This window comes from Pongo pygmaeus, chromosome 14 (assembly GCF_028885625.2).
Source record: "Pongo pygmaeus isolate AG05252 chromosome 14, NHGRI_mPonPyg2-v2.0_pri, whole genome shotgun sequence".
NCBI lineage: Eukaryota > Metazoa > Chordata > Mammalia > Primates > Hominidae > Pongo > Pongo pygmaeus.
The window spans coordinates 46,031,982-46,176,160 of NC_072387.2; the positions used below are offsets into that span (position 1 = coordinate 46,031,982).

The 144,179-nt window shown below is 35.4% G+C and overlaps 1 protein-coding gene and 1 long non-coding RNA gene across 9 annotated transcripts; both read right to left on the bottom strand.

The window, feature by feature from the left end:
* Positions 1-4,692: 4,692 nt before the first annotated feature.
* Positions 4,693-54,020, bottom strand: LOC129011728 (uncharacterized). Its single transcript, XR_010123542.1, has 5 exons — positions 53,900-54,020; positions 10,935-11,047; positions 7,702-7,777; positions 7,517-7,625; positions 4,693-4,954 (listed from the first exon to the last, which is right to left on the bottom strand). It is a non-coding gene; the product is annotated as an uncharacterized LOC129011728 (long non-coding RNA).
* Positions 54,021-87,675: 33,655 nt separating this feature from the next.
* Positions 87,676-123,446, bottom strand: POSTN (periostin). 8 transcript variants are annotated; one of them, XM_054446865.2, is made up of 23 exons: positions 123,094-123,291; positions 121,664-121,762; positions 116,568-116,632; positions 114,844-115,001; positions 112,546-112,710; positions 111,500-111,646; positions 110,861-111,002; positions 109,436-109,648; positions 108,688-108,822; positions 107,092-107,240; positions 105,295-105,431; positions 104,593-104,723; positions 103,956-104,086; positions 103,746-103,848; positions 103,571-103,638; positions 102,472-102,517; positions 99,316-99,396; positions 96,096-96,185; positions 95,310-95,399; positions 94,487-94,564; positions 94,029-94,112; positions 89,573-89,614; positions 87,676-88,457 (listed from the first exon to the last, which is right to left on the bottom strand). In XM_054446865.2, exons 1-23 carry the CDS (start codon positions 123,210-123,212, stop codon positions 88,420-88,422), a joined length of 2,511 nt encoding a protein of 836 aa, XP_054302840.2. In that variant the 5' UTR covers positions 123,213-123,291; the 3' UTR covers positions 87,676-88,419. The 8 variants fall into 8 exon arrangements, with proteins under 8 accessions (XP_054302840.2, XP_054302841.2, XP_054302843.1 ...); XM_054446866.2 differs by lacking the exon at positions 99,316-99,396 and having other exon boundaries at positions 123,094-123,299; XM_054446868.2 differs by lacking the exon at positions 96,096-96,185 and having other exon boundaries at positions 123,094-123,272.
* Positions 123,447-144,179: the final 20,733 nt, after the last annotated feature.

The window sequence follows — 144,179 nt, forward strand, 5'->3', positions numbered from 1 at the left end:
TTTCTATTTTAGGTGTCAGTACTTATATAAATCCTTTCTACCTCTGACAGGAAATTTCCCACTTAATCCATTTTGTTAATTCATAATGTTTTAATGAAATGGCTGCAGTTTTGATGTTTTTGAGTGATCATACTCCATTTTTGTATACTTGCTTTAGACGAGAAACGTTAGGGGTATGTGGCCTGTAGCTTTTTCCATTCTTTGATCTAGTCAATTAGCAGCTTACGTACTCATAAACTGTGGCACAGTGCTGCTCAAGAGCTGCCAAATCCCCAGGCTCAGATTAGATGCCATTGTCTCAGTGCTCACGAGAGAGGAAAAGCAGAGGAGCTGTGAGCCGTGGAAGAAGCACAAAAGCCAGAGGACAGGCTAGCTGTTGAGTCATTAGCGATACATGGACACCCACAATAAATAAAGGAATAAGATGGGATTGAGCTAACCTCAGAGGATTAGCTCATAGTTAAATCTGGTTTGCACTTTCTGTTAAAATACAGACTGTTGCATTTTAGAAATAATGTTTATTTTAATAATGCTGATATTATTGAGAAGACTGGATACAGAGAGAAGAGATGGAAAACCACTTACCCCAGGAACAGCTTTCATGGTCATAAAATAAAGAGTATGATGGAGTTACTACAAAGCCGCTTCCAGTGTCCAACTTTTATCATTCTATGTCTATAATAATTTATACTTATGTACAAAGATACATCTTACAAGGAGTAGATAAAGTCAGAATCTGAGCACTGATTTTTTTGGTATATTGTTCATTTTTCTCACTCTACCTCTCTTTTATCCCCAAATTTCCCTTCTCTATTTCTCAGTCTTTCCAAATACTGAACAAACCTTCCATTTCCTTGTCAGTCCTGGTACTGAAGAAGATCACTGTACTCAGAAAATTCTGTCGTACAGCGTCCCGTCCAGAAGGAACTCTGCATTGGAGTTCACTTAGCCTATGTCTCAGTCAGTGTCTGGGGTGTTGCTATTCTTTAAAGTACTGCTAACAGCATGATTGAGGAATCATTTAAATATAAATATTGCATTTATAAATGGGGCTCAGTGTGAACTTTTAATTGTCCACAGACAGATGCACACACAATTCCAATACCACTTTCACAATGAAAATAAAAGACAAAGAAAATAGAAACCGTAGAAGTGGCATGTTTGTAAAGAATAGAATGCTGACCTCAGGCAATCCGCCTGCCTCAGACTCCCAAAGTGCTGGGATTACAGGCCAGCCTGGCCAACATGGTGAAACCCTGTCTCTACTAAAAATAAAAAAAATTAGCCAGGTGTGATGGTGCATGCCTGTAATCCCAGCTACTTGGGAGGCTGAGGCAGGAGTATTGCTTGAACCTGGGAGGCAGAGGTTGCAGTGAGCCAAAATTGCGCCACTGCACTCCAGCCTGGGTGACAGAGCAAGACTATCTCAAAAGGAAAAAAAAAAAGAATGCTTAGCTTTGTATTGTTTTAAATAAATAATTTACTATTTTTGTTACTATGTTTCAGTCAATTTTATCTCGGTTTTACTTATTTTAGCATTTGGTATCTGAGTGCAGTGTTAATCTGAGTACAGATTACAGTGTGGAATCAATTTGGCATCTTTAGTTTGGCTAAAAGGCACATACGTGTTGAGTGTTTATTTAGAGTTTGCTGTGGTTTGAATGTTTGTCCCCTCCAAAACTCATGTTGAAATGTAATCCCCAATGTGGCAGAATTGAGATGTGGGATCTTGAAGAGATGATTCATGGATTAATGGATTGATGGATTATTATGGGAATGGGACTGGTGGCTTTTTAATAAGTAGAAGATAGACCAGAGCTGACATGCAGCCTCCTTTCCAGGTGATGTCCTGTGCTATTTTGGGATTCTGCAGAGATCCCAAAAGCAAGAAGATCCTCACCAGGTATGGTCCCTCAGCCTTGGATCCTCAGCCTCCATAACTGTGAGTAATAAACTTATTTTCTTTATACATTACCCAGTTTCAGGTATTCTGTTATAAGCAACAGGAAGCAGACTGAGACAGGGTTCATTGACTCTGATGTATATGTTTCTTCTTTTTATCATTGTTTGTATTGTAAACAGAGCACCCTTTTGCTGAGCTACTATTTTATACTGAATAAGGGAACTATTCATCATGTATTTTTAATATTACTTTGCCATTGGCTTGGCTCAATGAATTCACGTGTTATTTTTGAATTGCCTTTCTTTTTACTACTTTCCTGAAATTTCAGCAACTTCTTATTTAGAAATTAGAATAGGGCATAAATCAACACTATGAAATAAATTTAAAAGAATAACAGGTTCATAACTCAATATCAATGTTATCCATGAAATCAATTTAAAAGAATAACAGGTTTGGAGTGGAAATATGCTCTGTCTCTCTCTGTTTCAATCCAAAGAAGTTGTCAAATCCTGGATCTTCTACATTTCCTTGTATCCATCCGTCTCCTCTATTCTTCTCCTATGCCTCTCTCAGGCTTCCTTTGCCTATTATTTAGGTTAGTATAGGGAATATCCAAGCTATCTCTGATTTCAATATTTTCCCTTCCCATTCATTCTAGATAGCTGTCAGATTAATGTTTCTGAATACCTCTGACTTGCTAGAAAACCATCAATGGCTCACCATTTCAAAATAAATAAAATCTATGCAATTTAGCCCAATATTACAGACCCAAATTTGTCTCTTACATTTGTTTCTCTCACTCTCCTCCTTCAGATTTCTACTGCATTAGAGAAGCCAGATTAACTGGAAGATATCTCTGCACATTTTATATACTTCTCTACCTTCATTACTTTGTTCAACTTTTTTCCTTCCTCTGGAAAACCTCTCTCCTCCCATGTCTGTTTTCTCAAATTGTAACTACATTGGGCCCAGATCACATACAGTCCCTGAAACTGGCTATGACTTTTCAAGCTTCTGCTCTTCTTTAGTGGCTTTAATGATATGTCTCTTGATGACACCCAGAACTTCCTGTATTCTATATTAATGATTTGTGTACATGAAGACTTTCTCCTGAGAGACTATAGCTCCTTGAAAACAGATAGGAGACTCCTTTATTTTGTATTTGGGATGGAGAAATACTTTTCTTTCCTAAAGTGCCCAAATACTCAATAAATATCTAATAGATGATGGAAATACTCTTTGAGTAGATGGATGAAAAAAGAAATGAGGGAGGGCATTTTTAAATAGAACTTGAGAGTGTTTTGAGCTGATCGTCTTGTTTTTCTCTCTGAAGCAGTTATGAGATTGTTACTGTTGGGAAAGAAGAAAGATAAAAGAGAAAAAAATCTTAGGCAATACATGAACAGTTTTAAGAACAGATGTAGCTTGTGGCCACATTATATTTAATAAGGGAATAACAGTAAATTCTGCTTCCCCATGTGGTTGGAAATGGAAATGGGCCAGGTCAACTGGGTATATAAATTTTTTTCCAACAACATTTTGCTCTTTAGGCTCAGAATTTGAGGCAGTGCATGGTAGAAAAAGCCTGTAAGTTTAATTCAAAAACTGTTTTGACATACTTGAAAAATAGTTTTTGTAAAGGCTTAAAATAATTGCAGACAAATAATACGGGGGAATATGTCATACAGCCAGGGATCAAAATAATATAAAGGATTCCATTAAAAAAACAACAACCCTCACAATTGTCAAATAGACAATGGATGCTGCATTTGACAGTGTGAATCTATATAGCTGTCTTCTCTCTATGTACTTAGAAAATGGTCAGAGTATATAGTGAGCTGTTCAGATCAGGCAGGGAGCCAGGTTAAATTATTATCATTAGGAAAACAAATTCCTTGAACAGAGGAAGAGAATGATCTCTTCTGGAGAATCAAGGTGATATTTGATAAATTGTGTCTCACTCTTTCTTTTTTCTCCTTTTTTTTCTTTTGAGACAGAGTCTCGCTCTGTCACCCAGGCTGGAGTGCGGTGGCATGATCTCGGCTCACAGCAACCTCTGCCTCCCAGGTTCAAGCAATTCTGCTGCCGCCGCCTCCTGAGTAGCTGGGATTACAGGTGCCTGTCACCACTCCCAGCTAATTTTTGTATTTTTAGTAGAGATGGGGTTTCACCATGTTGGCCACGCAAGGGCCACTTTTGAATCATGGGACTAGTTTTAAGTAGAAAAGATATTCAATAGAAAGTTTAGTAAATAAAGAACGGACAAGGAGAAACACAGCTAAATAGAAAATAAGAAAAGGGAAAAGCTAGAAAAATATCTCAGGTAACTATACTTAAGATTTGGTTTCTGATAGTTGTTTAAGAAGGATGAAACATCAGGAGAAGGATCCCTGCGCTAGGCTGAGATTCAAGAGACCTTGGCTTTTGTCCCTGGTAAAACTTGGCAAAATGTCTCATGTGATTCTGTGATTATGTCTCTGAACTGACTCAGGTCCAGCAGTCAGACTCTCCTTCAGGCCCATTTACATCTCCTTTTCCTTTGTGTACCCCAGTAATAGAATCCATTGGGTAACATTGAAGCAATGATTTCAGTTTTCAACTTGAAGGTCCAGATGGTTTAGCCAAAGTGCAAGTCACTTCCTGAGAGCAATAACAACATGAGGTTATCAGAACTGTGTATGCTGTGACTCTCAGATGTCTGAAGGCTGTCATGCGAAACCTGGCTGTTCGTGGAAAGAATTAGTACATGGCTACAGCTACTTATAACATTGACCTAAAATAACAGAGTCTCAAACAAAATAGAGTTTTATTTCCTTCCGATGTAAAAGTCGGAGGAGAGCAATTCTACTCAGCCGTCAGATACCTAGGCAATTTCATCATGCTCTGCACCATTTCTCCAGTGCTGTTCTCATCCTTGTGATTTTCCAGGGCTTGTCACCACATCCATTTTTCAGGTAGCAGGATGGAGCAAGGAAAAGGAGATGATACATCTCTTCTACTTTAAGTTTCAGACATCTCATTAGCCAGAACTTGGTTACGTGTCACATCCATCTGCAAGGGAAACAGAAATGTAGCCTCCATCCTGAGAGGTCATGTGATCTAGATAAAAACTCTATTACTATGAAAGGAAAGAATGGACTAATGAGGTAAACAAGTGTCTCCGTGGAAACATGGCCACCCATGCATGAGCACACACTCCCTTCCTGTATCTCTCTCTTTTTACCACTGTAATTTTCAATAAAACCACACTCCAGTCATTTGTTAAAAAGTGCATGTTAGTATTCTCACTATATAGACATTCTCAATGTTTCATTTGGCCAATTTATTAAAGTCAGCATTTGAGGCAGGTCATATGGGTGTGTTTAGCTGCGGTGAATCAGTCATTTTGACTAAAGGAAATGTTTTTGGAAGGACATTGCAGAGAGAGCCCAGCGTGGGCTCAAAGTGATGATGCTTTGTTTTGCAGACTACATTAGATCAGGTGATTTTGGGGGCGAAGGAGTAAGGTGGGGAAAATCAAGTATTCTAATGAGACAGCTGATGATGGATTATAAATTGTAAATAATTCTCTTAAATAGGCAAAGAGAAAAGGCTTTTCTTGATATAATCACGAACTAACACAGTCCCAATGGCAACTGGTAATGATTAAACTGACTGGGGAATGATTAGGAGACATAAAACGGAATATATAAAAATACTGGAAAGAAGCATCCATCATTAGCTGGGAGAAAAACCTGAAAACCATGGCAATAATAAAAATGAGAAAAAACAAGTGCTTCACTAAAGAGTCTGAGGTTGGCACAGATACCAAAGTATTCTCCAGAAAGTTCAACCCAATAGTATGCACTGATGAAGTGATATTCCATCCCATACATTTCACAATATTTTAATGTTCTCTTATTTCCACATTAGAAAATAAGAATATCCATATTCAGAACAACTGTTCATCCTGAGTCTAGTCATATTTTTGGCAATTATATTCAGCAACATTTTTAGGAGAATGTTATATTTCACCATGATATCAAAAGCTGGAGATTATTTAAATTCTTCTTGACTCAAATACTGTATACCTCTGAACATTTAGAAAGAGCTCTTTTTCTTGCCAGTGAAAGCACCTGAGAAAATAAGGCCCTTTGATTTTTTTATATGGGTCTTTCCAAATATTCTACTGCACATGACATTTTATTAAACTTGGGTTCACTAAAAAGGAACTTTATAAATATTCACACAAAGATAGCTTTCATTCCTTGTACATCCATATGTGTACATCGTATACCTATGTGTGTGTGCATATGTGCAGATGCCATGCAAGAGAGAAACTTAACTAATTGTTTAATGATTGTTCCACACAAACTTTGCTCAAAGTACATATAAGTGCTGGTTTTACAGATTGTCTAATGAGTTGGTTTTTGTTTAATTATAGAAAGCAATTAAGTCTGCTGTGACATTTGAAGAAAGCCAGCAGGGTTTTCTTCTCAGATGTTTTCAGTTTTAAAGTCCAAAGAACTAGGATGAGAGTTGTGTTTGTTTCCAGCTATGAGTATTTCAAATGAGCTGTAAGTAAATAATATTTTGTGATGAGATTTTCTAATAAGCAGTAATTAAGATTTTCTTACTTATTTCTTAAATAATGACAGACACAGCTCACTCCAATTCTAGTTTGGTTTAACTCTGTGTGTGTGAAATACATTTTTATTTTTCATATTTTTTAAGGCACAACTATTTACTATCAGCATTTTGTTATTTATAAATTTTTTTAGTCAAAATTTTATAACAGTGGCCACATAATTTTTTGGAATAAAGTCGTAGTCAATTTTTTTAAGGAGGCATTTAAGGGTTCGCTGTGGATTATAAGCTATTTCTGGAAGCACTCAGCTGGAAAAAAAGAAGTGAAAGCAATTCCAAGTTTTGACCAGCATCTTTAAAATATAAGAACATCATTTCCCATGGAAACAATGAAAGCAACGAATGGTAATGTCATTTAAAAAAAATTCAGGTCAGGCGGTGGCTCACGCCTGTAATCCCAACACTTTGGGAGGCTGAGGCAGGTAGATCATGAGGTCAGAACTTCGAGGCCATCCTGGCCAACATGGTGAAATCTCGTCTCTACTAAAAATACAAAAATTAGCCAGGCTTGATGGGAGGTGCCTGTAATCCCAGCTACTTGGGAGGCTGAGGCAGGAGAATTGCTTGAGCCTGGGAGACGGAGGTTACAGTGAGCCGAGATCACGCCACTGCACTCCAGGCTGGGTGACAGAGCAAGACTCTATAAAAAAAAAATCAATAAATAATTGGAGGACTTCCACAAACATTTAAATGATCAGAATCAACTTTGAAATATGTTATTTAACTAAGTCTGTTTTACCTTCAAAATGAACCAAGTTAGTATGATATAATTTATGAGTAAAATCTGTTGAAATCTTGAGCTTTATGTAATAAGAGTTTGAGAATGCACAAGAATGAGGCAGCAAGAATGAACAAGCCGTGAAAAAGCACAGCCTCAGTTTTGTAGGTTGATTTGCTTCATGGGCCAAAACTGCTTTCAGAAAATATTCTGACATTAGCAAGAATGCTTTAAGAACAGAGATTTCTGTCTACTGCATTCATACTTACCAAATCAACCACTTGCAATGCTGTGTTGAGAAGCAGTAAAAATAAGCCGGGATTAGGAGTCTTAATGACTGGCTCACTCCCTTTTCTTCTTTTTGGCCCTCCGAAGTCACTAGTGTATACAAACAAAAACTTAGAAAGAAAAAAATCTCAAATACAGTGTTGCCCAACAAATGCAGTGTCCTCACCTTCTCACTCTTCAGAAAGCCCTCTGATCACCTTTGCTCACAAGTGCTCCTTTGGGAAGGGTGGCTCTCATGACACCTACGCAGGGGACAGGCTATGTTTAGCAAACACTGGTTCTTTCCTGTTACAAATCCTAAAACCACAATACCCATCTATATGAGTCCATTTTCACGCTGCTGATAAAGACATACCTGAGACTCGATAATTTATAAGGAAAAAGAGGTTTCATGAACTCACAATTCTATGTGGTTGGGGAGGCCTCACAATCATGGCGGAAGGTGAAAGCCATGTCTCACATGGTGACAGACAAGAGAAAAGAGCTTGTGCAGGGAAACTCCCCTTTATAAAAACCATCAGATCTCATGAGACTTATTCATTATTATGAGAACAGCACAGGAAAGACCCACCCTCATGATTCCATTACCTCCCACTGGGTGCCTCCCACCACATGTGGGAATTCAAGATGAGATTTGGGTGGGGACACAGCCAAACCATATCACCATCCCTATATGTATTTGTCATTGAAATGCTGATTCTTCGGTCAAAATTACCTAATATTACCTTTTTTCCTGATCCTTGATTTTGAAATAAGTTCTATGAATCTGTAAGGTATTAGTTCTTTACTTGAGAGCTGCCTGCTTGTTTCCTGATTGCAGAATAATGCAGCAAAATTATACAGGACAGAATCCCCTCAAAGACAATGCCTCTAGAGAGAGATCCAGCAACTTACAGGAATGGGTCCACCTAGTTCAGGGCAGCCTATATTTGTGGAAAACCATACAGCCTATATTTGTGGTAAACCATACAGAACTTCACTCCAAACATATTGATAATTAATGTGTTTGAAATGAGAAAGAGGATGCAAGTCTGTAAGGTGATCATATTAGCAACATGGATTTCAGAGAAAGAATGTGCACCGTAGCTCCTTTGGAAGGAGTTGCTTGACATTTCCCAGTATCTGAAATCAAAGTGGGGATGCCCTGCCCAATCCCCCTCAGAGGAACACCTTTGTAGCTGATCACTGCCAGCCAGGAGCAGCCTTGTGTGTTGTGTGTGTGCAAGGTCAGGAAAAAGTTTGAAAACATAGCTATGAGGTAATAGAATATCTCTGTCAAAAAAGAAGTAGGGTCACTTATGATTGAAAATGTTTGAGCTGTAGAAACTGTTGAAAAACTAAAGGATACTGCTTTTGTTTTTGAGTTATCACTCTTTTCTTGTCCTCAAAACAGAATGGAAAATAGACACCTATGTGGGTGCACACACACACTCTCACACGCACACATGTACACACACATCTTTCCTCTCTCACCAGAAAAAAATGTTGTGTTGGAGAATAATGCAAACAGGCAAGGAACAAGCAGACCTTAGACAAGACATTCATTTATTGTTACAAAGTGATTTGTGGCTACTCATTGCCAAATGACTGGAGCATGCAATAATGGAAACCTGGGAATTAAAAAAACAAAACCTCAAAACACCAAAACCTACTTCCAACTCCACTGGTCAACAGTACACTTAATATCTCCACCCCCTACTCCCCACCAAAAAAACAACCTTTGACTCGGAAGCCTCCTTTATATCTTTGAACACGGAAAAACAATGGGCTTTGCTGTTTTATTGGTGTTTAATTCCCAAGCACTGGTCCTTACTTAGGGATGGGGTTGCTCATGCAATTTAAATGTCCCCACATAAGTAGATTTTTGGCGATTGCTCCTGCACTTTTCATTTCAGTCAGCTGGGCAGGGTTTCTATATCCTATTTGCCTCCCTCAGAGAAGAGGAAATTTCTGCAAATTATTTTCTGTTTATTCTTGTGGTAAGGTAATTCACTTCCTCTAAGGCTCAACCTTCTGATTTGAAAATGAAGTGAAAGTGAGTGTGAATATTGATATGACATAGATGTTTTGGAGATTGAGGGCAATTTCCCTTTGGCCAGTGGCTGATTTAAAGATGTAAAGAGTCCTATGTGGGGCATACTGAGTCCTGGTCCAAACCGACCTTCCCATTCAGATGGTTTGGAAACTAGGCTGTGCCACATGCTATCTGATTTAGAGGTTTCTCTTAATCCTGCTATTTCCTATCATACATCAGGGGCTGTCACAACATTGCATATGTGTCTGGGAAAAACTGTAAGTGATACAACCAGGGCAGATCTAAAGACCTAAGAGAAGGGTGAGCAACTTTTTATTTTTTCATCCTGCCCAATATCCTAAGTGCCTCTCCACCAAAAAAAAAAACACAAAAAACAAAACAACAACAAAAAAGATTAGCTGTCCACTTTGACCACTTTTTTTCACTCAAAATGAATCATGGAATTCCACAGATTAATTGTGAATTCTTATATCTTAGTTTGCCTTCATTGAATAGACAGATTTTAAAGGAAAAACTGGCACTCACTCAAACAATAAAATGGTAGTATTAAGGAACCTTTAAGAATTAGGATCCGGGAGGCAATGTTCCATTATTTCATCATTTAAATTTATTTGGGTTTTTGGGAATGTATGAGTGAGTTTACACCCACTTTCATTTCATTTTCAAATTTGAAGATTGAGCTTTACAAAGAGGTAGTGACTTACCTCAACTCACACAATGAACTTCCCCAAAGAGGTGTGGTTGGAATTAGAGCTTGTTCTACCCATGCCAGTGTTCACATAGCAAGTGTGCTCTCTAATAGCTTATATTCATATAGTGTTTTGTAATGGCCAGTTTCCACACACATCTTTTCTTTTAATCACACTCATATTGTGTGACAAGCATATTCTCTTTTACAGACTAGAGACCATAGACTATAGGCTACTGCAAAGCAGGGATCTTGTCTACTTTGTGTACCATGCTGTTCATATGGCCTGCTGTGTTGTAAGTGCCGGACAAGTAAATGAGGGAGAACTTGTCCCACAGTTGAGAAGGGGTGCTGTGGCCTTTTACCTATAAATTGTTATTAGACCTCTGCTCAAACATTTTCAGTGATGAGAAATTCATTAGCTTCCAAAGCAGCCGTGGTACATATCCTTTCTTATTTTAGTTTAGTTTAGTTTTGCCTGTTTGTTTTTGCTTCGCAGCTCCTCATTGCCTTCTGTTCTACTCAGAGTGGTTCTGTTGATGTCAGTTATGGTTGCCAGGCTCTTAGGGGCAGACGCATAGTCTAGGGTAGGCCTTTCACAGCATCCATCCCCCATCTACAGTCACTGGTCCAAGAAGTGACCACTTTGGGAACCAGTCATGGTTCTCCATCATACCTGTCAAATGGAAGATGAAGGAGAAAGGGCCACTTTCTTTTTTTCTGATTTCAAACTCTGGTAAACCCGGTGCTTCCAGAGGCCCTCTTTGATCTTGTGTATGAAGAGACTGCCTGAGAAAGAAACCAAACACAAGACAAAAACCAAACAGAAATGGAGAGCATGATGGCAGCTATTGAAACCTCTAAATCCTCTGTTCCTAGAGCTAGCTCCACCTTTGGGTTTCTCAATTGTGTGGTTAATACCTTTCTCTTTCTTTTCTCTTTTTGTTTTACTACTTATAAGCAAAAGAGGTCTAACATGACTACCCATTCCATGATAACACAGTTTGGACTTTTGAAACATTCTTATACGGATCCCAGATCCCCTTTATAGAGACAAGAAGAACAGGTGTAACTCTTTCATATAACAGTGCTTCTGATACTTGGAGAAAACTACCCTCTCTTTTCCTCAGCTTTTGCTTAAGTCTTCTGTCCTCTTCTGTCCAGGTTCTGCATCCTATTTTGTCAACTTCCCTTCATGTGATGTAGTGTCCCACACCATCTTAGTTGCTATCATTTTATTACATCTCCATTTGCCCACAGCTATCTTAACATGAGGGAAGATTAACACAATGTTCAGCAACATAACATAGGATAATAATTTTCTTTCTTTCATACATTGTAATTTTTCACTGCTCCTGAAGGTCTCATTGGCCTTTTTAAATATTATAATACATAATTGACTTGAAATACAAGTGTTATGAATAGAAACTCTCAAGCTTGACACATTTTTTGATAATAAAGTATGTCTCCCATAACTTTTAATAATTTTGTTCTTTTTAACTAATTTTACCTTTATTTCAAATAACTTCCATTTATAGGTAGAAATGTTCCATATTTTATACTCATTGGTTTTTGTTTTGGGTCTATCAGAAAATGAATTTGCTATTTCCTTTCATTTTATATTTTCAGAAAGCTATGTTTAAAGCTTGTGTTTTTAAAATTTTTATTTATTTATTTATTTATTTATTTGTGATAGCATCAAGGAAGTTAAACATTTCTATGGCAGAATGCTATTTAGAAGTCCAAGATAGTTATTTAATAGTTTTCTTACATGAATGTAATGTCTATTTACTTGTGGATCTTTTACTTTCCTAAATCTTTATTCATCTTGAAGCTCTGTTAGTGTAAAGAATGTGATTTTCATTCAGTTCCTGTCTGAGACACTAGAAAAAAAATGGTTTCTTTGCTTCATTTGCCAAATATTCTGCACAGTGCTTATTTTGTATTTTTTCCCATATTAAGTGTAATACAAGACTCATTGGCACATTATAAATAAGAAATTAATGCTGAAAAGGAAGCCACTTCCAAAAGCAGCATTTCCCCAGGAAATAAAGAAGAGGTGAGATCAGTACCCCCAGAGAGTCTACAACTGTCTTCTGTCTGTTCCTCTTCTTCTTTTACAGGATAAAATGAAAATTGAGAAAGAATTCAGATAATTGAGACTAAAACTTGCTGCCTTAGTTATTTCAATTTTTCATACAAAATATATGCTTGGCTTGAGGTATATTATTATCTTCCATGTTTTAGTTATAGTCTTACTGAATTGTACAAGAAGGAAAAAGGTTAAAAAATTAAAGTGGATTGCATGTATATGTGTGTGCCTAAAGGCATATTGATAACATAGAAACATAAATATGTTGTGGAAAAATTATACCATGTAGATCAATTAATGTATCAAAGGGAAAGTAATGTTATGATGATTGATCAGATTCATTTCACTGTGACCCAGATTAAAGCTTTTTATTCTTAACCCGTGGTTTCTGCATTTACTGGGGTGGATTTTTCCTTTTTGTATGGCTGGGTAGGAACATTTTCATGTCTTTTCGCTTTAAATTTGCTCAAACAAAGCACTAAACCAAAAATGATACAGATTTAAATGAAGATTCTGTAGGAGAAAGAGAGAGGGTGACACCATGTACCACAAAACCTTGTCCTCATTAAATATTTTTATTTTCTGCAAGTTCTCACCACCATCATAACAAAACTGCTGGTTTTCATTATCCTCCCTTTGGTCACTCTGTATCCCTTCTTACTGGATCCTTTATTTTGTCATCCTTATTTTTCCTCAGAACCTCAAATCCTCCATCTTTTCATATACAGGGCAATTTCTTCACAGCCTTTTGTTAGTCAGGAAGTCCTTTTCATCATAATTGGTTTATTTTAGCTTCGAAATCTTTCCTCTAAATATGTACAAGGCTTTCTCTGAAAAGGACTTTGTTTTATTTTTCTATCTTGTTACAATTTCCTCCATCACAGTACATAATCCTGTAGTTGGGGATAATTGTGAATAACAGTTCAGAAAGCAGGAACTGAAACCTATTTCTCCAAACTCATTGATATTATTATCCTGTAACTAAACTCTAAGAGTTTTAAGAAATGTATCTCTACGGGGTCATCTATAGCTGTAAAACGTCAATCATCAATAACTTTTATGTAGGCTTTGCTTAATACATTGTAAACTTTGATCTGATATTATTTTCTAGGTATAAGGGTTAAAAATAAGTGCCAGTCTAGATTTTGCTGAAAATAAATTCTGTTTTAATATCCTGTGATTTTCACCACAATCATTCCCTTCATTGCCAAACAATGAATTGGCAAGGATTCTTGTTCAATTGAGGTTTAATGGAAACTGGTTGCCTTAAGAAGAAATTGACTTATGTGCATGATGTGTTCATTTGCAGGCAGCTTCAAAGATCACCAGCTGTAAGAAACAGGAAGAGACTTTGAAGTAGATAACTTCTTGTGTTTTTTTCACATATTCCCTGGTGGAATTTTGGTTTTGTATCATGCTTTTCCAAGTTTTTCTCCAGATGTTGTATAGTTTTTTGTTTTTGTTTTGTTTTTTTTTTCCGGAAAAGTTTAGACATCTTGTACACAGACATCAAGATCAAAAAACGGAGGCGTCAGCTCTGTTTTACAAAAATATCTGATAGTATCTTATTGAAGAATGTTGGAATCATTTAAGCGACTGCTTCTATCCAGTTTCCACGCTGTCTGAAGATCCTCCTTGAAATCCCACGTAATCTTTAGTATAATGCCCATGTTAAGAAAAGTGGGTCAGTGATTAAAGACATATTGAATCATGTTTCTGGCTTTTTGTGTTTATAAATTATGTATATAATTATAAATATAGTATTTATATAAAAATATAAATGTATACGTGTTTATATTTATTATAAATTATTATAAATAATCAGTAAAACATCAGTGGACCAAACATTCTCTGTACAATTAATTATGCAGATAATAGAGTACCTAAGAATCTCTTAAAAAATGAGTGTAACATATGTTTGTTTAGTACACAGTCTGTGGAAGAGAGCTGTTGGTAATGTACTGTGGACTGGGGTCATATTGCAGGTTCCCATGCATTTTCCTTGGAAGATAAAGACAGCTATCAGGTTTCAAGTCATTCAAGACAGAGACATAAGCAAAGGCACAGATATTTGAAGGTAAATAAATAGGCAAATTTGACTAAGGAGGATGCTATGCTAGTAGATGTTATAGTATTAGTGTTAATATAAGGTTAATGCATGTTAGTTAGAAAGAAATAATGCAAAATTAATCTTCTTCCTCTCCCATTTGAACTATATAATTAAATAGTACATTCATCTTAATATTCAGGTAATAGTTAACCAGCTCATGTTAGGTTAGTCATATTAATAAACCTATCACAAACTGAAAACAAAATCAAGAGAAATCAAAACATTGACTTTTAACTCCAATCTTATAATTACTTTAAAATATTCAAACAGGAGCCTTTGGGAAAGAGAGTGATTTGCATTTAAATGGGCATAGGAAGAGTGAAAGAAACAGAGTACTGCTCTGCCCCAGGCACTGTGCCAGTCATCATGCCCACACTAACTAGCTTACCACCTCATTTAGAAGCCACATTAACCAACATGAATGGGTTCTTACCCTTGGTGCCTACATTTGCCTTGCCAGGACATGATGGACAGGGCCCTGGGAAGCCTCAGAAGATAGTGAGGACGCAACACACTGTTCGCTTTGGAACTATAGACAAGGCGTAGCATATGGCTTTGATTTATTAGTATATGCTTGTAGTCAGTGGCTTCAGGTTTTAGAGAGGACACTTTCAAATGTATTTCTGTGCTGATTCCAAGGTGTTTTCAATTAATGCCCTGAAAAGCTTTCAGTTTCTCATTTACTTGGCTGATGGATGGCTCCTTAGATGTATATTGGCTCTTGAAGGGTTTCTCTGTCTCTGAACAAGGATGAAATTAAAGAAGCATTTTGTAAAGTGGAACTTTTGCCCTGGCAGGAGGAACCAGACATTTCAACAAATAAACACATGCATCTGTGAATCTGTAAATGGACTGATTATTATTTTTTCTCTCAAGTGATTAAGAGCCTAGGGCTAGTTAATTAGCAGCTAATGAGAGAGAGAGAGAGTGTGTGTGTGTGTTCTACTGGTGAAGCTCTCATTGTTAAAGTAAAATAGGCCTAAGGGTGTTGATGCAAAAAGAAGGTATGTGCACTGGACTTAGAGAAAGAAACAATAATTCTTGGCAAGAAAACAGAAGTCTCGCATCTATGAAAACATTTTGATCAGCTGAGATCAGGCTGATTGTTAGGTTCAAAATACCATCTTCACCCACAAAATCCTAACAATTTTAGCCAAAAATGGGTAAGGTTTATGTTTAAGAAAGAAATAGAACTACTTTGTGGATCCTGGTCTGCCAAACCTGGTTCATTTGTTCATTCATTCAACAAATCTTATTGAGTGTCTCTATGCCAGGCACTCTTCCATGCAATGAGGACACTCAGAATAATGAACAAGACTAATAAGAACCTAATTTGTCTTGAAAATTAAATGTAAAATTAAAATGTAAATTAAAATTTACATTTTACAAGAGGATTTTTATCATCTTTGCTGAAAAATTCCCCCAAAATCTCTAAAAATTAGTGGCAATCTACATTTTCTATTTCTTTTCTTCTTTTAATAATTTTTTTCTCTCTCTCGCCAATTTTAATGCAATTTGTAAATATATTTAAGAGAGAGAAATGTGATTTTTAAGTTAAGTACTAATATTGAGGACCTCTGACTTTTTTGCTTAAGGCATAATCATCTTTTGTCGAGGGAAGAAGCACCACATTCCTGTGGTCCTGGTTGACTGCTGAAATGCTTTCACAGGTTTGGTGGCATCCAGCATTGAGAGCTAGTGCTCCTTTTTTGGTCTGCATTACTTATCTCCCTGGGCAAGTACAGGCCATAACTTCTGTCTCCTTAAATAGGTTGCTGGGTCCAAACTCAGTTTCCAGTCTGGAATTCCCCTTCCCATAGCCATGAAGTGTTTCTAAATCTTTCCCAAACACTGGGAGAACTCAAAGATAGAAGGAAATGTTGGCTCTAAATGATAGTATCATCTGTTGTCTTACAATTAAATATCTAATGCCTACAATTTTTCTTCATAGTATTTACATTGGGTTAGATCATAGTTTAAATTTATCATCAGAGACTTTGTGTTTTTCTTTGTACTTGAAGTAGCGTTTATGCTGCTTAAGTCATGAGGAAAAAATTATTAAAACAGGTTGGATGCTGCTCAAGCTAAGAATGAGTTGTAAATTAGAGGCAATATGATATCATAGTTAAGATCATGGCTCAGGGGCCGTGGAGTTGTAAATTAGAGGCAATATGATATCATAGTTAAGATCATGGCTCAGGGGCCGTGGAGTTGTAAATTAGAGGCAATATGATATCATAGTTAAGATCATGGCTCAGGGGCCGTGCTGCCTTGGTTTAAATCCCAGCTGACCTTGGGCACACAATTTGCTCCTCTATCAATGAGAATAATGCCATCCCCTTCACAGAATTGTTGTGATGGTTAAATTAGTTGTTACATGGAAGCACATAGAAGATTGCTTGGCATATAGCAAGCTCTACATTACTTTCATTATTAGGGGTAAGATTATAGTCAGGGATAGGGTAAGGTCATTACCAAATTAAGAAGATAAAAGTTTAAGCCGTGACAGAATAGGTTAAAGTTTGGAACTGACTTGTATGTTACCCGTGATTGCATTGGACAATAAAAAAAAATTTAGTATGACACCAAATAGAAAACTAACTTTCATTAATAATATGATCTCATGAAAATAAATGGAATAGTGAGTGAGCATGTTGAACTAGGAATTACATAACTGATAATTAGAATTTCCTCTTCTGTCAACTGCCTCCTCATATCCTTGGGGAAGTTTCATTTCGTGTTATCTTTTTCTCATTGGTTTATAGGATTTCTTGTGTACTCAGCTTATTAGGGGAGAGTCTCCACTTCTCTGGTTTCATTTTTCCATGCAGTGAATTGTCCCCAGAGTTGACACTCTTGGTCTCTTGCTCACCTCTTATTCCTTTCTCCAAATGAATTATTTCACTCTTAAGATTAGGAGTATCTGAGCATGTCCTGTGCAGCTCTTTCTGAGCTACTCTTTTCTTGGAAACAGGAAGAACACAGGACAAGCACATGGGTCTGCTCTGTGCCATGGAGCAAGGACCCTGCCCTTGTAGGGGAGACACATATTTGTCCAGCTGTGTCAGTGTCATATGGCTAATTCTAATAAAAGATGAAATATTAAGAAACTCACTTGATTTCAGATGTAAACCATGTATTTTTTTTCTTTTTCTTTTTTTTTTTTGCCAATTAGGGTCCTGGCAGGAAAGAGATGTCCACTCAAATCAGATCTCTTAAGGCAGCTTAATAGGGGGACCATTTATAAAGATATGGACAGGTTAGAGAAACCAACGAGGGAGGGTAGGAGCTATGAGTGCCTGCTAGGACCTATGTAGAAGACAGGGGACACAGTCTTAACTGTTATGCTAACTTCACTGAGTGATGCCAGTGTGGATATATTCCAGAACACTCCAACCTGAGATCTGAAATGCTACATATCCTTGATGTTTAGCATATGGATTAGCAGGGGAAGAAAGGAAGAGAAAATAAAATCCAATGGTTAAATGGTAGAACACAGAGTTGTTCTGTATCTGCTTCTATAGTTTTTTGTGAGATGTAAATTGAGACTTACACTTCCTTCTTCCATCACCATGTTCCCCTTAATATCTGTCAACACCTTGGCTGTTCGGAGTTATTTACCTAACGTTGTGCACCAAAACTTCATTTATGTCAGATTTCAGTGCTTACTGATCCTGTCTTCCTTGTGTTGTCTCAGTTTTTCTTTGACTATGACTATTGATGAAGGAAGTACTAAGGGGTGCCAAGCAAATTCCCTGGGTTTCTGATACAGTCTTTTATTTTGCCTTCCAACCAAATTTCTCAAGTGCAATTAGGATCAATAATCCTGACATCTTCTGGGAGATGGAACTGGTGGTAAGACTAGTAAACTCAATGAGCTTGAGTCCATTGTCTCTTATTCTTTACTCTAAACCTTTGTTCAAATATTCTCATCATATGGAATAACTAACTTGGAGAAAAATAGCTAAGACATTTGGTATGTTCACAGATGGTCAAGCTGGCAGGAAATGACAGGAAGAAAAGAAAATCTGTTGCCAAATCATTTGTGTGCTTCTACGAGGACAAATTGCTGTTTGTGGTATGATAAAAGTGAACCAACATCTAACTGTCACCAGGTGATCAGCTGTCCCCCTGAGGGAATAGTGACTCAGCATTGGCCTCTGTTCCTTGGTAAATTGGGCACAAAGCGGTAGTAGCAGCCAGATCAGCTTTGACGAGATAAAGTCCACGTTGCTGAGATCATGCATAACTCAATCCCTGCTACCAAAGCCTCTTTACACAGGCTCACTGAGCAGAAAAAGCTTCCATAGCATGGTTCATTATATGAGTCATCTTCTCATTGTAATGGAGACTCTCCTTTGCAATGGACACAAGGATGTTTTATCTGCATGTATTGGAAAGGTACACTCTGAACCTCTTATTACCAATATTTTAATCTGGTTCTTTCCAAGTCCTTGACCCTGAAACAGGATTGGTTCATTGTCTTGTGAAAAGAAAGACAATCTTCCCTTTCACACAAAATAGACAATCAGATATTGGACCCTGGAATTTTCCCTTCATTACTGTCTTTTGGGGGCACCATAGTGGGCTGTAATGTGGTGGCCATACATTTTTGCCTGGTGTCAACATGCCATACAAATCTATAGCAAACCAAGGCACTGTATCTTTTTAAACTTGTCTTGGGGAGTTTTCCTGGAGGCCATAGAGGTATTTTGAGAAAGAGATGAAAAAGTGGTAGGAATAGGTACCATGGAAATGTGAGCCCCCTGATTTTGGAGTTTACTAGTGACTTCTGAATCTGCTTGAGCCTAGTCTTATATATATTCTTTCTTTTTTGTTGTTGTTTTGTTTTTGAGACAGGGTCTCACTCTGTCACCCAAGCTGGAGTGCAGTGGCACAGTCTTGGCTCACTGCAACCTCTGCCTCCTGGGTTCAAGTGATTCTTGTGCCTCGGCCTCCCCAGTAGCTGGGACTACAGGTGTGTGCCACCACACCCAACTAATTTTTGTATTTTTAGTAAAGATGGGGTTTTGCCATGTTGGCAAGGCTTGTCTCAAACTCATGGTCTCAAGTGATCTGCCTGCCTCGGCCCCCCAAAGTGCTGGGATTACAGGTATGAGGCACAACCCCAGGCTACTGTTTCCATTTGACAATGGAATTCTACTGTGCCTGTCCAGTTTGGAAATCTGGTAAATGTTATAACATCTTATTTAGAATGGGCGGTCTGTGTTGCATGTCCTAGAGTCAGGTGTTTAGAGAATACTTGTTAGCAAAAAAAAAAAGGCGTGACTTTATTCCAAAACTTCAAGGCATGTGTCATTATTTTCCTAGTGAGGTTTGTCAAAGGCTCTGTACAACATGTCTGTCAATCATAGGCTCTTCCAAAACCATTGGGTCTTCTGGTTGTAACTCTCCCCGATATATATCATACACATACGATATTCATATATCCCTACCCACCCACACAGACCCCACTGAAGTCTGGAAGCCTCATGGGGTACCGAGAAAATGGATTGGAACCGCACACTCTAAAATGAATGTCTTGCCTCCCATATCATAAGAGGTCTACCAAGCATTGCACCATTTTCTTCAGGATGCATGACTCAAGGTGTGGCAACTTATCTTTCACGCTGGAGTAGATAGTCCAACCTCCCTTCAGACTCCTAGACTCCCAGAAACCTCAGATGTAGCAGCCTTTGAACTTTCACAGAGTTTATATCCCTCTCTAGCCTGTGTGATTGTACTTAATAAAGTACCTAAGATTCCTGTTATTTCTTGCACACTAGGATCAATTAGTAAAATGTCTTTGATGTAATGGTCATTTAATGCTCTATGCGATATTGTGATGACCAAAGTTCTTCTAGACTATACTGTAATAGAAAGCAGGAGCATCCATATAACCCTAAGGAAAGGCATTAGAGTTTTATTGCCTTTGCCACAGTACAGCATTTTTATTCTGATTATTTCATATGGGCATTCTGTTAGTTACTAAATGTGATTATTCCAATAAACACAAAGTGGACAGTCAGATGTTGGACGCTGGGACTGGGGAAATAACCACACTGGAGCTGCTCTGAGATGGATTCAGAATAAGGCTCTAATCTTCTTAAGTCCATTTGTGACTAGAGAGACCACAGCAGTATTCCAGGTCTCTGCATCAGTTCGAGGGTGGGGACATTATGAAGATAGAATTTTTACCATGTGATTCAAATTATACAATTGTTATATTTCTAGACATCAAATTAGATAGTTACCTTTTTCTATAAAATTCATCATTTCATCTAAGACTTCAAATGTATTAGTAAACTATTGTTCATAGCTATTGCTTGTGGTTTTATCTACGTATCTTTCAGCATGCCATTTTAATTATCTTTATTATTAATTATTACTTTGGTCTTTAAGTTTTGATAAGTCATTTAAGAAATTTATCCATTTTTAATTGGTATTAAAAATAGACTTCTATTTATTTTTATTTTGTTTTATATTTTATTAACCTCTGCTATTATTGTAATTATCTTCTTATAGGTTATTCAGTATTAAAAATCTTACAGTGGAGTTCAAGACCAGCCTGGCCAACATGGTGAAACCCCGTCTCCACTAAAAAAAAATAAAAAAATACAAAAATTGGCTGGGCACAGTGGTGCACACCTGTAATCTCAGCTACTTGGAGGCTGAGGCAGGAGAATCACTTGAACTCAGGAGGTGGAGGTTGCAGTGAGCCAAGATTGCACCACTGCACTCCAGCTTGGGGGCAACAGAGTAAGACTATGTCCAGGAAAAAACAAAACAAAACAAAACAAAACCATAGAGTGGAAGATCAGCTCTTATTTTTCTGCCTTTTTTTTTCTTTAGTAACTTAATAATTTTTTCAGGTTTATTGAGGTATAATTGGCAAATAAAAATTGTATATATTTAAAGTGTACATGATGTTTTGAAATATGTATATATGGTGAAATAATTACTACAATCAAAGTAGTTAACATATCCATCACTTCACATAGTTGTTGTGCATGTGTGTGACGAGAATATTTACAAGCTACTCTTCTAGAAAATTTCAAGAATGAAATACATTATTAATAATTATAGTCACCCTATTGTGCATAAGATCTCCAGAATTTATTAGTAACATAAGAGTTTAAGATTGTAACTTGCACTTTAATTATATCTCTATTTACATGCCAAGTATTGATAATTAGTATTATTCTTTTTCTTTTTTAACGGAGTCTCACTCTGTCGCCTGCCCAGGCTGGAGTGCAGTGGCGCAATCTCAGCTCACTGTAAGCTCCGCCTCCCGGGTTCACTCCTTTCTCCTGCCTCAGCCTCCCGAGTAGCTGGGACTACAGGTGCCCTCCACCATGCCAGGCTAATTCTTTGTATTTTTTTTAGTAGAGACGGGGTTTCACCATATTTACCAGGATGGTCTCGATCTCCTGACCTCATGATCCGCCCGCCTCAGCCTCCCAAAGTGCTGGGATTACAGGCATGAGCCACTGCGCTGGGCCCCAGTATTATTCTTATTATTGACATATTTTCTAATTTTCACTATGGTTTCTTTTTTAATGCATATGTTATTTAGAAGTTCAATTGCTTTAAATTTCCAAATTTATGGTTTTATTTTTATATTCAAGCATAATTGGTTTACTTGCTTTTATTTAAACTTTGAATTTTGAGATAATTGTTGATTCTCATGCAGTTGTAAGAAAAATACAGACAGATCTCAGTTTACCCCAATGTTAGCATATATACAGAGTACAATTTCACAACCAGCATATTGACATAGATTTATCAAAATACAGAATAATTTTCTCACCACAAGGGTTCTTCATGTTGTCCTCTTATAACCACATCCACTTTTCTCCTTTCCCTCTATCCCTGTCTACCCCATCTTTAAACCTTGACAACTACTAATTTGTTCTTCACTTCTATAATATTGCCAATTATAACCATGACAAATTGTAACCATTTGTGATTTTCTATTTCACCCAGCATATTCCCTGGAGATCCATTCAAAGTGTTGCACGTATCAACAGTTTGTTTCTTTTTATTGCTGTGTAGTATTCTATGGTATGGATGTACTAAAACTGTTTAAACATTCTCTGTTGAAGGATTAGATTATTTATAGTTTTTCACTATTGTCAGCAAAGTTGCGACGAACATTTATGAACAGGTTTTTGTGTGAATATAAATTTTCATTTCTTTGGGATAAATAATCAGAATGGCAATCTTCTGAACATATGATAGTTGCATGCTAAGTTTTTAAAGCAACCAACAAATGAGTTTCCAGAGCAGCTTTACAATTCTATATCCTACCAGCAACGTATGAGAAATCCAGTTTTTCTGCCATCTTGCCAGAGTTTGGTGTTTCACTTTTTTTTGTTTGTTTGTTTTTAATTTTAGTTATTCTCATAGGTGTGTAGTGATATCTCACTGCAGTTTTAATTTGCATTTCTCTAATGGCCAACAGTGTTGAACATTTTTTTTATGTTCTGGGTCTTTTATTAGTTTTTTAAATTGACAAATAAAATTATATATGTTGTTTGTGTACAACATGATGTGTTGAAATAGGTATACATTGTAGAATAGCTTAATTGAGCTAATTAACCTAATTAATGTGTTATCTCACATTCTTGTCAGTTTTTATGATGGGAATACCTAAAATCTACTCTCAGCGATTTTAAAGAATGCAATACATTGTTTTTAACTGTAGTCACCATGTTATACAATAGATATTTTGAACTTACCCTTCTGTCTAACTGAAATTTCGTGTTCTTTAACATCTCCCCAACCTTGCCCAGCCCCTCATCCTCCAGGTCGTGGTAAACAACATTCTACTCCCTGGACATCTTTTGAGTGTTTATTTTTTGTCTGTGTGTCTTCTTTAGTGAATGAAATGTCCCTTTATGTCTTTTGCCGATTTTCTAATTGGATTGATTGTTTTTTCACTATTGAGTTCTGAGAGATTTTTATATATTTTAGGTACTAGTCTTTTGTCAGATACGTGGTTTGTAAATATTTTATCTCTGTCTGTATCTTGTCTTTTCATCCTCCCAACAGGCTCTTTCTTAGAGCAAAAGTTTTCAATTTTGTAAAGACCAGTTTATCAATTTTTCATCTTATGGATCGGGGTTTTGTTGTCCAGTTTAATAACTTTTCATCTACTCCTAAATTCAGAAGATTTTTTTTCTGAAGATTTTTACTAGAAGTTCTATAGTATTATATTTTACATTTAGTTCCATACTTAATTTTGAGTTAATTTTGTGTAAAGTATGAGGTTTAGATTGAGGTTCACTTTTTTTCCCTCTGGATATCCATTTATTTTAGTACCATTTATTGAAAAGATTATTTTTATTTATTTAATTACTTTTGAACATTTGTCAAAAATCAGCTGGCCATATTTTTGTGGATCTATTTCTAGGTTCTCTATTTTGCTCCATTGATCTATATGTCAATTACCCCACCGATAGCACACATTCTTGATTACTGTAGCTATGTAATATCTCTTCAAATTGGGTAGACTAATATCTTCCCTTAATTCTTCCTTTTGTTAAAACTATTTAGGTATTCTCATTTCTACGCCTGTCCATATGAATTTTAGAATAATCATATATATATATTTAATCACTTTTGAACAAAAGTAATATGTATACAAAAAATCTTGTGGGAATTTTGAAAAAATGTTTGAAAATTGCATTAAACCTGGATATCAATTTAGGGAGAATTGTCATCTATACTGTGTTGAGCCTTTCACTCTATGAACATGAGATGTCTTTTCCATTTATTTGTATCTTCTTTAATTTCTTTCATCAGTATTGTAGTTCTCAGTATACAAGTCCTATATATACATTTTGTTAGCTTTATACCTAATTTTTTCATATCTAATCTTGTATCTGAATTATTTCTTTTGGATTTCTATACTGTTAGAACAAATCATACCCCTACTTTCTACTATGTAGACACAGCTATTAGAGCCAAGAGACAAAAGACTTATTTTCCCTATATTTTAAATGGAGTATCTGGCACACATTTTCAAAGCATCTGAAAAGTATTTGAATACTTTTGTTATTGCCTTATTATTTATCATAGCATTCTCTTTTCTCTTGCAATCACTTAGGAAAAAAAAGCCATATTTAATGTTGATTTTCTCTACTATCTCTTCCATTAATCTGATTTAGCTTGAAACATAATAGGGTTATTGAACTGATCGTTTTTTTCATTTTGAAGTATGTGAGAAAATTATGATTTACGAAAATTCCTCTGTGAATCACACATTTTTCCAGAAAATTTTGATAGCTAACTTTCCAAATATCGCCCACATCTTTGAAAGCGGGAAATGACTAACAAAAGATCTTCATATCTAGATTAGAGTCTGTCTACTGAATGAAAGTATAAATTTTAGTGTTTATAGTTTCAAGCATTTTTTACTTGTTGGCTAATGAACATGCAAAAACTGCCTAAAACAAACGTCCTGATGAAATTCTTTTCATGGAGTTTACTATTTATTTATTAAGAACAAACCTGTTGTTAATGGTTATTCATTTTTTCTCTTATTCCTATGGCATGTTATAGTCAGACACTGAACATACAGAAAAAGTTCTATTCATTGTGAATCTTGTTTTGACTTTCAAAGTCCAAATTATCTTCTACCTAAAGTTATAGACATGTTAATACAGATAAAATTCTCAGTAACACTTGACTTTTGAGTAATTAAACATCATAAAAAACAATCAGTAGTCCTTCCCATCACTGGAGCTCTAACGAAAATAATAATAATCATAATTTATATATAGTAACATCTTATGTTTTTATCTTAGTATGTTTAGGGATAGATGAGGGATAATGTCAAGTTTTTAATCTTCATTTTTAATAAAAGTGTTTCTAATGATGTAGACATGTTAAAATTTTCTTTTACAATTTCTTAAATTTCCTCTGATTCTTTAAAATTAGTTAAATCCAAATTCTCTAAAATTATATTAGAATTGACAAAACAAAATTTGCAAAACCCCAATGCACAATTAATTTTTTAAAAATATATTTTATTTAGTGCCAGATCAATGTATTGAAACCTGAAAACTTTGATACTGCTGTCAGTGATGTTAGCCAGCCTGCTGCAAAAAAAATTGCAACAAAAGCCAAAATCGACAAATGGGATCTAATTAAACTAAAGAGCTTTTGCACAGCAAAAGAAACTAGCATCAGAATGCACAGGCAACCTGCAGAATGGGAGAAAGTTTTTGCAATCTATCCATCTGACAAAGGGCTAATATCCAAAATCTAGAAAGAACTTAAACAAATTCACAAGAAAAAAATAACCCCATCAAAAAGTGGGCAAAGGATATGAACAGACACTTCTCAAGAGAAGACATTTATGTGGCCAACAAACATATGAAAAACAGCTCATCATCACTGGTCATTAGAGAAATGCAAATCAAAACCACAAGGAGATACCATCTCAAGCCACTCAGAATGATGATTATTAACAAGTCAGTAAAGAATAGATGCTGTAGATAAATAGGAATGCTTTTACACTGTTGGTGGGAGTGTAAATTAGTTCAACCATTGCAGAAGACAGTGTGGTGATTCCTCAAGGATCTAGAACCAGAAAGACTGTTTGACCCAGCAATCCCATTACTGGGTATATACCCAAAGGATTAGAAATCATACTAGTACAAAAACACATGCACAAGTATGTTTATTGCAGCACTATATGCAATAGCAAAGACTTGGAACCAACCCAAATTCCCATCAATGATAGAGTGGGTAAAGAAATGTGGCACATATACACCATGGAATACTATGCATAAAAAGAATGAGATCATGTCCTTTGCAGGGACATTGATGAAGCTGGAAGCCATCATTCTCAGCAAACTAACACAGGAACAGAAAACCAAACACTGCATTTTCTCACTCATAAGTGGGAGTTGAAAAATGAGAACACATGGACACAGGGAGGGGAACAACACACACCGGGGCCTGTCAGGGGCTGGGGGGCAAGTGGAGGGAGAGCATTAGGAAAAATAACTAATGCATGTGGGGCTTAAAAACCTAGATGACAGGTTGATAGGTGTGGCAAACCACCATGGCACATGTATACCTGTGTAACAAACTTGTACATTCTGCACATGTATCTTAGATCTTAAAGTTAAAAAAAAAATTCTAGAGTACGGCTTACCAAACGCTGGTATTGCAATGATTTCATGACTTGTTTTTCTTACTCTAAGGAAATAAACGCAATTCATACTTAACAAATAAATCAAAATAGCCGACTGATTCTATGAGAATTTTTAAAAAGACAGAAAGGACTAAATCCATTTTTACTTTAAGTAGATTGCTTAAGAACAGCAAATCAGAGACCTGGTTCTTAACTTTGGCTCTGTTATTTACTGGATATGGCTTTAAGCAACTTAGAATTTTCCTGTGTATGAAGTGCACTAATAATAGCTTCATCAAAAGGTTATCAAGATCCTTAAATGAGCAGTATATTTAGCTCATAGTGAATGCTCAAAAAGTAAGCAGTATCTATTATTATTGTTGCTACTTCTATGTTAATTTCCAAAATCTGTGCACTTATTAGAAGGTGGTGATCAATAAAACCTATGGTGTACACAGGGTTTTTTTGGAAGGTAACTATACTTTATTTAGAAACAGAAATATTCCCAAATACACCAATTGTAAATATAAAACTTGTTTTATATTCACCGACTAATTAATTAAGAATATGTTGAAAATAACATAATTCCAGATGCACATAAATGAAGTTAACACTAACATAATTTCAGAATGGCTTCTTTTTATTTTGCATTTTAATTACTTCATTTACATGCACACAAATTATTTACCCTATTTTTGGATATTTTTATGTTAAAGTTTCCAATGCCTACTTATATTTGTTTGTAAAATGTTAATCAAATGCTGTGAGCACATATATCTATATTTTGGCTCAAGATTCTGATTTGTTCTGGGACATTAAGAAGTAACTTCTTTAGTGAATGTTACCATTTTGAAAAGTGATCAGAGTAAATGTTTCTTTGAAAAGAACACCAAAGGAACCATAGACCCTGAAGATGAAAAGACAAGGATTAGATTTCCAGCCCACTGGCCTTTTTTCTTACTTTAAAAAGATGGGATTGCCAAGATCTGAAGAGGTAGTATTTGAATAGTTTAGTTTCTGTTAATACTCATGAAAAATAAAATAGCCTTTGATGACGTGGAAATGCTTCTCCATATACCTTGTTTTCCAGACATGTTTACCTAATCCAAATTTTTCCCAGGAAAGAATATTGAGGCATGGAAATGTTGTCTTGTTTATTATTTCTCATGTCCCTTTCTATTTGGTGTGACTTCTTCAGTTGTGGACATTTGACACAGTTCACATTTGGCAGCCAGAAGTACTTGGGAAGGATTATTTCCAAATGTTTGCTTTTATACATCATTTTAACACATGGAGCAGAGGACTCATAGCCTCATGCAACTAAATACTGATGTCTGTCTTTATATTTAATTTTTTTTGTTATTCCCTCCATTCTCTCATTTCTCATGTATTGTAGTGGAAAACTTTTTATATACACAATTTTGCATTGATTTTAAGATCCATAAAGACTTACTTCCTTCGCCGGGCATGGTGGCTCACGCCTGTAATACCAGGACTTTGGGAGGCAGAGGTGGGCAGATCACGAGGTTAGGAGATCAAGACTATCCTAGCTAACACGGTGTAACCCCGTCTCTACTAAAAATACAAAAAATTAGCCAGGCGTGGTGGCAGGCGCGTGTAGTCCCAGCTACTTGGGAGGCTGAGGCAGGAGAATGGAGGGAACCCAGGAGGCGGAGCTTGCAGTGAGCCCAGATTGCACCACTGTACTCCATCCTGGGCGACAGAGCAAGACTCCGTCTCAAAAAAAGGAAAAAAAAAAAAAAAAGACTTACCTTCTTTACCAAATTTCAACTTCATATAAAGGATTCTGTTTTGCAGTGCAGTTTTCTCTTCCCTGATATAAATTTAATCACCTTGACTTTGGAAGGCCAAGGCCAGTAATCCCAAGAGAACCACAGATCCTCTGAAGGAAGTGAACTGCTCCTGCAGGACCCGGGAGACACATCAAATACTGTGAGTGCCCCAACTGCGGAAGTGGGAAAGGGAGACCCCTTTTCTCCCAAGCACACACCCCCACTGGAGAAGCTGAAGGTCGGTTTACAGGAGAAGTTTCCAACTTTACCTGGAACTGAGTCTAATTAGAGAGCCAAGAGAAATACAGGGGAGAGGAAGCAGCAGAAACACCCTGGGAGCTTGCTGGGTCCCCAAGCGCCCCATTCCTGCCTGGTACCACAGGTATCCTTCAGGAGGGTGGCCAGAGGAGCAGGGGATACAACTCCACGGGGAGAAAAAATTCTCTCCTGAACTTCGTGACAATTTATAACAAAGTGAGAAGTCTCCTGGTCAAAACTAAGAGGAGGGTGCAAATCAGGCCTGCAGACTTCACAAGCAGAGGAAGAACTAAAGCCCTTTTCTTTCGCAGCTGGGAGACAGATAACCTTGGGCAAGTTTTCAAGCCCCTCTTGTCCTCTGCCTGGAAACAGACTTGGGGCTGTTGGAGTCGGGCATGGTGGGAATGAGACTAGCCCTTCAGTTTGCATGGGAGCTGGATGAGGCCTGTGACTTCCAGCTTTCCTCACTTCCCTGACAACCTGCATGACTCTGAAGAGGCAGCCATAATCTTCCTAGGTACACAATTCTAGTGACCTGGGAATCTCTCCCCCAACCCCTGCAGCAGCTGCAGCATATCCTGTCCAAGAAGAGTCTGAGCTCAGACACGCCTAGCCCTGCCCCCACCTAATGGTCCTTCCCTCCTACCCTGATAGTGGAAGACAAAGGGCATATAATCTTGGGCGTTCTAGGGCCCCACCCACCACCAGTCCCTATCCACGCTAGTACAGCTGATGCTTTCTGGAAAGTGCCACCTCCTGGCAGGAGGCCAACCAATATAAAAATAGAGCATTAGACCACCAAAGCTAAGGACCCTCATGGAATCCTCTGCCACCTCCACCAGAACAGGCACTGGTATCCATGGCTGAGAGACTCACAGATGGTTCACATCACAGGACTCTGTGCAGACAATCCCCAGTACCAGCCTGGAGCCAGGTAGACTTGCAGGGTGGCTAGACCCAGAATAGAGACAATAATCATTGCAGTTTGGCTCACAGGAAGCCACATCCATAAGAAAAGAGGGAGAGTCATCAAGGGAACATCCTGTGGGACAAAATAATCTGAACAATAGCCTTCAGCCCTAGACCTTTCCTCTGACAGAGCCTACCCAAATGAGAAAGAACCAGAAAACCAACCCTGGTAATATGACAAAACAAGCTCTTCAACATCCCCCCCACACCCGCCCCACCCCCCAAGAATCACACTGGTTCACCAGCAATGGATCCAAACCAAGAAAAAATTCCTGATTTACCTGAAAAAGAATTCAGGAGGTTAGTTATTAAGCTAATCAGGGAGGGACCAGAGAAAGGCAAAGCCCAATGCAAACAAATTAAAAAAAAATTGATACAAGAAGTGATGAAAGAAATATTCATGAAAATAGATAGCTTAAAGAAAAAAAATAAAAAATTCAGGAAACTTTGAACACACTTTTAGAAATGTGAAATACTCTGAAAAGTCTGAGCAAATAGAATTGAACAAGTAGAAGGAAGAACTTCAGAACTCGAAGACAAGGTCTTTAAATTAACCCAATCCAACAAAGACAAAGAAAAAAGAATAAGAAAATATGAACAAAGCCTCCAAGAAGTTTAGGATTATGTTAAATGACCAAACCAAAGAATAATCAGCATACCTGAGGAAGAAGAGAATGCTAAAAGCCTGGAAAACACGTTTGGGGGAATAATCAAGGAACATTTCCCTGGCCTTGCAAGAGACCTAGACATCCAAATACAATAAGCACAAAGAACACCTGGGAAATTCATTGCAAAAAATCTTCACCTAGGCACAGTGTCATCAGGTTATTCAAAGTTAAGACAAAGGAAGGAATCTTAAGCGCTCTGAGACAGCAGCACCAGGTAATCTATAAAGAAAAATCTATCAGATTAACAGCAGATTTCTCAGCAGAAACCCTACAAGCTAGAAGGGGACCTATCTTCAGCCTCCTACAACAAAATATCATCCAACAATTTTGTATCCAGCGAAACTAAGCATTATATATGAAGGAAAGATTCAGCCATTTTCAGAAAAAAAAATGTTGAGAGAATTCACTGTTACCAAACCACCACTACAAGAACTGCTAAAAGGAGCTCTAAATCTTGAAATAAATTCTGGAAACATAGCAAAACAGAACCTCTTTAAAGCATAAATCACAAAGGACCTATAAACCTAAATACAAGTTAAAAAGGAAAAACAAAACAAAACAAAAAGCCAAAATACACAGGCAACAAAGAGCATGATGAAAGCAACAGTACCTCACATTTCAATACTAACACTGAATGTAAATGGCCTAAATGCTCCACTTAAAAGATACAGAACCGCAGAATGGATAAGAACTCAGCAACCAAATATCTGCTGCCTTCAGGAGACTCACCTAACACATGAAGACTCACATAAACTTAAAGTAAAGGAGTGGAAAAAGGCATTTTATGCAAATGGACACCAAAACGAGCATGGGTAGCTATTCTTACATCAGAAAAAGCAAACTTTAAAGCAACAGCAGTTAACAGAGACAAAGAGGGACAGTATAAAATGGTAAAAAAAACCTTGTCTGACAGGAAAATATCACAATCCTAAACATATATGCACCTAACACTGGAGCTCCCAAATTTATAAAACAATTACTAATAGACCCAAAAAATGAGATAGACAGCAGTGCAATAATAGTGGGACACTACAGTACTCCACTGACAGCATTAGACGGTCATCAAGACAGAAAGCCAACAAAGAAACAATGGATTTAAACTATACTTTGGAACAAATGGACTTAACAGATATATACAGAACACTTCATCCAACAATCACAGAATACACATTCTATTCAACAGCACATAGGTCTTTCTGCAGGATAGACCATATGCTAGGCCATAAAATGAGCCTCAATAAATTTAAGAAAAATGAAATTATATCAAGCACTCTCGCAGACCACAGTGGAATAAAACTGGAAATCAAATACAAAAGGAATCTTCAAAACCATGCAAATACATGGAAATTAAATAACCTGCTCCCAAATGAGCATTGGGTCAAAAACGAAATCAAGATGGAAAATAAAAAAACTATTTGAACTGGGGCCAGGTGCAGTGGCTCACACCTGTAATCCCAGCGTTTTGGGAGGCTGAGGCGGGTGGATCACGAGGTCAGGAGATCGAGACCATCCTGGCTAACACAGTGAAACCCCATCTCTACTAAAAAATACAAGAAAAATTTAGCTGGGTGTGGTGGTGGGTACCTGTAGTCCCAGCTACTTGGGAGGCTGAGGCAAGATAATGGCGCGAACCCAGGAGGCGGAGCTTGCAGTGAGCCAAGATCATGCCACTGCACTCCAGCCTGGGTGACAGAGCGAGACTCCGTCTCAAAACAAAATAAATAAATAAAACTATTTGAACTGAATGACAGTAATGACACAACTTATCAAAACCTCTGGGATACAGCAAAGTTGGTGCTAAGAGGAAAGTTCATAAGCCTAAATGCCTACATCAAAAAGTCTGAAAGAACACAAACAGATAATCTAAGGTCACACCTCAAGGAACTAGGGAAACAAGAACAAGCCAAACCCAACTGCAGCAGAAGAAAGGAAATAACTAAGATCAGAGCAGAATTAAATGAAATTGAAACAAAATACAAAAGAGAAATGAAACAAAAAGCTGGTTCTTTGAAAAGATAAATAAAATTGATAGACCATTAGCAAGATTAACCAATAAAAGAAGAGAGAAAATCCAAATAATCTCACTAGGAAATGAAACAGGAGATATTACAACTGACATCACTGAAATACAAAAGGTCATTTAAGGCTTCTATGAACACCTTTATGCACATAAACTAGAAAACCTAGAAGAGAAGGATAAATTCCTGAAAAAAATACAACCCTCCTAGCTTAAATCAGGAAGAATTAGATACCCTGAACAGACCAATAACAAGCAGCAAGATTGAAATGGCAATTAAAAAATTACCAACAAAATAAGTCCAGGACCAGATGGAGTCACAGCAGAATTCTACAATACATTCAAAGAAGAATTGGTACCAATCCTCTTGACACTATTCCACAAGATGGAGAAAGAAGGAACTCTCCCTAATTCATTCTATGAAGCCAGCCTCACCCTAATACCAACACCAGGAAAGGACATAACCATAAAACTACAGACCAATATCCTCAATGAACATAGATGATAAAATACTTAACAAAATACTAGCTAACTGAATCCAACAACATATCAAAAGATAATCCACCATGATCAAGTGGGTTTCATACCAGGGGTGCAGGGATGGTTTAACATATACAAGTCAATAAATGTGATACACCACATAAACAGAATTAAAAACAAAAATCACATGATCATCTCAATAGATGCAGAAAAAACATTCGTCAAAATCCAGCATCCCTTTATGATTAAAAATCTCAGCAAAATCAGCATACAAGGGACATATCTTAATGTAATAAAAGCCATCTATGACAAACCCACAGCCAACATAATACTGAATGGGGAAAAGGTGAAAGCATTCCCTCTGAGCACGGAACAAGACAAGGATGCCCACTCTCACCACTTCTCTTCAACATAGAACTGTAAGTTCTAGCCAGAGCAATCAGACAAGAGAAAGAAATAAAGGGCATTCAAATCAGTAAAGAGGAAGTCAAACTGTCACTGTTTGCTGATGATATGATTGTTTACTTTGAAAACCATAAGGACTCCTCTAGAAAGCTCCTAGAACTGATAAAAGTATTCAGCAAAGGTTCCAGATGCAAGATTAATGTACACACATTAGTAGCTCTTCTATACATTAACAGCGACCAAGCGGAGAATCAAATCAAGAACTCAACTCCTTTTACAATAGCTATAAAAAAAATAAAATATTTAGGAATATATCTAACAAAGGAGTGGAAAGACCTCTACAAGGACAACTACAAAACATTGCTGAAATAAATCATAGATAACACAAATGGAAGCACATCCCATGCTCATGGATGGGTAGAACCAATATTCTGAAAATGACCATACTGCAAAAAGTAATCTACAAATTCAATGCAATCCCCATCAGACTATCCCACCATCATTCTTCACATAATTAGTAAAAACAATTCTAAAATTCGTATGGAACCAAAAAAGAGCCCATATAGCCAAAGAAAGACTAAGCAAAAAGAACAAATCTGGAGGCATCACACTACTTGATTTTAGCCTATATTATACGGCCATAGTCACCAAAACAGCATGGTACTGGTATAAAAATAGGCACATAGACCAATGGAACAGAATAGAGAACCCAGAAATAAACCCAAATACCTACATTTCACTGATCTTCTACAAAGCAAACAAAAACATTAAGTGGGGAAAGGACACTCTTTTCAACAAATGGTGCTGGGATAATTGGCTAGCCACATGTAGGAGAATAAAACTGGATCATCATCTCTCACTTTACACAAAAATCAACTCAACATGTATTAAGGACTTAAACCTAAGACCTGAAACTATAAAATTCTATAAAATTTTTTATATAAAACTATATAAATTTTAAACTATATAAACTATATAAAAAACTATATATAATATATATAAATATTTATATAAACTATATAAAATACATATAATATATAAATATTTATATAAACTATATAAAAACTGTATATATTTTTATATTATATATTTTATATTATATATATAAAACTATATATATAATTTTTTTTATATAAAACTATAAACATTCTAGAAAAACCCTGCTAAACATTGGCTTAGGCAAGGATTTCATGACCAAGAACCCAAAAGCAAAGGCAATAAAAACAAAGATAAATAGCTGGGACCTAATTAAACTAAAGAGCTTTTGCACAGCAAAAAGAACAGTCGGCAGAGTAAACAGACAACTCATAGGGTGGGAGAAAATCTTCACAATCTATACATCTGACAAGGGATTAATATCCAGAATCTACAATGAACTCAAACAAATCAGTAAGAAAAAAACAAACAATCCCATCAAAAAGTTGGCTAAGGACATGAATAGACAATTCTCAAAAGAAGATATACAAATGGCCAGCAAACATGAAAAAATGCTTGATATCATTAATGATCAGGGAAATGCAAATCAAAACCACAATGTGATACCACCCTACTCCTGCAAGAATGGCCATAATAAAAAAAATTTTAAAAAAACAGTAGATGTTGGTGTGGATGTGGTGAAGAGGGAACACTTCTACACTGCTGGTGGGAATGTAAACTAGTACAGCCGCTATGGAAAGCAGTGTGGAGATTCCTTAAAGAACTAACAGAAGAACTACCATTTGATCCGGCCATCCCACTACTGGGTATCTACCCAGAGGAAAAGGTGCCATTATTCAAAAGAGATACTTGCACACACATGTTTATAGCAGCACAATTCACTACTGCAAATCTTTCGAACCAACTCAAATGCCCATTAATCAATGAGTGGATAAAGAAACTGATGGAATACTATGCAGCCATAAAAAGGAATGAATTAACAGCATTTGCAGGGACCTGGATGAGATTGGAGACTATTATTCTCCAATCTCGGGAATGGAAAACCAAACATCATATGTTCTCACTGATATGTAGGAGCTAAGCTATGAGGACGCAAAGGCATAGGAATGATACAATGGACTTTGGGAACTTGAGAGGAAGAGTAGGGGGGGCGAGGGATAAAATATTACAAATGTGCTGCAGTTTATACTGCTCGGGTGATGGGTGCACCCAAATCTCACAAATCATCACCAAAGAACTTACTTTTGTAACCAAGTACCACCTGCACCCCAATAACTTATGGAACAATTTAAAAAATAATTTTAAAAGTAAATAAATTTAACCATCTTAAGAGTAAAGATCATATCTTATTAATGTTATCTGAAAGGCCTGATGCCCAATGTATAGTTGGTTCTCAGTAAATTAAAATTTAATTAAGGATGGAAGACAATCTTGGCAGTATCCTCCATTTATCAGCTTGTTGTCTATGGAATTACACATGGCAAAGCAATATTCTATGTACAGGATGTAGCAAGCAGAAGTTGAGGGGAGGGAAATATCCAATAATATAAAATGTATCCATTAGCACTGACTTGAGTGTACATAAATATTCTTTTGGAAAGATGACAAATGGGAGAATCTTATATAATGGCTTCAGTCTCAGCATACAGAAAATTTATTCCTGACTTTTTGGGTATGCGAAAATGCCTATAGCCCACCACCTGCTTGGAACTCCAGGACAGATACTATTACAACCTTTTCTCAAAAATCATAAGTTAAAATTAGAAGTTATAAATGTACCTGTAATATTTTATTCCTTTCTTCTTACCCAGTTTGACCTAATTTCAATGTCTCCTAATCAGATTACTAGAAATAGTGAAATAATATTTTCATTAATTCTATGATGAACAAGGAAGGGAGGAGAAAGATTATCCAGACTTTAAACAAATAAACAGGAGTCTGTGTGATGCATTAGAAAGCTCTGGGAAGAAGCCTGGAATTTGAGGGAAAAAAATTTTGACCACAAGAGATAAGATAAGTTAGACATATGAAACTTTAGATAAAAATAAGGATATTATCTAAGGAGTGTTTTATTTTCACCAAAAACAAGAGATAAGGAACAACCTCCTGCAACATGCTTAAACTTCAGAGGGAGTAAACAATGGCTTAAATAGAAAAGGTGAACCTAACACTCTTTCCTTTTGTGGAAATCCATGGCCTTATGATGAAATTTCAATGATTTGTCTGGAGGTATGAGTGTACTTAAGAAATTTATGTTTCTTAATCTCTTGTGCTTTTTCCTTTAAGGATTCTAATTTGCTGTTCTTGGTTCAAACAACCTGGGCACACCCCCACTGCATCTCTCCTAGTGCTGCTCCCTTCTTTGCATTGTTCTCTGTTCTTTACTGTGATTCTTCCATCTGTTATCCTCCAGCTAACTAGGAATTCTCAGACCACGGCAGAATCAGATGTCCAGAATATGCCAGTGGTTTGAGCAGCCCCTAAGATTAAGAATGAGAAGTTTGCACTTTCAGGTTCTTTATGAAGAGTAGGAAATTTGATCTTCTTGGCTGAAAAGGGACTCTAAACTTTTAAATCTTTAATGATAGCTGTAGCATTCTGATTCTCACAGCATTTGTTGTTTGCTCCGTGCAGTGTAAAAGATACAAAGGAAAGAGAAGTTGCAGTCTTGCTCTCTAGGGAATTAAAATCTTATTTTGAATAACCACATTGACTGAAAAGCATGGAAAACTTCAAAATAATATGGTGAAATCCAGTATATGAATGCTGAATATGTGAACCAAGATTAGAATGAACTGCAATGAAGAGGAAGAAAGATACGTTCAGCAGCACCCTATGTTATAGCAGGTCCACCCTATGGTTACAATGAATGTGAATAAACTCAGGAGCATAGTAAACAGTAAAATGTAGTAAAATAACTAGAAAGTAATGAAGTTTTTGTATTTATTACCTTTGTTATTAATATAAGTTAACTTAATTGTAGATTTATATAATTTATTTGTTATTAATGCCTGTGTTTAACCACCAGCTCTCAAAATTCCTGAAAATGTGGCAATTGGCTCTCCTGAGCTGCTACAAACTAGTTTCAGCATGCCCCTGTGCCATGTCTACTTTCTGTTTTTCACCAGTTATGCAATGACAAGTGTGCACCTAAGCTTTAGATTTAACATGTTCAGAATGGATTAAGTTAGTAAAACTTTTAAACTACATGCTAAACTGCTTGAATGCTGCATATAACAGACATACTGGAACCTAGTTATATTAGTGATATAATATTTTTAATTAAAGGGAAAAAAATCTTTGCATAAGTAAACAATAGTAACAAATATGCCACAATTAGGCCATCAAACCATAGCATTGATGAATATATTAGGAAAAATAGATGCACAATTCTGCAATATTACGTGTAAACTATTGAAGATTTGCTTACTAAAAGTAAAATTTAATACAAAGTTTGGCTAACAATTCCATTTCTTTCATTTATTCAAAATTTTTAAGTATATACTTTATCTCAAGCACTCTGCTGGACACTGGTTTAAAAGGATTATATGAGTTTAGTAGGAGAAATAGGAAACATTTAGCGAGCACTTGCAGTATTACAGATCCTTTGAATGAGGGATACAGGTGCTATAGGAGCACAAGGACTTCCTAAAATCTTAATATTCATTAAAACCCACCCCATCACCATCACCACAGATTCAACCTTGACTCTAATATCAGCAGGAAACCTATGGCCAGAATAAGACTGGAGTATCAGAGAGCCGGATAGTAAGAAAAGAAATGAAAACACTTCACATGAAGAGAGCTCCGGGTGAGGCCAAAAATGAAATGTCCTTCAAAAACAAATCTGAGCAAGCAATTCCCTGCTTGCCAGCAGATAATAATCAAGAGTCAGTGGTGATCACATACTGTTTGTGAACAAACTCCTCATATGAATATAGATCTTCTTGTTTGAGGATGAATAATGAGTGAAGAAAATATCCAAAAATACAGGCTATTTCAAGGAGGACTAAACAAGGATGTACAAGACAGTGATTCTACTCTTGTTTGGCTGGAGTTTGTCTTTTGGTATATTTTATTCAAGAAGTATACAGAAGTGATTTATTTTAAGAGTCCTTTAATATCTGAAATTTGCTATCTTTGATAAAATGCAATTTGGCTGAGTGACCAAAATTATGTGCATATTCTAAACTCCAGGACTCTACTAAAGCTTTCTCTATTGATGTCTGGAATTTTGAAAAGCTGTCTAGGGAGAGCATGAGTTTTGTTTTTTGACAAATTTTAACAGTTTTTGCACATTCAGTTTCTGCGTAGATGCTTGGAGGTATAATTTTAATCTTATTAGATCAAGCAATACTTACAGGATGTGTCTAATTGGGGGGTCTTTTTCATTGTCCCCCACCCTGAATGCAATAAAATATCTTCATAAGCTCTGGGAATATTTTTTTTAACTCAGCAATGTTTTCTTCATTATATCTTTGATTGTTGTTTCTGGTTCAATGGTTCTATAAGAATTATATGTTCAATTTTCCCACAGGAACTATAGTTATATAATAGTCTTTGAAATTCTTGATTTATCTTATTAATTCTATGTATTAATTACATACATAGAATGTATGTAATTCTATGGCCCACTCATTTGAAGTATTTCTCAACTTACCTCCTCTTTGTCATGTATTTGCATTTTAAGCAGTCTGACAAACTTAAGCCCAAATCCAACAATTTTAGACTTGTTGAATGAATTTAAACTAGTTGTTTAAAATTTTTAAATGATCTATGGATCTTTAAGAAACGGTGTATATTAAACACTAAAAAATTATTAGTGAAAATATTTGAATATTAATGACTGATTCTTTGTACTAACTCAATTCTTGTTGCAGTCTCTTTTCCTTTCTTGGATGCAGAAAAATTGCTAACCAAGAAGCTTTCCACATTAGAAGCACAAAATACCATTCACATAAGTCAGTCTTATAACATGATCTGCAAAGTAGGTTGGACTTTCTCATATTCACTAAAATCTATCACTTAAAGATGTGTGGAAATAGCTTGTGCTTTTGAAACTCATTAGAAATGCTATTTATTTTGATTTAGACTCAACCTGAACACTGATATGACAATTTATTTCTAACTCTTTTAATGGAAAACACGAACATTTAGTTGAACCTGAATCCTGACCTTTTGGCAGTTGTTACAGTTATGGATTCAAAAAATCACTTGTTCATAGAATATTGTGGTTCAGCAGAAAAATATTTTGATCATGTTATACTTCAAAAGTTGGCTAACCAAAAACATTAAATTTTTTTCTTATTTTCAAAAGTACATTTCAATTTTTCTTCTTTTATATCCAAAGCACAACTGTTTCTTCACCTGTTTTCACTTCCTCCCCTCCTATCTCAGAAGAGCGGAAGTCAGCCTTCAATAGCAGTGATAACTTTTGCCTCTCTTCTTTGGGGATGAAGAGTATGGACTTTGTTATCAGGCAGACTTGGATTCAAGTCCTGCTTCCACAATTAATAACATATATTACCTGGGCAAATGGTTTAACTTCCCTCAGCTATAATTTCCTCATTAGTAAAATGGTTTTACTTTAAGGACTTAGATGCTTCTGTAAATTAGCAATACTGTACCGAACATTGATTTTAGTCTAATGCTTCTGTTTTTGTACACCATGGTTAGCAGTATATTTGGTCTATAGTTGGCATTTGATAGTGTGAAAGTCTAGTTTTAACTTCAAATGTATTTTTTTGGTCAATAAATGAAAAAGGACATTTCATTTTATCTTTCTTAAATCCTTTGCCTTTAGTTAACATTATTTGATTTCTTGTTTCATGGGCCTTTCCATTAAAGATATGTCTATTTTTTGTTTGCTAAGGCAAACATTGTCACGTATTAAAACAAATAGTTCATGTTCTACAGAAGAAAACAGAATTTTTAAAAATCCTATGAATAAAATGTTTTTAAATCTAATGACTAGGCCTTGGGGTATGACATTGCCAGAATTTTCAAAGTAGAACAATATTTATTTTAGCTCAAGCAGATTTAGGATTACAAAGTGGGTCTTAGCTGAATGTTAGTGTGGAATCTAACTCTGACTGAAACCATGCAGGTGTCTGGTGTGTATGCAGAGCCATTTCTAGAGGACTCTCTGTGGATAACAAATCATTCATGTAGCTCTTTGACAGGAAGAACTTTCTCCTTACACTTTCTGCACGGCAGGGTCTAGACTTTCCACATCTGGTAACACTGGAATCCAGTTTTGTTCAAACAACTTCATGTTCTGAAGCAGGAAGAGGTAGAGTAAACTGCTTTCCAGGTAATCTATGGTGATTTTATTCTGGGAAATATTTACAAGTAAAATCTCTCTAATTGAGAGAAAGACTATCTGCATGGAGAATATCATTTCAAGCCCTATACTTAAAAGCAGACATTTGGGTTAACTAGAGTAATCCAATGCTGCTTTGAAGAATTCCATAGACAAATCTGTCTTATTCTGCAAACATATATATAAGAACTGTCATAAGAATTTTGAGATTTGAATTTAATTTATATAAGTATAATTTTTATTATCAAAGTTACATGCAAAGAATTAAAAAGGCAAATTGTTCTACAAGACTTTTCATGGAAAATAATAGTCTCTTGATTCCTCTCCACTCTGAATTTCCTTCACCATTACCTGGTGCATTTCTTACCTTTCTCTGTGCATCTTGTTATCCCCTAATGCCATGTCTTCCTCTTCCTTGGATAATTTCCTTGTATGATATAATATATCATCTAGTAACTTCCAGACAAGGGGTACATGGAAGGAAAATATTTTGAGCATTTGCATGCTCCTAAATGTCATTGTTTTCCCTTGCAATTGATGGGTGGTTTGTCAGGATATATAGCTTTTTGGGTTGAAAGACATTTAAAGTGATTGTGGAAACACTTGTCCCTTGTCTTTTAAATCTTAATATTCTTTTTGGGAAATTCAAATCTGTGCTCTCATTACCCAAGTCTTTCTGGGCTTTCGTGACCCAATCAGCCTGCTTCTAGGCTTCCCTAATTGATGGCATTTGGCATTCTCTGATAGGATAAGCTGAACACCACTGTTCAATGGTTTCACAGCTTCCAACAGTTGCTGAGAGGTCTTCTCCTATTGCCTTTGATCTCATGCCTCTTCCACAAAGGCATCAATCTGCAAGGACAAGATGGATTGAAGAAACAGTATAGAAACCACAAAGAGGAAAGAACGTTGAAGTTTTCAGGAAAGAAAGGATCTGCCCTGAGTCTAAAATGCAACTTTGGTGCTATAAGTCTGTCAAATTTCTTAAGAGAAGAAAAGCTAACACTTTTTTGATTACCCATATGCTGGGTTCTTCACATATGTAATTTTATTTAGTCTCTCCAATAATTTTAATGTAAGATACAGGTGCTCAGAGAGATTTATCAATTTACTGTAAGAAATAAAATGCCAGAAATTGGATGCGGATTCGTTTCCCCAAAGACTAGAATAAAAGATCCTCAGTCCAAATAAAAATACAATGTCTAGAGCACAGAGATGAAGTCCTAACTCTGCTCTGTCTAGTCATGGCTCACTTGTGTTCTGACCAATACAACAGGAATTTTTGCACCTTTACCCATTGTTCCAGGTGATTGAAACTTTTTGACACAAGGTTTTTTTTTGTCCTCAGTTTCACAGACTAGACACATGTCTATTGTATAGACTTCTTAAGCTAGCACAGAATCTTCTTTAGAAAAATCCTTGTAAGTTTATTTTTTTCTTTACTACAGTAATAATTTTCTATGGCACCAGTAGTGGTGAGGTTTGGGAATGTGTCTATTGGATAATATGTTACAACATTTTCTTACTCTTTCCCAATACTGGATATGAATCTACATTCCCATTAGCAGCCATCAGCAGTGTGATGTTTCTCAGAGAAAACTTTTATGAAACAGGGAAAAAAAATCACAAAATGTAAGAACGTCAGAAGAGCAAGGCAGCAGAAACCACATCCTTAATTCAGAGTAAAGATGACATCTGAGAAATAAAGAAAAAAAATTCTTCATTAAGAGTGGAGAAGTTGGGAAAAGTTCATTCATTGTGTATAAAACCCATCAATGGAAAAAAAAATCTATAAACTGTGTGATAGTCCAACCACAGACTGTCATCAGACACACGTAGTCATCTGGTAAACACTTGTGGCTGGACAGAATGTGTTTCATTGCTGGGTGGGACTCTTCGGGGTTTATGCCTAACTTTTGATTCTCTTTCAAGTTTCAAGTTCTGTTCCACAATTTTCCAGTGACTGTACAAGCAGCAAAATCCATAAGCAAAAGGTTTGCACTAAAAACATAGTCACCAATAAATATGTAATATGTATTAATTTTGTGTTGTTTTATTCTCTTCCCGCATGATATTTTAGGCAAAGAAAGTCTAAAAATTTTAATTTCACTATGTTGTTGAATGATAGGATATGTCTGAGTTTTACTTCTCATATATTGATTATTTGGTAAGGTATATTCTGATTTTCTTCTCTTGTGGTATTTTTCACCATGATATTAGTAGGGAAAATAAAATGTAATTTCCACTGGATATAAAGACAGATTACACATAAGTCAACAGATAGAATATAGCTTTTGGCCTCTTTCTCATGATATAGCTGTTCTGTGCCTGATTTTTTGTTTTTTGTTTTCCCTTTGGTGGACCCCACTCCACACAAAAAAATCTGACCTCAAATAAGAAAAAAGAAAATTTCCTATAATCTGCTCCAGAAAAAAAAATTACTGGAAACATTTGTATGAATTTTTTTTAAAACCCCCCAAAACACGATTAATTCATGCATGCAGGGAGAAATTTGGGGAAAAAAATGATTTGTGCAAACCACACAACAGATACTATTGAAATCTTGAATGTTGTAATCCAAAATGGTGGCTTGATCAGAAAATATGGAGACTACAAATTATACATTAAATAAGAAACATATTAAAGGTATAAAAATGAAATTATAATATTAATTTTAAGCTAAAAAAATTTTTTTAAACGTAGTTGCAGAAGCAACTGGTAATTTGACAATCTCCCTTGGGATAGTTGATTAATCTGAGTGAAAATTCAAGTAACTTAGAAACCTCAGTGAAAATTCAAGTGACCTCTGCCCTTTTACTTCAAGTCCCAGGATGACAATGTCTCAATGGACACCTTGGAGAATTTAGAGTCTCTTTCAACTTCAATATACTCTGCAGTTAAGGTTGACTATTAAGATGCTGATCTTTGAAAAAGGGATGAGATCAAGAGTATGAGTGAATAAGTAGATGAGTGAATAAGTATGAGTGAATATACTATGGAGTCTTTGGCACCAAGAGGAAACTACGAGATCACCAAAAATAGCAATAAGATGATCCATTTCACAATTTGTACTAGGCTTAAGCACAATGAGGGATTGATCATCTCAGATTATTTGAGAAGGAAATGCACATTTATTCTGCGGCTTAACTGGTTTAGAGTCCTGGGCTGTGAAAACATGTGATCCATCTGGGCAAAACCAGGAATGTGGAGGTCAACTTGTTCTATAAGGTAGATTAGGAATAAAATTAATTTCCTCTTCCTCAGTATGAACGTAAGTTCTCATGATGTCACTACGGAGTTGGTTGCAACTTTTCACTCATGCCACCAGGGATAACAACTAAATCACTCAACTTTGGTGAGTCTATTCTTTCATTGCTTAGGTATAGAGATAGGAAATGTAATAACTCACATGTTTGGTGGGTACTGTGGAGATCCCTGATATCTATTCCAGGGATAGATAGAGGACTGTCAGCCCGTCCTCTATTAGCTCAGCCATCATTCTTTTTCCTCTTTTTCTTTTTTTTTTTGAGACGGAGTCTCACTGTGTCACCCAGGTTGGAGTGCAGTGGTAAGATCTCAGCTGACTGTAATCTCCACCTCCTGGGTTCAAGCGATTCTCCTGCCTCAGCCTCCTGAGTAGCTGGGACTACAGCATGCGCCACCACACTTGGCTAATTTTTGTATTTTTAGGAGAGACAGGGTTTCACCATATTGGCCAGGCTGATCTTGATCTCCTGGTCCACCTCAGCCTCCCAAAGTGCTGGGATTACAGGCATGAAATACTGAGCCCAGCCCTCGTTCTTTTTCTTTTTTTTTTTTTTTTTCTTTAAGGGGCATATACAATTACTCTTTGGGGGGAAGTTCTCATTCTTAGGAACTGTTTTTCTTTTTAAAATTAAGTATAGTAACAACTTTTGACCATCAATTACGAATGGAATCACAGTGATATACTGCTTATTGAACCTGATCTCATTAGCATCTTTAGCATTGGCAGTATAATTTTGAGCCATGTTGAAGGAAATGGGATTTTATTAATTTTTTAAAAATTAGGCCGAGCGTGGTGGCTCAGGCCTGTAATCCCAGCACTTTGGGAGGCCAAGGCACGCAGATCACCTGAGGTCAGGAGTACGAGACCAGCCTGACTAATATGGTGAAATCCCATGTATACTAAAAATACAAAAATTAGCTAAGTGTGATGGCTAACGCCTGTAATCCCAGCTACTCGGGAGGCTGAGGCAGGAGAATCACTTGAACACGGGAGGCGGAGGTTGCAGTTAGCCGAGATTGCACCATTGCACTCTAGCCTAGGCAATAAGAGCAAAACTCCATCTCAAAAAAAAAAAAAATTAATAAAATGTGTAATTGTACTTTTCCTCCAATTGAACTACATGATATGAGAGATTAAGTGTATATTTCTGAGATATTGATTTTTGCCACATATATAACAGCCCTGCTCGACACAAATCTGTCATACCAGTCAACTAAGAAAAATTGTTTTCACCCATTCTGAGGACAGGGCTGGATTCTGGTTTTGTGGGGTCTACAGTTTCATAATATGGAGTGATCCTTTGTAAAAACCAATAATAATAAGGACAGGGTCTTAGAAGTCTGCACAAATGAGATGCCTTAAAGCTTAAATTTTATTAACTTTGCAGCAAATATGCCTCTTCCTGGGATTTGCATTTTATCTTGTTTTTTTCCTGCAATCAGAATGAAATGAAGATTCTAATATATGGGCATTTTCCTCACTTAGAATTCTGAAAGGATTTTGTTTTGCTTTGCAAGAAAATATTGAATTGTGACTTTTCTTCCTGCAATGTTATTTGCTATATTAATATCAAATTTACTCCCTGCTGTTTTTTCAATGACTCTAAGAACAAAATAATAGTAAGTGTAATGTTTTGAAGACATTTTAGATGCAGTTATATCAAGTATGTGTGGGACTAATGAATCACATAAATAAAGGCATAGATACAAGGAAATTCACACATGTGAGATGTGAGACAGTGACAATTTCATCGTAAGAGCTGCCTAGGTGATAGTGATTGTAGTCATCATTGGTTATGAGATGCTTCCTGATTTCAGAGATGTTAAAATATTGAAGAATATGTATAAGTTAGAATTGATGAAATATGGTAATTCTCTTTGTATTGGATTTATAGTCTGACTTTTCTATTGAAACTTTTAAGTTTTAATGATTTTTTTAGAGCTTCATTGAGATATAATTTTCAACTCATAAAGCTCACTTAAATGTTTATGATTTAATCATTTTTAGCACATTTACAGGCTTGTGCAAGCATCATCATAATATAATTTTAGAATATTTTTATTATCCATCAAAAAAACCTCGTATCCATTAGCAGTTGCTCTCCCTTTCCCTTTCTCTCCCAGATTTAATGACTATTTTATTTAAATATTTTAATTTGTTTTATTTACATACACACTTGTTTTATTTTGCCTATTTTCATTTTATAATTTTTTGCTTAAATTTAAAAAATAGCTATTTGAGGACCCTACACTCTGATTGACATTTCATGTCCATTTGAGAGGAGCGAGTCTTCCCATTGTTGATTTTGTTGGCTTTCTTAGCATCAGTTTTCATCACGTTTTGAGATATGGGTGAGTGCGGGATTATGTTGTGTTAAAGTTTGTTCTTCCCTCTCCCTTTTTCCTTGAGCTCATTCTCACGTCTCTGTTGGTCTTAGAAGTTATGTTTTGATTGCCAGCTTCATGCCCCATCTGAAAGTGATAACAGTATTGTGGACCCAGGCAGTGAACCAGTGGGTAGGTTGGCTCAGGTGTATGTTGTGAAGTTACTTCTGCTTCTTCTAGTTTATAGACGTAGATTTACTTATGCCATAGCCTAGAAATAATATGGCCAGTTGGTTTAGCAACTTCTTATGAAGAAGGAAGCTTTACTTCAGTCCCTAGTATTAAATACTGGGCCTGATTCTCACTGCAATTTTAGTACTGTTATCCATAGGAAATGAATTTCTGGCAGCTTCTCCTGCCTTCAGACCTAGAATTGACCTCAACAGACATGGATGCAGCCCTGCCTACCATCTTAAATGTTTATTCAATTTGTTGTCATGATTATATTTATTGTATTTTAAATCGTATTTATATCTCTTTACTTTTAAAGATGCCATCTACTAATACTATGTATGTCACAGTGTGTGTGTATGTATGTGTGTGTGTATGGGGGTTATTTGTATCTGGTGCCTCAAAGCAAGACATTAAAAGACTGTTATAACTCTAAATCAGAAAAGTTTCTAAGCTATCACCTGATCCTGGAGCTATAGGCTTCTCTCTGATTGCCTTGGGAACGTTTTAGATTCCCTGCTATGCTGTTGCTATGTTTAAACAATTTTGTCTTTGATTTTTTTAAAAGTCTAGTTTTTAGTTTCTGGTTTTGGTTTGTCAAAAAATAAAAATCTGATAAAATTTTTTATGTGGGACCTAGTGGGCATAGTTTTGTTGCTTTAAAAATGACTATATCAGTAGTATATAGGATGCCTTAAAGTGGAAGAATGTAAGGTTAGAAAACTTGCAAAGATGTTGTTGTATTAACCTGAATTACTAAGGATATGGAAAAACTATTAGCAAAGAAACAGTGACACTGAATATCAAGAGAAATGAATGAATTATTAGCTATCCTAGGACTGGAAAAGATGATGACAATTGTCTAATTCCCACTTTCTCTACGATTTAATTCATCTCTCCTAGTTTATGAGTCTAATTATATTAAGAACAACAACAAAAAAAGACCCAGCCGATAGAAGGTGATTAAGATTAGAGAAACTAAGAAATAGACACATAGGATCCAGGATTAAAACCAGGCAATCGGGTTTCAATGTCCAATTCATTTCACTATTCGATGAGGCTTTAAAACATTTTTATTTTTTGAATAGAACCTCCATGGAACAATCTAAAATGCATTCTTTATTCTGTCACATTATCCTGTCACATATGAACTATTCCCATGATCCTTATCAAGTTATTCTCTGCCTTAGATGGTTTCCCATTGTAGGACATTGATATCAGCTCATGGGTGTAAGAACACTGAACAGACATGTTAGAACATTTTATACCTGGGATATTGTCATTTCTTGCAGAGGTGTAAATCAACCTTGCCCTGGAGACTGGTTTTAGAACGTTATGTGTTCTGTTTTGTTTTGTTTTCAGGAAAGTGAGATCAAGTGGCAAAGCTATTAAGCTTTGCTCATTACTGAACAAAAACTAGAACTCAAGTCACTTTGCACAAACTTTCTACAGGGGTTTCCTCCTTTAGTTTTGCTGTTTCCTCATGGGGAATATCTTCTCCTTTCTGACTAAATCTTTCATGTAACTCATCCTGATAATGGTAGCCAAAATTGCTTTTTTCTCATTCTTTCCTATTCTTACTTAGGTAGTAATGAATATTTTGGAGAAAATCATTTGTCATTTTACAGTCCCACCAGCAGCATAAGAGAGTTCCAGTTGTTCCATATCCATAAACTTGTCGTTACCAGCCTTTTCGATTTTAGCCATTTTAACGGCACGTAGTTCTACTCATCGTCATTTTATAATTTGCATTTCCTTGATGGTTTGTGATGCCAAGCCTCTTTTCATGTGCTTACTGGGTGTTCATATATCTTTTTAAGTGACATTTCTGTCTACATCTTTGGTCTATTTGTTTACTGAACTGTACCTTTTCTTACTGAGTTTTGAGATTGTTTAATACATTATAACTACAAGTCTTTTGTCATGTATGTATTTCGCAAGTATTTCCTGGAAGTTTGTGGTTTTTCTTTTCAATCTCTTTCAAAGATAAGAAGTTTTCAATTATGATAAAGACCAACCTGCTGTTTTTTTTTTCTTTTATGCATCATGTTTTTGGTGTTGTATATGATCATAATTTTTCTCTTATGTTTTCTTCTAGTAATGGTTCTAACCTTGTTGAAAAGACTTCTTTTTCTATTGAACTAACTTTGCAACTTTGTCAAAAATCAGTTGTCTATATTTGTGCTGTTGGGTGAACATTCACTTATGCTTGATATATCTTCTTGATGATTTGATATCTTTATTACATCATCATGAAATGTTCCCTTTCATCCCTGGTAATATTTTCTATTCTAGAATCTTCTTTGTTTAGTATTTTTTAAAATACATTTTATAGTCCATATTTAAGCTTTTGCTTGGTATTAATATAGCTGCTACAGCTCTGTTATTATTAATGTTTACATGTTGGAGCTGATTATATTCCTGTGTTTTCACCTAGGTCTGTGTGCATGTATGCATGCACACACGTGTGCAGAGTTTAAATTTATATTACAGTAAATACTCAGGCCTTGCTTTTATGATCTGATTGATGTTCCAGACTTTACAATTTGCATCTTTAAATTATCACTGTATATCTCCACATAAGAATGTACCATTTCACTTATATAGTAAGAACCTTGTAACAGCAGTCTCCTGTTTCTCCCTCTCTTCCTTTGTGCTGTTGTCATCATGTATTTTACTTCTTTATAAAAATGACACAATACAATGTTTCTAACTTTTAAGCAGTTAATCATATTTTAAAGGATTTAAATAGCAAGAAAATAAGTCTATTGCATTTATCCACGTATGCACCATTTCCAGCACTTTTAATTTCTTTATATAGATCCAAGTTTCTATTAAGAGTCATTTTGCTCTTGCCTGTGTAACTGTTTTATGATTTATTGCAGTGTAAATCCAGCAACAAATAATCCCAGCTTTCATCAGTCTGGAAGTGTCTTTATATAGTATTCAATTTTGAAGGATATTGTTTTTCGCTACACGATTCTAGCTTTGCTTTCTCATTTTCTTTCTCCTTACAAAATTTCTCATGAAGATTCTGTGGTAGTTTTTAAAAAAATATTCAACTTTTAAGTTCAGGGGTACATGTGCAGGATGTGCAGGTTTGTTACACAGGTAAACGTGTGCCAAGGTTTGCTGCACAGATCATCCCATCACCTAAGTATTAAGTCCAGCATCCATTAGTTATTCTCCCTCATGCTCTCTCTCCCCCAACCCTCCCCAAAAGGCACCAGTCTGTGTTGCCCCGCTCCATGTATCCATGTGTTCTCATCATTCAGTTCCCATTTATAAGTGAGAACAAGTGATATTTGGTTTTCTGAGCCTGTGTTAGTTTGCTGAGGATAATGGCTTCCAGCTCCATCCATTTCCCTGCAAAGGACATAATCTCATTCCTTTTCATGGCTGCATAGTATTCCATGGTGTATATGCACCAGATTCTGTGGTAATTCTTATAACTGGTTTTTTTTTTTTAATGATTTTGACCGATGTAAGGCTTTTTTCATTACCACTGGTTTCCAGCAGTTTGATTGTAATGTATCCTGGTGTGAATTATTTTGTCTTTATCCTGCTGTGGTTGATCTTATTTGATCTACAGGTTGATAGTTTAAACACATTTTTAAAATCACTATTATTATTATTATTAATTCAAATAATTTTTGCCTACCTCTCTGTCATTGACACATACAGATTTTCTGAGGTGCCAACTACATGCATATTAGGCCACTTATTTTCCCACTGGTCACCGAAGCTCTGCCCATTTTTTCCCATTGTTTTCTCCCCTTGTTTTACTTTTGTTAGTTTCTACTGTTATGTCTTCAAATTCAATTATCTATTCTCCTATAATATCTAATCTATAATTTATCCCATCTAGGAATTTTCCATTGTGGACATTTGTTTTCATTCTTTTATTTTTAAATAGCTTGCATTTCCTCGTAACATTTTTCTTTTAAATCCTTAAGGATATTTTGGCTAATACTTTAATAACTTTCACTTTGGGGTTGATTTTATTGACTGATTATTTTCCTACTGGCACGTTACCTTTTCCTGCTTCGTGGTATATCTAGCAATTTTTGATTTTGTACTATATATTGTAAATGTTATGCATTTCAGTGTCGGAATTTTTACCTTTTAAAAAAGAATATTAGACTTTGATCTGGTCGAAAGATAAGTGACTTACAGATAAGTTTTATCTTTCTGCATCTCGACGTTAAGTTTTTACAAGACAGGTCTGTAATAAGCTTATTCTAGAGATAATTAAACCTCATGACTATGGTGCAATGTTTTTGGGGTTTTTACTAACTATGCTTGGTAACCCATGAGACCTCTCGCTCTGGTTAGTGGGAGTTCAAATGTCTCCTTGCCCTTTTCTACCTCTGAAAATTTGCACCTTAATCGTAATTTTCTTGGTCTTGTGGAGTTTAAGCTATATATACCTGTGTCGGTATTTAATGCAGATTCAAAGATACTCCATTCTAATTTTTGAATCTTGTTCGCTGCGTAGTCCCTTGTAATTTCATCTGTCAAAATTTTGATTTTAAACATTGTATACTGAGTTATAATATTTCTATATGATTAATTTTAATAGTTTTTATAGCTCTCCTTTAATTGTCTATCTCTTTAAAAATCCAATGTTTCCAAATCATTTGATGGAACATAGAGTTACCCTATGACAGCGTGTTTAAGCTATATATATATTTTTGTCTTGTTCAGTTTTTTAGAGACAGGGTCTCACCCTGTCATCCAGCTTGGAGTGCAGTGGCGCGACCTCAGCCTACTGCCACCTCCACCTCCTGGGTTCAAGCAATTCTCCCCATCAGCCTCCCAAGTAGCTGGGATTGCAGGTGTACGTCACTATATCCAGCTAATTTTTGTATTTTTTGTAGAGACAGAGTTTCACCATGTTGGCTAGGCTGGTTTCAAACTCCTGACCTCAAGTGACCCGCTGTCTTGGCTTCCCAAAGTGCTGGGATTACAGGCTGAGCCAACGTGCCCAGCCATATTTAGGCTATATTTGTGTCATTGCATGTGTTAAGGGTTATGGATGGAGGAGGCTAATTAGTCATATCCCTTCTTTTCAGGTTCCAACAAAGTGGGAAACAGACAAGCAATCAGATTAGGGTGAAAATTCAGCTACTAATAGTAAAAATGGACTGCATACTGTGACCCATCCTGTCCTAGGCCATACAACTGGAGAGTTCTTCATGACAATGGGAGCTAATAAAATGCAAGGGGGTGGGCGAGGAAGAGATGGCAAATTCCTTGTAGAACCAAGGCGCTCTGTCAGACACTAATATTGTCCATTTCCTTAGGTCACACTTTTATGGAACAGGATGAATGAGTGGTGGAGATGGAATAAAAGCTTCTTCCCAAGGATTTTATCAAGACAGTGGAAGACTGAGGAGAGACTGAAGGGAGTGGAAGGAAATATTGTCTCTTCTAATATCCATCTTGCTCAAAGTTGGCTGAATTAAGACTCTGCTTGTTAACTGTCAATCACAATCTATTATGAAATATAAGAAAAATGACTAGCAATAAAAAGTGTAGTGAAATTGTGTTAAAATTCAAGTTAGTAACTTCTGTTTTAATATTTACATGTTTGGATTTTTCAAGTATCTTGGAATTTTTAAGAAGTTAAATCATCAGAATAATTAGTTGCTATATTTATATTGTAAAAATAAATATAATGGAAATTTTAAAAATTGCTTGTAACTTAAAATTATGGATTCTTATAGTAAGTTTTATTATATTTTATTTTATTAAATTTGTGTTTTATTATATATTTATATTTAGTTATATATTTAATTTATGTTAAATTATGCATTTATTTTTTATTAGTATTATTTTTTATTGGCTGCAGGGAGAAGAAATAAATATTACACCCCCGAAACCTGTCTAACAATAAAATTCAGATATTAACATGCATACATTTATATGAGGTTACAATTCAATATTGGGCTTATTTAAAAAACGATTAATAGACATGGCTAAAAGAGTGATGATCAACTCCCACAAAAGATAACACAAACTATCTAGTGTTAAGAAGAGTATACACCAAAATCTTGAAACATAATATTGAAATCCATTTTTAAATTACAGAAAAAGAAGAGTGGAGTCATAATTATAGTGAAGATGTAAATCTACAACTCCATGTTTTTTCTTTAATATGGGTCTGGAAATATATAAGAAGTGTATATACTTCAATTTCCTATGCTTCAGTTTAAATGATCCTAAATTGAAATTCAAATATCATGTTTACTGTCATGAAAAGTTTTACAGTCTACAAGAACTTACTTTAAATAGAAACAAGGCCAGTCCTTGCATTAGGGAAGTAGTAATGGTCTAGACCAATTCCACTGCCCTGAGATATCCACAGCAGCATCTATTTTTTCATGATTATTATTCCATTCTTTCAGGACCTCAATGTCTTCTCTTTCTATAAAATCTCTTTTAAAACAGAAATAATCCTTGGAGAGTCCTACATTCAGATTGCTAGGTAACTTAAATGATTAAGCAAGATTTTGGAAAGAACTGATTAGATGCTTTGGAGTAAGAAGGGCAAAAATAGCCTTCCAGAGAAGGGCACAAGGGCACTAACAGAACAGGCAAAAGTGCCAATTCATTTTGATATATTTCAGTGTTCTATGAAGAAGAAAATGGCAACCCAAAATAAATGATAATATGACCATATACAGAAAATCAATAAAATGCCATTTTAGAAGTATTATCAGTGAAAAAATGTTTGTTTACAATATGTCATAAAGTGAAAAAGGAATTATTAAAAAGTGCCACATTATGATTGTATATTTTGTTGAAATATGTGCATACACATATGAATAGAAAAAAATGGAAAATGTATACACTAAAAAATGTGTTAGCACTGAAGAGTTCAATACATTTGTGCTTGATATTTTAACATTTTTGAAGCATGTATTACTTTTGTAATCTTTTATCATGTAAATGTTTTAATTGAACTCTAATAAAAATTTACAAAAGTGCATAAATCATAAATGTATAGATCAGTGGCTTTTTAAGAATTAACTATACCAAAGTACTCAACACCCAAATCAAGAAACAGACTTTATCAGCACCTCAGAAGCAGCTCCCTCCTCATCCCTGACTCCTTGCAATTCACTGCCCTGTAATAATTTTATTAAAGGTTTTAACATCAGACTTAGGTAGATGTCTTATGTGAACATGTTTGTGTGCAAATCACTAAATTCCCTTTGTGGTTATCCTCATACATATGGAGTGCACAAAATTTCAAATATTTAATTGAATAAGGATTTGTGAATGTATTTTGTAAGATTTAAAATACATCATACAAATACAAATGCTACTAATTATTATTTTAAACTTCTGTGACATGGTACACAAAGCCCATTAACTGTCTTTATTTATGATTTCCTTCCTCGCTCCTTTCTCTCTCCCTCCCTCCCTCTCCCTTTCTCTCTCTTTCTCCCTTTTCTTCTTTCTCTCTCTCTTCTTTCCCTTTCCTTCCTTCCTTCCTTCTTGTCTCTCTTTCTTCTTTCTTTCTTTCTTCCTTTCTTTCTTTTCTTTCTTTTGTAGTTGACTAAAATACATTTCAAATAATCTCAGCTTATTCGTGTAGTTCACAGAACCTACCAGAATGTGTAGCTCAAGGCTCCTCACATGATGACTTTTCTCTGTTCCAACTCAGTGATCACATTTGGCCATTTTTGTCCAAGTGGTTTACTAGCCTGGAAGGATTACAGTTTAGTTTAGATGCTCTTTTATTAAAGAATCTGTGCCTGTCAGCTTCCCAAACTGGTCAAGTCAGACCAAATCCCCAAGAGACTATGCACACATGCAAATGATATTTGTAGAGGCTCTCAGAGTTAATGGATATGAAATCCACAGCGGTCTCTCAGCTGGGTAACTAGCTTTCTGGATGGATGTCAGTTTTAACCTAGTAATTACTTCTCCATGTTTCTCCCCATTTCTCTTAAGGCAGAGCATTTTCAAAACTGGATGACAGCCATACATTTTTTGAAATCCTGGTTCTCAAACTTTGAATTAATAAAGGAAACAAAAGTAAATTTTGCCAGTTTTGAAAAAGTATTTAATTATTATATATGGTAAACATGAAAGGAAGTCAGTTATGGGACTATGGAAGATACTAACTAGTAGCTAAACAAGTGCATTTTTAAATTTCCCTCTTTGATAAAAAATTTAATGGACAAACTATGAGACCAGATTGTGAAAAAGAAGAGATCCTCTACAGAGCTTAGGAGGATTAAAAAAGAATGAAGTAGCTCTGTATATACTGATATAAAACATCTTCATAATGTATTTAATGCTAAAAAAGATTGGCATGAAAAATAGGTTTGATATCCTACCTTTTATGTGTAGGATGAATTAATCAATCGATTGATAAATAGGCACACATATGCATTGTATATTTGTTGAAAACAATACCGAAACTTAGAAAGAATGGGTAGGGATAGAGAACAGATTTGTGTTTTAACCATATGTTAATCTGTTCTCTGTATTCTGTACCATGTTTATTCATTACCTCTACAAAATTGTATTAAAAAAAAAAAGAAAAGAGTGCTATGTACTATACAACTTAGGACTTAAACTCAAAACCAAATTGATAACCCCTTAGTTGCCAGAAAAGAGAGTGCCGATCCAGACTCCAAGAGTGGGTTCTTGGATCTCGCGCAGGAAAGAATTTGAGGTGAGTCACAGAGCACAATGAAAGAAGCAAGTTTATTAGCAACTACTCCGTTAAAGGTAGAATGTCCTCAGAAAGCAGGAGGAGGGATGTGCCGTTCTTTGTTACAAGTGTCTCTATTGATAAGGAACTATAAGGAGCTATAATCAAACTTAAATGTATGAATGTGCTCATTAAAGATACTGGCTATTAGTGTTACTGATGACCATTAATTCTTCAACCTAACTTGCTCACTAACATTAGTTTCAAGTAAAGTGGGCAGTAGTTTTAGGACATCTGGACATTCTGCATGATTGTGGGAGATGTCCTGTAAGGCCATGTATATTCTGTAATTATAATTGGTGGTTAGCTTGGGATATGGCTATTTTCAGACTATAAGTACCAACCTTACAGATGCCTTGTGAGTACCCATTTCCTCACTTCAAGATGGAGTCAGTCTGGTCAAGTTTTATTAAAACAGAGACCTGATAAGCAGGGATTCCTTAACACCTTGATTCAAATATTTAAACCTTGTTTCCTGATGAAATTATCATCTTTGTATTTCATCACACTGTCACTCTGAGCCACAGGCCTTTCAGAAACCATTTTTACTTGTTTCTTTCCAAGTGTTTTTCTAATACATGTTAATTATTGTCTGTGACCAATCACCCATGATAGAATCAGGCATATGGAAAGGCAATGGACCCAATTAATGAAAGAGATTTGGACTCACTATAGTTTTTTATTTTATCCCAATTGATGTCAGAGGCTACATACAAAAGTCAATAACCAATTACTTAACCACTTTATAATCTTTTCCATTCATATTATATTGCACAAAGAAATGGTCAGTATTTCCATGTCTTATAGGCTTTGTTCTGCATTATTCCATGGTAAAAACTTTGGTATTGTTTGGTGTTTAGTATTCTGCTTTTTAGTCCCTATTTCAAACAATAAAACTTATTTCCACCAAACATTTTATTTACTATTTCTAGATTGTGTGTGTGTCATCTAAAAAATATTTAATGAAATATAAATTACCTAATCCAAACAAAATAATTAAAATCAAGGTTTCTGTCTTTCCACTTGCTTACTCTTGTGAATCTTATTTTTCTATGCCAGTAAGACCTCTTTATCTGGTTTCTCATTTAGCTCTTAGCTTTTTATCAGTTCCACAGAGGCTTTAATCTGCTTTTCTACCACTGTTAACTCTCAAACTCCGACATTTTCTCTTGTTTCCGCTATCTTAATCACCCAAATTATACAATAAACCTTCGTCCCTCCTCCTGGCTGTTATGAGCTAATGAGAACATCCCAAAAGCTTTGGAACTGTTTCTAGGATAAACACATGTTCTAAACTGGAAAGGGATTACCAACAGCAGAGGGCATGTGGAGGCACCCTTAAAAGGAGGATGGATACGGATCTTGAAGGCTGATGTGGCATATTTGATAAAATGTAATTAAATATTCAGAACACTAAAAACGATAAATTTTTATTAGATTGGTTTGATAATACAAATCACAGAGTCAGGATCAAAAAATTTCAAAGCTTAAAACATTTGGAAAGATAATTTCTACTTCTTGGTAAGATGAAACAGCTGACGTCAGAGCAACATTTCTATTAAAACACACACGCACACAAAACCCTAAATAAATTACATAAATAATTTTCCACAGAGAACTCTATAAAGAATGATCACGGGATGAACTAGCGTTCCAGAGAGTGAAGAACTATCTGTGCTCTAATGGATTTTCAACCCCACCTACCCCACCCCCACCCCAGAGGTTATTTGCTGATTTAGTGGGTAAGCTAATGGTTGAGCTTAGTCCTGACAAACAGCTTCTGTTGGGAGGAGAGGAAGCTAAAGTAGCAATTTTAGTGGTCATGTTAAACTAGAATAATAATTTGGAAACTTGAGGCTGATATTACCCAAGGGTCATTTGCTGAATCTGGGTCTCTGTGGAAGGCGAGGGAGTTGGGATTAGCCTTCTAAAGAAGCAGAGTGAAATCTCTGGCAATTTTACATAGTTTAGGAAGCCAACCTTATAGGAAAGGAGTACAGCCTGAATCTCACTGCCAATTTCCCCCTCAAAATATTTGCCAGATTTTGAAGCCATATTGGTAAGAAGTTGGAAAGCTGAGCTGGAAATCTGATATTCAGAGTTTAATCTTCTGCAGAATTTGGAGACTGATGAGATAGCTACTTGCTAATTTCTTTTTCTAAAACAAAGGAGGTATATGCTAGAACAACAGTGTTGACTTGGAAGTAGACAGATCCAAACTAAATCTCTAAGCCAATCTGTAGATAGTTTATCCTTGGATTTAATTGATGTAATCAGCAACTCAAATTATTGCCTAACAAAGAAAAAGAGACATCCTCTGGTGGAATATAACATCATATGGAGTCTCTGAGGTTTTTTTTATATACAGTGTTTGTCCTGTGAACAAATATCTACAATCATCAGATAGTTACCAAAATGTGATTACCAGTGGGGAAAAAAATAAATAACAAACAAAAAAAATTACAACAGTAAAGACACAGGTAATAGAGATGTTGTAGTTAGCAGTCAATGACTTTGAAATAAATGTTTAAATATATTTAAGAAATATGTTTGAAATTTATTCAAGAAAATGGAGAAGAAGTTGTATAAAATAAATGAGTATAAAATATCATTAGATGTTTATTGATGGAATGAATCAAATTGATACTCTGCAAGTAAAAAAATCTAAAATTATCAAGGAAATAGATGAGTTTATCAGTAGACTGTGAAATTGCCTCTGTAAACTTTATAAACTTACTTAGGGAGGAAGGGAGGGAGGTAAATGAAGATAAGCCAAGCTTACAGCACACTCACCATTAATTATTAGGTCAGCTTGCTCTTGGACCCACTTCCTCATAGTTGTTTTCCTACTGTCCCAGAAGCATGAAAACCTTGTCACAAGGTCATGGATCACCTTAACTGCCCTATAGACAACAACTTGAATATTGTGAAATGCAAAGTTTTCCATTTCAGCTATTCTTTCAGGTCCTGCATACCAGTGAAACTATTGAGATAAGCTGGTCTGAAGGATGTCGTGAGAAGCTGACTCACCAAAGAATGTCGTTTCCACATGCTGAAGATCTTATCCTCCTTACCCTGACTGATCAACGACCCCGATTTTCCAGCCCCTCACTCTACACAATCCCCTTAAAAATCTGAGCCCAGAACTCCTCAGGGACATGGAGTTGAGGATCTCTTCCCATTTCCTTGCTTAGTTGCCCTTCAATACCTAAACTCTTTCTTTGCTGTAAACTCTGCTGTCTCAGTGTATTGGTATGTTACTACACAGCAGACATAGGAAATTGTTGGTCCTGTAACAATTGGGTGCATGAGAAGACAAGATTAGTAAAGTGGAAAAGTGAACAATAAAACATAACCAGATATAAGCACAGAGAGTAAAAAGCATGGAAACCACAGAGCAGAGCTAAAGTATCAGACATTACATCATTCTAGTATTAGAATAATGTAACATACATCATTCTAGTATTAGAATAATGTAACATACATCATTCTAGTATTAGAATAATGTAACATACATCTTACTGATGTGCCAGAAAAAAAAGAGAGAATAAATCATAAATAATACTGAGGAGTTAACATCCAAGAGTTTCTCCAAACCATTGAAAGATATCAACCTTTATATCCAAAGCTCAGGAAACCTAGAGTATTTACAAAAGGTAACCGCACCTGGATATAAAGTGATTAAATCAAAGAAAACCAAAGGCTGAGAAAAATCTTAAAAGCAGTCTGAAGACAAGATGTATTTCTATTAGACAAACAAAAATTATTAATTTCTCAAGAGAAACATTGAAAACCAGAAGATAATATAATGACATTGCTAGGTATTGAAAGAAAATAATTACCAAATTATAATTTAATATACTGTCAAGTTATCTTTCAAAACTGTAGGTGAAATAAAGCATTTTCAGACAAACAAAAAGGAAGAGAGTTTATCAGCATTCAGCTTGAACTAAAGAAAATAAATGAAGGGATTTTTTTAGGCAAAAAAAAAAAAAAAAGTTCAAAACACAGAAGAGCAGGAGAGAATAAAGAACAAAATGAGAATAAATTCCCGTAATCCCAACACTTTGGGAGGCTGAGGCAGGCAGATCCCCTGAGGTCAGGAGTTCGAGATCAGCCTGGCCAACATGGTGAAACCCCATCTCTACTAAAAATACAAAAATTAGTTGGGCATGGTGGCACACACCTGTAGTCCCAGCTATTTGGGAGGCTGAGACAGGAGAATGACTTGAACCTGGGAGGCAGAGGTTGCAGTGAGCAGAGATCATGCCACTGCACTCCTGCCTGGGTGACAGAGCAAGACTCCATCTCAAAAAAAAAAAAAAAGAGTAAATATGTTGGTTGATATAAATGAGTATTAACTATAAAATATTACTGTTATGCCTAAATTATATGTAGAATTTAAATGGCTGACAACTATAATGCAAGAGGTCAAAGTTTGGGAAAATAAGGCTTACAACTTCTAAGTTTTTAGCTATATCAAGAAATTGGCAGCTTTCTTTGCCATTATCTCTGTGATTCTTCTAAATGTCCATTACTGTTTTCTGACAGTCTGCCCAATGCCTTTTAGGTGACAATAGATGACTCCTAACCCCATTCCAATAGATGAACTTGCTTTCTATTAATAAAGATTATTTTGCTGCTTCCACTTTTATAGCTACAATTGAATTACAGACTATGTATAGTTTGAATATGTCCCCAAAAAGCTTGCATTGGAAACTTAATCCCTAATGCAACAGTGTTAAGAGGTAGGGCTTAATGAGAAACAACTATGTCATGAGGCCAGAATGAATGGATTAAGGCCATTATTGTAAGAGTGGGTTTGTTATAAAAAGGGGGAGTTCAATCTCTTTTGGCTTTCTCTCTTGCCCTATCTTTGCCCTTGCACCATGAGATGATACAGCAAGAAAGTCTGCAAAATGCCAACACCTTTTTATTGAACTTCCCAGCTTCCAGAACTGTGAAGCAATACATTTTTCTCATTATAAATTACTCAGTCTGTGGTCTTCTGTTATAGTTGCAAAAAACAGACTAAGACAGATTATTACCAAAAAATTCTGTTTTTCTTCAGAAATGGAATATGGTAGAAATGCATTATTTATACTGCAGTAACTTATGATGTGCCATTGCATTGTAAACTCTTAGCAGGTTCTTTTTCTTTATTCTGTATTAAAGCCAGACACTTCTGCAATTGGTATTGGCTTTCTTGATGTAGTTTCTAGACTTTTCACTTTTTGTCTTTCTCATCTGTGTATTATGAAAACATCGATGGCTATTGATATAGTCTTTTACATCTTCTCAAGGTTTGGCTTAAGTATACTACTTCATATCCTCTGAAACTTGAAAGTGGTTAATCTGTAACCCTGTACTGATGGTATCAACTAATGCTTAGATTGTCTTGATCCCAAAGCAAAGATCTCAGAATGGAATGGCTTTTATGATGATCGTTCATTTAATTTGTGGATGTTCAAAAGCAATATGCTTATTTTTTCAGATAACTGAAAAAGGGATTCAAACCTGTCTACATGTTGTCCTTGCATACTGAAAAAAAAAAACAAAACACGGTTAGAAAACACTTTACAGAACATACCCAATAGTTAGTTGTAGGGAGATCAATGCTCTATTTTCTAATGCATTTTCTTCTGCTTTTTGTTTTTCACTCTTTTTTCTTGCTCTTTTAGTACCAATGAAACAGAAAACTGGATTTAGTCTTGATTTTTTAATATAATTATTCCAATTGTCCATTTTACTTCATTAAGTGTCACAGATAAAGATTTAGTATAATTTTGATCAGAAAAATAGGATTTAAAAAAACCAGGGTGTTTCAATAACTTAGTTTAAAAGTGCTTGTGTTTGCCTGAATATTCCAAATGAAGATCTTACATGCCTCAAATAAGCCTGACCATAAATAATGTTAAAAAATAAATATCAAACATATAAAAGGAGAAATAAAAGCAAATCACAATCCAAAACAAGTATTTCAAAAATACATATCTAGCCAGAGGAAATTGTTTTAGGAAAATTATTTTATGAATTTAATTTTAATAATTTCAATTTTCTTAATTTCCTTCCAGTAATGAGAAAACTATTTTCCATATTGTTACTATATTTTTTTATATTCAATTACATTCTTGGAGGAAAGCTTCATTTGTTGTCATTTGTGGAATAACGCAATCTCTTCATGGCGGCAGTTGAGAGTTCTGTGATTTGGATCTGACTCATTATGACACGGCTGTTTTAAAGAGTATCAAACATAATATCCCTCAATTCATTTCTCATTTATGTCTGAGCTTGGCTTAGGAATAGGCTCAGATCTGAGTATGTGATGTGAGTATGGGCTGAGATTCAGGAAGGCTTCGATATGGAAGAGAACTGAGACAAGGACAGAGTTGGGTAAATAAATGAGGTGGCCTCAAGATGAGATGCGGATTACAGATGAATTCATTGACGCATTTCAAAAGTGGAAAGGCAGGAGAAAATGAAATTCAATTTGCTTCATTTTAAAAATTGTAGCTCTAGAATTGTATTATCCAAAAGGCATTAAAAATTCTAAATATTTTATTGTGGTTTTATTCCATTTCTCTATAAAAAGATGGTATGTTCTCTCGAAAACCAACTATTTAGTAAGCATAGCATTATGACAAATAATTCTGAAAATGACAATCAAGTAATCAAGTTCTGTAAGTTCATGACCTATAAACAAATCAGAATGAGAAGTTTAAATATACTCCTTGTTTTCCCTTGCCCTTACATGGTAATCTGAGTTTGAGGAATAACTTCCGAATATATTTATAGCAGGCAGATGGTTCTGTTGCCTACTGTTAGTTTGGAAAGAATAGAAGAAGGTATAGATAGGTGACTGGAGAAGGAAAACACTTTACTAAGCCGACATGAATAGAATGCAGATTTTTTAAGCCAAATCAGTTTTGAAAATGTATATATAAAACTGTGCGAAAGAATTTCTCTAGTTTTTTCCTGTATTATTTAATGGTTGAAGGCTGTAGACTTTTTTTTTTTTTTTTTTTTTTTGAGATGGGGTCTCACTCTGTCACCCAGGCTGGAGTGCAGTGGTGCGATCTCGGCTCACTGCGAGTTCGGCCTCCCGGGTTCACGCCATTCTCCTGCCTCAGCCTCCCGAGTAGCTGGGACTACAGGCGCCCATCACCACGCCTGGCTAATTGTTTTGTATTTTAGTAGAGAAGGGGTTTCACCGCGTTAGCCAGGATGGTCTCGATCTCCCGACCGCATGATCTGCCCGCCTCAGCCTCCCAGAGTGCTGGAATTACAGGCGTGAGCCACCGCGCCCGGCCGTAGACCTTTTTTTTTCTTAACAGTAAAAATATACCGCTTCAAAACTTGCAGTGACAATTCCAGCTGGATTAGCCAAACCATATGGAATAACGTTTTTTGTTTTTGTTTATGTTTTTGTTTTTTTAAAAACCATGCAGTTTATTTTGAAGAAAATATGGTTATCATTAATGTTACTTTTTATTTTCTTCCAATCTCCTATCTGATTCAAGTAATGAATTTTAAATTTCTTTTAGTAAGTTTACTGCAAATGTGCCAAAATTTGACATCTGCAATTCTTAGCAGATGCTGTGTTAAGAAAAACAAAGTATTATTTTAATTAGGTAAGATTTCAGGCTCATAAACAGAATAATGAAGTATTTTTTTCCTTTTGCTTCCCAGGAATAGATGTTCACTCAGACCAGTAGTTCTCAAATAGGTGAGCATATTAGAATTGAAGTACACTTGGGAAACTTCTATAAATTGTAAATCCTTCCGTTCTCTCTCCAATACTCTTTCCAAGTTTCTTCCAGGTATTTTGCTATATCTCATGTTAAGCACAATTGCCAGCCATTGCAGTATGTTCTGGAGCTACAACGTCCATGGACTATTACACTTGCCTTCAAAGACTTCTAGTTTTTTTCAATTCTGATAAGAAAATAAATGACATGATACAGTGGGATAAGTGCTATTATGGTAAAATGAGCTTTATGAAGACAGCCTCTAAAACAAATTTGTGGGATAAGACAACTTATCAGAGGAAGTGAAATCTAAGTTGAGGATTGAAAGATGACTGTAAGTTAACTAGTTATAAAAGGGGATTTTATGTGTGAGGGTGTATGCATTTAGGAGTGTGGTTTGAGTTTGAAGATGGTTGCAAAGAACATTTTAAGCAAATGTGTATTCTAAAAATATGCAAAAGTATGAAGGAAAGAGTCAGGATATATTGAATACATTATCGTAGTTTGGAAAAATGGTGCATAATTAATGTAGTGAGAGAAGATATTTAGGAGATTGAGGCTAATTATAAAGAGCTGGAGGTAGGAGTTCACCCTTTATCCTAAAAAGATAAAGTGAAAACTTTAAATAACAGACATCATATTTGTGATTTTGAAAACTTATTGATAACAAAGAAGCAAGAGCCTGGAGGCAATTAGACACTAATGTAGTGTCTTCGAAAATACCTGAAAGTGAGTAGTTCATAAAGAGCAGAAAACTATTTTCTCACCTTGTTGAAGTCTGCAAAGTTCGAGATCAAGGTGCCAACAAATTCAGTTGTCTGGTGAGAGCTGCTCTCTGCTTCCAAGGTGCCTTGTTGCTGTGTCCTCACATGGTGGAAGGTGGAAGAGCAAGCTAGCTGAACGTTGTATAAAGTCTCTTTCTTTTACAAGATCTTTAATCACATTCCTGAGGAAGGAGCCCTCAAGGCCTAATCAACTCTTACAGTCCCCACTTCTTAATACTTTCACATTGGCAACACCTGAATTTTGGAGAAGGCACATTCAAACCATAGCATGTAGTAATCCAGGTGAGAAATTATGGTAAAAAAAAATCATAAGAGTCTTAATGAAGAAAAGATTATGGAAACAAAATATTGAGTCCATATTTACCTCATCTGGATGTGTGGAAGATTTTAATAAGATATTTTAGATATATTTTTACTCTGTCTACCACCCAGAAAATTTTCCTGAACAGTTTATAACATGAAGTATCTTGCTTCATGTCATACTTATAATTTATATATTTTAATGAATTATTTCAATAAAAATATTCATATGTTTTTCTTTAAGAAAACACTTCTCATGATTCCTTAGCCCTCTCCAAGTACTTCCCATTTTCTGTTCCCTTCAAAGGCAAATTTCTCAGAATTTACACTGCTGTAATTGTCTTGCTTTTCCTTTACTTGTTAATCCACTCTTGGATTCTGCTCCCAATACTTCCCTTGCCAAGGCCCATAATGACATCTACATTGGAATAATCAGTGGATGTACTTCTGCCATCATTTGCTCACTCTGTTCTGGAAACATTTGCTTCCCTTGAAACTAAGACTTTGGTTTTTTACCCATCTCTTTTGCTTCTCTGTCTCAATCTCTTGTCCTAGATGTTCTTCTTCTTACTAATCTCCAGCTACTGAAGTTCTTCAGGGCATGTATATCTCTTCTTTCTTCTCTCTAGTTTGTCTCCTAATCTAATTAATTTTTTTTTTTGAGATGGAGTCTTGCTCTGTCACCCAGGCTGGAGTGCAGTGGCGTGATCTCCGTTCACTGCAAGCTCTGCCTCCCGGGTTCAAGCAATTCTCCTTCCTCAGCCTCCTGAGTAGCTGGGACTACAGGTGCCCACCACCACACCTGGCTAATTTTTTTGTATTTTTTTTTTTTTTTTTTTGTAGAGATGGAGTTTCACCATGTTAGTCAGGGTGGTCTCTATCTCCTGAGCTCGTGATCTGCCCGAGTGGCCCCCAAAAGTGCTGGGATTACAGGCCTAAGCCACCGTGCCCGGCCTAATCTAATTAATTTTATAATTCCAAAAAATATCAGTGTGGCAATACATGAACAGATTACAGCTATTCTAGTTAAATTTTCTTATTTGAATTCTAAATTCTTGTGTTCAAAAACTTATTTGATATATCCGTTTGATTGGTTATAAAGATCTCAAGAGTTTACAGAGGCACTAATCCTGTTTACAAGGGCCCCATCCCTATGATCTACTTACCTTCCAAATGTCCCACCACTTAATACTATCACATTGGGGATTGGATTTCAATATATGAATTTTAGAAGGACACGAGCATTTGGATTATAGCAAGAAACAATAGTAATCTACTAAGCAGGTAATAACTTGTATACACCTCAGTTTGTGACTTAATATAGATGTAGTAGTTCTTCAGAAATTTGTCTTTGGATAAGAAGTTAAATCTTATGTTTTGGGTGACTATTGCTAAAAATAAATTCCAAGTACTTTCTAAATTAGGAGGGATAATTCCCCTTTGAGTTATATACGCCATTAAAACACTTTAGAGCTGAAAAAATAAAAGAAATAGATAACAATAAGCTTTTTAGATCACCCAGGCATAAATAAAGGATACTCAGCTATAAAAATGACTAAACAAGGACTTGATGATTTTTCGTAATTGATGTATGCTACTTGTATTTTCATTACTTCATATGCTACTTGTATTTTCAGTAGTGCTGTGTTCTAAGAGAATAAATTTTGCTTTAAAGGATTTGAGAATATGACTGTGTACAGTAGCTCATGCCTATAATCTCAGCACTGGGAGGCCTAGGTGGGAGGATAATTTGAGCCCAGGAGTTCAAGACTAGACTGGGTAACATGGTGAAACTCTTTCTCTACAAAAATACTTGGTGACATGTGCCTTTAGTCCCAGCCACTCAGGAGGCTGAGGTGGGAGAATCACTTGAACCCTGGGAGGTTGAAGTTGCAGTGAGCTGAGATTGTGCCTGGTGATAGAGTAAGACTCTGTCCCAGCCAAAAAAAGAAAAAAAAGATAAGAGAGTAAGAAATTAGAATAAAAGCTTTTGTGACTTACATTTCCTTCCCTGGATCAAGAAAAACTGTTTTAAAAAGCAGGGAAGGCAGATACGAGGGGCATTAGGTAAAGAGGCTATTGCTGCATAGGAGGGGAATACATCTACAGTGACAGATGAGGAGGCAGCTACATTTCACCTCTTCAGAGAATATCTGAACTATTATTAACCCGCTTGATACCTAAGAACTGAGTTTTACCTAACTATAACTATATACGTTAAAATAGTATCACACTATTAAGCTTCCCTGTTGCTCATCCAAACCTATCTCCATGAAACAATGGACTCTCCTAATTACTTCCCTATATTATCATGCACCGCCTCTGATGACATTAACACAGAAGTCCTCAACATGTTACAGATTGTTGTGCACTGCAGTAGCTGCTTCATGTGAGACATCTGGGTCTTGGTAAGTTATGTGCATTCTTATCACCACATTCTCTTGCCCAGAATGACGGGTCCAAAGAGTGAACACGTAACTGGTGGAAGATCAATTGCTCTCCCTTTTTTTGGCATTGACATATAAAACAATGTTTTCATCTGGGGTTTGTGGACTGAGATTATCAGTAGCCATGTTCCACACCTTAGGAACACACAGAGACAAAACAAAACAAAATAAAAAAACAAAAATCTAACTAGAAAGAGATAGAGACCCCAGTCTCAATTCCTGAATTTCTGGTGTGCAGCTCTTCCTTGACATCTGTCAGCTATTTGAGTATATTTATTGTATATAAACTAATACTTTATTGTCTTGCTCAATTTATTATGGGTTGATTTTCTGTTGTTTGCAAGCTAATGGATCATAATAAATACATTAATATAAAAGTTGAGAAATGCAGCTAAAAATAGTAATGTGTCATATCCACTTAGATGATGTGAGAACATAACATTTAAATTAACTTTTTCTATCTCCTATATGTCATGACTCATAAAATTGAGAGAAATAACATACCACAATAAATTTGGAATAATTCTGAATTCTGTGTCCAAGCACTTTGGTGTACTCTGTGCATATATGTCGCAAGAATCTATTATATGCTTAAGAATAGGTATTAATTGCAGTATTTGAAGAGTAAAACTCTACAAGTTTATAAGTTATCAGTAACTTGTATTTATAGTTGGATCTGCACTAGGGAGATCAGTTTCATAATGGGGCTATCATTTTGCCAAATGCAATAACAGTTAATTAACAACACATTATTAAGAGCCAAATAATCCTTAACAAAACAAAAAAAATCTGGTGTGAATTTAAAGCAATATGTCCATGTGAAGGGAAAATACAGTTCTGGAGTTCTCAGAGTGTGTTCAACCTGGGATTGATTATAATTTCTCACTTTACTAGTATAAAGAATGAGCAGGAAGAGTTGAAGTAGGAAGAGACGTGTGTGTACATGGAGTGGGCTGGTACAGTCAGGGACTAATAATGGTTGGCTAACATGGAGAGACTTTGAAGGAGAACTGACTAAAATACAACTTGTAAACTCTTAGGCATTTTCCTGTGACTAATAACCACCACCAGATGTGTACAGATGACAACAGCTTGAAAAGATTCTGAGACCACTTTTTTTTTTTCCTGTAAATGTGTTGTTTACAGCTTTATTGTCTAGGAATGTTTATTACAAATGGAGAGAAATTGGATGGAGTCACAATTGGAAACACTACAGTTCTGATTCAGGAGAAATATTTGAAAGGCCTTTAATAAAATTTTTAAATAAATTTATTTCAGTCATTCATTAAATGTAATCCATATGAAACATTAGGAACCACAGGGATACAAGGATGAGAAGAAAATGTGGCATTTTATCTAAAGTCTAAAATTTTGTAGGAAAGATGACATGATAATACAGCTTCATGTTTGCTGAACAAACTACTTCTGGAGAGAGACAAGATTGGCTAAGATATGTGACAAAAGAGAGGTTTCACCAAAGCACTCTGTGAGATCAGAAGAAGATGGGGTGGTTTGTCTGGGCACATCCACATGGGTGCCTGGGACAATGTGGGACTTGAGCAGAGTCTTCAACATAAAGAGGAAAGAAACATCAGAAATATTATACCAAGCTCATCTAGGAAATGGGGAGTAATACAATTTATGTCAGCATATACAGTATTTGTCAACTCTTAGAATGAGGTTAAGTTAATATTAATTTTCCAAGGGCATTTTAAATGTCTGAATAGAAGTGTAGACATTCTTCTATAGTTAAGTGAAAGTGTTCAAAGTCACTGAGCAATGGAGTGACATTATCAGAATTGAGTTTTAGAAATAAAAATGAAATGAATTTTTACAAATGAAATAAGACCAAGAGACACTCTAAGTAGGAAGTCCAGTTGGGAAACTTGCCATGGTCTAAAAAACAAATCATAAGGATCCAAAGGATAGTAATGGGAGCAAAGGCCAGATTCAGGGAAAATGGAAAAATAAAAGAAATACAGCAAACAGGAGGACAGGACTAGAAGGCAGCCTCTTCACTAAGACACTCTTAAAGTCTTCAGGTGTATGCCCATGTGTTCCTGATATCACTGGACTTTTCATCCTTGTCTTGTGCCCGTTTTCAAGGGAATTCTTCCAGCTTTTTCCCATTCAGTTTGATATTGGCTGTGGGTTTTTCATAGGTAGCTCTTACAATTTTAAAATATGTTCCTTAAATGCCTAGTTTGTTGAGGGGTTTTAACATGAAGGAATGTTGAATTTTATTGAAAGTCTTTTCTGCATCTATTGAAATAATTACGTGGTTTTTGTTTTTATTTTGTTTATGTGGCAAATCACATTTAATGATTTGCATATGTTGAAGCAAGCTAGTATCCCAAGAAGAAAGCCTACTTGATCATGATGCATCAGCTTTTGATGTGATGCTGGGTTAGGTTTGCTAGCATTTTTTGAAGATTTATGCATCAATGTTCACCAAGGATATTGGTCTGAAGTTTTTTTTTTAATTGATGTGTATCGGGATGATGCTGGCCTCATAGAATGAGCTGGTGAAGAATTAATCCTCTTCAATTTTTGGTATAGTTTCAGTAAGAATGGTACCAGTTATTTATTCTTTTACATCTGGTAGAATTTGGCTGTGAATCTGTCTGGTCCTGGGCTTTTTTGGTTTGTAGACTTTTTATTACTGATTCAACTTTAGAATTCATTATTGGTCTGTTCAAGGATTCAATTTCTTCCTGATTCAGCTTTGGAAAGTTGTATGTGTCCAGGAATTTATCCATTTCTTCTAGATTTTCTAGTGTGTCTGCAAAGAGGTGTTCAAAGTAGTCTCTGATAATACTTTTTTTTTTGTATTTCTGTGGGGTCAGTGGTAATATCCCCCTTTTGATTTCTAATTGTGTTATTTGGATCTTCTCTCTTTTTTGTTAGTCTAGCTAGCAGCCTGTATATCTTACTAATTTTTTAAAGAACCTATTCCTGCATTCATTGATCTTTTGTATGGTTTTTCACATCTCACTTTCCTTCACTTCAGCTCTAATTTTGGTTAGTTCTTGTCTTCTGCTGGCTTTGGGGTTGGTTTATTCTTGCTTCTACAGTTCTTCTAGTTGTGATGTTAGGTTGTTAACTTGGAATCTGTCCAACTTTTTGACAGGGGCATTTAGTGCTGTAAATTACCCTGTTAGTACTGCCTTACCTGTGTCCCAGAGATTCTGGTGTATTGTATCTTTGTCCTCATTAGTTCCAAATAATTTCTTGATTTCTGCCTTAATTTCATTATTTATCAAAAAACCATTCCAGAGCAGGTTAATTTCCAAACAATTGTATGGTTTTGAGTGATTTTCTTTGTATTGATTTCTATTTTTATTGTGCTATGGTCCAAGAACATGGTTGGTATGATTTTGGTTCTTTGGCATTTGCAAAAGATTGTTTTATGTCCTGTTGTGTGGTCTATATTACAGTATGTGCCATGTAGCCATAAGAAGAACGTATATTCTGTTGTTTTGGGGTAGAGAGTTTTGTAGATGTCTATTAGGTCTATTTGGTCAAGTGTTCAGTTTAGGTACTGGATGTTTGTTAGTTTTCTGCTTCTATTAAGTGTCTAATACTGTCAGTAGCGTGTTGAAATCTCTCACTATTATTGTGTGGGAATGTAAGTCGCTTCATAAATCTCTAAGAATTTGCTTTATGAATCTGGGTGGTGCTATGTTTGGTGTGTATATACTCAGGATAGTTAGGTATTCTTGTTGAACGGAATTCTTTACCATTATTAGTGCAATGGTCATTGTGGTTTCAGACCGTGAATTTTAAATCAGTATAACTAGGCTCAAACACATCTTTATTAATTAAAACAGGAACCATTATAATAAACACATTTTTGCCAAGGAGAAATAAGTTTGTTTATTACTGTAGTGTAAAAATCTGTGCTTTGGGATTTAACAAACTCTTGGAAAGTGTTTTCTGCATCTTGCTTGTTGTGGAAGCATTTTCCCTGCAAAAAGTTGTTGGGATGCTTGAAGAAGTGGTAGTTGGTTGGTGAGAAGTAAATTTCATAGCCCAATCTGTTCAACTTTCAAAGCACTGGTTGGGCAACGTGCATTCAGATGTTGTCATGGAAAAGAATCGGCCGCTTTCTGTTGACCAATGCTGGCTGCAGGCGATAGAGTTTTCAGTGCATCTCATCAATTTACTGAGCATACTTCTCAGATGTTATGGTTTCAGTGGGATTCAGAAAGCTGTAGAAGATCAGACTGGCAGCAGACCACCAAACAGTGACCATGACCTCTTTTTGGTGCAAGCTTGGCTTTGGGAAGTTCTTTGGAGCTTCTTATCAGTCCAACCACTGAGCTGGTCATTGCCAGTTATTGTATAAAATCCACTTTTTGTCACACGTCACAATCCAATTGAGAAATGGCTCATTGCTGCTGTGCAGAATAAGAGAAGATGACATTTCAAAACGACAAGTTTTTTTATTTTTGTTCAGCTCATGAGGCATCAATAAGTGGGTACTTATGGAGCTTTTTCACCTTTCCAATTTGCTTCAAATACCGAATGACCATAGGATGGTCAATATTGAGTTCTTCAGCAACTTCTTGTGTAGTTGTAAGAGGATCAGCTTTGATGATCACTCACAATTTGTCATTGTCAACTTCCATATCCTTTGAAAATCTTCTTGAACCACCACTTCACTGTGCATTTGTTAGCAGTTCCTGGGCCAAATGTGCTGTTGATGTTGCAAGTTGTCTCTATTGCTTTATGACCCATCTTGAACTTGAATGAGAAAATCGCTCAAATTTTCTTTTAGTCTAACATCATTTCCATAGCCTAAAATAAACATAACATAAAGAGCAAGTAATAAGTCATTAGCAAAAAACCATAAAGTGAGAAATGCCCATCAAAATGATGTATAACATAACCACATTTATTTAGGAATATATCCCAATATCAAATGGCAAATTCCAACAATGCAAAAACTGCAATTACTTTTGCACTCACCCAATATAATGCTCTTCTTTATCTTTTTAAAAAATCTTTGTTGGTTTAATGTCCATTTTATCTATAATTAGGATACCAGTCCCTGCTTTTTCTGTTTTCCATTTGCTTGGTAGATTTTTCTCCATCCCTTTATTCTGAGGCTATGCTGTCACTGCATGTAAGATTCATCTCTTAGCGATATCATACCATTGGGTTTTGCTTCTTTATCCAGCATGCCACTCTGTGTCTTTTAAGTGGGGGCATTTAGCCTGTTTACATACAAGGTTAATATTGGTATGTGCAGATTTGATCTGCACATTGTATTTGATCTGCATCATTGTATTGTTACTAGGTTGACTGGTTTATGTGGTTGCTTTATGGTGTCATTGGTCTGTGTACTTATGTGTGTTTCTTTAGTGACTGGTAATGATCCTTTCTTTTTCATATTTAGTGAACTTCTCAGGACCTCTTGTAAGGCAGGTTTGGTGAGCATTTGCTTTTGCTCAGCATTTGCTTGTCTGTAAAGGATCTTATTTCTCCTTCACTTACAGAGCTCAGTTTGGCAGGATACAAAATTCCTGGTTGGAAATTATTTTCTTTAAGGATGCTGAATATAAGCTCTGAATCTCTTTCTGGCTTGTAGTGTTTCTCCTGAAAGGCCAGCTGTTAGCCCGATGGGCTTCCCTTTGTAGGTGACCCGCCCCTTCTCTCTAGCTTCCTTTAACATTTTGTTCTCTCATTTTGACCTTATAAAATCTGATTATTGTGTCTTGGAGATGGTTCTTGCAGGGGTTCTCTGCATTTTCTGAATTTGAATATTGGTCTGTCTAGCAAGGGTGGGGAAGTTTTCATGGACGATATCCTGAAAAATGTTTTCCAAGTTGCTTGCTTTCTCCCCATCTCTTTCAGGAATGCCAGTGAGTCACAGGTTTGCTCTCTTTATGTAATCCCATATTTCTCAGAGGTTTTGTTCATTCTTTTTTATCCTTTTTTCTTCGTTTTTTTTTCTGGCTATTTCAGAGAGTCAGTCTTCAAGCTCTGAGATTCTTTCCTCAGCTTGGTCTATTCTGCTGTTTATACTTACAATTTCATTATGTAATTCTTTTTTTTTTTTTTTGAGACAGAGTCTGACTCTGTCGCCCAGGCTGGAGTGCAGTGGCGCGATCTCTGCTCACTGCAAGCTTCGCCTCCCAGGTTCACGCCATTCTCCTGCCTCAGCCTCCCGAGTAGCTGGGACTACAGGAGCCCGCCACCATGCCAAGCTAATTTTTTTGTATTTTTAGTAGAGACAGGGTTTCACCGTGTTAGCCAGGATGGTCTGGATCTCCTGACCTCGTGATCTGCCTGCCCTGGCCTCCCAAAGTGCTGGGATTATGTAATTCTTTTACTTTGTTTTACAGCTCTATCAGATCAGTTTGGTTCTTTTACATAATGGCTTTTTTTTTTTTTTTTTTAATCATTCAGCTCCTGTAACATTTTATTGTGATGCTCTGCTTCCTTGGATTGGGTTTCTATGTTCGCATGAATGTTGATGATCTTTGTTTTTATCCTTATTCTGAAGTATATTTCTGTCATTTCAGCTATTTCAGCCCTAGAACCACCCTTGCTGGGGAACTAGTGTGGTCATTTGTCTCTTGGGGGTCCACCACAGAGAGATGTGGAGCCACTATCAATCAGTGTGATTGGCCCAGGATGGGGCATCTGTGCTATAGGCCCAAGCTGGGAGAGACTTGCCTGGTGACTAGCAGCAGTGGGGTGGAGCAGGGGGAGACCTGGGAAAGACAGACTTCCTCTCCTCATTAGGGTGGCTGCATCTTGCTGAATGTGTGTGTAAAGCACTCAGGGTCTTTGCTTCTTCCGTGATCTGAGGGCAGCAAGGGCAGTATCACTGCAGTGGCAGTTGTAGTGGGGCTTTCAGTTGTCTCTGGGAGCTCCACCTCAGAGAAACAAAGAGTTGCTGCTGCTGGGAATATTCAGCCAAGGGGTGGGGCAATTGCTCTGCTGGCCCAAGCTGCAGGCTCTGCTTGGTGAAGAGTCGGGGAACGAGGGCTCGCAGGGAGAAGAGACTGGGCTCCTCTCCATATGCTGACTGTAGTGTGCTGGAAGCTCAGGCGAACCCCTCAAAGTCTTTGTTTCTTCTTAGATCAAGGGCAGCAGGGGCAGGACCATTGTTTTGGCAGTAGTAGGGGGGCTGTCACTTGCCTCTGGGAGCCTCTTCTCAGGGAAACACAGAACCACTAGCAGTGGGAATGTTCAGCCAGGGATGGGGTGGTTGTTCTTGGTACCAAGCCAGGGGCCCTGCTTGGTGAGGGGAGAAGGTGAGGGCTCACAGGGAAGAGAGGCTGGACTTCTCTTCGAATGGGCTGCAGTATACTGGTGGTACCAGAATAACAATTAGGCTCTTTATTTCTACTCTCATCCAAGGGTGATTAGGGCAGTACCTCTGCAGCTGCAGTGGCAAAGGGGTTGTGGATTCTCTCTGGGAATTTCTTCTCAGAGAAATGCAGAGCTGCTTCTGACTGGAGTGTTCAAGGGGGAGCAAAGGAATTGTGCTGGAGTTGGGAGGTCCCACCCAGTGAAGAGAAGCAAGGACAGAAACCCACATGGAGAACAGTCTGGCCACTTTTCTGTGGGATGGCTGCACTGTGCTGGGAGCCACACCACTGCCTACTCACCACATACTCCCCAGAACTCACAGGGTATAGTGGCAAGGGCTGTGAGACAGCAAGAATGGCATCTGGCCTGTCACTCTCAGAGCTCTGTCCCAGGAAAGTGCAGAGCTGCTACTGGCCCAAGATCCTTGGTGGGATGTGGCTGGAGTCCCATTTTGGTGGGTCTTGCCTCATGAGGAGAAGCATCTCGGAGCCACATAAAAAATAGCCTGACTGCTTTTCCATGGGATGGCTACACTGCAATGGAGATCCGCGCCTCTCCCTAATCACTAATCAAGCCTGAAGGCTATGGAGGCTTAGCAAAAATGCTGGCCAGCCTCTCTTTCTGGGAGCTTTATCCCAGAGAAGTACAGAGCTGTTAGTTGCTTAAAGTCCAGAGGGTTGGTGGCTGGAGACCCAGGCAGGTGGGCCTTAGCCTGTGAGATGCAGTGGAAGTGAGGCTTGTAGTCCATTGCTGCTCAGGATACTGGATTTAGTTCCTTTCCTGGGGGCATGTGAGAGAACCTGTCCTCCTCCACAGCCAGAGCTGCTACCGCTAATTCTGGGATGTCCAGGGAATCAAAGCTCCAGGGACTCTGCATGTGCCTGAGCGGCAGCTCTGCCCAGACTCCCGATAGCTCTCTGTGTTGGTCTGGAGCCCCTGGTTGGGGGCTCACTGGGCATCTCCTGAGTTCAGGGTTGCAAAGGTCCATGGAAGAATTGTGGGTCTCCAGAGACTCTTACTCATTCATCATTTTCCCATGGTGCGGAAGCCTCCCCTGACTTTGTGATACTCTCAGGTGGGTGGTCATCCTGTCTTGCTCCTCCCCATTCTCCTTAGGTCGAGTTGTTTCCTTGATGAATCCCAATGTGTCTACCGAGATGTTCCAGTTGAAGATCTAATAATTAAAGGTATTCTTTATTCAGTGAATATTGTAGTATAAACTATTAATTTCTGCCTCAGCCTTTCGAGACTCTATAAATTAATTGTTCTAATGCTTCTCCTATGCTTGGCAAGAAAATTGGTTAGAGAAATATAGTTAGAGAAATATAGTTAGAGAAATAGTAGAAGAAAATCCATTGATTTTATTTTTCTCTTTATGTTAAGTTTTTGAAGGTCTCTTTACACCAGAGCTAAGATCACGAATAAAGGAGCAGCTTTGGGTCTGCAGAGATTACATAGGAATGTATGTTTCTGGCAGGTCATTTGCCATCTTTACAAGGAGTGTACATGGATGTCATCATTACAAAGGATGTGAGAGGTAATTGCTTTATTGTATTAAGAGAAGCAAACAGAAATCATAGTTCAAATGATTGCAACTCAAGTTTTGGCAAAATTAATGAACTTCAGGAAAAATTTAATTGAACTCTGTTAGAGCGAAATAAGTTAGTGACTTAATATTTTAATCAAATGATGTATTTTTCTGCCATATTAACAAAAAAATTCTGGGTTTTTTTTGGTAATAAAAATGGCCTAATGAACAGTTTCTAAAGTTAACCAAATTAAGTTTAAATTACTTTTCAGGAAAAATTTATTCAAGAAGCACTTATTAAAATTTAATCCACTGAGCTGGATCCTTAATTTACATACTTGTTTGTAGATTCTGTTTCTCTTTAAGTATTTTATAAAAATTCATATGGAATATTTCTTATAATCCCAAGTTTATTGTTGTTGTGGTCAACCACTAATTACTTGAAGAATGTAATATAAAATTGTTTATCTTTTATGAAATCTCTTAGTTACCTTTTGATACAGTTTGGCTGTGTACTCACCCAAGTCTCATCTTGAATTGTAGCTCTCATAATCCCCACGTGTTGCGGGAGGGACCTGATGGGAAGTAATTGAATTATATGGGTGGGTTTTCCTATGTTGTTCTTGTGATAGTGAATAAGTCTCATGAGATCTGATGGTTTTATAAAGGGCAGTTCCCTTGCACATACTCTCTTGCTTGCTGCCATGTAAATGTGCCTTTGCTCCTCCTTCACCTTCTGGGATGATTGTGAGGCCTCCTTAGTCATGGGGACTGTGCCATTAAACCTCTTTTTCTTTATAAATTACCCAGCCTTGGGTATTTCTTCATAGCAGTATAAAAATGGACTAATACAGTAAATTGGTACTGGTAGAGTGGGGTACTGCTATTAAGATATCTGAAAATATGGAAGCAACATTGGAACTGGGTAACAGGCAGAGGTTGGAACAATTTGGAGGGCTCAGAAGAAGACAGGAAGATGTGGGAAAGTTTGAAACTTCCTAGAGACTTGTTGAATGGCTTTCACTATAATGCTGAGAGTAATATGGACAATAAAATCCTGGCTAAGGTGGTCTCAGATTGAGATGAGGAATTTGTTGGAAACTGGAGTAAAGGTCACTCTTGCTATGCAAAGAGATGTGCTGCATTTTACCCTCACCCTAGAGATCTGTGGAACTTTGAACTTGAGAGAAATGATTTAGGGTATCTGGTACAAGAAATTTCTAAGCAGCAAAGTGTTCATGAAGTAACAGTGCATAAAAGTTTGGAAAATTTGCAGCCTGACGATGTGGTAGAACAAAAAGCCCATTTTCTGGGGAGAAATTCAAGCCACTGCAGAAATTTGCATAAGTAATGAGGAACCAAAGGTTAATCTCCAAGTCAATGGGGAAAATGTCTCCAGGGCATATGGATATGGTTTGACTGTGTCCCAACCCAAATCTCATCTGCTACCTATAATAGATTTGTGAGTGTCTTATCAACATTTTCCAGTCCAGTTCCTCTTATATTTAGCATTTTCTAGTTGGCTGCTCCTATGTAAAGGTGAAGTTTACGATTATAAAGTGGAGTTAATATAACTAAATGCTATGGCAGAGGATGCTGCACTTTTGAAAAATGGAATAACAGGGACCACATTTTCTCTTCTGAGTAAAACAATTTTTAAAAAACAAAAGTAAATTTAAAAAACAGGGCTGGGAGCAGTGGCTCACACCTATAATTCCAGCACTTTGGGATGATGAGGTGGGCGGATCACTTGAGGTCAGGGGTTTGAGACCAGCCTAGCCAACATGGCAAAACCACATCTCTACTAAAAATAATTAGCCAGGCATGGTGGCATGTGCCTGAATTTCCAGCTGCTCAGGTGGCTGAGACACAAGAATTGCTTGAACCCAGAAAAAAAATAAAGAACAGTTTTCAAAATGCTGGGCATCAGACAATGAATCACAGTGATTCTTTGGATATAAAAAGAAATGTGAGATGAGCCCTGTGATTGCCCCCAGCTTTCTGTCTTTTCCTAGGCTGCAGTGCAGGAAGGGGAAATCCAGGTGAATCTTGGCAGACAAGATGGAGCTGAGCATTGAAGGAGGCCAAGAAAATAGAGTTCATAGTACCAAGGACCAGAGAGGATAGAGCTGTAGAGAGACAGAGAACTCTGGAGATCCGTAGAGGGTTCACCTAAGTATTCAGCAGAATACTGATCAACACATGCATACGAGAAAACTAATAAAGGTCAGAGAAAGAACCATCTGAAAAATTAGAGAAAACAATTTCTCACATAAAGCCTTGAATAGCACCTATTCCTACCATCTAGATTTTGAAACTTCATAATTCACTGGACATTGGGAATAGTTCTAAGAAGAGTCATGCCTAAATTGGAGGGAATCATTAACTCCAGATTATACACAGATCTGACTCTGCTTAATAAATCTTAAAAACAAGACCCCAGTGAATTAAAGTGTTTCCATAACCAAACTACATCTTAGAACAAAGTGCAGGAATATTTATAGAAGTACAAAAATATCCAGCACCCAACAAGGCAAAATTTACAATGTTTGGCAACCAGAGATTACCAGGCTTGAAAAGAAACAGGAAAATATGGTGCAAAATGAGGAAAAACAAACAACCAACTAAACTTACCCAGATCTGGCACAATTGTTAGAATTAGCAGAAGACATTAAACAGTTACTATAATTATAGTCCATATGTTCAAAAAGTTATGTAGAGACATGAGACACAAACACACACAGTTTAGAAACTAAAAAATAACGATCAAATTGAAGTCAAATTAAGTAGACGAAAGGCAATGACACATATTATGGTGGAAATCGGCAAAGCAGAAAACAGAAACATGACACAGAAAATTAATGAAACCAAAAGATTGTTTTTTGAACAAAATCAACAAATTGATTGAAGGCTTAGTAGATTGGTTAGGGAAATAAGAGAGGACACAAATTACCAGTTTCAGGAACGAGAGAGGTAACATCACTAAGATATTTGAAGGATTATAACGGAATATTTTGAACCATACAATAAATTTGACAATTATGTGAAATAGACAAGTTTCATTCCTTGAAAGACACAAACTACAAAATATCACTCAAGAAAAAATAGGTAATCAGCATAACCCTTTATTTATTAAATAAAGAGAATTTGTATTTAGAAACCTTCCCTCAAAGACAATTGCAGGCCTAGATAACTTCACTGGTGAATTCTACCAAACGTTTAAGGAAGAAAACAACAGACTTAAAGTTGAAAGACTGAATGCTTTTTTCTAAGATCACAAAGATTAAATATGTCCACTCTTACTACTTCTACTCAATATTGTTCCACTATTCAACATCAACCTGTGACATAAGAAAAGAAAATATAAACAGCATCCAGATCACAGAGACAGAGGTAAAATTATCTTTATTTGCAAACAGCATAATTATCTATGTATAAAATACTGTATAATCTTAAAAATACTAGAATTAATCTAATACTAGAATTAAACCTTGAATTTAACAGGGTTACAGAATACAAGATGAAAATACAGAAAGTAAACAATCAGAAATTTAAATAAAAATAATGCCATTTATAATTCCATCAAAAAATTGAAATCTTTATAATATTTTCTCACCAATGCTTTATCATTTTAAGATTACAGGTCTTCCACATCTTTTGTCAAGTTCTCCCTAAGTATTTAAAGATGTGGAAGACCTGTAAACTTAAAATGATAAATCATTGGTGAGAAAATAAGGAAGATCCTAAGTAAACTAACAGATATGTTTTGTTGATGGTTTGGAGAACAAATATTATAAAGATTTCAATTAACGCCAAATTGATCTGTAGATTCAACACAGTCCCAATTACTAACCCAGCAGATATTTTTATTTTTTTAAATAGAAAATTGCCAAGCTGATGTAAAAATTCTATGGAAATGCAAATAACTTAAAATAGCCAAAACAACTTTGAAAAGGATGAATGAAATTGGGGATTTACCCTTTTTGATTTTATGACTTATTTTAAACCTACAGTAATCAAGTCAGTGTGGTATTTGCAATAAGAAACACAAATAGATGAATTGAACAAAAAGAAAGAATAGAAATAAAGTAACAGAAATAGACCCACAAAATGTGGCCCTTTTTACAAATATGCAAAGGCAAATCAGTAGAGAAAGAATTGTTTTTTCAGAAAATGGAATTGGAATAATTGGTAACCTATAGAAAAAAAAGAACCATTCCTTTAACCATGAACACTTTTTTTTAACATTACACTTAATGTAGAAAAAAACTAATAAATCTTATAAGAGAAAGTGTATTAGAACATTTTTGTGACTTTCAGTGAACATAATATTTCTTTAATGACACGAAAAACACAACCCATGAAAAGAAAAAAAGAGATAAATTTGACTTCAGTGTTTTGAAAATACTGTTAAGAGAATGAAAAGAAAGTTCACATGCTTGGAGAAAACATTTCACCTTACATATCTGATAAAAACTTTGTATTCAAAATGTGTAAGAAACTCTCAAAATTCAATAATACTAATTTTAAAAAATGAATCTAATTAATATTTGGCAAAATATTTGAACAGATCACTAAAGATGCAGAGGAAAGGAGACTCTAATACACTATTGATGGGAATGTTAATTATTACAACCTCTATGGGAAACAATGTGGAAATTTCTCAAAGAACTAAAAATAAAGTTATCATTCAATCCATCCATCCCTCTATGGTGTATTTACCCAAAGGAAAATAAATCAATATATTAAAAAGGTACCTGCACTTGTATGTTTATTGCAACCCTATCAACAATATCAAAGATATGGAATCAACTGAGTGTCCATCCACAGATGACTGGATAAAGAAAAGGTAATACTTCTACTCAGTGGAATACTATTTATTCCATAAAAATGAAATCATGTCTTTTGCAGCAACATGGATGAAACTGAAGGCCATTATCTTAAGTGAAACAAGTCAGATGCATAAAGGCAAATACTGGTGTTCTCATTCATGTGGGAGCTAAATAATTTGTACACATGGACATGGAGAGTGTAATGATAGATAATGGACACTTGGAAGGGTGAAGATGGGGGAAGGATGATGAGAAATTACTTAATGGATACAATGTGTGTTATTGGGGTGGTGAATGCCCTAAAAGCCCTAACTTGACTACTATGCAATCTATGCATGTCACAAAATTGCACTTGTACATAAATTTATACAAATAAAAGATACACAAATGTCAAATAAGCACATGGAAAACATGCATCAGTGAAATGCAAATTAAAACCACAATGAGATTCTATTACATACCTAATTAGATTCTATTACATACCACAATGAGATTCTATTACATACCTATTACATATTCTATTACATACCTAATAGAATACCTGGAACTGGTATTCTGGAACTGGAACTCTCACATATTTCTGGTGGGAATGCAAAATAGTAGAATTACTTTGGAGTATCACCTGGTAGTTTCCAAAAATGTTTGTGATATACATTTTATATGATCCAGTCATTCCACTATTACATGTTAACTCAAGAGAAAGTAGAATCAGACAAAAAAGAAACTATGCATACTGTGTGATTCAATTTGTATACTGTGTGATTCAATTTGTATAGAAGTTGGAAAATGTAATTATCTGTAGTGGTAGAAGGTAGATCTGTGGTTGCCTGGAGCTGGGGCACAAAGAGGTAGGAAGGTAGGAATTAAAAAGGGCATAAGCAAACTTTTGGTGATGATGAATATATTTACAAGCCTGAGTGTAGTGATGGTTTTCACAGGTGTACAGTGTGCCCAAACTTATCAAATTGCACACAAATATTTTCAATTCATTGTAATGTAATTATACTTTAAAATAGCTATTCAAACAGACAATAAAACAAAAGCTTTAGTGTTTATAAGAATCACAGAGGCTTTGGTGAAGATCAGATGGTCGTAGGTGTGTGATCTTATTTCTGAACTCCTTATTCTGTTCCATTGATCTACATGCCTGTTTCTGTATCAGTACCGTGTTGTTTTGGTTATTGTAATCCTCTAGTATAGTTTGATGTTAGTAGTGTGGTTCTCCCAGCATTGGTTTTTTAAAAAATTATTTATTTATTTGTTTATTTTGCTTAGGATGGCCTTGGCTATTCAGGCTCTCTTTTGGTTTCATATAAATTTAAAAATAGTTTTTTCTAGTTCAGTGAAGCATGCCATTGGGAGTTTAATAGAAATAGTATTTAATCTGTAAATTGCTTTGGGCAGTAAGCCCTTTTTTTTTTTTTTTTTTTTTTTTTTTTAAATAAGGAGTCTCACTCTGTTACCTAGTCTTGAGTGCAATGGCATGATCTTGGCTCACCACACCCTCCACCTCCTGGGTTCAAGCAATTCTCCTGCCTCAGCCTTCCGGGTAGCTGGGATTACAGGCGTGGGCCACCACTCCTGGCTAATTTTATATATATTTTTTCTTTTTCAGATGGAGTCTCGCTCTGTCACCCAGGCTGCAGTGCAGTGGCATGATCTCGGCTCACTGCAAGCTCTGCCTCCTGGGTTCATGCCATTCTCCTGCCCCAGCCTTCCAAGTAGCTGGGACTACAGGTGCCCACCACCATGCCTGGTTAATTTTTTGTATTTTTAGTAGAGACAGGGTTTCACCATGTTAGCCAGGATGGTCTCTATCTCCTGACCTCGTGATCCACCCGCCTTGGCCTCCCAAAGTGCTGGGATTACAGGTGTGAGCCACAGTGCCTGGCCTAATTTTGTATTTTTAGTAGACAGGGTTTCTCCATGTTGGTCAGGCTGGTCTCATACTCCTGACCTCAGGTGATCTGCCTGCCTCGGCCTCCCAAAATGCTGGGATTACAGGCATGAGCCATTGTTTCCTTCTATCCATGAGCATGGGATGTTTTTTTCTATTTGTTTGTGTCATCTCTGATTTTTTTGAGCAGTGTTTTGTAATTCTTATTGTAAGATCTTTCACCTTTCTGGTTAGCTGTATTCCTAGTTATTTTATTCTTTTTCTGTCAATCATTAATGGGATTACCTTCTTGATTTGGCTCTCAGCTTGGCTATTGTTGCTATGTAGGAATGCTCCTGATTTTTGTAGGTTAATTTTGTATCTTGAAACTTTGCTGAAATTATAAGCTAAAGGAGCTTTTGGACTGAGACTATGGTGTTTTCTAGATGTAAAATCATTTCATCTGCAAACAGGGATAGTTTGACTTCCTTTCTTTCTATTTGGATGTCCTTTATTTCTTTCTCTTGTTTGATCGCTCTGGCTAGGACTCAATACTATGTTGAAAAGGAGTGGTGAGAGAAGGCATCTTTGTCTTGTGCCAGTTCTCAAGGGAAATGCTTCCAGCTTTTGCCCATTCAGTATGATGTTGTTTGTGGGACAAAAACAGGTAATGGGGAAAAGACTCCCTATTCAATAAGTGGTGCTGGGATAACTGGCTAGCAGAAGACTGAAGCTGGACCCTTTCCTTATACCATATAAAAAAATCAACTCAACATGGATTAAAGACTTAAATGTAGGAGATCTAGACCATACTGGCTAACACAGTGAAACCCCGTCTCTGCTAAAAATACAAAAAATTAGCCAAGTGTGATGGTGGGCACCTGTAGTCCCAGCTACTCAGGAGGCTGAGGCAGAAGAATGGTGTGAACCTGGGAGGCGGAGCTTGCAGTGAGCCGAGATTGCACCACTGTACTCCAGCCTGGGTGACAGAGTGAGACTCTGTCAAAAACAAAACAAAACAAAACAAAAACACAAACAAACCCAGAAACTATAAAAACCCTGGAAGACAACCTATTGATACCATCCTGGACATAGGAATGGGCAAAGATTAAAATTAAGAGCTGCATAGCAAAAGAAACTATCAACAGAGTAAACAGACAACCTACAGAATGGGAGAAAATATTTGCAAACTACTCATCTGACAAAGGTCTAATATTTAGCATCTATAAGGAACTTAAGCAAATTTACAAGAGAAAAACAATCCCATAAAAAAGTGGGCAAATTATGTGAACAGGTACTTTTCAAAAGAAAACATACAGGTGGCCAACAAATATATAAAAAAAGCTCCAAACAATGATCATTAGAGAAATACAAATCAAAACCACAATGATATACCATCTCACACCAGTCAGAATGGCTACTATAAAAAAGTCAAACAATAACAGATGCTGGAGAGGTTGTGGAGAAAAGGGAACATTGATACACTGTTGGTAGAAGTGTATATTAGTTCAGCCATTGTGGAAAGCAGTATGGTGATTCCTCAAAGAACTAAAAACAGAACTACCATTTGATCCAACAATCTCATTACTGAGTATATAATCAGATGAATATAAATCATTCTGCTGTAAAGACACGTATGTGTATGTGAATGTTCATTGCAGCACTATTCACTATAGCAAAGACATGGAATAAGCCTAAATGCCTATCAAAGATAGATTGGATAAAGAAAGTATGGTACATATACACCATGGAATATTATGCATCCATAAAAAAGAATAAGAGCATGTATTTTGCGGGACCATGGATGGAGCTGGAAGCTATTATACTTAGCAAACTAACACAGGAAAAGAAAACCAAATACCACATGTTCTCACTCATAAGTGGGAGCTAAATGATGAGAACTCATGGATACAAAGAAGGGAACAACAGACACTGGGTTCCACCTGAAGTGGGAGGATGGGAGACAGAGCAGCAGAAAAAGTATCTATTGGGTACTAGGTTTAATACGTGGGTGATGAAATAACTTTTACAACAAAGCCCCGTGACATGAGTTTACCTGTATAACCAACCTTTACATGTACCCTCAAATCCAAAATAAAAGTTAAAAACAAATCACAAGGGAGGTGTTGGAGGCCGAAAGATTGAAGGTCATGATCAACTCAGTATACCACTGGAGGCTATATGAGCAAACAGCAAACTGTTCTCATAAATGCAGAATGTTGGCAAACTGACAAACTGTGTCTGTCTGCCACTCAGAAGGAATGCTGAGGGCAGTCACGCCCCAAGTGCAGTGTTTCTTGTGATTAGGCACATATGAAGCCTGTTAGTAATAATAGGAACCTGTGATCAATTAAGCAGCTGACCAATTGTTACCTCCTCCTCCCTGCTTATTCTACCCAATAAATACAAAGGGCTGTGGAAGCTCAGGGGGGCTGCAGCTGCCTTGGCTCACTAGAAGCAGGGAGCCCTCTTCTTCTTCCCCTGACCCCCTCCTTTAAAGTAGTTACTTTTGTCTTAAATTTTTATTTCTACGTTCATCCCTTTGTTCAGTCGTGTAATGACAGTCTCAAGCAGTAACAGTTGTAATGAGTGGTCTCAAGTAGTAACAGTAGTAACTGTTGTAGTAATGGCCTCAAGTAGTAACCATGGTGGTCTGCCACAAGTGGCAACTGAACAGGGACAATCAGGGACAAACAGAGACCTGAAGAGGCCTGCAGGGACAAATAGAGATAAGTAGGGATAAATAGACATAAATAGATAAAATAGAAATAAATACAGACAAATAGAGATAGGCAGGGAAAGACAGAGACTTGCAGGTACTAACAGGGGCCATAGGGACAGACAGGGATAGATAGGGATAAAGACTAGTAAAAGACTAGTAGAGACTAGCAAAGACTAGCAGAAACTTGCAGGGACAGACAGGGAAAGATAGGGACAGATAAGGTCCTATAGGGACTTGAACGAGGAAGGTCTGCTGGAACAGAAAAATCTAAAACTAACCAGATGAATGAGAAACCCCGTTACAAGTCTGCCAGCAGCAACATAAAGTCCGTGCTCTAAAAAGGTACTGGTCAGTGCCCTACAGGTACAAAGAATGGGAAGTTTTTGAATCAGGATAATATGGGGAGTAATTTGGTTATTTTTTTTTCTCTTTTTTGTTTGGAGTTTGGTATGTACCATCTTTCTGGCATTATTTCAGGGCTTGAGAGATTTTTTTTGCCCCACTTACACCACCTATAGAAAGTGGTGAACAGGAGAGGCTTGTACCGTCTTCTTTTGTGGCTACAGAAAGGCTAACTTTAGCTTTGGCTTTCATGGATTGTAAACGTGCACTGGCACCTGTGAGATGTGCAGAGGACTTGGGAGGTTTTCTCACAGCTTGTCAAGATGTGGGAGCTGAGCTTCATTGCTCTACGGTGTTGACTCAGGCAATGGCTAATTTGGTAGCTGACAGATCTAAAAGAAGCCAAAGGTTAAGCCCTACAGTGGGAAAGTGTTATAAGTGTAGAAAAATTAGACATTTCAAAAGAGAATGCCATCAGACCTCTGGGCAGAAGGGATCTTATAACACACTTCTCAACAGAAAAAATGCCAGGACTTTGCTCTCACTGCAATAAAAGAAATCATTGGGCTAATCAACGCCACTCAAAATTTCATCAAAATGGCACCCTCCTATTGGGAAATGAGAAGGGGGCCTGGACCTGGACACTTCAAACAATGAGGGCATTCCACGTCCAGGCCACAACTCCATTTCAGGGGTGGGTTTCCGGAGGCTTATTGATTCTCTCTCCCCAGGAAGACCTAGAAGCACAGGATTAGATCTCCCAGTCAGAGAACAGGTTGCATTGGTTGGAGGAGACAAACCCACCAAGATTCACACTGGTATTTGGGGACCTTTGCCAACAGGATACATGTGATTAATTTTGGGCAAAAGCTGTCTTAACTTACAGGCCTAGGAGTTGTTGATTTGGATTATGAAGGAGAAATTCAGGCAGTGGTAATGTCACAAGATCTTTGGGTTTTGAACCAGGAGAATATATTGTGCAACTGTTGCTTATTCCCTGTAAATTGCACTCTTCTCTACATAAGAAGAAATGAGGAGATCGGGGATTTGGAAGTACAACTAGGAGAGAGATTTATGTATCACAACTCATAGCATCTAGTGGACCCACCTATACCGTGCAAATTGAAGGTTTAAGGATTGCTTTTTTGCTATATTGTCGTACGAGAAGGATAAGCCTCGATTTGCTTTCTCTGTGCCTTCTGTTAATCAGAAAAATCCTGTTTCTCATTATCAGTGGAAAGTTTTACCCCACGGCAATTAACCAAAGAGGCAGAGGCTGAGTTGCAGCTTGTAGAGCAGTTGCTCTGGGAGTGGCATACCTTGCGGCTACATCCATAAAGGCTTTTGCTTCTGTTTCAGTAGATTTACTAACATAGGGACATGCCATCAATGCTGATGACATTTTAGTCTATTCTACCAGTATCACCTTGTGTAACCACCTCTTCTGAATCATCTTGGGAAGATCACAGCCACACCCTTTCCAGCTGAGATTCGCTCCATTGGCACAGAGTTAATAGGGTATTTTCTAAATGGTAGAAATAAATCTCTCTACTCTAAATGGCGGGTCTCTAAATGTTAGAAATAAATCTCTCTACTCTCCCAGATGAGAAGGCATTCCCGAAAACCAAAGCTATCCAGCACTTCTTTAGTAAATGGCACTCTCAGAATTTTATACCTCACTTCCGCACCCTAATCACTAATCAAACAAGAACTTTCAGTTACCCAAGCCCTTTTCTAGGTCCTTTGTGCTGAGCCCAATTTTCTCTGATCTCAGGTGGGCATTTACGGCTAAGCCTGTTATCTTCAGTTTGGCCTTCCTAGGTTTTACAGTCTCCCAGTGAGTGCCCTATAATGCATGGTATAATTCTATTTCACCCTCACCATTCAGTTTCTCATCAGTATGGATTCTGTTTCCAGAAGGTTCTTATGTCAGTCAGTCTAAGTTAGAATGACACCTGTTGAGGTCTGAGTTGATCAAATCAATCTTTTCATCATTCCCAGCAAAAAAATTTCTTCTTCTTCTTTGGCATGCAATGGACTCTGTTACATCAAGTAAGTTAAGGACATCTCTGTGGCTCCCCCATGCCTAGCCCAGGAATAATGAATTGATGCATCCATGCTTGTGTAGTGCCATTTATGATACTATTATAGCCCATGGTGTATTGAGGTTAATTGGTTACATGTCTCCTTACCTTTGGAGGACAGCAAATGTGCCTGATTCATCCTTTGAATCCTCACAGCTTAGCACAGTCCTAGGGTTATATTAAGTATTCAGCTGATGTTTAATGATTGCTTCATTATCTAATGATTCTTTTTTTTTTTTTTTTTTTTTGAGACAGTGTCTGGCTCTGTTGCCCAGGCTGGAGTGCAGTGGTGCGATCTTGGCTCACTGCAAGCTCTGCCTCCCAGGTTCACACCATTCTCCTGCCTCAGCCTCCTGCGTAGCTGGGACTACAGGTGACCGCTACCATGCCCAGCTAATTTTTTGTATTTTTAGTAGAGACAGGATTTCACCATATTAGCCAGGATGGTCTTGATCTCCTGACCTCATGATCCACCCGCCTCAGCCTCCCAAAGTGCTGGGATTACAGGCGTGAGCCACTGCACCCGGCTGTCTAATGATTCTTTATATAACTTAATCTGTACAAAAACCCCCATGACACATATTCACCTATATAACAAACCTGCATGTCCTGCACATGCCTGCACACCCCTGAGCTTAAAAGTTAAAAAGAGAAAAACTCAAGAAACACTAATTTCATTCAATTTCCTTTAATGAGTACTTGTTACAGTAAAAGAGGTATAAAGTCCTGTTCCCAAGTCCAAACCACTTTTTAACTTAAATCTTGAGTTTTTCTGAATTACTCAATTTGAAGTAATTCTCTTTATACCTGAAAAATGGTTTTATTGAAATGTTTGGATTAAAAAATATGCATTGCAAGAAGCATATAACAAACATTCTGAGAGTACAAAATTAGTTGTAAAAAATAACATAATTTACCAGTAAACCCACTCATATAGAAATGTGCAAAGCCTTTTGATGTAAAAAGTTTTGTACACCAAGCACCTATTTTTATAACTTAGCTTCCCATGGAGAGATAACGGCTTGCATGCATTTTATGTATTCATAACATACATACAAGTCTCAGTCTTTTCAGTGGGATAACAGTTCACAACTCTTCGATTTGAATTGTAATGAATCTGTGACAAGGATTTTTCTCTAATGGATTCCAAAGTTAGCCAGAACTTTTAATGTCAAGATGAAAAAGCGTGTAAGGTGTTATATTTTCTTCAATTCCTTTACCACAGGAGGCTAACTCCACAATTTCCCTCATGTTTTTCATTCAGAAAAAAAAATATTAAATTTGTGTTCAGAATTATTTGATGATTGCTCTTTGTGCTGATGTTTCAGTTCCTGAAGTCAGCTTGGCTCTCACAATTTTCTAAGGTCAGGTTATTGACTTAGGTTGTATAAACATTTTTGTCTGGTTTTTGGATTTTCACTGAGAACGACCTTCCCTTAATCGTCTTCTAGATCCTAATCAGAAAGAAAAGAGAATGTGTAGACTGTAAATGTTAGGAAATTTTAAAATTTAAGAATATATTATTCTCTGTATATCTATCAGAGGCCATTATTTTTTGTAATAAACCTTAGATTATGTTTTCTTAATATCCTCAACTTATGGTGAAGCAAATATTATGTTTTGATCAAAAGTATATAAAAACAATAATTTGAAATTTAAAAATTTTAACTCTTTAGAAAATTTGTGTGAATTTGGATATTTACATAGATTTACTGACACATTCTTTAGTTAAAAAAATCAATGCAGTTGATCTTTTACTTTCAAAGGTCTGTATATTGGATTGGTTTAAAGTAAGATGTTCTTATAGTGCATTGATAAGCCTTGCATCTTCTTTTGACTACTAGTATGTAATTAACCCAGAAATTCCAAACTTGCAATTCCAAGCTTGCAATTTAGTCTAGGTTCCACAAGGGAAATTCTTGCTCTCTCAGTGTATCGGAATGTAAGATAACTTAAGTGGAGGAATTAGCAAATCCACATAGTGTAATTATGAAATAAATTGTAATGCACATGTGATATATATATAATTTACACATTTAAATGAACATTTTGTAAATAGCTATATTAATGTTTTTTGCATATATACATTTCTTATTTACTTATGTCTCAAACTGTAGCATTGTCTCACATAATACCATTTTTAAGAATTCAGGTCCACCTGCAATCTACATTTGTTTATCTCAGATATTCAACAATTTCTTTTGGACTTAACTCTTATATACACAAAATTATATGTATACTTAACTTGTATGTACAAAACATTACATATATATATATATGTATGGAGAATATACACTTGAGTCTATCTCAAGGGTTCAATATGCCTACGAGTTTACATGAGTATGTTGACCTTTCCCTTAATATTTGTTATTAGATTCTGATAGTATAGAAAATGAGAAATTTATTTTCTGATTGTTATCAAAATGCTTTTCATCGAAACTGGCTAGCTTTTCTCTCTGATCGATAACAAGTTTCAATAAAATACTTTAAAATACTTTCCTATTGTTTGATTTCTCTTCATATAACAAAAGAAGCCATATACATACATTACTATAGCCAATACACTTACCTTGAACTCTTTTGTTGGCTTGCAACTTCCTCACAGGTGTGTCTAAAATTAAATTGTTGTAGTTAGAAATACTTTGCAATTATCGCTAAAATCAGACAGGAGACTATGGTTAAGCAGAACAGTGTAAAGTCTTAAATAAGTATCACTTAGACATGAAGATTATTTTTAGTAGTAAATTTTATGATCCTCAGAGTTTCACATTTTTTGACAAAGGACAAGTAGACAGTGTTTTCCATATATCATAATGAATGTTTCTTAGTTGCAAAACACATCGTTTCATTATGGATTTTGGAGCCCCACATAATGTGCCATTTTTGCAGAGTAAATGACTTACATGATTTTTTCAACTTTTTGTAAAAAACATTGCCTTATGATGAAGAGCTATTAAATGTCATATAAAGTTTAACACAAGTATCTTCCCAGAGTTAGCCACCCATTTTTGCAGTCATACCTATGTGCAATGTATGCCTCCGTAAAATTACCACTAAGATCAATTTGTGATTCCTTTTTTGTACATGAGGACAACAAAGTAGCATTGACCTAATGATTCTAGAAATGTTATAATAAGTAATTCAGGAGGAATATGCCATCACCCTTATTCCACCCCCCAACCTGATTCAGTGTCAATCCTATGAGATCCTTTTAAAAAATTAACTAATAAAAGCTTTCATATTTAAGAACTGCAAGTGTTTCAAAACTGCTGTTTTGTGTTGTTATAGTTGTAACATATTTCTCAATTCTCCTGTTTTTCTTTTAGTTTATTGACAAGACTACCCGGTAGGCCTAAATTCACATTTTCACTCAGTTTTTGGGCATTTGAGATCAAAGAGTAAATATGGTTTCTACAGTTACTTCATTTTTCTACTTATCTTTTTAAATTTTTTCTCCAAATTTTGACTTCTTTTATATGTATCATCTATACTCAGCATGAAGTCCAATTTTTTCTATCATATACATGTTTTTAATTCACTGAAATCATATAAAAAGTAAGCAATGAAACTGTCACCGTGAATGGTTTTGGCTATATGACACCAAGCAAATTTTTTAAAAGAGAAATAACATTCAAAAAAACTTATATATTCTGTTTCTGTCTACTTAGCACATTTTCACATGTCTTTCCCCCCAGAATATAAGGCATATAATCATTTATAAAACCACATTAATACTAGAGTAAAATATAGAACTATAGAAAACTCTCACTATGTTGGATAATGGGGAGAAGTCTGTGTAAAACAGCGAAGTCTGAATTATGAAATATTCTCCATTAGATATAAATACATGTAAGTATAAATATTTCTTAACTTCAGGTTTATTTGGTAACAAAATAATGGCTTCTAAAAAATTGTCAAGAAGAGACAGATCCAACCTTTAATTGGTGCGCAGACACATTGCTTATAGTGAACTTATTAAATTCCAAATAGCAGTTAATTGTATAACTTAAAACTGCATCATAGAAGTATTTACCAATTTCTTTTCAAAACAAATGTGCTCACTCAGATTTCCTTTCATAATTTTGATAGCATCCAATTAATGAGGTTTTGCTATGATAATATTCCAGAATAAAAAACGTTCAATGTGTCAAACAAATACTTTGAAAGAACGCTTGATTAATGTGTAGAAAACAGGTTTACTCCTAGCAGCTCTCTGCTATGTCAACATGAATGAGAGTTATATTAGATCACATTTAGAGCAGCAAAACATGGGAAGATAAGCCAATTACTTGAATATGTTGGCACAAGGAACCACCCTACATCTTATTTCCTAAAGCATGCAATGTACTCAGTTCAATTATTTTGACATTTCATTTACATGTTTGCTTTTTGTATGTTTCCATGGCTATGACTATGGAAATTTAAAGTTGTGTGTGAAACATTACTTAATTGGCCATGTTAATGTCAATTGATGATTGACAGTAACATTTGATGACAGCTTACTTTGTGCTGAACATTGTTCTAAGAGCTTGTCATATGTTAACTCGTTTAGACTGTAGGTATCATTACTATCCTCACTTTCAGTTGAAGGAAACAAGCAAGAAAAGGGTCAACTAATTTGGGATTGAGTTGGGGCTCAGATTGAATGCAGACCTACAACTCAATCTACTATTCTCTATAGAGGTTGCAAATCTTAACCTCTTATATTGGCAGATTTGCGAAAACCTTCAAAAATGACTTTGTTGTTATTCCTTTTGACATAGTCTGTTATCCTCCTTTAATTGCTTGAGTCGTTTCAGAATGCATAGTTCTAAGGTAAGCACAAAAATTTTATGCATTTAATAAGAAATTTTTTCAGTTAAGGTCTCGGAAGTATATCCGTGACAAATCACAACATCAGTACTCAAAGTACCAGTTAGCCATGTTAATAGTCATGACTTAAATGATTGAGAAATATACTCAAATTATCAAAAGTACAAAAATGTACTACATGTACCACAATGTATACAATATGAACTGTTTAGATAGAAAATTCAGTTTTAGGTAGAACTTATTGAGTTGAAGAGCGTGGTTCAGATATGTATTAATTGGCCAGACCTTGGGAAAAAAAAGTCTTACATAGTGTAATCTTTACTAGCTTCTTTTATCAATGCCTTTTAGGATCTAGACAAGGGGATACTTGTGACTCAGTAATGACCTGATGGTTTTAGATAGCTGGAAAAAAGAGAACAAGCAGGTCCAATTAATGCTGGTACTAGTAATTCTACCGCATATAGTGTCTTTCCTACAAAAAGCAAAACCTTGGAGAAATGATTTGATAAAAACTTTTTTTTTTTTGTTTTTTCACAATGCTACAATAGTTGACATGGCATTGTGAAAACTGATGCCTTACAGATATGTAGAGGAGATCACACACTGGGAACTAAAGGAATAAACTTCTGGGATGATCAGAGACAAGAGCTAAGAAAGGAGTTCATTAACTAAAAATTGAATGTCATATACTTAACTTGTAGCAGTTATATATTTTCTTGGCTGAAGCAATTCTTTAATATTTAACTGGATTTTTCATAGTGGCCTCAATAACAGGGGCTTATCAAAGGGGAAGAAAATATACTTACCTGAAATTTAAGCCTAAATGAATTAAAGCAATATAAACGGATGCAGCTACTAATTTATTGATTCCCTAAAAAGCATTACCATTCTACAAAGCTGCTTACTATGGCAAGGACTAAAAGAAAAAAAAAGAATTCAATTTGATCTTCATAATGTGTTTGTCTCTTCCCTCAAATCCTTAGATTTTTTTTCCTAGCAGACAGTTGAGCATTTAGGGGTAGATAGGAAATTCTTTGTTAGATCCTACAGGAATCTTTGGTTCCGTTATGGCTCTGTTGTGCTATGTATTCTTAGAATTCTGGGAGGAAACTTGTATTTTTCAGACATATATATTTCTATTGAAGGAAAATTCAATCATTGGTTGAATTAAAAATTTTTAAACTATCACTGACAAGTTTCTAAATACTATTTAAGAGATTTTACGTTTATTAAACTACAGAATATAGAAATAATAATTGCTAAAAATATAGAAAGTCCCAAGATAATTTACATTTTCTTGGACATAGTGATACAATTTTTAAAAGTATAAGCTGAAAAGCCATCTGGACTGTGTTTTGGATAAACATCAAACTTCAGTTATGTTTCTCAATTAATAGTATATTTCAAAGTGCCTATTTGGTTTTTCTAAAGAATTTAAATACATGTTTCACAAAAATAATTTTTCAGCTTAATACTTTCCTTGTTAAAAAATGAAGTAGAAATTTATTTATTCAAATGTCAATGATACAAATTATGTATCTATATAAACACAACATCTTTGAATAATTACTATGTAGGTTTCGTGTAAGATTTTGAATTCTTTCTTTTTTGTTCTTAAGGTTCATTTAATGCCACAGACAGAGAACATTCCATAAAAGATTAAGATTAATTTTATATGCAAAATAACTTATATCTGCAGGTATAGATTATCACTCAAACTGTTAGAAGAAACAGATATTCATTCCCAAGAATATAGTTTTGGAAAAGAATGTTACTAAATGCACTATTTTTGGCTATATGTACGCATAGAATTTAAAGACATGCCTTGATTGCTCTTATGGGGGCAGTGAATATAATTTTTTAAATATAAAAAGTATATCAAATTTGGACTTGCTTAACAACTAGCAATTTAACAATTATTTCCCTTTCACATACTTAAAAGGTCCTTAAAATTATCTGAATCAAAGCAAAAAAAATATTCATTGCTCCCCAAACTTTATACCATAGAACTTTTTAAAGACTGTTTAAACTAGTAATCATTTCTTCATAACTATTAACTACCATTGAACCAATCCATCTATTAAGACAACAGTGGATGTTGTCTTTTTTTTTTAACCTAATTAAAAGAAAAAAATCTGCTTGCTCAGTCTTTAAAAAGTTGAACTCAGTCACTAGAACCTGTTAAGGGGGTTAGTTGTTGTCCTTTTACTAACCTCCCTGAAGCAGTCTTTTAATTTCTTCATCTTCAAATAAATGACCATCACCACCTTCAATGAATTTGGTGACCTTGGTGACCTCTGAGAGGATACATGTTTATAGCAGAAATTGGTTTATATAACAAAATAAAGACAGCGGACTTAATGTCATAAATAATGGCATCTGCCCAATAATGAATTCCAGTCCAACACTCGATTCTTTCACAACTTTTAGTGCTGTTATCTGACATACTAACATTCTTATAAAGTTGTTGAACAAAATACTGTATTAAAAAACAAATATGACTGCCATTTATGCTTAATTCCTTATTCTTGTGCTTTTTTCTTGCTGGTATGGAAATGAACAATAGAATGAGATAGAGTATAAAACATGTAGAATGCCTCACAGATTATTTTAGACTTGTATACGGATAGCTTAGGTAAAGTCACATTCTTATTTTCCTAGAAATGCTGACCTTCTTGGAACAATTTCTTCAGAGTTTCTTCTGTTTCTCCGCCTCCAGTAGAAATCCTAGTGTATTTTATTTCAGGACCTGTGAGAAGGACAATGAAATAGGTCTAAAACAGAAGTAGGCAAACTTCTGTGAAGTGACAGAGAGTAAGTATTTTACACTTGTGGGCCATGTAGTCTGTGTTGCAACTGTTGAACTCTGATACTTCAGTGTGAAAGCAGCCTTAGGTATTATATAAATGGATGGGAAAGACTGTGTTCCAATAAAACTTTATTTCCATAAATAGGTGGCACAAGCCATACTTGCTCACTAATTGTTTAAACAAATACTTAAAGAATAGCTGGATTAAGAATTTTAGGCTAATTTTAGGCCAACTGGACGCTAGTTTGGAAGTCTGATATGAGGTTTACTAAAATTATTGATCAATTGCTTTGTATTTACTTGCTTCTATTTTGGCATGTAGATGTATAGACCTTAAGATTAATGGAAACTCAAATGAGGAAATGGCTTTTCTTCTAGGGTCCTCGAACTCATTAACACACAGTAAAGTGAAAATGGTATATCATATCAATGGTATATCATATTACACGTATGTATGCGTACATGTAATAAAAACAAATGCTTTTAGATTTGTCTGCAAATTTTCAATTCAGAGTAAAACATAGATTACATATTTAGAATAATATTATATCTGCCAAAATATGAAGTAACTTTAGTAATCACTATGAAAATGACTTGTTTCTTTAATGATTCTTATATTTGGGGATTAACTATAATTTGATTTTTATAATCTAGGCATAGATCCATGTATGGAATTAATGGCTACCTGTAATGATTCGTTCTTCTCGTGTCTCTTTTTCAGTTATTTCCACAGGCACTCCATCAATGATTTTGGTGTATTTTTTAATAATTGGCTCTAAAAGCAGGGGAATACAAATGCATTTGATTTACTCTTATATTTTGACTATACATCCATAAGCTAGACATTGTAATGATTAACTATATTTCTACAAATATTACCATTTAAGATTCAATCATAAACATTTTTAGAACATGTCCCAAAAAATCATATCAATAGGGATCTAAAAGGTAATAGCTATGTCCTGAATCTTGGTTGAGAGAGAGGGCCATTTGACATGCTAACTCTCCATGTCATACTTGTTTTCTGGATGTGGAATAAATACTTAGTGAGAATGCGGGAGTTCTATATCATTGGAATGGGAGCCCTATCATAAATCCTAGTAGTGGAGTGGCTTATTAGACAGACACTTATACAATAGTCATTTTTTCCTACTGTTTCTAATATTTCCTTTTATACTGACATTAGTGTTACAATTTTATTCCACAATCCTCACTTGTATATGCAAAAATCATGACATTTTGTTGGGCCTGGTGACTTAATAGATAAATTAATTTCAACTAGATCCATTAAAAGCTAACTATGTTTTATTTCTGACCAGCTAATAGAACTCATAGCTGAGAAAATAATTCCCACAATTTTTATAAAATAAGAACAAAGAGAAAATATCGGATGTTCAATATTTCTAAACCAACACTATTTCAAAATAATCACAGCGAAGGTAGTCGGCCCCAGGTAACATACAGAACGCACCTCCATGGATCACTTCAGTTATTGTTTCACCTTCTTTAATCAGTCTAAATTCAGGTTCACCTTCAATTTCGACTTTTGCTAGTGTGGGTCCTGGGACATTATTTTAGGAGACAAATTATCATGTTAAAACAGTCCTTTAAATTTACCGGAATAGGACATTTATTTCAACATTTAGTGTTACTCAACTCAAATGTCAAAGTGGTTTCAGGCTCTATGAAGTCACTTTTAAATATTTCCCATTGTCTTCAAATTAGACAAGAGTTATGAGAACAAATGATTTAGTCTGTTTTTGTACTACTAAAATTACTTTCATCTCCTTTAGCTTTTAAACAGATGGATAAATCCATCTGTTTATTCGTAGTTATAAAGTATGATTACGCAAAATATTATATGTGGCTACACTTTGCAGATCACGCAGTATGTACACATTTGTGTTTCTCTGATAACTGGTGTAGATCCCACTTTATCATACTGATATTGTCTATTACTTTTTCCTTATTAAAATTTTTCATTTAAGTTTTAAAATCACTCAGTACCTTATATTTTTGATCTAGTGGGTATAGGAGTGAACATAAGAAAGTACCAAATGTATACCTACCTTTAAGATGCTGAATGTCAGGTTTTATGAGGAAAAGAATTTGAGTACTTACCTTCTGTATGGGAATGATACAAAATTAACCAATTAATAGATAAACAGTCCTTCAAATGCAAAAGTTAAACTAGTGTTGCATTTGACTTGCAAAATGATTTTGCTACCACAGAAAATCATTTTGAAGGTTAGAAAGCTGCTTACTACATTAGTGAATTAAGACTGTTTCACAGAGGAGTAAGAAAAATAAGTTCAGTACATTTAACTCATACTGTAATAGCTTTCAATAGTGGAATGCAACTGTTGCTTGCTTATCTTTGAGAGCATTTTTTTTGCTTGTTCAGAAATTGTCAATGTACATGATTACCAAAACTAAACCAGCCTAGAAAAATCCAAAATAATGAAAATAAAAGTAAAGTTTTTTGAAACCATAAGTATTTCATGCCATAACATTTGATATATAAGGCCAAGGGATATTGAGCACAAAACATAAAGCCAGGTTTTTAAGGTGCGGTAACTTCAAAAGAAAGGATGCCTAAGGAATTTAAGAACCAACAATGCGTTAATAAAATATCTAAATCAATATTTCTTTAGAAAAGCCAAACTGAAATTTTGGAAACATCGTTTATAGTTAAGCTCTATGAAAGAAGAGATTTTCTCAAAATTGTTTTCCTATTTACTGCCAACACCTCAGAAAGTACCCAGCACAATAGCTGCTCAATAACTATTTGTTGAATTGAATTTTAGCTGATTTATTCTTAATTCCAAAATGCTGTTATGTATCTTTTATAAGAGACACCTTAAAATTGTGTCCTGGAGTTCAATTTATTTAGTAAGAATTTAAAAGTCATCAATAAATCTGTAATTGTTCAAACAGTAAGAAGGAAATGCCAGTAGCGATCTTGGAAGCTGGACCATTGTAAATTACTACTAAGATAAATATTTATTTCCTTCATTATGCTACACAGGAGCGTAATTTCTGAACTCAAGTTATTAATGAATAGGTGACACAACTCCATTTTTCATCCATGTTCCCTTTATAAAAAGAAGCCAGGTAGAGATGACACTCCAGTATGAGCTTAACTGAATAAAGATTAGTAGGATAGAATCCTACTGACAAAGATTGAGGAGATAAATAAGTTGAATAAAGAAGCTTCAAAGGAGAAGAATCTTTGAAAATAAGAACATTGGCACATGTAAATAATTTCAGGTAAAGAAGCTGTGCACAATTATAGTGCAAAATTTTAGGGAATCTGATTTTTAAAAACAGGACAAGATTTGATTTTAAAATCAATTGTATTATCAAAGATCATTGTGTCATGTTTTATTACAATGATCAAGGAACATTTTTTCAACAAAAATTTCTGATTTAATTTCTTCTTAAAATACCGAATTCTCTTCATCACTATAGAAAGTCAATTAAATAATTATAATTATAGTATTTTTTTCAAGAAAAAAACAAGGATAGATTTCAAAGAATAACTCAATTTTAAGTCTCAAGAATAAATACTAATATAGATAACTAATTAGCTAGGAAATAAGTTTTTACCTATGTATTTTCAATGTATAAATTTAAATTAATGGCTTACTTTAAAAAATATAGATAAAAGTATTCAAGAAGTTACCTTCTCAAACCATCAAAAGAAACAGCAAAACCAAACATAATTACAATTAGAGTTTCCCAAAGATTCCATCAAAGATATAATCTTTTCTCTTTTTGGAAGACTGTTTCTAGCTTTCTTATAGCAGAAAGAAGATAACTAGTTCTTTTCTCTGGGTAAGGTGCTACATTAAGATGCTTATACATGGAAATTTTAAAAAAAATTAAATTGTGATCCTTGGACATAATTAAAATACAAGAAATGAAAGTAACGTCAAAGATGTTGAAGTTGGCTAACATACGTAGTAGGAGTAGAGAGAAAAGTAAGTTCTTATTTAATGTTCAAGTCTGAAACATCAGGAGAGAATGTGTGTGTGTGTGTGTGTGTGTGTGTGTGTGTATTATATATCTCTCATATATAATATATACGTCTGTACGTAAGAATATGTTCAGGACTGGAATTAAGTATTTTAAAAATCAATTCACTGCATAAACTACTCATTTTGTTTTATAATTCTGATGGTCTAATTAAAAAATATGTCATGTGTGGTTGTAATTTTAAAAGCTTTCAGTAAACATAGCTTATATGCTATCTTATGTTACACAATGAAAAATGCCTATACTTTTTTTTTGGAAGAGCTTCTTGTATTGTTATAAAAAAGAACATGTGGGAGATTGGAAACAAAGCAACATAAAGAGTAGACAGCCTGTAGGAGTCTGACTAAAGTAAAAAAAACTCATGATGTATTTGTTTAGTGAGTATCTGTTTACTAAGTTAATGCAATGCCAATTAGATTCAAATTAAATCAAGTACAAGCAAATGTACTGAAAGTATTAGGAATGCATCATCTACTTTGCTAAATAATTTGCACTCCGCATTCTGCAATTACATGAGCATGCCATTGGTATAATATTGGTTATATAACATTTAACATGTTAGTTTTTAAAAGAATGTAGATACATTCATAGAAATCAGTATTTTTACAGATGTTTTTACAATAAAAGGAACCATGTATAACATTGATTTTTACCTTCAGTTTTGATAATAGGCTGAAGACTGCCTTCAATCACTTTAATTTTTGGTTCCACAACTTTGGTTATAATTTTAGTTGCTGAAAGTATAGAAAGTGGAACATGAAAGATATTTACATAAAAACCTGAACAAAGATTCTTTTTTTTTTTTTTTCCTTTTCTTTTTTGTCTCTGTAGGATACTAAGGTACAGGACGTGGTAATATGTTCAGGCAGTCAGCTACAGGAAATATTTATGGTACGTAATATAATATCTTCTGATGTCCAGGTGTTGAACTCTGAAGTCTAGTGACTTGAATTTGATCTAGTGAAATATATACTCACGAAGTGAGGAATTATATCTAGAAATCTGTAATTTTTAATTGTACCACTAAAGCGCTTTACCTTCTTTTGTACTTCTTGAAAATACTGGCTGCATTGCAACAGAAGACAAATATGATTAATGTCATGCAATTCATAATATCTTAAATTGCATTGCTGGATTCTTTCTCAGTTAAAAGAAAAAATGAAAGAAAAAGGCTTTTAAAATGTTTTTCATGCATCTGATAACAGTGACATAGAAAGGAAAAAATGAAACATAGTTCAGAATACTTAAAAGTAAGAATAAATTTCAGCCAGCCAGACGTGGGCTCTATTCAACAAACATGATATGATCAGTATTTAAGTTATAGGCTAAAATGTCTTTAATTTTCAGCTTTGTTATCACTATCCTTTTTTTTTTTTTAAATTTAAAGGTATATATTTTAAACGTGTGTCGTCTACCTAAGTAAGATAATAGTCTTTGAACTAGGTACTATGTTTGCTGTTTGGGTATAGGTTCACTAGAAGCCCAAACCCCAGCATTACTCAATATATCCATCTATCAAACCTATGTGTGTACCCCCCTGGATCTATAATAAAAGTAAATTAAAATAAATTAAATACCAGTCAACTATTTGGTTGACTTTGGTTGTACTGATTAACTGGAAATGTGCCTCTGAAGCCACACAGCCAGAGCAACTGGCTTTTTGTCATTTCTAATGAAAAGCCTTGAAAGATGGTTCTATTAGATAAAGGGCCACACTGAAGCTAACTGTGCATCCAGATCACATCAAAACAGCAGAGGTGAGATGTTAGCACAGCTTCGGTTTCTGCAGTTCTCACCTCATGCTTGTAAGATGTTTAGCTGTGTCAACTTTTTGAATTAATGTGGGTTCTTAGCCTTCATAGACCCTGTGTTTCAGCTTTATTAGGTTTTGTATTTTGAGATCTCAAATTGTGAAGCTCTAAAATAAAACAAATCTGTGTGTTCAGGTATTGGTTCCACAGGTGGTCTTGCCACAGAAGAACCTTTCCATGAAGGTCGAATATGAATACACAGGGCTCTCTATTGCTACTATCAAAATGGACTAATTCCTTTTAGCTTACATTTTTTACATCATGTTAAGGAATCTGACGTTTTGGATGTTCAGTTTGTTGGTAGTTTTCATTTCAATCTTGATTTTCTGCAGACTTAAATAGTCTTGACAGGTGAAACTCTGAAGATTAAATATTGATTTTAGCCCTCTCCAAGTCAAATGTTCCATATTTGACAACTTATACCAAAAACAGCATCCTTCCCCTCAACTATACACTTTAAAATGGATGTTATTTTGGGGATGAGGATAATATGCAACAAAAAATTAGAGGAATTTTAGAAACAAGTCAACAACGAAATATAAAAATAGAAAATTTGGTTTAATTTATCTTTACTTCTATTTCAAAATACTTCTTAATAACTGCATACCGTCTAAGGAGGAGTAAAAGAAACATCTTACACTGGAATGTAAATGTTAGAGTTGTTTCAAGGCCTCTGGGTAGGTAGGGAAGGACCATTGAACTTGTGTGTCTTAATAAAATGTAGCTTATGCTCTGTGAGTGAGGATGCAATTTAGTAGGAGAAAATAATTATATTTTTGCTCATTGTAATCAAGATATTGCATTCACATATATAGAAAGTAGTGAAACTAACATGGATAAAGAAAGAAAGCTAAAGAAATGTAGTGGAAATGTGTATATACATGCATATGTATATATTTATACCTTTGATGAAAGATGACATAACATGTCTGATGAATAGAGCACATAAGGATTGCTTAATTTTCAGAAAACATATTTTTTACAAGATTGTATTCCCATGATGAATCATATCTATTCCAATTAAATCTTTAATACAGTGCTGAGCTGGCCTGATCCTGGAATTGCATGTTATTATTACATAATTGAAATCAACAAGAGCAGCAGACATTTTGTTTTGCTCCTTACATTGGCTTTACTCCTTTTCCATATATAGTATAAATCTTAAGGGAAATTTTCTTAATTAAATAACTGGATGCTCATGGTATAAAATGGAATGATTTTCTAGCCAGAATAAATGTGGGTATTGAAGTAATGTTTTAGCTACTGATACATGTTGAGTGTTTAATTACAGAGCCAAAACAAAATGAAAAGAATTTCTGCTTGAAAGCTACAGTGAAATAAAGAAAGAGAGAAAAGATAAACAAAGAAAAAGCCATGATGGAAAAGACATACTACAAGCTACACTTATGAGAATGAAGTACCCTTTATCATTCTTAAGTAGTAGAGGTTTAATTTTGATAATCTGGTAGTGTCAGAGATCAAAGAACCCTGGAATTTGGAAACTTTAAATTTGTCACGTGGCAGATTTTTTGTTCCTTTGTCCAATTTAGGATGGGAGAGTTTTTGAACTGCCACCTTATAAACATTGGTATTCTTCAACACGTGCTTCTCAGCCTTCCCTTAGATAGCTCGGGGCTTGGTGGCGTGAACAACAAGTCTGTGTCCACACATCTGAATTTTTAGATATTTCTAGAGGGTCTTTTTGCCATCTCTTCCTTTATATGTCTTTTTTTTTCCTGGCTCTTTGCCACGCTAATATTATATTTTGCTGTCTTTCTCATGTCATATCATTTCTGTTTTTCCAATGAGTGGGGAAGAAGTTCATTGGAGTTGAAGGTTATCTGAGACCTCAAGCCTTTTTTCAAGTGAAATGAGATTGGCCATAGTTTGGAATTCTAAGTACCAGATTATCAATAATCTCTGTAAATACAAAGAAATGTATTGTTTTCTTTTTTCATACCTTGCCACCCATGTGGCCAATATTTATTATATACTTACTATAGACAGTCACGGGGATTTCTTTGAAGGTGCTACCACGAACAAACTGAAAATAAATGTTTATATTTAGTAACATGAAATGTGATAGTTGTGTTAACAAAACCATGGCACCACTTTAATTCTTATTAAAGTAAAAATAGTGAAGCTATTATTACACTTAATAGAATTGAAGTCCTCATATAAATCATCTTCCAATTCAATGTTATCAGGTCAGAGGGCATAAAAATCATTGGATTCATTACTCAGAGATTTAAAAATTATATAATAATTAATCCAAAGTTAACTGTATTTATTAAACACAATTTTATGTTTCCTGCTTTTACCCTACATTGAAAAAAAAGAAAAATATTCCGTTCCCTTTAATCTGTGATGAGTGACAATTTTTTATAAGTGAATGTTCTTTCCTTTATATTCTGCAGTGAAAGTATTGAATGATACAAAGATTTTAGTCATTTATGTACCATTTTATTTTTCTAAATTGGACTGTAAACTTTTTGAATAAAGACATGTCCAATTTAAATACATATTTTTCATAACATTTTATACAATACTTGGTCCTGAGTAGCTTTTAATAGATATTTGTTGAACAAAACTATGAGGAAATGATGTCATTTCTTTACAGGTGGGCCAGTGGTACATAAACAACAAAAAGTAATCCAAGCCCACTACATATTTACTTATTAATGCGTACATTTCTAGCCTGTTATGTTAAACCTGCATATGTGTGCTACATATTAGAAATAAATCAAGTAACTTTTAGGCCGGGCGCGGTGGCTCACGCCTGTGATCCCGGCACTTTAGGAGGCCGAGGCGGGTGGATCACAAGGTCAGGAAATCGAGACCATCCTGGCGAACACAGTGAAACCCCATCTCTCCTAAAAATACAAAAAAAATTAGCCGGGCATGGTGGCGGGCGCCTGTAGTCCCAGCTACTCGGAAGGCTGAGGCAGGAGAATGGAGTGATCACGGGAGGTGGAGCTTGCAGTGAGCTGAGATCCTGCCACTGCACTCCACCCTGGGCGACAAAGCGAGACTCCATCTCAAAAAAAAAAAAAAATAAATAAAAAAATAAATAAATAAATCAAGCAACTTTTAGTACCTTAATTTGGATGTATTTGATTAATTTATTAAGTATTTCCAGCAGTTGATCATTTCCAACAGGTGTGTCTATGAAGAGAAATATTAAATGAATATTGGTAAGAAAGCATAAAATAAAAATCGAGGTTCATATTAAAAAAAGACTTAGCCCATCAATGAGTTCAATAATTACAAACCTGCTGGATAGAGGAGTTTATCTACAACATGAATTACACCATTTGTTGTCATGATGTCAGATTCTTTTGATTTCAATTCATTCACCAGAAGTGTATCATTTACCTATCAAAATAGGAGGCAGTTTCAATGAGGAAATTTCATTAAGGATGAATATTTAGATAACTTAATGGTGGATGAACACTATCATAAATTCATTCTAGACAACTTACTTCTTTCAGAAAGATTTTGCTTCCTTGTGTGGTCTTTAAAATGTTAGTAACACCAGGTTCAAATCCTTTTCCAATGAAAACTCCTGGTGTCAGGTGATAAAGAATGATGTTTTGAAGAGCATTTTTGTCCCCTAGGGGAATATATATGTTTATTTTTATTGAAAATATGACTTTTTGATAGACAAGGACTAAGAAACAAAACACTTATTAGTCTTTATCTTTTTCCATATTGTACTTTCTCCTAATGTCATTATTCTCTCAAGTAGATATCAATGCTATGTCAAAACATACAGTTATTTCAATTAGCCTAATCAAAATAGAACCCAACTTACTGGGAGAAAAAAACCTATTTATTTTCTAAATTATAACTGTTTTCTTCTTTGTCCCCTAATTACATGGTCTTTAATAGAAACCACATAAGTGAACATCTAGCCCAACAACATGACAGTAAGCAGTTTAAGAACATTACTGAGTGACCCTCCACACATCCCAAGTGGACGAAATAAAAGGAAACTAAAGCTAGCCATGAATACCAGAGAGGGGGCATTTTTAAGGCAGACATCTGGACAGGAAAGCTTGAGAAAGAAGTGAGATCCTTAAATGAAAGGGAAAATATCTGGAATTCACTTCTACTTACGTATCAGAATTTCTTTTTCTTCACTAGTCATTCCCTTAAAAGCATCATTGGTTGGCACAAATAACGTCCAGTCTCCAGGTTGTGTCAGGAGCTCTTTCAAGTCTGCGGCTTCGAGTAGGCTGAGGAAGGTGCTAAGTGGGAAGAATGTATATGTATTTTGTCAGATTTAGATTTAGGTATGTTCACCTACAGTGCATGTAATAGAATAGAATCCATGTATTGTGGAAAGCATGAGAGAACTGCTCATACATTTTCATATGTTTCAAATACAATACCTGTTAAAAGTTTTATCATGAAAAATGATTGAAATATACAATATAATTTTTAATTTTTTTCATCTGATTTCATCCTATAAAACTTGACAAGGTCACACATAACAAAAAAGAAGCATTTTTATCGTGTAATACTCTACAAGACAGTCTTTGCTATATATACCATAAATTTCTAAAAATTAATTAAAAGAAAAATGTCAAGAAGTAGTTTAGTCTGTTAGATTTGTTTTCACACATGAAATCTTACAATGGTGTACCAGAAAGTAGCAGTGAAAACATACATCAATTTTGAAAACACTTGTATGAACATTTTATTCTAAATTCCATTTTCAACCACATAGGAGACTGAATGCCTTTTGGGATACTGCCTATGAAACAAAAATATGCCAATAGCTCTCATTCTTTGTGGAGGTGCCACTAATAGGCTTACCTAAAGCGCTTATCTTGTTTTAACTTTTCATGGAGGGATTTCTCTGCTGGCTTGATGATCTCACGGAATATGTGAATAGCACCATTTCTCCCTTGCTTACTCCCTTTCTCCATGCATGAATTTTCAATGCAGACAGCCTAGGAAAGGAAAGAAAGGGATGGGGTGTCATTTTCCTTGCTTGAAATTTCCCATATAGATGTAACTATATAATTAAGTTTCCGGATCGGCCCTCCTGAGAAGTTGCCTGGTGTCTGAGGCCACAGGAACAGCTTCTTTCCTCTGTTTTCAATGACTCACACAAACTCACAAGACACTTCTTATCTAGCCAGGTTTTTTATTAATAGTCAAGCTACCCTATGGATCAGGCAGGTAATTTTGTCAATAAATTACAAAAGTTCCATGGAATCCCACTTCTACATTTTTTATAATTTCTATTCAGATTTGAACTATTTCTCTAGACCCTCTTTTGGTCAACACTATCTGTAAGGTTTCCTCACTTTAGCGCTTTTAGTGATCTTCACAAATATTTACTTTATTTTCTTGACTGTAAGACCCTATACATCACTGTAAGTCAAATCATTGACATATTTATAGCTTTTTGAACAAATGTGATATATACACACATATATTTGTATATACAAAATTTAAAGTGCAGCACATTTAATGCATACTTAAAAATGTTTGGAATTTTGTGGCTGCAGGGAGCTGTTGACATGTGCCAGATTCAGTTCTAGGTAATGCCTGACTTCCTGTGAAGTCTTTTAGCTGTAGCTGTACGTGTTATCTGGACAAATACTGAACGTATCATTAGTTGCACTGTAATTTTGATAAGCAATATTTCTATAAATTTTCCTGCAGCAAAATGTATGTTAGGGCTGGGTGCAGTGGCTCATGCCTATCATCCCAGCACTTTGGGAGGCCAAAGTAGGAGGTTCACTGGAGGCTGAAAGTTTGAGATCAGCCTGGGAAATGTAGCGAGACCCCATCTCAAGAAAAATTAAATTAAAAAATTAACCAGGGTGATGTTTTGCACCTATAGTCCTAGCTACTCAGAAGACTGAGGTGAGAGGGTCCCCTGGAGCCAAGGAGTTTAAGGTTACAGTGAGCTATGATTGTGCCACTGCACTCCAGCCTGGGTGACAGTGAAATTCTGTTTCTCAAAAAAAAAAAAAGTACATGAAGACCCTTTTTTAGAGTCCAGAAATCTCTATGTGCCAATAAAGGTTTATCTTGAAAGCCATTCAAAAGATATTCAGATGCTGACTGGTTATTTTACAGTATAAGATCACCTTGCATATTTGATTCATTATAATGAAATGTTTTGAAATGAAAAACATTTTAGTAGAGACAACATAGTGCTAACACATTGTATGTGTAGTCAATGCAGAAACTAATCAACACCTTGTAAAACATTTATTATTTCTTATTGCAAACAATCATCATAAAGAAAAATGGTGTGTAAGCAGAGAACAGAATTACCTTGTAAATTGTAAAGTACTCTGCAAAGGAAAAGTTTATTTTAAAAAATTTACTACTTTCTGGAATTTAAAATAATTGATGCTCTAGAATAGAAAGTTATTCATAATGAAACACATGCAAACTATCTGAGTTTTGAATACATAGCACTTGTTGTGGACTTTGCTCACAGTCTTTTCACCCAAGCTACCCAGTTCCCTGATGCTTCTATGAATATTTACTATTAGAACCACACTCATAAAATTCTGTGAAATATTCATTGAAACAGCATTATTTGACATGTCATTTTACAGACTTTTTATTTTGTTGTGATTCACTTACTGTACGATATACGAAGACTCTGAGCTGTTTGCCTCCAATGGTTTCCAGTATTTGCCCATTGTAAAGCTCATTAAGGCCAACTTTTACTTTCAATATGTGATTCTGCAGAATTAATTTAAGGAGGCGCTGATCCATGCTGAGAGTATCATCTGTAAATAAATTCATTAAGAAAGAGCATTATTTTATTTAGAAAACATTCAAGTTTCTCCTGGTAAGAGAGAATCATATAAACAGATAATCCCTGACATTATTAATATCATGGATTTTGCACTCATACAATACATGAGTCAACCAAATGCTAGAAACTAACAATTCGATTCACCAAGTAGAAACTCTGTGACCTATTGTATTAAATGACAATAATACAGTTCCAACCAGTTCAATCAATGAGTTTCACCTCTGTAAGGGCTACATAGTTTTGTAGTGGTCACTGGCAAATGCTAAACCTTAATGGTGGCCAAGGCTTTGTCTGATAATTAGATATCCATTAGTCACATGAAAGAACTATTGATGAATCCTTTGTAAATTAATCTTGATTACTGAAAAGAGAATCAAAGCAAACAGCCTCTTAAATATGGGTTATTGTCAAAACACATGGGCAGGATTATTACGAAGAAGAAAGTCACGATATCTAGGAATTCAATTTTTTTGATTAATAGTTTTTATATCACAATTTAGCATTTGGAAAAACAAAAAATTGTGTTACCTATTTTTAATTAATAAATGTTGCCTAACAATTTAAATATGTCTGTGAAATCATTTTCCTGAGAAAGGTCGAATGCTGTATGAATCTGAACATGGTCTGTGAATAGCAACTACTAGGTGAAATATTTATATATACTATTTTACATCATGATATGGAAGTGTATAAGTCTCTTCATTTTATTTATTTATAATTTGACACCCTTACTGTCCAAATTTTGAGATGCAAAATACACCTATTTATTTCTAAATATTATTATGTTGGTATCAAATAAAGAAATCAGTTTTATTTTTTTTAAAGATCTATCAATGCATCCTTATTGTGCTGGAAATATTAGATTCACAGAGAAACTAAATATGCTTTTTTTTAAGTTTTGGTTTTTTTTTTTTTTTTGAGACGGAGTCTCACTCTGTCGCCCAGGCTGGAGTGCAGTGCTGCCATCTGCTTCCTAGGTTCAAGCAATTCTCCTGCCTCAGCCTCCCAAGTAGCTGGGATTACAGGAGTGCACCACCACACCTGGCTAATTTTTGTATTTTTAGTAGAGATGGGTTCTCACCATGCTGGCCAGGCTGGTCTCAAACTCCTGATCTCAAGTGATCTGCCTGTCTTGGCCTCCCAAAGTGCTGGGATTACAGGTGTGAGCCACCACGCCTGGCCTGAATAGTCTTAATTACAAACTTTCACTCACTGTAGGCTATTATCCATTATAATGAAATGTTTTGAAATGAAGAACGTTTTAGTAGAGACCATGTAGTGTTAACACATTGTATGTGTAGCCAATGCAGAAACTAATCAACACCTCCTAAAACATTTATTATTTCTTATTGCAAACAATCATCATAAAGAAAAAAAGGTGTGTAGGCAGAGAGCAGGAACAAGTGTCCAGCACATACCAGAAAATGCATTATTCACAGGTGCCAGCAAAGTGTATTCTCCATCTGGCCTCAGAGCAGATGCCAAGCCTAATTGGGCCACAAGATCCGTGAAAGTGGTTTGCTGTTTTCCAGCCAGCTCAATAACTTGTTTGGCTGAAAAATAAACCATCACCATCCCAACAATGTCATCATTGCTATTATCTCCATCATGAAACTAGTAAATCAATTCCTGACTCTTTTCTAATATTGTAAGCTATTTACTGCAATGTCAGTGTGATAGGACATCCTCCTCCTCCTTAATAAGAGAGTTCCACTTCCATTTTTTGGTGGGAGTTGATAATCACAATGAATTTCAGAAGGAAAATATTTTTCTGTCTTCCTACTACATGTTTCTTTAATTCTCTACTGTTCATCTCTCATCTCTCTCTCTACGCTGTGAGTTCCATAGCTTTTTCATTTATCCAAAGCTGACCATTTGGTTAGATCTTTCCTTCTCTTTCCAAGAAAAACTCTGGCACTGTGAAAACGTTTATAAATATTAGATGTCAGAAACCCTAGAAAGCCAAAGATTCATGCATGGAGTGCCCATCACTACACTGCCTATCTATGGAGTGCTCAAGTAGCTCACTATTTATTGTGTTAGTGCTTTACATGCCATTCTTTATACTGCACATTCATTTTTCATGGACTTACTCTTTGAGACAGCATAATTAGTAAATTATAGTAAGTAAAAAAACAAAAACAAAAACAAAAAAACGTTGCTTACCAGAATCAGGAATTAGGACCTGATCAATCAAATGGATCACACCATTATTTGTCACAATATCCTTTTTGTTCACCATTTTGATTCCGTTTACTGTTATACTGTCACCGTCACATCCTATCTCAATTGTATTTCCTTCCAGTGTCTCAAAGACTGCTCCTCCCATAATAGACTCAGAACACTGGAGAGTATTTAAGATGTGGTACTTCATAAGAGCTGGAGAACACAATAAAAACAGCTAGCTTTCAGATTAAGGGAAATAACATTTTACCCTGAAAAGATGTGTTTCATTGTGGAACTAAGTATTCCTTAAAATGTAGTAGGACCAAAGGATTCACTAACAGCTTTAAAATCCTGTTTATGTTCTAGAGGTTTTTTCCTATCAACTATAAAATAGAAACAGCTCAGCTTCATAGGAATAATAAGAGGAGATCAGCTTCAGGAAATTATTGGTGCAGTATTAGAAAACGTGGTAGGTTAAGTTCCAGCTATCATAATAAAGTAACTCCTGATCTGAAAGCAAGAATTGTTCCTTTCAGAAGACCTTTGACTAGCACAAGGGCTCACACCTGTAATCCCAACACTTTGGGAGGCCTAGGTGAGAGGATTGTTTGAGGCCAGGAGTTCAAGACCATGATGGGAAACACAGCAAGATCCCTCTCTACCAAAAGAGAAAAAAAGGGAAGGCCTGTTAAATTCCAAAATACCCAAGAGCAGTATCTTGTAATAGCTGCTCATAGCAGAATATTTGTACATAACGTGTAATGAGGTCAATAGATGCTGAGGATAAGACAAATTATTTCTGGAAGGCAACTTCTAGAAAGTAACCAAATAAAGATGATTTATTGAAGGACCTCTGGAGGGATCTATGCCTCAACTACATTACATCTATCCTGCATCCTAAAATTTTCTCATCTTAAATTGGTTAAATGTATTTTGGGATAGGCTGAGTAAGTGAAGTATGCAAGCACAATGTAAAACCTATCTGACAACAGAAAGGAAGCTTGGAAAGCCACCAAATTCTTCTGTGTATCAGTAATTAGAGGCCCAAGAGAACCATACAGTTCTCACAACTCAACATCTTTTGGCATAAATACAGAATTAAAGGCATTGCATAACATGCCTACGATATTAAAATTTGGTGATCTAATATTTCTTTCCAAAACCTGCTAATCCTTCTGAATATCTACTACTTATTTACTTGAAAGCAGTATGAAAGAATGTGATCTTAAGAGTATTCTTATTATTTAAGAATTATACTCTGCCTACTCTTTTAAGGACTTTTGGAAGACTTATAGTACATCTCAGAATAGAAATTTTTCCTTGCCTTTGCTTATTAAAACTAATATTATTGGTAAGGACTAGCCTCTTTTTTATTCCCTTCTCAGAATGCTGGGAGACTCCTTAGAGAGGAAAACCTTAAATTACCTTCGGAAGCCACTTTGTCTCCCATGATCCTTTCTAGGACACCTCGTGGGAGTTTCTCAAACGCCTCATTGGTGGGAGCAAAGAGTGTGAAGTGACCGTCTCTTCCAAGGGCCTCCAATATGTCTGATGTGATGGCAGCTGCCTGAAACACAAATGTGCTTTTCAGAGACTTTCACATTGTAAATCTAAAAGAAGATTACAACACACTTAGCCTAGGGTGACATGAAGGAGCTGACTCCTACACTATAGAGGTTTGTTGTTGTTAGATCTTGAAAATATTACTTTTTGACACAACCATGTCTTTTCCAACTTTCTTCAAATTGTGTTTGCAAGAATGGGAATTCTGCCCATGTTTGTGGGACTGTAGCAATATCCAGCAGTATATATAATAACAGATGAACACGTTCTAAATGCACTAAATACACGCCAGTCACAAGACTAACCATTCTTACTCTATCATGTCCACAGAAATATTATTATTTCATATGAGACAGTTTCTCCTGCGTAAAATGAAAACAGGAGTCCTTTCAAAAAAGTTTGTTACATTTTTGCCAGATTTAATAGCATTTTTATTGTTTTTAGATTTTGACAGAAGAGGAGGGATTTCAATGACTCAAGACAATCTGCTCTTGGACTTACTCTAAAAGATGAAAGGTCATCTTCTGCTTCAATGAAGTCCTGAATTGAGGTACCAATTTGTGTAAGCACACGGTCAATGACATGGACAACACCATTTGTTGCGATCTGGTTCCCATGGATGATTCGAGCACAATTAACAGTGACAACCTATAATTATTTGGAAAAATCAAAGTGCTGAAACCAGAGATACCCACTGACCACCGAGACTGCAAGCCCATTCCCAGTTTTTCATTTATACTAGTAAATGTAACATACAGGAAACTGCATTCTAAATGTAAACGCTGTGGATGAAGATTTACATGTTGTTATACCTAAAAAAGAAACTGTAAGAGAAAAGGGAACCAGTTGAGAATCCAAGTCTAGTCATACTTAACATATCTAGCAACCTAAGGCGAAGGTGTTTTTTTCATTTAAATTATTGCTTTTCTCCCTCTCTTGTATGCAAATAGTCATAAACTTTTTAATGTGGGTCAATGAATTATGTAAAGAAGTCTAATCAGTCCTAAAATCTAAGTTTTGAGAGGGAGAAACAAATAATTATTGTATAGATATAATTAGTTATATTACAAGAACTTCCCAAATATTGTTTCATCATTGACCTCTTTTGTCCCTGAGAATTTGGCTGGCTGTGGAAAAAGTCCTATGACCCTGTTGGCAGTTTCCCACAAAATCTGATCCAAACACACAAGTACTTCAGTTAGTACAGTAGCTAGAGAGGGAGTAAAAGAACACTCATTCTTTGATTATTCTTTTTGCTACTACGATAAATTATTTCAAACACATCAACTACTAAAATTTCCTTTTTTAGAATACCTGTCTACTGTCAATGAACTGTTCATGTAATTTGTACTTTACAATCACTCTTTAGTAGAAATTAGTAACCAGATTGGAAATTTACATGCCCTAGATTTGGGGGTAAAGTCATAATATAGCACTTACCTTATTCTTGCTAACATTTTATTATTTTGGTGAGCATTATATAAAAAGTATAGACAAAATTAAAGAAGGTATTTTTCGTAAGTGTACTTTTTACTGATAAAACTTACCCCATTAGGATAATGGTTAATGAAAAGCCCCAAATTGTTATACATTGAAGGAATAATCATGCCATTTTTTAAGTCCTTGGTCAACATTCTCTTGTTAATCATGTGACTATGTAAAGCATTCAGTAATTCAACATTCACGTTGCTCTCCAAACCTCTACGGATATCCTAGGAAAAATTGCAATGATAGAAATTCAATTTATTGCGGAACATTAGTAAAAGTCTTACGATCACCCTATTTCTACTCTCTTGCTATTTTCTCATTGCATTATCAGATCGTCATACAAAATTGACATAAATACCTTAAAATTATATTATTCTAATTGGTTAAAGAATTTTGTAAGTTCAGATACTTAGTTAAGGATCCTGAATGTGATACAGTACTTAGAACACAATTTTTAAAGTGAATATGTTGATGAAGAGACAATCTTGATGTAAATAATAAAATGATAAGGGAGATATGAAATTATCACATATTTAAAATATTTTAAATGGAAAACAAAACAAAACAAAAATGACATTATATTTGTATGCAACACTTAAGTTTTAACAAGGGTTTCACATTTATTCCATAACAAATTCAAGAATTCAACCGTCCTGTACCTTTTTATCTATCCAACACTATGTATTATATTATGCTTTACTCAATGCTATGGGAAATAAAATGATAAGTAAAGCAAAAAGTCACAACCGTTTATCATATAGCAGAAGGTAAAAGTAGACAGAGTAAGATATAGGACAGAGGGGAAAAATGCTTTCAGGGCTCCGATAAGAAAGAACAGCTATTCAGAAGTAGTTTGGAGATAGACCATGAGATTTAAATGAATAGGAATGGTGTGGTGGTCTTTTAAACCCAGTGCTGACAAAGGGTGAATGCCAAGAGAGCAAAAGTTGTCCAGTTTGGTTAATACATACTTTTATGTTTCTCAGATAATACTAAGAAATTTAGAAGGTTATGTGGGACAATAACGTGGATGACTTTAATGCCCTAAGAAGGAGTGAAATAAACTGGCAATGAGGAACCACTGAAGATTTTGTGGCATTGGAATTTAATGATTAGTACCAGGCTTCAGGAAGGTTGAGTGCTAATGTACAGCAGAAATTAGAGTATTAGGGGGATCACTTTAGATGAAACGTGAGATAAGGCTAACAGCAGTTTTTAAGAATTGGAGAAACGGGAGGTAAAGATGGCTTACAAATTTCAAGTCTGAACATTGAGACTGGCACTGCCAATTGTGGGGAAAAGAACACAAAAAACAATTATTTATGGGGGGAAAGAAAATTGCATATGTTTTAGATAACTTTTGTTTAAAGATGCAGATGGTATATCCAAGGATAAATACTAAGATAAACAATAGAAATATTCTACTGAGGTTTCAAGAAGAAACAAGTTCAAACAACAAGCGTAGGTTTAATATTTGTATGCACTAAAGAGATAGTTGAAACCACGATAAGTGCATTTAAAGAGCAGAGTCAAGTTGCTGGAAGAAATTCTTATAAGTTCCATTCTTCAAGGCAAGGAAGAAGAGGAGTCAGCAAAACGAACTGGAGAGCTGGTTAGAGATGCGGTGAATGACAACCAGAAGAGCGAGTTCTATAAACAAGCAATTAACCACACAGCTAATGTAGCAAGATAATGCCTACAGATATATAACTACATTTTATTATGTATATTTGACTCTAGTAATAATTATCAATTCATCTCCATATCTAGTAGAAAGTAGGAATGTATTTTTATATCAGTTTTATAGATTCGGAAATTGAGTAATAATTTAAGGCATTGTAAATTAGACTGTGCAAAAAAGTCTGAAAATCAAATGTATTTTCACATTTCATTTAACTATCCACACACATGTATACAAATTTGACAACCTGAACATCCATATATACACATATAATTAAACATACGTAATAAAATATTGCTGTATAATGATAATTTTAAATTTCAGTAGGCTTCTTAACTTACCTTTCTGTTAGACATGTTATCTGAAACTACATACATATCCTCACAAACAAACAGGAAAGAGGAAAGGAGTAAAATAGAATAGTAAGTGCCCTTTTAGCTGATTCTTGATTCCCCTTCTTAAAAAAATTAACGTATAAGTCTCCTGGAGATTTATTCTATTTGCGGACGTATTAAGATATTTTAATTCCCTCAATAACTCATCCCTTTAGGTATTCTCATATATATGTACAATAGAAAGATATAAAATTTCTACTAATATCCAAGTTAATAAATCAGTTAAAATGAAATAACAATAACAGCAAAAAATAAATGTATTGATAAAAATAATGAATTACAGAATCCAAGTTGTCCCAAGCCTCATTACTTGGTGCAAAGTAAGTGAAGGATCCCTTTCCCTCGATCTCCTCCCTCAGTTTTGAGGCGTCAGAATAGCGCTGCGTTGTGGTGGCTCCCACGATGCCCAGAGTGCCATAAACATGGTCAATGGGCAAAACTGAAATAATCAAGAAATGAATCAGTACTGGGGATAATATTCTCAGGATATTATTCATAATCATTTAAACTTTATGCTATGTTTCCCAAAACATTTAGCTAATAATTTTAGCAATACAATTATATGAATAATCATTTTTATATAAAAGTTATCTTTTGAGTGCTAAATAATAAAATGCTACTGAAAAACATTATTTTACATATCCTTTGTGCTGAGGAAAAAAAATTTAAACTCTCATCCTGGTTTAACATTTAACCTATTTAGATCTCAATCCTGCTATGTCAATAATAATTCAAGTATAATTCAATATTATCTGTTATTTAAATATATCATTTTTATAGATTTGGGTCCCTAAAAATACGTAGGCCTGCTTGTTTTCATTATAATTTCTGGGAGCAAATAATTTAAAATATTTAATCCTTCCAGATTATTTCTCCCAAACGTCAGAAGAAAGATGCATGCGTGAATGTCAGCCTGAAGGGATTTATCTAGTAATGTGCAGTCAACTTATTTTTTCTGACCCTATTTATTTGAAAATTAGTATAATTTGATTAATAGCATAGAATCGATGGTTATTAAATTTGTGAATATCCTTAGATTTGGTGACACAACTACTAAGTATAAAACCAGGATTTTAAAAGACCCTAAAAAGATGGAGAAATTGAGTCAAAATGAACAAGGTTAAATTTAACAAGTTTCCATGTAATTCCTATGCCTGAATTGAGAAAAACAAATCCTAGAGACCTGAATTAATAGTGTATGTAAAAAAAACTGTAATCAATTTTAATTGATTCCAAATTCAGTATAAGCTAATGATGTGACATGGTTACCAATGACATTATCCAAAGTGCAAGGTGTCCCCAAATCAGGTACTTATCTTGGTATTGTCTTAAATGCTCAGACCCACATGGATGGACTTTAAATATCAGTCTAGGTTTATATTCAGAAACACGATTACTGGACTAGAGACTTTCTGTGGGTTGGTGTTATAATGGGGAGGGCTTCAAAGTCTATGACATATTAAAAGAATTGGGGATGGTTAGCCAGAGAACAGAAGACTTTATTCAAGAAGAGAAGGTAGCTGGAGGAAAGGCGTGGTGATTGGCATGAAATATCTGAATGGCTGCCATTTCAAAGAGGAAATAGATGAGCTATTTTTTTTCTCTAGTTGGCAGAGGTAGAGGAAACCAAATTTCAATATAAAGAATATTATAAAATTAGAGCTGTTCAACTAGAGAAGATGAAGTTTTGCCAAGTAGTTAAGTTCCATGTTCCTAGACAAGTTCAAAGAACAGGATTTTGTAAGAGTTTTGTTCCTGAAGGGAAGCTGAACTAATTTAAATTTATGACTAAGTTTCTGTTGTATTGTCCAGCATCCAGTGCATGAGAAACGTGCTCTTATATTTTATCATTGATAAATTCATGATTAACACAAAAATAGGAGGGATATATCTTGGATTTAGGATGGTGCTGAATACACACATACACAATTGGCTTCTCCATAAGCCACCTCAACTCTTTCTTTGCATGTAATTCCTTATTTAATTCAAGAAATTGAGATTTTACCTGCTGGGCAGCCTTTCATTCCTTCCATTCTCATATAACCAGGGCAACATTCATATAACACAGTCCTGTACATAGGAAGAAAATTAATATTAAAATGAGAAACTAAATAGGATACATTTTGACATAAATTTGACAAAATAGTTCACTTATTGACTTGATTTGTTGAGATTCTAAAAATCAGGGGTTTTTTTTCCCCCTGATTTTTTCTTTTTTCTTTTGAGACGGAGTCTCGCTCTGTCGCCCAGGCTGGAGTGCAGTGGCGCTATCTGGGTTCACTGCAAGCTCCGCTTCCCTGGTTCACGCCATTCTCCTGCCTCGGCCTCCCGAGTAGCTGGGACTACAGGCGCCCACCACCACACCCGGCTAATTTTTTGTATTTTTAGTAGAGATGGGGTTTCACCGTGCTAGCCAGGATGGTCTCAATTTCCCAACCTTGTGATCCGCTCGCCTGGGCCTCCCAAAGTGTTGGGATTACAGGCGTGAGCCACTGTGCCAGGCCAATTTTTTCTATATTTACATGAGTTTGATTTCTCACTACAGTCTCACGTTACTATAGAAAAGTTCCATAATGTTGATCCAGAAGAATGAAATTTGGGTCCCAGTTCTACTACTTGGTTGACATGTGAACATTGAGCAAGTCTAATCAACAGGAGTCCCTGTTTCCCCAAGTATTTAACATGACTATAGTAGCTATAATATCTACTCACAGAGTAATTGTGAATCTCAAATGAAATAATGCTTTTGAAATCATTTTGTAAACTAAAAATGTCTAGAAATGTGCTTTAATATAATTGGAAACATAAGAAAATACATTGACCCATAGGAGTCCATAACATGCTATCTCATTGCTAGATAAATAATGCTATATTTGGTTTGAATTGTTGGTAGAATTATTAATTGTATTATATTATATATAAACTTTAAAATCTTTTTATTTTTGTAAAATTTGATAAAAATAATCCAAGTAAGTTTATTTTAATATTAGAGTTTAGTATTCAAGAAAATGGCATCCTGTTTAAAGTTAACAAAATGTGTTAAGTTCTATAGGCAATAATTAAGGTAACAGACCAGAAAATTCAAGATATCATGATATACAAAAAATAAGTTTATCTAATTTACTATATTTTGAGGGAAAATAGTAATTTAAAATTATATATATAATTGCTTAGAAAATAAAAACTGATTATATTAATATATAATTATATTATTAATATTATAATATAATCTTAATTTTTATTTTTTCACATTTCATAGAATATTTTCTGGACTTCATCATCTAACCTAGATAGGCTATTTTAACTCAAATTTTACATAGTTACTTATGTTTCCTTTCAATAGAAATATAAAGGTACATGTATCAAACAAACAATTAGAAACAGGGGGATTATTACAAGTAAAAAATAAATGCACATCGTTTTGTAATTTTTAATTGATACATATCATGTCAAACAGATTATGACAATTATAGATTAATTATTTGGTAATTCACTAATTAAAGATGAATCAGCTAATTCAGATGCTATTTCTTTTCTGCTTTTTATCTAGTCATAATTGTATTCAAGAAGTATGAGTAAATAAAATAATTTAAACATGAAAGAGATTGCCAAGTATAAGAATAAAATCTTTTTTTAGTATGATAAAAATGATAAAAGCAAACTATCAAGAAGCAAAAATTTTAATAATGTAAGAGATGATTTTATAGAGTCGAATAAAAGTAAATAAATGTTTTCAAATTGAACCCTGCTACACTAAGTAATTATCTAGGATTTGTAGTCCTGTTTATAACCTTGGATCCTCATTCTCTATTTAATAAAAAAAAATTTTTTAATAATAAAAAATTCCTGGCATGAAATATTGGCTTAAGAATAATAGATAGCTAAAAATACAGACAAAATTAAATGGGAAATACACACTTCAAGTTATTCTCTAATTTTAATATAGTTTGAAGAATAGTTGGTATTGGAAACATATACAAGGTATATAGGAGTCTTATGCAAATCATAATAGAGCCTCCAAATAATTTTATTTACATGAGCTCTTGTGAATAAATCTAATTATTGGATGTCAAAAGATTGATTAAGAATTGCTTATATATTAGCTTTAGCATATGTTGTAAACAATTTAAAAAATGAGATACAAATGTGATTAGTCCATAGATTGATAATACTTACTTGAAGTAAAACAGTGAATAGAAAAGGAAATTTCACAAAAAATTATTATTAGCAAATGCTAATATAACAAGGGTCAGTCGTAATGTAGAGAATTAATGCAGTAGATGAGATAAAATTCCAACAGTTCATTGTAATATCAGTGGATAATTGAGCAATGTGGTTATGTCTGAGCAGGTATTTTGAAAAGAAAAAAAAAAACAGTTTTTTTCAGAAGAACATTTATGCTACCCAAAACTCAATGTTCCCATATGGTCAGTAGGGCAAAACAAGAGTAAAAAAATATCATTGCTACACATAGTTCTAAACATGAGAAATTTATTTTTGTTTTCAGAATAGTATCTAACATTTCATGAGATGCCAGCTAAAAATATCACGGATATTCTCTAGGGAAGTTTCCAGAATACTATATTACTAGACCAATATATATTTTGGACAATATCTTGACCCTAGGAAGCTTCACATTTTTCATTAGGCCTGCTCAGTTTACTTTTCTGAAATCCCCAGAGCAACTGTTCAGCTGAAAGGCAAACAGTTCTGTCATCTGATGATAAAGACCTGAAGATATCTCTGGAAATTTCAGCAGAAGCAAGCAGATGGCAGACCAGTCAGTCTTCCTGTCAATAGTATTGATTTCTTTGGTTATTTGAAATTAGCGTTTACATTTATTTCAGTGCCCAGATGTAACTATTTTTGAAAATGAAGCCACTTTAGAAAAATAAGCTAATACAATTGAACAAAGGAGACACTGTTACATTTCTGGTTAAAAAACAAAAAAAAGCCAGGCTTCAAAGTAGTGATTTTTTTTTTTTTTAATGGAAAGCAAGAAAGAATTTTGGCATAGCCTCTGTACAAGCCTTGACATCTCTCATATATTTAGATGGTTAAAGTAAATTGATGGCATTCTTCTCTATCTTCTAGAAAGGATGTAATAAGCATTCTCCCTAACATTTCAGGGTGAAGGTCCTTTCTTATCTAGTTAGTGTGCATTTCAAATATGCTTCATGGTATCCGAGAATATAAATAACAAAGAGGAAAACTCAGAGCCTTAGAGTCCCTACTGGGGCCTAGCTTGCAGCATGGCAGAGATCATTGTAACAACTGATTACATTATAATTGTGTGAATGACTCACAAGTCTAGCAGAAGTCTGCACAATAATAGGAATAATGTTCAGGTCAAAAGATATCAAGTTGAAACTCTATTAAGCCAATGAGCAGGGGATGGTCAACAAAGTCCTCTGGTGCCCTAGACTTGGTTACCAGGTGGAGATGCAACCCAGCTAAGCTTAAATGCCTTGTATACATGGTTCTTACTTAGAAATAAAGACAATCTTGTGCACTTCAAATAGGCGTCTGGTCACAACTTCCTTTCCTGTCTACAAATATGCATTTGTTTAAAAGAGTTTAATTTTAAGAACAATTGATATTATGCATTATATTTACTTAGTAATTTCACATTTATCAATTTATTTTATCTTCTCAGAAACTCTATAATATACCTATTAAATCCATGTTTTACAGGTAAGTCTACAAGAGGTTAAGTGATTCCATGTTTAGTATTTTTTTTTTTTTTTTGAGACACAGTCTCACTCTGTTGCCCACTCAGGAGTGCAGTGGTGCCATCTCGGCTCACTGCAACCTCCACCACCTAGGTTCAAGTGATTCTCCTGCCTCAGCCTCCCAAATAGGTGCCTGCCACCACATCCGGCTAATTTTTGTATTTTTTTTTTACTAGAGATGGGGTTCACCATGTTGGCCAGGCTGGTCTCGAACTCCTGGCCTCAAGTGATCCACCTGCCTCGGCCCCCCCAAAGTGCTGGGATTACAGGTGTGAGCCACCACTCCTGGCCCATGTTTAGTATTTATACCAATATTATTAACCTAGAAATAAGTTTCTAATCAATTCTTCCACCTGAACTTAGGGTAACTGAATTTTAATGCTGATGTATTAAGCAGGTTCTTCCTGGGGTCTTTTGATTCTCAAGGGATCCTTCACTGAGGGTGGACTTCAAATTAATAGGAAGCAGGAAGGAGCCACTGGCACTGTTTTCTTGACTGGGGATGACACCTAAACCTTTGTGATTGCATTACTTGCCCTATTTATGACTGGTCTCCCTCATTGTAAAATAAAGATTTTGGATCACAGGAGTGGTTCTTGACCTTAATAAGTCCAGAGTGTTTATCACTTTTTTCCACCAATATTTATTGGTAAAATAAACCAGAAGGCATGTCTATTAAATAATAAATAATGCTTTCAAATTTTAAGCTAATCAGTGAAACATGTTAAAACATAATCATCCTTTGGGCTATTGAGATATTAACTATAATGATGAGCTTCCATTATCACCTTGTGGACCTCTGGGGATGGAGCATCTTGAACTGAGAATCACTGGATTAAATAAAGAGATAAAACTCAAGTATTTTTTAACTTTAAACTTTGATGAAAACTCTCAGGTAAACTGGAATACTTTAGACAATTTCCAAATGACTAGAGGCAAACATTAACTTTTTGCCTCAGAAACTCTGATATTTTAAATCAGTTTGTTCTTCTGGCCCACTTTTTTATAAAATGAGGAAACTAAGTCACAGAGGTTAAGTGACTTGCCTAAGATAAAAGAGGGCCAAACCAGGAGTAGAAACAACATCATTTACTCACACGGATTCTATATCCAATCCTGAGCCACGTGATCTGCTTCCTTCTGGCCTCCACATCACATGGATTCAGGAAGAAATCTGAGTTCTAATAGTAATATTGGAGATGGAGGGAGAACTTCTTTATTCACGTATGTATTCCTTTCTTTTCTTTAAATAACTCCCACAGTTTTGGTCAGTATTTTCAAGAAGAATGGTGTGTACACCCAGGGGAAGGCATATACATCATGATGTTGTTTTTGGAACTGACATATTATGAAAAAAAAAGAGACTTACGTTTTCTGTCCACAGATGGACTTTTTATACCAGTTCTTACAAGTGCTGAAGTATTTCTTTTTGGTGCCCAAAATCTGTTGAAGGGCACAGACATTTGGGCTGGAAGATAGAGGGAAAGGAAAAAAGTTAATGTCCTAATAATGACTAGTTTTTCATATCTAAAGAGCGGATGATAGAAGAAAATGTTGAGATGTGGATTTGATATTCAAAGACATGATTCTAGCCTTGCACAAATCTAATTATTGGCACAATCCTACTGAATTGTTGAAAAACGGAAAGTCTACAGGAGGTCGGGGGGAGAGAGAGAAAAATTATACATTTCTGAGAGTAAAATACAAGCTTTTCAAAAAGTTAACCAAATAGGATTATTCAAACAGTATGAATGTAATTTTATTTCTATGTGCCTTATTACTTTTAATAGTAGATAATCTACTGACCCTTTTTAAACCAAGCATGTGCTCATTTGGAGGATGGCCATAACTTCAGGGCTCTCTGGAACAATGAGAGGTCAGAGAGCAAAAGAGACAAGATTTATTATGTACACAGACACTATACTCTGTAATTTTCTAGGTAAGTAATTTTCTAGGTAAGTAAATGAGTGCTAAAATTAACTTTGAAACAATATGTTTGCACAAAGGAGAATTTATCTTTTTGAATGGAAGTAACAGATTAGAACATCCTCTGTCACAATTTTAAGGTTCCCCTTTCCCTCTTAAAGGGACAGAGGTCTTATTTCACTGTTAAGTCGAAGAAGCTTGTGAACATTATGAAAATCCCTGTGAGGCATAGGAAGAAGTGCCAAGATCCGCTTAAAAAATTATAAATGGTTGGATAAGTTACAAAATTATGTGTAATTGTAAAAATTCTTAGTTGTAGTTGCATTAGTTCTATAAAATATAAATTACCTTGCAAATTTTACAGAATTCAGAGTTTAAAAGTAACTTAAACACTTCAAAGAATTCAGAGAACTAGTTAGATTACCCAGTATTTAACCTTCATATGTAATTTAAATAAAATTTTCTCTAACATCATGTGAGATATTTCAATGCTGTTTACATACGTATGATAGTTCCTAACAATAGATTTTTTTAATTTTGAAAACTCAATTTCAGATTTTTGGAAGAAAATAAAAACATAAAGAAAGGAATTATAAAAGAATGCCCAGCTAAACTGTGTTAATTAGATTAGAATTACATAACATTTCATAAAAAACCAATTATATTCAAGTTATTTAGAGAGTAATTAAGTCCTAAAGCTTAAAAGTGCATAGATAAATCACAGAATACTCACATTTTCCTTTTTTTCCTATTACTTTATAATAATTAGGAAAAAAAACCCTGAGGCATATATGAGAAACTTTATGCATACTTGAACATCTAACAAGCTGAGGAAAAAGAAAGATGGTTTATAAAACCAAACCACTCACTTACCCTTGTTCCCGACCCCTGATACGACTATGAGCCAAGATCTTGTCATAATGATTGTTGGCATTTACAGGGTTAACAACAAGCAGCAATAGTAGAGACAACATGGGTAAGAAGGGAATCATCTTGAGTCTCTCCGTTGCAGTTAGTCCCCGAAGAGAACTGGCAGTGGGCTTTGCAGAGCTCAGAATTTATATACATGTCAGAGTTGTGGGAGGGAACACTGCATCAACCTGAGAATCTGAACTCTTTCCAAGAAACATCAGCAACTTCAAATTGCCAGCTAAGATTTGTTTTGGTTAGTTATATTTCAGGAACACATTGAACTACTTTTCCTTTTCATTATAAAGAAGGTACTTATTTTTAATCATATGAACAATTGACTCACTGCATGTTTATGTCTCAGTTTTATTCCTTTGTATCTTAGAGGGTTTTTAAGAAAAATTCTTTTGTTGAGTTTTAAGAGATGTTCTGCAGTCCTTTTCAGAGTAGAATGTATAATGTCTGTGTGCTCAAGATTATTGTTAGATCTTATTGCAGTTCACATCAGAACTGAAAGATTATTATTATTATTGTTTTTACCAGAAAACAAAGGTAGATGCAAGTCTGACAGTCACAAGGGGGTAAAGGCTGTTGATTAAAAACAAACTCTGGATAGATTTAAAACTTGTGTAAGATATGAAATAAGAATTCTAACTTGCTGAAGAATCATGTAGGAGAGTCCACATTTTCCTTGCTATCATACAAAGAGGAGAGCTACCTCTCATTTCCTTTCTTTTTCAAATATCAAGGAACATATAGAGTTAACATAAATCTACTCTGACAAATTTCTCTAAGGTTTGAAATGAAGCAGAAAGAAAAAACATTTGTGCTTTATTGTTTTTCATGACACACTTTAGGTGATGTTGAACACATCTATGCAGCACATCTACTGATAACCACTGGTGAAAAGAGCCAATATTGGAAACACGTGTTATGAATCTAAAGATAACTAGAATAATTAAATACATATTAGGAAACAGGGACATTGCCAAAATGATTCTTCTGATTTTATCAAGAGTAACTAAAGCCTTTCAATGTTACACTGTGCAATCCCTAGCCAAAGGAATGTGCATTCTTACTACTCCACGCATATGTCAAATGTTCAGAAAACTTTGGATAAAGGAAATCTGAATGTCAGAGGGAAACAATGAGCTGAAATGGTAACCACAATCAGCTTCCTTGAATAAACAAGCTGCACACCATCCTAAAGTGTAATTCCAATCCATTTTGCTACAAGGTTCTCCCTCTGTAATGTCATATCCATGTTCTTGTCCCACTGGTGAGATAGAGAAATTTTGTCGGAATTCTCCTTGTTGTTCTATTGGAAGGGCCTTTAGGGGAACTGGATTGAACCAGAGAGGATTCTGAGTATCCTGGGTTATGCTTAAACTCGCTATGGGGTATTAAAATATTCTACAACTTGCTGCTTAGTTTGTTAGGAAAGCACACAGTGAAACAAGAAATGCTGAAATATGATTGAGAGGCCATTTCAATATGAAAATCTTGGGATTAAGGTATAGAAAATGAAGGGGCAATTCAAAAAAAGAGCTGGAGAGGAGATAGCATAAAAGTTAAATTATATCCTGACCCTGGTCCTTTGTGGAAAGAAGAGTATTAGTCTATCATTTACATTTCTCTGAATGGAATCATTCTGACTTTATCTTTATGAAGTCATCTTTTGCTTTATATTATAGCTTTCTATTACTCTTATGTTGTGCAAATGGCAGGTGGTCAGTAACTGCTTATTGATTAGGATGGATAAACTATTAATATTATTAAATTAGCTCTTAGGACATTCCTGGTTAAATGGATATATATAAGTCTTCAACTCTAGACCAGTTAGACATTATAATATAGATTACACTGCTACTAATGCCACACTTTTCATCTTTAGACTGATGTAACTACTTACAGACCTTTCTGTAATGAAGCTGATATCTGCTCAAATCCAGTAGGGTTTTACTGGAGGTGAAGGATGAGGTATTCAGAGAAAGAGATATAGACTTGTGTAATAAGTATCAAGGGTAAAAAAATATATATTTTTAAATACAGTCCAGAATGATAACTGATAGACCTGATTGTGAATACAAGGAGCGAAGGAAGAATCAAAATTTCCTGCCATGTTGCCTGCTTTCTTAACATTGCCTGGAACGAATTAAAAATTTATTGATTATTTTCAAGAACAATTTTAACTTAGTCGTTCCTTGAAACCAGTTTTATGCACTAGTATTAATGGCTTCCATTCATCATGGCTCTTGCAGTTGTCTAAATTGACAAATAATTACATGAAATGAGTAGTGAAGATGGAAATGCAGTCATATTTCAAAAGATTACTTCTCCCTTCTGACAAGTGAGATTAATTTATGTTTTTTTTTTTTTTTTGCGGAAAGCATGATATATGCTCATACAATTAAAAGAGAGACCTTAAATCTTTCTTTTCACACTTCAAATAATAGAGACCGTAAGTCTCTCCATCCTGAGCATCATTTCTGGAACTTGTGTAAGTCCCATGAAAATCAACAAATAGCAGCTCTCAGTATTTAAAGTTAGGATTAGTAATGACATCACGAAAGATCTTGAAAATGCGAGCCAGGTGTGCATACAAACTACCTGCAAACTTAGAGGTTGGGGAATATCCCAAGAGAAGGAAAAAATTAGGGTAAACATAAAAAGATTATAGCACTGGAACTTAAAAAGCTAAGGCCAGGCCAGAAGTGTGATATTATATGCCTAACAGTGGGAGGAAGTCTCAGCAAGTTTTCAGTAGGATGAGGGAAGGAAACAGTTGTAAGAAAGATAATGGAAGAAAGAGTAGTCCAAGTTTTAGAGAAGATATTGAGAATCTTGCAAGGAACATAATTCTTCCCTTTCCGAGCACTTATCAAGGGTCAAATTTTCTCTCTCTCTTCCCTGCCTCTCACCGTCTCTCTTCACACAGGACCCTTATTCTTCTGCATCAGAAAAGGACACTGACCCTGGGGTTGTCCATGTAATTTTCCTAGGAGATGGGAGGAAAATTGAAATGATGATAATTAAGTCTGACTTTCAGGGTTGCAAAATTTGACCCAGAAATATAAGTCATTCATGAAAACTAAATGGTTGACTATGTAACTGAAGAAAAATAATGTGACTGAAAGGCAGAATCATTTGTTTCTAGCTAATTTATTGTTGGGATGCTAATTTATTGTCAGTTTGCAAATTATCTGGTGGATCTTTGTAACAAGACTTGTAGCCTCTGGAAACTATGAAGTCATTGTAATATCATGCTTACTGCCGCCAGCATGTAACTAACCTTAAACTTGCCCTATACTGTCCAAGATTGGACATAGACTATGGATTCAACAAACTTGGATACTCAAGCCAAGTGCAGATTTTTTAAAAGCAAAAATTTCCTTGGTTTTGCATGATCCAGAGTAGCTATTTGTGCCAAATTATTTCTAAGCCCCTGCTTTTTAACATATAGGTTACAGGATTGTGAAAAAATTTCTTGAGCATCACTTTGCTTTCTTTCTGGCCTATTTGCAAACTACATGTAGTTTGCAACTTACTTGTAAAACATAATAAGGTCTTGAAGTTAGTGCCCCACTTTCCTGGGGGTAGCACTTCCGTGTCCAACTATCTTGTCTAGTGAGGTTCCCAGGCTTCCTGGACAGCTAGGTTAACAGCCCTATAGATTGAAGTTCTGGCAAAGACCCAGTGATCTTTGTTTCTTTTGAGCTAGCAAAAATATTTTCTTAAAATGACTAGGTTAGGCTGAACTAAGCCTACAGTAGCAGGAATTTAAATTAAACAAAAGTTAGATTTCATGATTTTTTTCCCTTTTTAAAATATGCATACAGCCCAAATAAAATTGAACATCAATGAACAACTTGAAGAGGCCAAAGAAGAAATATATAGGCTCAGATATTTGTGGCTGGACACAATGTATAGTCTAGAAGAACTGTAGGCACTCTCACGCCATCCTTTTGACATAGTACTTCAATGGATTTCCTCTGTATATTCCATAAATCTTCATGTTCTGGCCAACATTTCTAAAATAATGAAATCATATTCGGAGAAAGAGATGATTAACTGCAGTGCAAAGTAGACATGAGGTGATGTTTCTTTAATGTTAACTCATTTAGCAGCAAGACAAAAGGCTTTCTGAAATAAATGAGCGTCGTATGCCATCTTCCCTGTATAACGTTAAGCTCTCACATCATTTAAAAGCCTATCAAGTGTCAGGTCCACTCTCATATTAAATAGTCAATCCTTGTAACGATTTGATCTTAATTGAACTGGGTACTTCTGCAATTTTAAAACTGGGTGCTTATTAACAGTATCTTTATTAGCAGTATTTACTTGTATTTCTCTGGAGACATCTAGTGGAGAAAGTATAGTATACAATGTTTCTAGAAGCACAGATACCATCTATTATATTTTGATTAAATTAATAATCAATATAAAACTTATATAAAAATCTTAGGCGTTTTACCTGTGTTTCAAAATGCCAATCAACTGAAGATTAATGATGCACACTTACATAAAATATTCTACAGCTGATACATATTGGCCACAATAAGCGATGCCAAATCTGGATAAAAGTTGAAAAATCTAGTCCCGTTTTTTCATGTATGTGGCCGAGACATGAATAGCTTCATTTTTTAAAACCTGGGTTTCTGAGGTTTTATTCTACACTGACATAAAAGAGTGACCTGTGGTTAGAAATTATGACTGAATTTTTCTACTTCAAACAAATGATTGGAAAAAATCACTTCTGCAGTCTGATTTCATTCTTTGGTTCCCTCTCACATTTATACATCCCTTACTTCTGACCCCCTGATACTGTTGACATTATGCCTTGCATCTTCTCTCTCATTTGGTTCTGGATGATTTTGAGATGTAATTAAGACCCTACTCATCATCTGTCTCCTGCCCACAAATAACTTTTAATATTCTTCCAGATTAGACTGTAAGATGAAGGGATGGATAATTGCTGCAATTAAAAGAACTCTGTAGCCATCTATCTTTCATAGTGCTAAAATTTCAACATCCCATCTGGAGCATTTGGTCTGCTGAAAGAATGGTCTAAATTGTGGTAACTCCATAATTTGTAATCAACCATTTATCACTCTCCTTGGATCCTTTCCCTCTGAAATAGAAATACGCTCAGGTCCCATGCTTAGACCTGCGTTTCTCCACTGATATATCCTCTCTGCTGATTTGTCTGTGTCCAACACTGTCCTCAAAATCCCTTTGTCTATTTCCAGTGTTTGTAGTACACAGTCTATATATGCTTCCTCTCTACATCTGAAAAGCTTTTCAGATTTCTTCCTAGGAAAAGTGCCAACCAAAGTTGAGTTATTCCTCATTTTTCAATCATAATCTTCCAGCTATTCTCAGATACGTTGAATATATTTTGATGTAAAATAACTTTTGTTGCTCCACTTCACCAGATAATGATATTATGTGATGAATTTCCAATTGCAGAAATCGAATATTGTTACAAATTTTCTTCTTCTTGTTATCCCCATATTTCTTCTTCTTGTTCTCTCCATATATCATGAGGGTTTCTGCTTTCCTCTCTAAGAGGCATGCCTCTGATGAAGGTTTTTATTCACTTCTATTGTCCTATATGCAAAACAATCTTGGGAAACTCTGTTAGTGCTGTGGGGAAAAATGGAAAAGACCTGCTCTTCTTTTTATGCTAACAAATGTGCAACACTCTTTATATCTTTATTATTATTCCCAAGGACACATACTTGTAGAGAAAGTGGAATTAGATAAGTTAATGTGGAATTATATGAGTTACAGGATTTCAAGCCATGTAGGACCTGAACAGGGGCTTGGATGTCATGGCTTCTCAGTACATAATGAACAACAAAAAGAGTGATATCATTAGAGAAAGTTAAAGGGTAGAGGTTGGGGTGGCAGGTGGAAAAGAAACTATTTCAGTGGACACAGAAACTAATTCGTTGGTTCTTTTTCAGAAAAAAAGGTCTGTAGCTTTGGACTTTAAATGGAAAAAGAATCTTTGATTTTTCTAGTCTGCTTTTAAGTTTCATAGGAACACATGAACCCAGAAGTGCATTTTTTACCTTTAGCAAATTATTTTCACTTTAAGTAAAACAAACACAAGTATGCAGACATTAGTTGAATAAAAACAAAAGCAGCATATTCATTATGATGGCTTAAATGCATACTAACACTGTTTGAAATTCATATACAAAGTACAGTGTGCTAAGGAAATCATTTGCTTGGATGTGAGTTGATAGTTCTGCTAAAATGAGAAACTGACTTTATATCCAAACAGTATAAACCCATAGAGGTGGTGAATTAATAATTCTTCAGCAAGAGAGGTTATTTGGGGAACCTCAATTTAGAAACAGATTTGTCAATTTTTCAGTTGCATTTAAACATCTATCAAGATGTGTTTTTACCATGCGGCAGATAATTTTTTATAGTTTTTTTTTCTCTACCCTTACAAGATTATTACACAGGGGGTAATTGAGATGAATAAATCATTTGCCCAAGTTGACCCACATTTTACACATTTCAGGTTTGACAAAGCAGAAAGGAAGGTAGGGAAACTCAGTTAATTTCCCTGGATGTTCCAGTTATCTATTGCTACCTGACACATCACTCCAAACTTAGTGCCATAAAGTAGCAACCAACTTGATACACTTACAGTATCAGTTGATCAAAGATTCAGATAGTGCAGAATGGGAGTAACTTATAAGCTAGCCATACCATTCCACGATGTCTGTGGCTTAAGCTGGGAAGACTGGAATAGCTGGGGTGATTTCAATAACTGCCAGTGGTCAATTAGGACCCCTCAGAGCGCAAGATCCACTGCCAAGAATCAATATTGTGAATATGGCCATACTGCCCAAAGTAATTTCTAGATTCAATGCTATCTCCATCAAGCTACCATTGACTTTCTTCACAGAATTAGAAAGAAACTACCTTAAATTTCATATGGAACCAAAAAAGAGCCTGTATAGCCAAGACAATCCTAAGCAAAAAAGAACAAATCTGGAAGCATCACGCTACCTGACTTCAAACTATACTACAAGGCTACAGTAACCAAAACAGCATGGTACTTGTACCAAAACAGACATATAGACTAATGGAACAGAACAGAGGCCTCAGAAATAACAGCACACATTTACATCCACCTGATCTTTGAAAAACCTGACAAAAACAAGCAATGGGGAAAGGATTCCGTATGTAATAAATGGTGTTGGGAAAAACTGGCTAGCCATATGCAGAAAACAGAAACTGGACCTTTTCTTACACCTTATACAAAAATTAATTCAAGATGGATTAAAGACTTAAATAAAAGTCCTAAAGTCATTAAAAACCATAGAAGAAAACCTAGGCAATACCATTCAGGACATAGATATGAGCAAAAGCTTCATGACTAAAACACCAAAAGCAATGGCAACAAAAGCCAAAATTGACAAATGGGATCTAATTAAACTAAAGAGCTTCTGCACAGCAAAGAAACTATCATCAGAGTGAACAGGCAACCTACAGAATGGGAGAAAATTTTTGCCATCTATCCATCTGACAAAGGGCTAATATCTAGAACCTACAAGGAACTTAAACAAATTAACAAGAAAAAAACAAATAACCCCATCAAAAAGTGGGTGAAGGATATGAACAGACACTTTTCAAAAGAAGACATTTATGTGGCCAACAAACATATGAAAAAAAGTACATCATCACTGGTCATTAGAGAAACGCAAATCAAAACCACAATGAGATACCATCTCAGGCCAGTTAGAATGGCGATCGTTAAAATGTCAGGAAACAACAGGTGCTAGAGAGGATGTGGAGACATAGGAACGCTTTTACACTGTTGGTGGGAGTGTAAATTAGTTCTACCATTGTGTAAGACAGTGTGGCAATTCCTCAAAGATCTAGAACTAGAAATAGCATTTGACCCAGCCATCCCATTACTGGGTATATACTCAAGGGATTATACATCATTCTACTATAAAGACACATGCACACGTATGTTTATTGCAGCACTATTCACAACAGCAAAGACTTGGAACCAACCCAAATGCCCATCAATGTTAGACTGAATAAAGGAAATGTGGCACATATGCACCATGGAATACTATCCAGCCATAAAAAGAAAGAGTTCGTGTCTTTTGCAGGGACATGGATGAAGCTGGACTCCATCATTCTCAGCAAACTTACACAGGAGCAGAAAACTAAACACCGCATGTTCTCATTCATAAGTTGAACAATAAGAACATATAGGCACAGGGAGGGTGACATCACACACCGGGGCCTGTCGGGGGTTGAGAGGCAAGGGCAGGGATAATATTAGGAGAAATACCTAATGTAGATGATGGGTTGATGGGTGCAGCAAACCACCACAGCACATGTATACCTATTAACAAACCTGCACGTTCTGCGCATGTATCCCAGAACTTAAAGTGTAATAAGAAAAAGAAAAAAAATTGTGTCCATTGGGAAATGGTGTTCAAACCCCAAGACTCCTGGTAGACCTAGAAATGCTTACAGAGTCCTCTAACCTGTGGTTAAACTAGATCATGTATGTGAAAGTACTTTAAAATATGCCAACTGCTATACATCAAATAGTTACCTTATTTATATTTTATTTTTAGAAAATCGTCAGAAAATCACCCTGCTGATGGTGTTCCATCTTTCTGTATTCCTGGATTACATTTCCCTTTGGGATTTTGTGTTCAATTAAATACAGGGTAAAATATCTATCTACCAAGGCAGGACATTCTTTGAGCTCTTAGAGAAGAAAGGACTTTTAGTAATAAAGAAAATTTAGAAAATACTTTAGAAAATAATTTAGAAAAACTGGATGATTTTAGCATTTAGTAATATGAAGTATCATATTGCAGATTTAAATGTCTGAACTTTAGTGGTTGCAACTTCTTTCTGCAACTGTGAACTCAAAATATTGTGATTGATAGTGTTTACGTTAGTTGTCATTTAAACTATTTAAGAAAAGGGATAAGTAATATTTATAAACACTGCTTACCATTTGTGTGCTTTCCATTCCTTCTAGTAGATCCAGATTTCTTGGTATCATTTTGCTCAGCTTGACGAATTTCCTTTTGCATTTCTTATAAAGAGAGTTTCTAATGACACATTTTCTCAGCTTTTACTTATTTTTGTTTCGTCTAATTTTTAGAATATTTTCTATTCACAGAAAATTCTAGGTTGACTTTTTCTTGTCGGCAGTTATAAGTTTTTTCCTTTTATTTTCTGGCTTGCAATGTTTCTGATAAAAGTTGACTCTCTTATCATTTTCCTCTGAATGCAATGTATCTTTATTCCTATGGATTTTTTTTTAATCTCTGGTTTGGGCAGTTTGTCTATGGTGTGCTGAGATATGGATCTCTTCATATTTATCTTGATTGGGACTTGTGGAGATTCTTGGAACTATTATATAAACTGATGTCATGAAAATTACAAATATATTTCCCTGGCTTCAAACCTTGGGGCTTTTGTACTCTGTAATTTCTCAGAGAAAAATAATAGTGATACTACAATGGCATTTACAAGCTTTTCAAGGCCCTGACAGGGTGTGTACCGGTCAAGGAATTTAGAGATGTGACTTTTTCTTGTGAAATGGGTATTCATGTAAAAGCGGCTGGAGGTTGTTTTTTAAGTTTCAGGTGATTCAAAAGCAGAGCCAGTTGTGAAAGCAATTTGAAGGACTAAACTAAGAGTAGACTTTCAATTTGAATATCAACCACACTCAAAAAGATATAGGGACCCAGTTTACTTTGTTTTGATCTAAATCACCATGGGGAAAAAAAAAAGGAAAGGAACTTCATTCCCTGGTCTTACAAAAACCAAAACTAGAGCATTCACTTTAAGTCTGAGTGCTGGGAAAATTAACCATGACACGAAGTATACTAATTTAATTTGTCCATGTCCATGCCCTGATGTGGAACTCAAAAAGGCCATTGAAAATCGGAAAAATCAAACAGCCTAGAGAAAATTTGATATGAAAAAATGGAGTAAATAATTAATTACATAGGAATTATCACTAATAAATTCCATTATGTACATGTCAGTGGCTCTTCTAATATCTACAATAAGTAGTGATAAGTAAAAGTCAACCTAGAATTTTTCATGAATAGAAAAGATTCTTCTAAAAATTAGATGAAGCAAAAATAAATAAAAACTGACAGAATGCATCATTAGCGACTAAAGGAAATTCTTCGGACTCAGCAAAATGACAATAGGAAATCTGGACTTACTAGTAAGAGTGGAAAGCACAGAAATGGTAAATAGTAGGGTTTTTTTGTTTTTTATTTTGTTTGCTTTTTGTTTTTTGAGATGGAGTCTTGCTCTATCGCCCAGGCTGGAGTGCAGTCGTGCAATCTTGGCTCACTGCAACCTCTGCCTCCTATGTTCAAGCGATTCCTCTGCCTCAGCCTCCTGAGTATCTGGGACTATAGGCGCGCATCACCACACCTGGCTAATTTTTTTGTATTTTAGTAGAGATGGGGTTTCACCATGTTGGCCAGGATGGTCTTGATCTCCTGACCTCGTGATCTGCCTGCCTCGGCGTCCCAAAGTGCTGGGATTATAGGCATGAGGCACCGTGCCCGGCCTCTCCTGTGATTTATTTTCAAAATCCTTCCATTTTAAATTCTGGAACAACTATTTATTTGCTTATTTCATGGTAAAAACTATTAGTTTTAAATAATCACCTTCTACTTTGAAAATAATTATGAACAGTTTTCCATACCTGAAACCTTGGTTCTCTCCTGAGAAAACCACCTCTCCACGTAGCCCTGACTTGTGATTGTGGTTTATTGTCCAGATTCCATGTATCTGGAGAGCAGGAAGGTGGAAGCTGAATCTTTTTATACTTTCAGTATGCCTTTCCCAAAGTGCTGGGATTACAGGTGAGAGCCACCACGCCCAGCTAATAGGTGTTTATAAAATACTGTTTATTCCTTTTCTTAAACAGTTTAAAAGACAATTAAACCACTATTAATCACAATATTTAGAATTGATGATATATGTAAAAAGTAAAATTACAGACATCACAAATGATGTAGGATTAATGGATGTTTACTATTGTTTAAACTTAATAATTGTAGGGACTTTATACTTACATAGGGAAGAAAATGTTTTTTACCATCATCCAGCTAATTTGGACTCTAATGTATTGTTATAGGAATTGTCTACATCACTGGTTGTCAAATCTAACTGCACAATAGGATGGTCTGAAAGAGCTGTTAAAAATACAGATAGCCATGCAAGGCCATCAACCAAGAAAAAAATAAATCAGTACTTCCCCAGGGAACAACAACCAGACAGGATTTGGAACCATTGGTTTAGGTAATCGTGACAAAAAGTGTATCGGTTGGAGTTTGTTGTTTCTTTTCACTTATTTCTATTCACTTCTCCAAACAAATGCTTTCAGCCACTGTTTTTTTTAGCACGTAAAAATCTCCAGAGGAAATAAAATATTTAGAACTCAAGATAAAGACTGTGTTTTTAAAGGTTAATTCAAAATGTAGCAATTAGATTAGATTATTCTTAGGATTTTTTTTTCAATTCAAGTAGTGTTTTCTAACTTCACACAACCGAAACGTATGAAAATGAGATAGACAATGTTTGGAGTTAGCCTGTAGAATGGTGTTCCTCAAAGCCATCAAATCTACAGCATACAAAGGGTAAAAGCCTGAGTTGAAAAATTCCTACTGAGTAGATTCTCAGAGACCAGTAGAGACACTCTTCTTCATCCTTCTAACACCTTCCAACTACTCGATGATGGCTGAAATTCCACTCTATGGAAGACATTATTTAAAGAATTTCATCTGTTAAGGTACACCTTCCCTGAGAAGCAGTAGTAACACTTTAATCTGTCATCAGCTGTTTATTTCTTAAGGTTAAAATGAGTTTATGGTCTTCCTGTCTGAGATCAGATTCTGCTAGAAAAAGCTACGGAAAACCCTGAGCAAACTTGTTTTAAAGCTTGTACCATGGGGCCTTTCCCTTAGCAAAGATTATTTTATCCTTAATTCTCTTCTTTCATTTTTCTCTGTAATCTTTCTATCTGATCATTCTTTCACAGATACTTATACATTCCCGTTAACGTTTAAAGGGAAGTCTGGATCTTAGCAAAAGTAAAAAGACTTAAAAAAATTGACAATTAAAGACATGACGCCAAGAGAGAGACGGTCCTGTATATTTTAAAGAGGCTGCTACTTTGGCAATCAGATGGCTTGGGCTGAACCCTGAACTTTCCAGTCATCAGCTGTGAGATCATTGGGAAATAGCTTGACTTCCCCGTGCCTCAATTTCCTTAGCTGAATAATCAGCTAACAATATCTGTCGTTTCAATTCCTCGGACGTGTTTTAAGACTTATTTATGAAGGAGGAGAGAGGTTTTAAGTAAATGTCCAAATGGAATAAATCTCATATCTTGTCAAAGTTGACAGAAGTGAGCATCACTATAGAAATTACAAAATTTGTATTGATTTATGTCAAGTTAGGCCTTTAAAAGTCACTAAGCAATACCCTCTCTTCAGTCTTTATAGGAATAATGATTGACCTCAAGAAACTGTTGTACGATAACACCAAAAATAACCATGACAACACCCAGAGTTATTTTTTGTTGAAGATGGAGTGGGCTGTGTGCAAAACTGTGTTTTAAACTACAAAGCGGAGAGAGGAAGGAAAATATAAAGTTATAGGATTAAGACACCTCTGTGGGGAGAAAACCATGTAGAGGTACCTGCTCAAACTATTCAGAAAATGAACTCTGGGGAGATAATGGAACTTCTCTAAATTAAAATGAAAAAAGGACATATCTAAAATATTATTCAAATGTATAAGGATGATATACAATAACTTTCCATATCTCAAACTCTTGGCCTCAAGCGATCCATCTGCCTTGGCCTCCCATAGTGCTGGGATTACAGGTGTGAGCCACTATACCTGGCCTTAAATTGAACTTTCAAAATCCCTTTTTATTATTTTCTCTAGAAAGGTGCAAGATATTTTGTTGTTGCTTTCGTTTTTTGATTGTTTATTTTTGGCTTCCAGAAGACAAAGAGAGTTGCTACCAACAAAAGTAAAGAGTATCTTACAGAGTTTCAATTCTGCTGATGTGCATTGAAAAAGCAACTAGGCTTTGTACCCTTATTACCATGTAAAAATGCACTGTCCAAAAAGGAGTTTTGGATTCTTTTGCATAGTGACTTCAAGGGTAAACCTTTACATAACTTCATTATGAGGTTGCATGAAATTATAACTTAGGATTTCTGCTTAAAGTCTTTGCACATCTTATCTATATGCTACTGGGGCTTATAGAAAGAAAAGTAATCCTATGACTACGTCAAGATCAGTGTTGCTATTTCTGTTGGGGATCATGTTACCATAGTAATATATTCCCTGAGGCTTAGAAAAGACTTATTTTGCTTAAGTGCTATTTTTATTTTATTCAAAATGAAGTAGAGATAAAATCATAAAAAGATTTTTCTGTTTCCCTTAGATTTAATGCCGATTTCAAGCAGAAGGATAAAAGTTAATCAATGCATATCTGTTTAGCAACTTTCTTTTACTATGTGTCGGCTTCTCAGGCCAGCATTATGATGTGAATGATGAGGAGAATGGAAATTAGTTTCTGTGATTATTTTATTTTCCCTTTTGATTTGTGGTTTTTCTGCAAAGGAGGAGAATCAACTCCACTCCTCAAAATTTGGAATGAATTTCAAGACTGATGATGCCAAGCATATGTAAAGAAAGTCTAGAGATTTACTACTCTCTTAATAACGCCTTCTCTAGAGAGCAGGAAGGGCTCCCAGGAAGGTTCAAATGTAGCTTGACAGATCAGGAGGAGGGGGACTGACTTAGGCTTTTACAGGAGTTAGAGTCCTTGGTCTAGGTGAGGGGTCTTGCACAAGAGTGTGGGTTTGCTTGGTTTGAGCTTCCCACCAGTGCTGAAAAAGGGAGTGTGTGTGGGCGTTCCTAATGGCTTGTCTAGATGTGAGGTGAGAGAGGAAAAGGAGTGGGGCTTGAAAGCTGTTAGAGGTCGGATATCGAAAATAGACCACTCACAATTTTTTAATAACACCTTTATTATCAAAGCAGATTGTAAAGACATGAGTGAAATTTTTGTATACAAATATACATACAAATATGTATAGGTGTGTATATGTGTACATGTGAATTCAGATATCAATAAAATAAAATAACAATTTTCACTCGCTAGAGGTCCCATGCCTCATTGGAATGGTTACTATGGAGCTGTCCTGGGATACTCTTCTATAGCAATAGTGAAGACAGGTGAGGAATAACCTAATTTTGAGCAGCACGTCCTCCTTTCCTACTCTTTTTCCTGCCCCTCCTTCCTTTTTCTTAGTGGAATTTGTGGATGGGAGGTAATGATATTCCTTAGTTCATGGAACATTATCAGTATAGAAAAGTTAAGCCTCCTCCCTTGTTCTATTTCATTATTATTTTCTTTTTTCTATAAATCTCACTGCACAAGGCATTTCTCTTCTTCCTATAGAAACTCAGTTGATTGTAAATACATGTGTGTGTTAGAAAAAAATGTATTTTTTTGTGTGTGCATATTATGAGTTTACACAAATAATATTTTGCTATAGATAATGCATATTTTACTCAATATTACACATTAAAATTTATCCATGTAGCTATATGCAGATTGTTTAATATGTCAGACTGCTGCATAACATCCAAATGTATGCTTTTGGAACATTGTAGATATCCGATCCCTTAGTGATAGATGGCTAGAAATCTCTTCTGTAGCCTGTGCTCTTTCTATAATGTCCTGAACTATCATTATGCCCCCAATCCTTCCACTTAAAAGTAAACACATTTTTTTCTCCAAGGATCGTGTGTGTGTGTGTGTGTGTGTGTGTGTGCATGCACTACATTCTAGCATCCTTCAACCTCTCTCTTGCTTATGTGGCATCTGTAAGTTGAGTTTAGGTAAGAGAGCCACTAGCCCAGGTTTGTTTATTATAGTTTTTTGTATCTCAATGCACTGTGAAACACTTAATTTCATTTCATTCTCATAATTCATTAAGTCATGTACTGTGATTAACTACATTTTCTTGATAAGGCAACTAAACTCTTGGTGAGAGTAAGTTACAGCAAATCCTATGTGATGAATTGTGAAGTAAAACTAAACTCTTAGGACCTCTTACAGTGCATTAGCTTAGTCAAAATAAGTCTTTGACAACTGAATTGTGACAAATTCAGCTCATATTTTTATTACAGTCACTAGTGCTTAGTAGCACCCAGAAGAAGTTCTACAAAGAGACTGAACACTATAAATTATTATTACAAATTCACTTTCAAACTCTCTGAACTTGACTTGGCATGAATGCCGTGCCTATTATACTACTACATAGTCTCTACACATGGTTTAAATACAGCTAAAAGATGTTGCCCTGCCACAGGATGACATCATGTTCTGAAGAATCCCAATTAAATCTCATGTAGTATGATATGCCTATAGAGGATTCTCTAAAATACAGCATTTAATCAGTAGTAGATGCCATTCAGTATGACAATTCCTCAAGGCTGGTGCTGTGATATAACTTGTGATGCTGGCTTAGGAATCCATAAGTTTAGATTCCTGTGTTGCTTTTATCTCTAACTTGCGATGCAACCTTTTAAATATAGTTTTACTTCACTGAACCTCATTTGAAATTAGACTGCTAGAATAGATTATTGTAAAGATTCCCTCCAACTTGAAATTCTATATTTATAATATACTGTTAATTTAAATAAAATAACAACTCTCAAATATTCCTCTGAATAAGGAATTTAAAATATTGTTTATATCTTCATTCATGTTGGTACAAGATGAAAGTGCCAATGATTATTTTTTGACAAATATTTTTATAAATGACTTGCCTTTTAGATGTATACCAATGAAAATAGTATTATTGCATAATAATATATTAAGTAAGATAATCAATTATGATGACAGCATTTTTAGAGATGATAAATTCTAAAATTTATCGTCACTATTACTTCTCTCTGGGTTAAAGAAACAATTTCTGTTGCAGGGAACAAGTTTTATTATAACAGAAAACAAACAGAAAGTTACTAGCTAAGCAGTTTCACAGAAGTCTCCGTACAGGAGGAACAAACAAGATTGATATTGACTTAGCATCTATTAGGTGAGATTCATTGAACTAGTTGTAAGAGTGCAAGTGGCCTGTCCCCACTGAAGCTGCAGTGGAAGAAGAATCATCTAATCATTTATACATTTCTGAGATTCCTTTCAATAGGGGCATTCTCAAATGTAAACCCTGGTTTCTCATGAACAATCATGGACAGAAGAGGGCAGAACTGAGTTTTTCAACTCAAAGCATGAAATATGTAAAAGAAAAATGGCAGAGAGTTTGTTTTTAATAGCACACAGTATGTGATCCTCTTCTATAACATTCAAGCATCTGTTATTGAAACAAAGAATTTGTGTCTCAGCACAGTTCTACTGGCTCTGTGATGTTGGCAACTTTTTAACCATTGTGAAAATCAGTTTCATCATCTTTATGATGGGAATAAAAACATATTATTTAGAAAGTATTAGAGTCAGTATTTGTAAAGAATCTATAGTATCTGAATAATATTTTCTAGCTTTTCTTATATTTAGTGTTAATATCTCCTATAGGGAATTAATAAACAGGGAGAGTGGAAACTCTTAAGTGCATTACAGTATGTTTATACCATCAGCTGAGTTTGTTGTTGATATGGTCAGGCTTTGTATCCCCACTCAAATCTCATCATAAATTATAATCCTCGTATTCCTTATCATCCCCACATGTCAAAGGAGAGACCAGGCAGAGGTAATTGGACCATTGGGGGCATTTTCCGCCATGCTGTTCTCCTGATAGTGACTGACTTCTCAGGAGATCTGATGGTTTTATAAAGTGCTGTTCCCCCTTTGCTCAGCACTTCTCCTACCTGCCACCTTGTGAAGAAGATGCCTTCGTTCCCCTTTGTCTTCTGCCATGATTGTAAGTTTCCTGAGGTCTCCCAGCCGTGCTGAACTGTGAGTCAATTAAACCTCTTCCTTTGTAAATATCTTAGTCTCAGGCAGTTCTTTACAGTAGTGTGAAAATTGACTAATACAGTTGCCAATACGGAAATTTCCCCCACTGGGAAAAAATACCTTAGATAGTTGCCTCTGGATTTGGAACCAGGCTGTGGTTACTTCCTGCCTGCGACATAGTCTCATACGCACCAGTGCACAAACTCACACATAGCTATGTTTTCAAAGGTCAAAATCAGTTTGAAGTTACCCTTCTGCCACTCTGTTCCTGATTGAAACTCATAATTCTTCCTCCTATATTCATGAGTAAAGGGCTTGGGACTCGCATTCCTCACATTTTTTCAAGTCTCCTGGTCTCTTCTGTAGAGCAATTCCTTCACAGATGTCATCTGCTTCTTAACAGAGGGAGAGAGGTTGGAAATAAATAGATTGCTGTTGCAATGGCTTATGCTAAAAGAGTTAAAACTGTGTCAATTGCCATTATTTTTCTACTTGAGTCAAGTCAAAAGAGCATTCTGATACGAGGAAAAAGCCAGCATTGCTCCTGAGAACTAGTGACCCACGTGGGTGAGAGGATAATAGCAGAGAGTAGTGTCCTTATTTGTTCTCTTTTTACCAGCCAATAGCCAATTCTGTTCAACAGCTAAAATCACCCATCCCAGGATGTTGCAAGATATAATATTCATCTTATTTTAGAGGCAGGCAAAGGACTGTGTATCAAAAATTTCATAGCAAATCTTAAAAATGTGGTACTTGGAAAAACAACATTTATGTTTGTTCTCAGTTAAACTGTATGCAATTAACCTTTGTAAAACATCACATCATGACAATAGAATCTGCTTTGACTCTATATTGCTGCAATTGCTTCTTCTTTTCCCTGCACGCAAAGCTAATTTTGGCTTCTATAGCTTTTGACTTTTTACTTGATGCAATTATATACATTTTTTACTTGATGCAATTATATACATCACTGACCCAATAATCAAATGATAGAAACCTTTATCAGAGCCTACAATGATTATTGTTGGTGGGGACATGAATCAATGGAATACAGCACAGATAAGAAAGACAGACAGACAGATGTGAAAAATTAGAGTAGGCACAGCTTGTTAAGACTGTTCTGCCTTTATCAGCTGAAAACACAAGATTCAAAAACATCTTTAATAAAAAATGCACATACTGTCACATCATATTCCAGTTGTATCTCATAGATAATGACCTAAGCTAATTTCAGGGTGGATGTCTTTAGACTTTTATGGTGTCTGTACATGTAGATGCTCTGTAAAGGCAGAAAGCAATAAAAGAAAAAAATCTTCTTTTTTGTTTGTTTTTATAAACAAACAATGGTTCTCTGACAGATTCTCAAATGTGAGAGGAAACAATTAATTATGATAGTAATTGTATGTTTAAGAGACAATAGCTTAGTATTTCTAATTTCCTCGTAATTTTATTTTTAGTATAATATAATAGTTAAGTGCAAACAATGTAACTCCAGCTAGCTGAAACATGAGGATCTGTGAAAAAGAAAGAACACCGTATCTCTCAATTTACCATGACTGAAAGAACCAGCCCAAATAGATTGTTCAGAAAGTCAGCTTGGGTTATAAATGAAGCTCCATGTATTCTGCCTTTCTTTTCTCTCTTACTGTCAAAGACTATGATATAACCAAAACAACATGAGCTTCAGAATTTAAAATATCCAAGTTCAAATGCCAGCTCCACTAGCTTTTAGCTGTGAGTCACTTGCAGAAATTACGCAAACTCTCTTTTAAGTGAAATGGGAATGAAGTTTATCAGATTGAATTCTTATGAAAATTATGCTGAGGTAAAGTGTTTATTCTAAAAGGAGTTAATTTTTCTTCTGTCTTCTTCCTCCTACCCTCCATTACCTTTTGCCTTTTATCTTTTTTTCTTCCTTCCTTTTGAAGTGAGATACTTATGTTAAAATCTATCACATTCCACAAACATGTCATTTGACTTTGGGTATAATACTAACTTTTCTCAATCTTTTTTCTTCACTGAGAAAACTGTGAAACTGTAAACTACTGATAACCTTTATGAGTTACATTAAATAAAATATGTCTGAAAATCTCTCAAATTAAATGTTCAAAAATGTATTTCTTTGTTAAATTTTCTATAAAATTTATAATTTTAGGTAACCATTGAGTTTATAGACATTTTACTATTCCTACTTCTTTGACTTGATAGAGGAAATCAGGATGGCAGGTGAAATGGTAGTGCGAGAAAAATTTCAAAAACTTTATTCAAAAATATTTGTTAGGTATACACTAAAACCCCAGGACTTTTATAGACATTGGAAATATAATCATAAACAAGATGGGTAAGTCTCCTGCCCTTCTAGAGAAGTATTTCAGAGAGAAAGAGGCAGAAAATACATAGAGAAGCAACACATAAGTTTCTGGTTAAGAAAAATGTTAGTCTGATGAGTTTTAAATACTGCCATAAAAAATGAGAGCTGCAAATTAAGTTTACCAACCTTGTATAAAAATTACAGTGGACTCCTTATTTTCTCCTGAATAAACTTTTGTCATATTTTGACAAATCTCAATTTTTTCTTTCTTTGTTTTAAGCAACAATTCTCAAACTGCTGCTGATTTCAGTTACTGTTTTTATTCAACAAATGAATAAATCTATAGCTACTTAAGACTCCTGGTTAGAATTGTAATCTCTAATTAAAAACCCATCACATTCCATCTCATCTGGGTTAAGATTCCCTCAGAAACACAATCAAAATTGAGATTGATTTTTCCCAGACACAAAAGTAATAAAAATAATGTTTCCACTTTCTCCCCAAGTGCACCAAGAACGTGGGAAACCAAGTATTTTGGTAAACCTTGAGACACGCCAGACTACTTGGTTTTATATCTTTGTTATACAGTTAATTACCCTTAATGTTATTTTTCCAGTCATCTATTTTCTCCTGTGATTTCTTTCTTTCTTTGTTTTTTTTTTTTTCTGAGACGGAATCTCACTCTGTCCCAGGCTAGAGTGCAATTGCGTGATCTTGGCTCACTTCAACTTCCGCTTCCCGAGTTCAAGCTATTCTCATGTCTTAGCATCCCAAATAGCTGGGATTACAGGCACCCAACACCATGCCTGGCTGATTTTTATATTTTTAGTAGAGACAGGGTTTTACCATGGTTAGCCAGGCTGATCCTGAACTCTTGACCTCGTGATCTGCCTGCCTCCATCTCCCAAAGTGCTGGGATTATAGGCATGAGTCACCGTGCCGGCCCTCTCCTATGATTTCTTTTCAAAATCTTTCCATTTTAAATTCTGGAACAACTATTTATTTACTTATTTAATGGTAAAAACTATTAGTTTTAAATAATCATCCTCTACTTTGAAAATAATTTTGAACAGCTTTCCATACCTGAAACCTTGGTTCTCTCCTGCGAAAAACACCTCTCCATGTGGCCCTGACTTGTGGTTGTGGTTTATTGTCCAGATTCCATGTAACTGGAGAGCAGGAAGGTGGAAGCTGAATCTTTTTGTATTTTCAATATGCCTTTCAGCGTATTGCTCTTCCACCCTGTGTTAACTTACTCTAATCTATGTTGTTCTTTATTTCTGCTCTTCCCCAAGAAATTCTATCTTTATGTTATTTGAGCTCTTGAAGCTCTGTCAATGTAAGCTACTTTCTCTTGAAAGACATTCTTTCTCACATTTCAATATTTTCTACTATCTCACTGGCTAGTTACCTAGATTGTTTGGTTATTTCCTTTCACATTGTTTATTCCTTGAACTACATATCCACTCAGGCTACAGACCGGAGTATCCTACTTGACTTCTCCATTTTTCTTAACTATCAGCTTGAGTTGGTCTTTGAAATTAAGCACTAGGATATACACAAGTTTAATTGGCACGTGTAAACTTCGGAATTGTATATAAGCTTACTTGATAGTATTTGTGACCCTCTTAATTTTGTGTGTGTTTAGTAACTACTGTGAACTGACAGTCCTCTCCAAAGACTCATGTTGAAACTTAATCC

What these genes read in the sequence shown, in the direction of transcription:
- POSTN (XM_054446865.2), bottom strand. Translation starts at nt 123,212, where the DNA reads ATGATTCCCTTCTTACCCATGTTGTCTCTACTATTGCTGCTTGTTGTT. An exon ending in TAAACTCCTCTATCCAGCAG is followed by an intron (nt 103,639 to 103,745) that starts GTTTGTAATTAT and finishes TTCTCTTCATAG; the next exon opens with ACACACCTGTTGGAAATGAT. An exon ending in AGAAGAACGAATCATTACAG is followed by an intron (nt 94,565 to 95,309) that starts GTAGCCATTAAT and finishes TCCTTCTCACAG; the next exon opens with GTCCTGAAATAAAATACACT.